Here is a 144,179-nt window from a genome sequence, read left to right as displayed (position 1 = left end):
GATTCCGCAAAATTGATGTTACCAGCAGATACTGTGGTTCTGTTACGGTTTGAGTGCTGAACACTTGACGGTCCCACGGTTTGCAAGTTGGAACTGTGAGATTCACTACGTGCACCACTGGTATTTTGTGGAAAAGCACATGTAAGATTCTGCAACAGTCTCTGCTGATACTCCTGCATGCGTGCATCCCTTTCTATGGCAGGAATAATTTCTGCAAATTTACTTTTGTACCGGGGATCTAACAGTGTGGCAACCCAGTAGTCAGGATTATTTCTAATTCTCACAATTCGAGGGTCATGTTGCAGGTAGTGCAGCAAGAAGGCACTCATGTGTGTTGCGCATCCAGGAGCACCAAGTCCCTGTTGTGTTGGTGGCGAGGTAACAATCATGCTTCCTTCCTCTGTCCTCTCCCCCCAACCTCGCACAACAGAAATGTGATCAAGGTCTCCCTCATCTGATGAGTCTTCCATCAGTTCGTCCTCCACTTCTTCCTGGGCTCCTGCACCTTCCTCACTAGTTTGGCTGCTACCATGCGCCCTGGTAAAATCATCTCCCCCACCCTCACATGCCTGCCGCCCTGGTGCTGCCGACCGTCTGGACCTTGCAGATGTTAGCCCTTCCGCATACAACTCCTCCTCCTCTACTTCCTCCACCTCCTCTTGTGCCACCACCTGACTCCGAATTCTGTTTAACATGTGCTCCAGCATGTAAATCACCGGAATAGTCATGCTGATAATGGCATCGTCAGCACTAAACATTTTCGTCGCCATTTCAAAACTGTGCAGAAGGGTGCATAGGTCCCTGATCTGAGACCACTCCTCCAGCGTGATTTGCCCCACCTCTGAATCTCGTTGGCCCAGGCTATACGTCAGAACGTATTGCACCAGGGCTTGTCGGTGCTGCCACAGTCGCTGCAACATGTGCAGAGTTGAATTCCACCGGGTAGGGACATCGCATTTTAGCCGGTGAAGTGGCAGGCCCAACGACTTCTGTAGAGATGTAAGTCGCTGAGCTGCGGGATGCGAACGGCGGAAGTGAGCACACAGCGACCGTGCCCTCTGCAGAAGGCCATCTAGTCTGGGATAGTGGGCTAAAAATTGCTGGACAACCAGGTTCAACACGTGAGCCATACAAGGCACGTGTGTGACATTGCCCCGGCAAAGGGCCGCACCCAGGTTTGCAGCATTGTCGCACACGGCCTTCCCTGGTTTCAGGTCCAGTGGAGACAACCATTCATGAAATTGGTTCTCCAGAGCTGACCACAACTCCTCAGCTGTGTGACTCACATTTCCCAGACATTTCAATGTAAAAACCGCCTGATGACGTTGAGCCCTACTGCCAGCATAGTAAGGAGGTGTGCAGGATCCCTTCTGCGCAGTTAGAAAGCTTGTGGCATGACCAGACAGGCTTTGGGTGCAGGTGGAAGACCGAGAGGAGGTTGAGGAGGCAGAAGCAGTGGAGGAAAAATGACATAAAGAGGATTGACGCACAACTCGTGGGGACGGCAAGACTTGGACAGCAGCCCCTTGTCCTGCTGTCACCATAGTTACCCAGTGCCCAGTCAGCGACATGTAACGCCCCTGTCCATGCCTACTCGTCCAAGTGTCTGTGGTGAAATGCACCCTGTCACACACAGAGTTTCTCAAAGAAGCGGTGATGTTGTGTGCGACATGCTGGTGGAGCGCAGGCACACCTTTCTTTGAGAAGTAGTGCCGACTGGGCATCTGGTACTGGGGCACTGCGACGGACATAAGGTCTCGAAAATCCTCTGTGTCCACCAGGCGGAAAGGCAGCATTTCTGTAGCCAAGAGCTTGCAGATGGTGAAATTCAACCTCTTAGCTTTCTCATGGCTAGGAGGAAATGGTCTTTTACTTGTCCACATCTGAGGGACCGAGGGCTGGCTATTGTGCTTAGACGGGGTTGATAAGGGTGTCCCCGGCAAACTGCCGGTCTGTGAGGAAGATGCAGGCGGACATGTTAGGTTGCCTTGATCCAAAGGTGGTGCTATCGATGTCGGACAGCGCTCAAGACCAGCTGGTGTTACCACCTCCAAAGAAAATGATGACCTGCCAATCACGCTGGCTGTTGCGGGTAAAGAGGTGGCAGGTCTGCGCCCCAAAACAGGTGTGACTGCTGTCCCCCCAGTCACAGAGGATGAAGAGGCCGCGGATGCACAAGATATGGCAGACGGTGGTTGGCCCGGCCGGCTAGACCGTATTGTAGCACACTGAGCTTCCCACTGCAACTTATGCTTCATGTCCATGTGCCGGTTCATGCATGAAGTACTCAAACTATGTATTTTTTGGCCTCTACTTAGCTTTTGCTGACAAATGTTACAGATAACACGAGTTGGGTCATCTTTATCGATCTGAAAAAATGCCCAGGCTATGCAAGGCTTAGCACCCATGCGACCTGAAGAGCCACCACGACTTGTGGTGAGAGGCAGAGTTGTGTTTGAGGATGCAGTTGTTGACGTGCTTCCAGTACTACGTCTCTGTCCAGGAAGGCGCAACCTGACCTCGTCGTCACTAGCATCTTCCTCCACCTCCTCTGCTGACCTCATCTCTTGGCTGACTGTGGGTTGACAGTAAGTGGGATCTCCGACCTCATCATCATCACCCTGTGCGTTATCACACCCGTCGTCCTCAGAGCCAACCTGTTCCTGCCCTGACAAAAAACTAAAGTTGTCGCTCCAATCAGGTATTTGAGTCTTATCATCGTCTTCCTCATTGTCTCCACCAACAGGAGTTACAGTTTGGGAATGAGGGTCTACATTATGGTCAGAACCTTCTGCGTCTGGTCCTGGATCCGACTCATAAAGATTCTGGGCATCAGTGCAGATCATTTCCTCGTCTGGATTCACAGAAGCGCTGGAGTCGACCTCTGATTCCCAGGCTATAGTATGAGTAAACAGCTCTGCAGACTCAACCATCTGTTCTACCTCATACTCAGACGGGCAGCTGGAGATTTGGGAGCTGTGAGGAAGCAAGTGCGATTTGGGTGACACCTTTGAGGACTGGAGTATTTGTGATGTTGAAGTTGATGTGGAGGAGAGCCCACTTAAAGGAGCACTTGATATCCGTTGAAGCACCTGCTGTTTTTGTGCCTCATCTGGAATTTGTAGCGATTGGCGTGGCCGTAAGAAAGGGATCTTATCACATTGTCCGCTAAAAGAAGTAGACATTTTAGTTTGGCTGGAAGATGGTCTTTCTTCTGCACCTACCCCACGGACACAACCTTTTTTCCCCTTCCCAACACGCCTATTCCCCTTTCCACCAGCAGCAGGCCTTTTTCCACTCATTTTGGTGGTTAACTAATTCACAACTCTGGAGTTGTTTGCACAAAAAAACAATGGATGGTAACCGAGCAGAGCTGAGTGGCCAAACTGTGGTATTAGGCCAAAACTATTGGCTGGGTTAGATGCAGAAAAAAATTATTTTTAATTTGCAACCTGATGGAGGTCAGTATAGATGGACTAATAGACCAAGTCCCACACACCGCTAGAAGCCCAAATATTTTTTCAGAGCTAGATGCAGAAAATTTTTTTATTCAATTTGCAACCTGATGGAGGTCAGTATAGATGGACTAATAGACCAAGTCCCACACACTGCTAGAAGCCCAAATATTTTTTCAGAGCTAGATGCAGAAAAAAATTATTTTTAATTTGCAACCTGATGGAGGTCAGTATAGATGGACTAATAGACCAAGTCCCACACACCACTAGAAGCCCAAATATTTTTTCAGAGCTAGATGCAGAAAAAAATTATTTTTAATTTGCAACCTGATGGAGGTCAGTATAGATGGACTAATAGACCAAGTCCCACACACCGCTAGAAGCCCAAATATTTTTTCAGAGCTAGATGCAGAAAAAAATTATATTCAATTTGCAACCTGCTGGAGGTCAGTATAGAAGGACTAATAGAACAAGTCCCACACACTGCTAGGAGCCCAAATATTTTTTCAGAGCTAAATGAAGAAAAAAATTATTTTTAATTTGCAACCTGATGGAGGTCAGTATAGATCGACTAATAGACCAAGTCCCACACACTGCTAGAAGCCCAAATAGTTTTTCAGAGCTAGATGCAGAAAAAAATTATTTTTAATTTGCAACCTGATGGAGGTCAGTATAGATGGACTAATAGACCAAGTCCCACACACTGCTAGAAGCCCAAATATTTTTTCAGAGCTAGATGCAGAAAAAAAATATTTTTAATTTGCAACCTGATGGAGGTCAGTATAGATGGACTAATAGACCAAGTCCCACACACCGCTAGAAGCCCAAATATTTTTTCAGAGCTAGATGCAGAAAAAAATTATATTCAATTTGCAACCTGCTGGACGTCAGTATAGAAGGACTAATAGAACAAGTCCCACACACTGCTAGAAGCCCAAATATTTTTTCAGAGCTAAATGAAGAAAAAAATTATTTTTAATTTGCAACCTGATGGAGGTCAGTATAGATGGACTAATAGACCAAGTCCCACACACTGCTAGAAGCCCAAATATTTTTTCAGAGCTAGATGCAGAAAAAAATTATTTTTAATTTGCAACCTGATGGAGGTCAGTATAGATGGACTAATAGACCAAGTCCCACACACCGCTAGAAGCCCAAATATTTTTTCAGAGCTAGATGCAGAAAATTTTTTTATTCAATTTGCAACCTGATGGAGGTCAGTATAGATGGACTAATAGACCAAGTCCCACACACTGCTAGAAGCCCAAATATTTTTTCAGAGCTAGATGCAGAAAAAAATATTTTTAATTTGCAACCTGATGGAGGTCAGTATAGATGGACTAATAGACCAAGTCCCACACACTGCTAGAAGCCCAAATATTTTTTCAGAGCTAGATGCAGAAAAAAATTATTTTTAATTTGCAACCTGATGGAGGTCAGTATAGATGGACTAATAGAACAAGTCCCACACGCTGCTAGAAGCCCAAATATTTTTTCAGAGATAAATGAAGAAAAAAATTATTTTTAATTTGCAACCTGATGGAGGTCAGTATAGATGGACTAATAGACCAAGTCCCACACACTGCTAGAAGCCCAAATATTTTTTCAGAGCTAGATGCAGAAAAAAATTATTTTTAATTTGCAACCTGATGGAGGTCAGTATAGATGGACTAATAGACCAAGTCCCACACACTGCTAGAAGCCCAAATATTTTTTCAGAGCTAGATGCAGAAAAAAATTATTTTTAATTTGCAACCTGATGGAGGTCAGTATAGATGGACTAATAGAACAAGTCCCACACGCTGTTAGAAGCCCAAATATTTTTTCAGAGATAAATGAAGAAAATAATTATTTTTAATTTGCAACCTGATGGAGGTCAGTATAGATGGACTAATAGACCAAGTCCCACACACTGCTAGAAGCCCAAATATTTTTTCAGAGCTAGATGCAGAAAAAAATTATTTTTAATTTGCAACCTGATGGAGGTCAGTATAGATGGACTAATAGACCAAGTCCCACACACCGCTAGAAGCCCAAATATTTTTTCAGAGCTAGATGCAGAAAAAAATTATATTCAATTTGCAACCTGCTGGAGGTCAGTATAGAAGGACTAATAGAACAAGTCCCACACACTGCTAGAAGCCCAAATATTTTTTCAGAGCTAAATGAAGAAAAAAATTATTTTTAATTTGCAACCTGATGGAGGTCAGTATAGATGGACTAATAGACCAAGTCCCACACACTGCTAGAAGCCCAAATATTTTTTCAGAGCTAGATGCAGAAAAAAAATATATTCAGTTTGCAACCTGATGGAGGTCAGTATAGATGGACTAATAGAATGATGCTATGCCCAAAAGATTTTACTTCACTAGGTGCAGTAAAAAAATTGGTATTCTATACACAGGTGGTATATCTTGCAACACAGATAGGCTACTCCACTGACTAACACACTCTGCAATAGGCCAAAAAGGATTAGCTTTGCTAGATTCAGCCAAATGCTGTGAAAAAAACTTGCACAGCACTGGCACAGACCTGCCTGGCAAAAACTGATAGGAACTCATGTAACCTAGTCCTGAAAAGGACTCCAATTACAATTAGTCTTTACTCCCACAATCTATCTATTTAAGAGCACAGACCTGCCTGATAAAAGTCGTAGGAAATGCTGTAACCTAGTCCTTAAAAGGACTGCAATCACAACTATTCCCTACTCCCAAGCTATCTGTATATTTGTGCGAAAATTGGCTTGAAATTAACAAGGTATAGCGCACACAGCAACAGCGGTGCCGTCTAACACGCAGCTGCTGCAGTGAGAAAATGGTGGCGACGGGGAAAATGGCTTGGTCTTATAGGGCAAGGACATGTGACATACACTGCCAATGACACATTCCCTTGCTTGTGTGAAAAAAAGCACTTCGCTCCGTGTGTGCGCTGCTGATAGGCTGACAGATTGCACCTCCCCACTGCAAATGCGGGAAAGAGAAAAAAAAATGGAGATCTTCATTGTTCCTGCAGAGATCCATCCCCTGCCCCTCCCCCCACCCCGCTGTACACTCAAACTGCGTATTAACATTAATTTTCATCATTACTGAGAAAAAATCCAGTTATGATTTTGGTGCACGAACAGTTATCGAACATAACCTCGAACAGCCGAATTTTTCTCAAATTGTTCGTGTTCGCCGAACGGCTCGAACACCGCCCAAAACAGCTCGAATTTGAGATTGGCGAACAGTTCGAGTAGAACAACGCTCATCTCTAATCTGTACTCCTTGGTATGAACTCTGGAGCCCCAGGACTTAGTTCACTCTCCTGATGATGGTACATCCCTCTCCTTGCCGGTCCAAGAAATACAACGGTGTGCTCTTCTTCATCGGAACTTTCAAGGTCAATATCCACCTCCCGATATTCAGTCTGTGGTGGTCCCTTAGTTGATCTCGGACGATGTTGGTCGACTTCTGGGAAGTCTGGTTGTGGTGCGAGATAATCACAGGGTGGTAGTAAATTCCGATGGACTATTCTGGTTTTCTTGTCTCCTGTTTCCAATTGGATTTCATACACTGGGCTGTTTTCAGCTTTCCTCCTTACGACCACATACACCTTGTCTTCCCAGTACTAACTAAGTTTTCCTGGACCGCCTTTCTCATGTACGTTCTTGACTAGCACCCAGCTTCCCGGTGCCAATTCTGATCCATAACATTTTCGGTAATAGTACTCCTTACTCTTGCTCTGTCCTTGCGTAACCACTTTGAATGCTATGTTGTATGCCTCTGCCATCCGTTCCTTCCATTTCCAAACGTACTACGGACACGTTCTGTAAGTCTCTGACACAGGAGTATCGAACATGATGTCGATTGGCAGTCTTGGCGATCGTCCATACAATAGGAAAAAGGGTGAGTAAGCCATTGCATCGCTCTTTCTACAGTTATAGGCATGTACCACTTTGGCCTTATGTGAACATCCATTTACACTTTGCATGCACATCAATTTACGTTTCAGTTCAGACTCCCAGGTTTTTTCTTTGTAGTTCAATGTGCTTTAGTGCATACAAAGGTGTGGCCGCCCTCTGTTTGAGCTGAAAGGTTCATTCTGCCTCAGGCCTATGCTTCTACTAGGGTTTCAGTCTCTCTGCTCTTATCCATATGGATGTCACTTGACAAATGGTAAGGTTTGTAATATTAAATATTAGAGTTAGGACTGTCCCATAAGGGTTGCCGTGACGTGGCAGGATGGCTTTTACATTATTTTGATCAAAATTTATGTTAACTAAATACCCTTTATTATTTATTATTATTTTTATGCACTGTGCAATTTATTCATATACTTTCAGGTATTTGTGTATTTTGCCCTTGTCTTTGTTTTTTTTTCTGTCCAATGGCCTTATGTGAACATGCATTTACACTTTGCCTGCACATCAATTTACGTTTCAGTTCAGACTCCCAGGTTTTTTCTTTGTAGTTCAATGTGCTTTAGTGCATACAAGGGTGTGGTGACCTTTGTTTGAGCTGAAAGGTTCATTCTGCCTCAGGCCTATGCTTCTACTAGGGTTTCAGTCTCTCTGCTCTTATCCATATGGATGTCACTTGACAAATGGTAAGGTTTTTAATATTAAATATTAGAGTTAGGACTGTCTCATAAGGGTTGCCGTGACATGGCAGGATGGCTTTTACATTATTTTGATCAAAATTTATGTTAACTAAATACCCTTTATTATTTATTATTTTTTTATGCAATGTGCAATTTATTCATATACTTTCAGGTATTTGTGTATTTTGCCCTTGTCTTTGTTTTTTTTTCTGTCCAATGGCCTTATGTGAACATGCATTTACACTTTGCATGCACATCAATTTACGTTTCAGTTCAGACTCCCAGGTTTTTTCTTTGTAGTTCAATGTGCTTTAGTGCATACAAGGGTGTGGCCGCCCTCTGTTTGATCTGAAAGGTTCATTCTGCCTCAGGCCTATGCTTCTACTAGGGTTTCAGTCTCTCTGCCCTTATCCGTATGGATGTCACTTGACAAATGGTAAGGTTTTTAATATTAAATATTATAGTTAGGACTGTCCCATAAGGGTTGCCGTGACGTGGCGGGATGGCTTTTACATTATTTTGATCAAAATTTATGTTAACTAAATACCCCTTATTATTTTTAAGCACTGTGCAATTTATTCATATACTTTCATGTATTTGTGTATTTTGCCCTTGTCTTTGTTTTTTTTTTATGTACCACTTTTGACAGAGAACTCTTCCAGTCTTTCTTCTCATCAGCTGTTATAGTGCGCAACATCGACAATAATGTCCGGTTAAAACGTTCCACTTGTCCATTACCCTTTGGGTAATAGGGCGTTGTGCGGGATCTCTGAATTCTACAGTACTTTCCTAGCTTGGCAAAGAGCTGGTTCTCAAATTCCCTTCCTTGGTCGTAGTGTAACCTCGTAGGGAACCCAAACCTCAAAGCAAAATCATTGAAAATCTTCTCTGCCGCTGTTCGACCAGATTTATTGGTGGTGGCATATGCTTGAGCAAATCGAGTGAAATGATCCATCACCACCAAGATGTATTCAGAACCACTCTTGCATGTCTCGAGATGTAGAAAGTCTATTGAGACCATCTCAAACGGATATGTAGGTTGGATCTTGCCCATAGGTGGCCGAGTGATGTGTTGGGACTAGAGATGAGCGTTGTTCTACTCGAACTGTTCGCCAATCTCAAATTCGAGCTGTTTTGGGCGGTGTTCGAGCCGTTCGGCGAACACGAACAATTTGAGAAAAATTCGGCTGTTCGAGGTTATGTTCGATAACTGTTCGTGCACCAAAATCATAACTGGATTTTTTCTCAGTAATGATGAAAATTAATGTTAATACGCAGTTTGAGTGTACAGCGGGGTGGGGGGAGGGGCAGGGGATGGATCTCTGCAGGAACAATGAAGATCTCCATTTTTTTTTCTCTTTCCCGCATTTGCAGTGGGGAGGTGCAATCTGTCAGCCTATCAGCAGCGCACACACGGAGCGAAGTGCTTTTTTTCACACAAGCAAGGGCATGTGTCATTGGCAGTGTATGTCACATGTCCTTGCCCTATAAGACCAAGCCATTTTCCCCGTCGCCACCATTTTCTCACTGCTGCAGCTGCGTGTTAGACGGCACCGCTGTTGCTGTGTGCGCTATACCTTGTTAATTTCAAGCCAATTTTCGCACAAATATACAGATAGCTTGGGAGTAGGGAATAGTTGTGATTGCAGTCCTTTTAAGGACTAGGTTACAGCATTTCCTACGACTTTTATCAGGGAGGTCTGTGCTCTTAAATAGATAGGTTGTGGGAGTAAAGACTAATTGTAATTGGAGTCCTTTTCAGGACTAGGTTACATGAGTTCCTATCAGTTTTTGCCAGGCAGGTCTGTGCCAGTGCTGTGCAAGTTTTTTTCACAGCATTTGGCTGAATCTAGCAAAGCTAATCCTTTTTGGCCTATTGCAGAGTGTGTTAGTCAGTGGAGTAGCCTATCTGTGTTGCAAGATATAACACCTGTGTATAGAATACCAATTTTTTTACTGCACCTAGTGAAGTAAAATCTTTTGGGCATAGCATCATTCTATTAGTCCATCTATACTGACCTCCATCAGGTTGCAAACTGAATATAATTTTTTTCTGCATCTAGCTCTGAAAAAATATTTGGGCTTCTAGCAGTGTGTGGGACTTGGTCTATTAGTCCATCTATACTGACCTCCATCAGGTTGCAAATTAAAAATAATTTTTTTCTTCATTTAGCTCTGAAAAAATATTTGGGCTTCTAGCAGTGTGTGGGACTTGTTCTATTAGTCCTTCTATACTGACCTCCAGCAGGTTGCAAATTGAATATAATTTTTTTCTGCATCTAGCTCTGAAAAAATATTTGGGCTTCTAGCGGTGTGTGGGACTTGGTCTATTAGTCCATCTATACTGACCTCCATCAGGTTGCAAATTAAAAATATTTTTTTTCTGCATCTAGCTCTGAAAAAATATTTGGGCTTCTAGCAGTGTGTGGGACTTGGTCTATTAGTCCATCTATACTGACCTCCATCAGGTTGCAAATTAAAAATAATTTTTATCTGCATCTACAGTACCTCTGAAAAAATATTTGGGCTTCTAGCTGTGTGTGGGACTATTTGTATTAGTCCATCTATACTGACCTCCATCAGGTTGCAAACTGAATATATTTTTTTCTGCATCTACCTCTGAAAAAATATTTGGCCTTCTAGTAGTGTGTCGGACTTTCTCTATTAGTCCATCTATACTGACCTCCATCAGGTTGCAAATTAAAACTAATTTTTATCTGCATCTACAGTACCTCTGAAAAAATATTTGGGCTTCTAGCTGTGTGTGGGACTATTTGTATTAGTCCATTTATACTGACCTCCATCAGGTTGCAAATTCAAAATAATTTTTTTCTGCATCTAACCCAGCCAATAGTTTTGGCCTAATACCACAGTTTGGCCACTCAGCTCTGCTCGGTTACCATCCATTGTTTTTTTGTGCAAACAACTCCAGAGTTGTGAATTAGTTAACCACCAAAATGAGTGGAAAAAGGCCTGCTGCTGGTGGAAAGGGGAATAGGCGTGTTGGGAAGGGGAAAAAAGGTTGTGTCCGTGGGGTAGGTATTAAAGCAACAGTAACATCTGCAGAAGAAAGACCATCTTCCAGCCAAACTAAAATGTCTACTTCTTTTAGCGGACAATGTGATAAGATCCCTTTCTTACGGCCACGCCAATCGCTACAAATTCCAGATGAGGCACAAAAACAGCAGGTGCTTCAACGGATATCAAGTGCTCCTTTAAGTGGGCTCTCCTCCACATCAACTTCAACATCACAAATACTCCAGTCCTCAAAGGTGTCACCCAAATCGCACTTGCTTCCTCACAGCTCCCAAATCTCCAGCTGCCCGTCTGAGTATGAGGTAGAACAGATGGTTGAGTCTGCAGAGCTGTTTACTCATACTATAGCCTGGGAATCAGAGGTCGACTCCAGCGCTTCTGTGAATCCAGACGAGGAAATGATCTGCACTGATGCCCAGAATCTTTATGAGTCGGATCCAGGACCAGACGCAGAAGGTTCTGACCATAATGTAGACCCTCATTCCCAAACTGTAACTCCTGTTGGTGGAGACAATGAGGAAGATGATGATAAGACTCAAATACCTGATTGGAGCGACAACTTTAGTTTTTTGTCAGGGCAGGAACAGGTTGGCTCTGAGGACGACGGGTGTGATAACGCACAGGGTGATGATGATGAGGTCGGAGATCCCACTTACTGTCAACCCACAGTCAGCCAAGAGATGAGGTCAGCAGAGGAGGTGGAGGAAGATGCTAGTGACGACGAGGTCAGGTTGCGCCTTCCTGGACAGAGACGTAGTACTGGAAGCACGTCAACAACTGCATCCTCAAACACAACTCTGCCTCTCACCACAAGTCGTGGTGGCTCTTCAGGTCGCATGGGTGCTAAGCCTTGCATAGCCTGGACATTTTTTCAGATCGATAAAGATGACCCAACTCGTGTTATCTGTAACATTTGTCAGCAAAAGCTAAGTAGAGGCCAAAAAATACATAGTTTGAGTACTTCATGCATGAACCGGCACATGGACATGAAGCATAAGTTGCAGTGGGAAGCTCAGTGTGCTACAATGCGGCCTAGCCGGCCGGGCCAATCACCGTCTGCCATATCTTGTGCATCCGCGGCCTCTTCATCCTCTGTGACTGGGGGGACAGCAGTCACACCTGTTTTGGGGCGCAGACCTGCCACCTCTTTACCCGCAACAGCCAGCGTGATTGGCAGGTCATCATTTTCTTTGGAGGTGGTAACACCAGCTGGTGTTGAGCGCTGTCCGACATCGATAGCACCACCTTTGGATCAAGGCAACCCAACATGTCCGCCTGCATCTTCCTCACAGACCGGCAGTTTGCCGGGGACACCCTTATCAACCCCGTCTAAGCACAATAGCCAGCCCTCGGTCCCTCAGATGTGGACAAGTAAAAGACCATTTCCTCCTAGCCATGAGAAAGCTAAGAGGTTGAATTTCACCATCTGCAAGCTCTTGGCTACAGAAATGCTGCCTTTCCGCCTGGTGGACACAGAGGATTTTCGAGACCTTATGTCCGTCGCAGTGCCCCAGTACCAGATGCCCAGTCGGCACTACTTCTCAAAGAAAGGTGTGCCTGCGCTCCACCAGCATGTCGCACACAACATCACCGCTTCTTTGAGAAACTCTGTGTGTGACAGGGTGCATTTCACCACAGACACTTGGACGAGTAGGCATGGACAGAGGCGTTACATGTCGCTGACTGGGCACTGGGTAACTATGGTGACAGCAGGACAAGGGGCTGCTGTCCAAGTCTTGCCGTCCCCACGAGTTGTGCGTCAATCCTCTTTATGTCAAAGTTCCTCCACTGCTTCTGCCTCCTCAACCTCCTCTCGGTCTTCCACCTGCACCCAAAGCCTGTCTGGTCATGCCACAAGCTTTCTAACTTTGCAGAAGGGATCCTGCACACCTCCTTACTATGCTGGCAGTAGGGCTCAACGTCATCAGGCGGTTTTTACATTGAAATGTCTGGGAAATGTGAGTCACACAGCTGAGGAGTTGTGGTCAGCTCTGGAGAACCAATTTCATGAATGGTTGTCTCCACTGGACCTGAAACCAGGGAAGGCCGTGTGCGACAATGCTGCAAACCTGGGTGCGGCCCTTCGCCGGGGCAATGTCACACACGTGCCTTGTATGGCTCACGTGTTGAACCTGGTTGTCCAGCAATTTTTAGCCCACTATCCCAGACTAGATGGCCTTCTGCAGAGGGCACGGTCGCTGTGTGCTCACTTCCGCCGTTCGCATCCCGCAGCTCAGCGACTTACATCTCTACAGAAGTCGTTGGGCCTGCCACTTCACCGGCTAAAATGCGATGTGCCTACCCGGTGGAATTCAACTCTGCACATGTTGCAGCGACTGTGGCAGCACCGACAAGCCCTAGTGCAATACGTTCTGACGTATAGCCTGGGCCAACGAGATTCAGAGGTGGGGCAAATCACGCTGGAGGAGTGGTCTCAGATCAGGGACCTATGCACCCTTCTGCACAGTTTTGAAATGGCGACGAAGATGTTTAGTGCTGACGATGCCATTATCTGCATGACTATTCCGGTGATTTACATGCTGGAGCACATGTTAAACAGAATTCGGAGTCAGGTGGTGGCACAAGAGGAGGTGGAGGAAGTAGAGGAGGAGGAGTTGTATGCGGAAGGGCTAACATCTGCAAGGTCCAGACGGTCGGCAGCACCAAGGCGGCAGGCATGTGAGGGTGGGGGAGATGGTTTTACCAGGGCGCATGGTAGCAGCCAAACTAGTGAGGAAGGTGCAGGAGCCCAGGAAGAAGTGGAGGACGAACTGATGGAAGACTCATCAGATGAGGGAGACCTTGATCACATTTCTGTTGTGCGAGGTTGGTTGGAGAGGACAGAGGAAGGAAGCATGATTGTTACCTCGCCACCAACACAACAGGGACTTGGTGCTCCTGGATGCGCAACACACATGAGTGCCTTCTTGCTGCACTACCTGCAACATGACCCTCGAATTGTGAGAATTAGAAATAATCCTGACTACTGGGTTGCCACACTGTTAGATCCCCGGTACAAAAGTAAATTTGCAGAAATTATTCCTGCCATAGAAAGGGATGCACGCATGCAGGAGTATCAGCAGAGACTGTTGCAGAATCTTACATGTGCTTTTCCACAAAATACCAGTGGTGCACGTAGTGAATCCCACAGTTCCAACTTGCCAACCGTGGGACCGTCAAGTGTTCAGCACTCAAACCGTAACAGAACCACAGTATCTGCTGGTAACATCAATTTTGCGGAATCATTTCACCACTTTTCTAGCCCATCCTTTGCAAGGCCACAGGAGACAAGAAGTCTGACACATAGTCAACGCCTAGAGACGATGGTACAGGAGTATCTCCAAGTAAACATTGAAGTCACGACTGTGTCACTGGACCCTTGCTCTTTTTGGGCTTCCAATCTGGATAAATGGCCGGAGCTAGCCACTTACGCCTTGGAGATCTTGTCATGCCCCGCAGCCAGCGTTCTGTCTGAACACAGCGCTGCTGGTGGTGTGCTGACAGATAAGCGCACGCGGCTCTCCACTGATAATGTAGACAGACTCACGTTCATAAAGATGAACAAATCATGGATCCGAAACGACTTTTCTACCCCTGTGTCATCCTGGGGAGAGTAAAAGCTTGATGATTGGTTAAAATCACCCTACCAACCGTTTTAAGCTTTCAAATTACTAATCATGTTTATCTGTATCTTGACTGGAAAATAATTTGGGCTTTGTAGCAGTGTGCAGCACTGATCCTATTAGGCCATCTATACTAAAGCTTCACCAGATTTAAAATTAAAAATAATTTTTAGCTGCATCTAGCCCGGAAAATAATTTTGGGGCTCCGAGATGCGCAAGGCACATAAGTGCCTTCTTGCTGCACTACCTGCAGCATGACCCTCATATTGTCAGAATTCGAAGTAATCATGACTACTGGGTTGCCACACTCTTAGATCCCCCAAACTTTTCGATCAACCTTTTCATTTTAATAAAGACCAAAAAAATGGTCATTTTTGAAATTATAAGCATTAGCAGGTTGTTAGAAACTGAAATCAAACAGTTTTCAACTCAAAACTTTATTCTAGGTGATGTTACATTTTCACATAGGACCCCTTGTTCGAAAGGAGCTTCTGAACTCTCTCGTCCATTGAATTTGTCAGGTTTTGGATGGTTTCTGCTTCAATTGTTTTGCATGAGGACAGAATACCCTCCCAGAGCTGTTGCTTAGATGTGAACTGCCTCCCGCCATCATAGACACTCCTTTTAATGATGCTCCAAAGGTTCTGAATGGGGTAGAGGTCAGGGGAGCATGGGGGTCACACCATAAGTTTGTCCCCTTTTATGCCCATATCAGCCAGAGATGCAGATGTTTTATGTGCAGCATGAGATGGTGCATTATCATGCAGAAAAATGATCTTGCTGTGAAATACACGGTTCTTCTTCTTGAACCATGGCAGGAAGTGCTGTTTGAGAAAATCCACATACATTATGGAGTTCATCTTTAGCGCCTTCAGGGATCCTAAAGGGGCCGGCAATCTCTCTCCCCATGATTCCAGCCCAAAACATTACTCCACCTCCTCCTTGTTGGCGCTGTAGCCGTGTTTGCGTGGGGTGTCCATCAACCAGCCATCCTCCACTCCATCCATCTGGACCATCGAGCGCTGCACGGCACTCATCCGTGAACAAAACAGTTTTGAAATCAGTCTTCATGTAATGTTTGGCCCACTGGAGCCGTTTCTGCTTGTGTGAAGTGGATAGAGGAGGTCGACAGGATGGCGCATGCACAGCTGCAAACCTCTGAAGGACCCTGCATCTTGTTGTTCGGGGGACGTTGGAGGCACAAGCAGCTTCAAAAACTTGTCTGCTGCTATGACAAGGCTTTTTTGCCGCTGCTCTTTCAACCTGACGTAATTGCCTGTAGGAAAGAGTCCTCAATTTGCCCTTATCAGCACGCACACGTGTGTACTGTGAATCAGCTACATACTTCTTGATTGCCAAGACACTTCATCCTGATCATCGCACAACGTTGATTGTAGTCATGCCTTGACCTAAACACTCCACAATTTGTTGCTTCTCAGCAGCCAACACATCCTTTTTCTTTCCCATTTTGGCAGAAAATGTAGGCTGCTTAATAATGTGAGAGAGCCTTCTTAAGTAGTCTTGCCTTTCATTGGACACACCTGCCAAACTAATTAGCACAGGTGTCTGCAATTGCTTACAGTGATATAAAGAGCCCTGACACACATCACCATCAATGAGTTTAACTGACAAACAAACAAATTCTTCCCTTATCACTCCTAAACACTTTTTGTATAATAATTTGGAACGCAGTGTACATGTGCTTTTCCACAAAACACCAGTGGTTCACGTAGTGAATCTTACAGTTCTAACTTGCCAACCGTGGTCTGTATGGAGTTGTTCAATAAAGGGCCCAAAATTAAGATAACATAGATGGGAGAGGTCTCTATGAATAGGAATTCCTAAGTATTTGATACCCTGTGAGGGCCAGGCAAAGGGAAAGTTGGACTGGATGGAATCCTATATGGATTTGGGGAGGGAGACATCGAGGGCCTCAGACTTCGCTGCATTGATTTTAATATTTTACCATGTAACAAAGTGATCTATTTCAGCCATAACAGCATGGATGGATATATGTGATTGAGTGATATATACTAGGACATCATCAGCAAATAGAGAGCACTTGTACTCGGTGCCTCCCACCTCAATCCACCTAATATTGGGGTTATGGCGAATTGATGAGAGCAGGTGCTCCGTCACTAGGATGTATAAGAGAGGGGACAGAGGACATCACTGCCTTATCCCATTGGTGATTGTGAAAGGTGATGAAAATGTTCTGACGCACCCCCTGGGCCTTGGGACACCCGGAGCCGGACCCTTTTTGGTGGATGCTGGTGGTTGTAGTCTTCGTGGCGGCGACCCGGTTCCGTGGCTCAGGGCGGTCAAACCAGTGGCGGAACTATTTATGTGGTTTTCATGTTTAAATGTCCGACTACGCCACCCGTGGATTGCGGTCAGAGTGAACCGCCGCTACAGGGCAGACCACTGAGGCTGGTGTTGTGGGTGCAGCAGAGCGTAGCATAACTCCCCACGGGAGGAGTATAGCCTCAGGGCAGTGTATGCGGAGGATGGGGGTGATGGTGCAGGGCAGCAGCAGTAACGACACGGAGTCAGTGATGCAGTTCAGGGCCTTTACTCACAGTTCTTATTATCCAGACCACGTCTGCAGGTAACGGCTGCCCACGTCGTACTGTGCTCACCAGGTGAGGGGCTCAGACAACTCCCAGATAACTTTGGAGCACTTCACAGGACCCCCTTTGTGTGTCCTTTGTCTGGCCTTTCTTACCAACACTTCTGTCCGGCTGCCTCGGGCCTCCTCTTGGTAAACTTGGCGCCAGTTTCCCTGACCCTATGTGGTGCCTTCCTAGCGGGTGTAGCGAGGGGCTGCGCCACATAAAATGTCAGAGCCTCCGGTTTCTAGCTGAGGGTCGTTTCCTGCCTCCACTAGTTCGGGGACCGGTCTCTCCCTTTGGCCTGACCCCTCCACGCAGGTGGATTCGGGCTTGCGGTGGCGACTCGCCCGTCCGCACCCCTGGGATCCCTTCATTCCTCGTTCCTGGAGCCTTCTCCGCTCCTCTTCCTTCCTTCTCCCTCTTCCAGGCCTGGGCCTCTGTTACTAGGCCCGCCTCCGGAGCAGAGCTCATGCAGAGCCCCTGCTCCCTGCCACTTCTGCTCAGACTTCTCTGCACTGAACTAAGATGGTGCCCACCTTTTATACTCCCTTCTCAATGCACCCAGGAACTGCTTCCTCCCTGCTCCTGCACTACAGGGTTCCCCTTCCTCAGTGTTCCCTCCCCCCACTCCAGCCAGGGACAGGGACTGTCGTGCCCATCTCAGGGGCATATTGGTCGCCCTGCCCCACGGCAATGTGGTGTAATGCATGCAGGTGTCGGGTCCTGATCCACACTCCATCCTTACCTGAGAGTGAGATATCACACCTCTGGGTGAGGTGCAATACGTCTGTAGCAACCGAGCCCTCAGGGTGCTACAGTTCCATTTATCTTCAGCCTAGGTGACGTATTGCGATACAGGGCCGTGATTTTGGCTATAAAAGGGTCCCCTAGACCCCTACCCCAAGCTTTTTAAGAGAATCATATATGGCGTGCCAGGAGACTCTATGGAATGCTTTCTCAGCATCCAACGAGAGTATCTAATTACAAATTTTTAACTGCATCTAGCCCAGGAAATACTTTGTGCCTAGTAGCAGTGTCTGCTAGTGAGCGGATTATCCCGGCTGTTAAGCAAGCTGCACCACCTGTAGTTTAGACACTTAATTTTTTCAAAGGAAATGCTTCGGGACCATGGGATACTTAGTGAAGAGCATCAGGAGGCACCCCAAGGCATAGGGGCTGGGACTGGCAGTAGGATGCCTTGCGGTGGACAGCCGAGCTCGATCCTTATAAAAGCTTTTTAACTGCAGCAGCTTTAGTGGACGCTACTGGAGCTGGAATTACCGCGGCTGCTGGCATGAGACTTGCCCTCCAATAGATCCTTGTAAATGGATTTAAAGTGTATTCATTCAAATTAGAGAGACAATTTAAATTAAAAAGCTTAGAGCTGCCTCCACCACAGGGGGGCTCGCTCGACCCACCAGCGGACAGGCACCAGTATTGGGAGAGGGGGGCTGGCGGTCAGGGTTCACAAACCCGGCGACACGGAGGTGGCACGGGCAGGAGCGGACTGGCCGTGTCGGCTTCTCACTTTTTGGATTTTAGAAGGGCATGACATGCCTATATCTGTGTCTCCCCCTCCTTTTACTCCTCCACCTCTTTTATTTTCGCATGACTATATGTACTTGTCACTTTTCCATGTGTTAGTTATGTCTTCTGAGCAGTTTGTCAGCTTTTGGACACCTTTGAAGGTGTTTTCTATGTGTTTCTATGTGTTCTTGTTTGCCTGCCATTGGTTTTAACGGTGTTCGAAGGTGTTCGACGAACAGTTCGACGAACAGTTCGGCGAACACACGGGTGTTCGACGAACCGAACCGAACTCGAACACTACGGGGGTGGCTCAACACTAGTTGGGACGCTTATCTTTCAGACACCCACACTCCCTGGTCACGTAACTCTCAATATCTCTCTGCATGTATGGCCAGAAGAAACATTCACGGATCAAATTTGTTGTCCTTTCCACTCCCAGGTGTCCCATGTTTTCATGGAGATCTTTGAAGACCAACGTATGGAATACTCTGGGTAGTACCAACTGCTGGTTTTGTCTTCCTTTACGATACAGGATACTGTCTTCACTGAGGTAGAGCTTCGTCCATTCTTTAATTAAAACAGATACTGCTGGTGACTCATTGTTTCTCTTCCGTTTACTTGGAAACCGATTTTGGTCCACATAAAGTAGTATTCTACCAATTATCTGATCTTCCTGTTGTGCTCTACGGATTTCCCCTTTTGGAAGTTGTTGAATAGACAGAGGGTGATCTTGTTCTCTCGCTTTTATGGTGGTTTCCACTGTCAACGGACACCACAATGGTGTGTCTTCCTCCTGATAAGCTTGTACTGCTTGGGTAGTGCTCTCAATTGCTTCCAGACTGACTTCCTCTGAGCATTCTTGCATGAACTCCTCAGGCTCTAGCGGCATTCTTGACAATCCGTCAGAATCCATATTGCAATTTCCTGGCTTGTACTTGATACTGAAATTGAAGTCAGCTAGTTCAGCGACCCATCTCTGACCCGTTGCATTCAGTTTGGCTGGAGTAAGGACATAGGTCAAAGGGTTGTTGTCAGTGTATACCTCAAACTCTTTGCTGTAGTAGAGATAATCTCTAAATCATTCACAAATAGCCCATCTCAATGCTAGGATCTCCAATTTTCCGGAATGTAGATGGTAATTCTTCTCGGCGTCTGTCAATGTTATAGAACTGTAACCGATGACTCTCAATCTTGATGCTGATACAGGGCGGCTCCCAGTCCAACTTGAGAAGCGTCACAATGAAGAGCAAATGGTAAATTGAAATCAGGATATCCCAAGATTGGTAGTTTTACCAGGTAGTCTGTAGTCTACTAATTCTTCAAACACCTCCTGGTGGTCTGCTGTCCAGAGAATGGGCTGTTGGGACGTAACAGCGTTGTTTCTTTTAAGCCCGGTCCTACCCGCATTCTTCTTTTTCTCTGTGCGTGTTGTTGACTCTGTCGTCCACCCCAAGAGGAGGTATAGCAGGGCGGCAATCCTGGAGAAGTTCCGAACGTAAGTACGATAGTAGAAGAGGAATCCTAAGATCTGCCTCAACACCCCGACAGTAGAGGGCCGCTTGTCTTTTAAGGCCAGTACTGGAGCGATTTCTGCTGGGTCCATGGTATATCCTTCTCTGTACACAATTTTCCCTAGAAATCAGACTTTCCTTTTGAACAGTTCACACTTTTTTGGGGTCAATTTAACTCCGTGTTGTTGATACCGCTGTAATAAGGTACTCACGTGTTCAGCATGCTCCCGGGAAGGTTTTGCTGTGTACCACATTGTCATCCAAGCACGGCTGGCAGATGTCGTCCAACAATCCTTCTAAACATGTCTCCATGCTCTACTGGAATTCTGCTGGAGTTGAACTGAGTCCAAACGGTATGTGAATCCACTCATATAATCCTCACGGTGTGATGAATGCTGTCAAGGGTCTACTGGACTCTTCGACAAACCCTTGATTGTATGCCTTACCCTGATCGAGAACAGAGAACCAGGTACTTCCTGATAGGCTATCCAGCATATCTTGGATCTTTGGTATCAGGTGTCGATCAGGTACTGACTTTCGGTTTAGTTCCCGGTAGTCACAACAGAGTCTTAACATACCATCCTTCTTCCTAACACAGACAATAGGAGAGGAATAAGGCGACTTCGACTTTTGAGCCCAACCTCTGTTGATGAGATCTTGTAAATATTCTTTCACTTCATGATGTAATGGTTTTGGCACAGACATGTAACTTCTGGCTACTGGGGTCGTGTCTTTCAAATTGATTTTCAATTGCAATGACGGGATACAGCCTATATCAGAGTCATCTTTAGAGAATGCATAACACTCTTCTCTCAGCATATCTTTTGCTATCGCTATATCTTCAGCACACAAGTGTTCCAGGGATACTGGGGGATCACAGGACCCTGAGGTGGGTCGTGCAATTTCCTCCTCTGGGCAACTCCTGTTCCTTGGTGGGGAGACTGAATTTACGGTAGACCCCTGGGCGGGTCTCACACTGGCTGGATATACCGTTCTAACAGTTTCAATGTGACCTAACACAGTTTTGGATCCAGTCTAATTTCTTGTTTCATAGTATTCATCACCAGTACTGTCACTCGAGCAAACCCACCAGTAGGAATCGCAAGCACAGTCTTACCTTGAACTAGGCCTTCCGGAAGTTCTGAGGAGTCTTTTGGCACGAACAGTCTTTTGTGGACTTTCCTTACCGGTTCTACCCGGACTCCAAACCTCACCCCCATTAATTGGTTTGCAGGAATGATGGTTTGGCGCCAGCCTACCTTGAATTCTTTTAGGTCCATTGTATTCGGTGCTTTCTTTACCCTATGAATCACATTTTCCGCCATGGCGTTGGGCATGGCAAGTGATGTGGCAATTGCATCCACCACCAGTGTCCCTGACTTGTGTTTCGTGATGACTTCACTGATTACATTATAACCCAGGATAGGATCCTCTGCCACGTTCTGATCACTGGTCACAAGAAAAGGTAACAAAAGCTCAATGATGTTGCTGTTCTTCATGGCCCTCAGTTGGAAAGTCACTTCCACCCAGCCTATGAAAGGGATTTCGGTCTGGTTGACAGCTTTGCCATGGAGTTCCACTGGTCCTAAGAGTTCTTTTAGTGACCGAAGGCAGGTATGTGGCAGGTAACACCTTCTCCATTCCTCATTTAAAAGTCTCGCTTGAGCTCCTGTGTCCCACAGTGCTTTTACCAGGTGTCCATCTAGCCGGTACTGTATAAAGCACCTTTCACCGATTAGGCTGATGAGGCTATCTTTACTGACCGAGGAATCCTCCTGCCAGGAGTACATCGTTTGACCTCCGCACTGGGCATTAAGTAACTGATGCCCCTGTCTCTCTTGCAGCTGTTGTAGACGGGAACACACTTGGGGATAGTATTGATGCAGCTGTTTTACCTCATGTGCTGTTCTGGGGTTTGGTGAGATTTGGATTTGCTTCTGGGGCCTCCTCTGTGTCACTGTTACCAGTCGCCCCACACTGGCAACCTCCTGTCTTTTAACCCAAACAACCGTGACAATTGGCACTCCTTGGCATAATGTCCTTCCTCACCACATCTTAGACAGTGGACACATTCACAAGCCAGATGTCTTCTGTTTTGGAACCCACTCCTGGGTCTGAGGGATGCAGGTTCTGGCCTAAAGCGAATCAACTTTTTCACCTCAATCAACTCGGCTCGCAGTTCTCCTATTACTCCCTCCCAGTCAGTGCTGGCGGTCCTCTCTTTTGTTGGTGATTTAAGGTTCCCTCTCGGAGGTGGCACTGGAGGGTCTCCATGATGAACTTCGGACTGGCCATCGGGGGTCACCAACTTCAGCTTACTCATTTTGGTGATTTTAGGAGCAGAGTCTTTCTTTAACTTCTGTTCGCTCTCTGATTACAAACTAGCGGCCTCATTCATTTTTTCAATTAAGACTTCGTCCAGAATGCCAGGATCATCTAGATACTGATTCAGCTAGCAACTTGATGTCTTTGCTGATTAAACCCGTTCCCAATGATCTCAAGAACTTCATGTGGACTAGTCCAGCATCAAACTTCTCCTCCGCTTGTAAATCTGTGGATGCAAGTCTTTATTCGGCTTTACTAACTATGTAACTATGTAACAGTGTATCCTTAAGTTCAACTGCTCTGAACAAGAAACTTTGGGGTGATTCATTAGTTTCCTGTGAGATGTTAATGAGTCGGTGAAACAATTCTGAAGTACTCTCTTCTTTATAGTGCCCTTTTAAAATCATCTTCAGCTGTGGCAATGTCTATTGACTCTTCATTTCTAGCATACTACGGAGGTTCAGTCCTGAGCTGATCGCTTTCACTACCCCCTCAACGATCTCATCTGGCTGGTATCCTTTCTGTAATCCTGCATGGATCTGGTGCAACAAGTTCATATAAGACAGTTTCTCTTTCTGTTCACACTCTCCAGTCTGTTCCAGGATCTTGAATTCTTTCCTTATGATGATTTGCGGTGTTAGAGAGGACTGTCTTCCTAATTTATCTAACCCGAGCAGGTTAAAGGTTCTGTCTGAGTCTGTCACCCGTTCAGAGGTTTTGGTCGATTCCTGCAGGGCTGTTGTTAGGGCTTTTGAGTTGTTCTTTCAATTCCTGTAGTTCTGTCTGCGGACGGAGATTCCCGCTTTTGGTAATTTGTGCCGCCCCTCCATCCTCCAACTTCAACCCGGTTAGAAACTGTGTTAGCTCCTGGAGGAATGTCCCCATGATGTCTTCAGCTTCTTTCTCCCCAAGCTCATCCATTTTTGCATTAATGGCAGCTAACCGTTGCCTGCAGTTGTGTGCTTTAGAAATCTGTTCTTCTGACATCTTTATATGTTCTGCTACTGTTCTCAATTCTTCACAAGTTAACTGAAGAAGCAGCACACTTATTCTGTCCATTTGTATTTCCACATCCATTGCTGCCAGTGAGTTTTCTTTAGAACTGGTCCCCTTTAACTGGTGTAGCAGAGTTGAGTGGAGGTGCTGTGCTGCTGTGTTTTTCCAGACACTTTTCCTCATCTCCCTCTACACACTAATTCTCACTCAGGATTCTCCGTATGGGTCACCAATATTACAAGCACGCCGCCTAAATTCAGAGAGGGGCGAGACCGGTTACTTGAATTTGTTGGAATCCTGGGGGAACCGTTATTCCGGGTGACCAAAGGCTGAGGCTTCTCTCAGGCACAGGACAGATTCAATTGCTGACCAGACACATTTGACAAGCGTCCTCATAAACGATAGAACAGTAACAGTTAATGAGGCACGGCCAGTGCAATGTAAATGTCTCTTTGAGCAACAGGCTCCAGTAATAACAGTACAATACAATCTTTTTTGCAGCACAGCAGTACACAGTCTATTGTCCTGTAGCACAGTACAGCTCAGTTTTAATGCATACACAACCACAGGTTTTTCCTTCACAAGGACTCAATTGTATACAACATTCTTTATCCTGCATGGAGATGGAGGGGGGAAGGGTATGATGAGGGAGATGATCTCTATGACAGGCTTCCTTCCAGTCCTTATATTGCTGGATGATAATACTCCACACTGTTAGCTCAGGGAGTCTAACTGACCTTTGATTACCTTCCCTCCTGACCTGAATTCTGTACCCTTGCTTTCTGTGAGATACAGATCATAAGCCACCTTTCTCTTCGGCTCCGGCCAGACCGTAAACAACTGACCCGCAATCCCCCTCAGGCTCTGCTAAAACACTCCTCTTCTCCTGTGACTGTGTTAACCCCTCTAGTTGCTGGATGCTTCTGGAGTACAACACTTCCTGTCTCCTGTGCTTGTGTTACTTCTAATAGTTGCTGAATGCTTTTAAAGCAATAGCACTACTTCTGCATGTCACACTCTGCAACAGCACTACTTCTGCATGTCACATACATATTAAAAATAACAATGGGAGATATCCATCATCTGGGACCCCATCAAATAGAATTAAAGGCAACCTGACAGCAGGATTTAACTTTATTAACTAGTTACCGCTAGTGTTGAGCATTCCAATACTGAAATATCGGGTATCGGCCGATATTCGCGGTTTCGGAATTCCGATACTTAATTCCGATACTTTTACAATATCGAATACCGGAATCGGAAGTTCCCATAATGCCTGCGCTCTGCAGTGTCTCTGAAGGATGACAAGCTGGATGGCAGCGCTCAGCTGCGATCCAGTCTGTCATCAGAATGCCATCCCAGCGTGGGAGAATTCTCCTGATCGTTTAAAAGCCGGCGGGCGGTAAAAAGCCGCCGGCTTTTAAACAATCACACAGCCCCATACTGCTTCCCCGCAGCCTCCCACCCCGATCCTCTGCTCCCCTCGCCACCTCCCATCCCGATCGTAAGTTAGGACCGGGCGGGGAGCGCAGCACCAAGGAGCGGGGAGCGAAGGACCCGGGCGGGGAAGCCGGCAGTGAAAAGACTTCACCGCCGGCTTTCCCGTTCTGTGCTGCGCTTTCCCGCCGGTTATTTCAAATGAACAGCTGAGGTATCAGGTGATGCTGATCAGCTGTTCATTTGAAGTAGCCGCGGTGCCCTCAGAGGGTTCACGTGAGTTCATGTTTGACTGCATTGCATGAACTCACATGAACTTTCCCACGGCCGCACAGGTCAGCCTCAACTCCCAGACGATCAGCCCGTCATGATTGGTGTGTGTGGGTGTCTGTGCGTGTGTCTGCGAGTGTGTGCGGGGTGTCTGTGCGTGTGTCTGCGAGTGTGTGCGGGGTGTCTGTGCGATGTCTGTGCGATGTGTGCGGGTGTGTGCGGTGTCTGTGCGATGTCTGCGAGTGTGTGCGGTGTCTGTGCGATGTCTGCGGGTGTGTGCGGTGTCTGTGCGATGTCTGCGAGTGTGTGCGGGTGTGTGCGTGCAGGCAGACATAGGCCGATGTGACACTACTACTCCCATCGGCCTATGTCTGTCCCCCGTCCACTCGTGCCAGCAGGATCAGCTCGATGGGAGCAGTAGTTCCCATCAGCCTGATCCTGTTATTTAAATTGCCCTACTGTTTCCCCAATAAATTTTAAATACATGTCATTGGTGGCCAGTGGTTACCTACAATAAATTAGTTCATACATTACCTGTCCCCGCCGATCGCCACCTAAAATAAAGTAAAAAATAAAAAACTACACCTATACTCACCTAGACACCTAATTCCCCGAAGCCATCGATCTCCTGTAATAAAATATAAAATAATAAACCACAACCTTATCCTTACCCCTCCGTAGTGGTCCACGAGTGTCCCACGATGATCTCCAGTTTAGAGCAGCCGCATAGAATGTGACCGCTCTGAACTGCTGCCGCCGCTAGAATGATGGGGCTGTAAAGCAGCCCCGTCATTGCATAAGCGGGTTCGCCGGAGTTCAGGCAGCGCTGCTCCGGTTAGCTCCTTTACGGCCCTGCTGTACCGTGAGAAATTCCCACGGTACAGCAGTGCCGTAAAGGAGGTCTCCGGAGCTGCGCTGCCTGAATGCACTCCGGTGACCTCAGTCAGTGGCTCCCGCTGCCGGGAGCGGACGTGTTCCCGGCAGTGTGAGCTTACAGCAGCCATGCACAGCTGTCACCATCTCCAGATGTGACAGCTGTGCATGGGAGATCAACGCTGGAACGTGGATAGGTAACTATTTTTTTTTAGTAAACTAAGAATTAAATAAAATTGTGTGTTTTATTTCAAATAAATTATTTTTTTCTGGGTGTAGTGTGTTTTTTCTTTTTAACACTTTGTAGGTTAGTAATGGGGGTGTCTTATAGACGCCCATCATTACTAACCTGGGCTTCATGGCAGCTGGCGCTGACATCAACCCCAACCCTATTACCCCCTGCCACCGCACCAGGGCAGCGTGGAAGAGCGAGGCTAAGTGCCAGAGTTGGCGCATCCTATGGATGCGCCATTTCTGGGGCGGCTGACGACTGGTGTTTCTAGCCTGGGAGGGGGCCAATATTCATGGCACCCTTCCTGGGCTATTAATATCAGCCCCCAGCTGTCTGCCTAGCCTTTGCTAGCTATTAAATAGGGGGTACCCCACGTCATTTTTTTGGGGGGGTCCCCCATTTTAATAGCTAGTAAAGGCTAGGTATTCAGCTGGGTGCTGATATTAGTAGTCTGGGAAGCTCCGTGGGTATTACCCACTTCCCAGGCTTCAAACATCTGCCCCAGCCATCTGCTTAACCTCCGCTAGAGCCTAAAATTATGGGGGATCCCACGCCAATTTTTTTTTTTAAATAAATCCTTTATTTTAACACTAAATGACATTTGAGGAGTTAATAAAGATGCAGTCCCTAAATTATTATTTATTTTTTAATTAATTTTTCCCAAAAATTTTGACGTGGGCTTTGCCATATTTTTGTATGCCAGCCAGGTACAGCATCCAGCTTCTATGAACGCGCCATTTTCCGGGGTGGCTGCGGACTGCAATTTGCACCGGGGGGGGGGGCAGAAAGCTTGGGCCTCCCTGCGCTGCAGATTCCATACCCCAGCTGCCTAGTTGTACCTGGCTGGACACACAAATAGGGAGAAGCCCCACGTATTTTTTTTTTTAATTATTTCATGAAATTCATGAAATAATAAAGAAAAAAAAGGGCTTCCCTATATTGTTGTGTCCGGGCAGGTACAAATAGGCAGCTGGTGGTTGGGCGCAGCCCGTTCCTGCCTGCTGTACCTGGCTGGACACAAATATAGTGCGAAGTCCCACGTCAATTTTTTTTTAATTATTTCAGGAAATTCATGAAATAATTAAAAAAAAATTGATGTGGGGCTTCGCCCTATATTTGCGTCCAGCCAGGTACAGCAGGCAGGAACGGGCTGCGCCCAACCACCAGCTGCCTATTTGTACCTGGCCGGACACAACAATATAGGGAAGACCTTTTTTTAAAAAATTATTTCATGAAATAATTTTAAAAAAATTGACGTGGGGCTTCGCACTATATTTGTGTCTAGCCAGGTACAGCAGGCAGGAACGGGCTGCCCCCAACCACCAGCTGCCTATTTGTACCTGGTTGGACACAACAATATAGGGAAGCCCTTTTTTTCTTAATTATTTCATGAATTTCATGAAATAATTTTAAAAAAAAATACGTGGGGCTTCGCCCTATTTTTGTGTCCAGCTAGGTACAACTAGGCAGCTGGGGTCTGGAATCCGCAGCGTAGGGAGGCCCAAGCTTTCTGGGCCCCACCCGCTGCAAATTGCAGTCCGCAGCCACCCCGGAAAATGGCGCGTTCATAGAAGCGCCATCTTCTGGCGCTGTACCCAACTCATCCAGGGCCCTGGTGCGGTGGCTCACTGGGTAATAAAGGGGTTAAGGCCAGCTTGGCATTATCAGCTGGCCCTAAGCCCGAAATTCATGGGGTCACGCCAATATTAGACATGACCACCATGAATTTCTAGTAAAGTATTTAAAAAAAACACAACACCCAGAAAAAAGTCCTTTAATTGAAATAAACACACAATTCTTTATTGTTCTAAATTAAACTATACTTACCATCACGCCCATTCCAGCTGAAGCCAACGATCTCCTGCAATAAAAGAAAAATAATAAAGCAACCTCATCCTTACCTTTCCATGGTTCCCACGACAGCTTCAGCTCTGCTACATCGAGATGACAGGCTGGACCGCAGCAGAACGCTGCCATCCAGCCTGTCATCCCGCAGACACTGAGAAGCGCAGGCTTGCTTGCGCTCCTCAGTGTCTCTCTGTGACGGCATAAAGATGAGCCGAGGTCATGTCCAATGAACTCGGCTCACCTCATGCACGTCACTGACAGCGTGGGAAAATTCTCCTGCTCTCAGCGCTTCAGCGTGAGAATTTTCCCACGCTGTCAGTGACGTGAATGAGGTGAGGTCATGTCCAATGAACTCAGCTCACCTCATGCACGTCACTAACAGCGTGGGAAAATTCTCACGCTGAAGCGTTGAGTGCAGGAGAATTCTCCCACGCTGTCAGTGACGTGCATGAGGTGAGCTGAGTTCATTGGACATGAACTCGGCTCATCTGGATGCCGTCACAGAGAGACACTGAGGAGCGCAAGCATGCCTGCGCTTCTCAGTGTCTGCGGGATGACAGGCTGGATGGCAGGGTTCTGCTGCGGTCCAGCCTGTCATCTCGATGTAGCAGAACTGAAGCTGTCGTGGGAACCATGGAAAGGTAAGGATGAGGTTGCTTTATTATTTTTCTTTTATTGCAGGAGATCGTTGGCTTCAGCTGGAATGGGCGTGATGGTAAGTAGAGTTTAATTTAGAACAATAAAGAATTGTGTGTTTATTTCAATTAAAGGACTTTATTCTGGGTGTTTGGGTTTTTTTTTTTAACTTTGACTATGGGGTTAGTAATGGGGGTCTCTTATAGACGCCTCTCCATTACTAACCTGGGCTTGATGTCAGCTGGCATTATAAGCTGACATCAACCCCAACCCTATTACCCCACTGCCACCGCTACAGGGCAGTGGGAAGAGCAAGGCTAAGTGCCAGAATTGGCGCATCCTATGGATGCGCCATTTCTGGGGCGGCTGACGGCTGGTGTTTCTAGCCTGGGAGGGGGCCAATATTCATGGCACCCTTCCTGGGCTATTAATATCAGCCCCCAGCTGTCTGCCTAGCCTTTGCTAGCTATTAAATTAGGGGGGACCCCACATCATTTTTTTGAGGGGGTCCCCCATTTTAATAGCTAGTAAAGGCTAGGTATTCAGCTGGGGGCTCATATTAGTAGCCTGGGAATCTCCGTAGGTATTACCCCCTTCCCAGGCTTCAAACATCTGCCCCAGCCGTCTGCTTAACCTCCGCTAGAGCCTAAAATTAAGGGGAACCAGACGCCAATTTTTTTTTAAATAAATCCTTTATTTTAACACTAAATGACAAGTGCAGTAATCAACACTGTCACTGTACTTCATATATATGTGACTGACATGTTTCTATCTATCTAATCTATGTATGATTCTCTATTCCTTCTATTCTAAATTGTCGGGTACAGATGCTGAATTGCCGGCTTTTTTAAAGAGACGGTGCATGAAAACACTATTATATTTTTAAATAAATCCTTTACACTAAATGACAAGTACAGTAACCAACACTATCACTGTACTTATTATATATGTGACTGACATGTTTCTATCTATCTAATCTATGTGTGATACTCTATTCTTTCTGTTGTAAATTGTCGGGTACCGGTGTATGCCGCTGATGAATTGCCGGCTTTTCGCGTAATACATTCTACATTATTGTTAGTTGTTTTACTTCATGTAGAATTAACCTACAAGGAAAGAAAGGGTTTATATTCATTCCGATATTTGTGTCCCATTGACTTGCATTGGTTTCCGGTATCGGAATCGGCGATATCCGATACTTTTTGGGTATCGGTCCGATCCAATCCGATACGATATTTCCTGATATCGGAAGGTATCGCTCAACACTAGTTACCGCATTTATCATTAAACGCTGATTTTAAGCATATGTTAGCGCATTTCCCTCAACATTGGGGTTGCTAGAAATCAGCCTTTCGTGACAAATGCAACACTATAATTAGTTAAATAGGGGACAGCCCTGCTGTCAGGTTCCCTTTAAAAGCACATGGTCGATAGCTATCAAGAAACTGAGTTTAAAAGATGTCCAAAATTTCTTGACCCGACATCTCTTCCTTCTGAAAGTCATTAGAGGCCTCAGAAAATGGAAAACCAAAAAACTACTTAGGAAAAATGTGTGGGTTAGAGGTAACGGTACAGGTAAAAGGTTCTTCCTAAGTAACGTTTATTTTTTTTTTTAAATGCTTTGAAGTACAATTTGAACAATTATTCATGCCAGTTTTAGGAAACAAATATATAAAGAAATGATGGAGTGTGATATATATGTGATATAATATATATAAAAAATGATGGTTGTGCTGATTGCCATATTTATAATGCTCCAGAGCCACTTTTTCTGACAAACTATGTCGCATGTTTAGAAATCTCAATCAGAAAAGAAACAAAACCGAAATGAATAGTGGTGTAGAGCCCAATCTAAATGTTGCACCGATTTTTGTGTATGCTCCTGGGTAGGAGATTTTCAATTGAGACTACTTTAAGAGTAGATTGATATTGATTTTTGCTTCACTTTTCATTGTAGATGCTTTGGGGTAATAAAAAAAGTGTTTGCAAAGAAGTAGATATCCATGTTACATATCATGATTAATATTAATAATATAATAGTTTTTCCATGATATTACCCCTTAGATTAGAGCAGGCTGTGGGGGATCACAGCAGTATAAGAAGCAATTGTCAGAACCAGACTGCCTGCCAAAACATTTCATATGGAGTTTTATGGCAGAACTCAGTTTCAAGTTTTATCTTCCACAAGTGTTTTATTTAATGCTACAGCACAGTGCACAATGTTCACACGTATTTAATTAGTAACAGAGCTTTCTCATGTTTGCCTTTCTGTAGATATATTCATTGTTGAAATGTCACCTAGTGCTGCACTGAATATAACCAAAATCCATGGGCTAGAAGTAAGGTTTCCTTTCTGTTCCTTCCAGGGTGATTTCTTGAAGTTTAAAATATTGAAATGAGAAATGTGACTGGAAGCCTAAAGGTTTACCTCTCTGTTTATTCTGCAAAATTCACCTTATATTTTTCAAATATTGATCTGCTGGAAAAACTAATTCTGTATAGCTGAGTAAATCTTTCCATTTCAAAATGAATTTTCTATATCCATACACCCTCATTGGTCAGAACATGAATTCTGCATGCTGAGATACATTACTGTAATAACTCACAGATGAATATGGCATGACTGCAGGGATATCAGATATTTATTGCCCGATATATGAAGATGCCTCTAGTCTATAAATTCTAAATCTATTAGGAAAAAGTCATTTATTCTACTTATTGTAACTTCTGGTTGCATTTCCTAGATAATAAACTAGGCAAGCAGTTTACAAAGGGGCTAGTCGATTGCTAGAGCTATTTTAAGTCCAATCCACATAAATATTGGAAAATATTTAAGAATATATTAGAGTATAACCCTTTCCATGCCAACACTATGAATGTCCAAGCAGTAAAGGTTTATTTCCCCAAAAGAGTCTATAAATGGCTTACTTATTCTGCGAGCCATGGGTAGCAGTAAATTAGTTCTACTGCATTATAGCACTGAATGTTAAACCAGGGATACCATCATTGTGATATTAAAGAGGTTTTCTACTACAAAAATATTGATGACCTATTCTATGAATAGGTCATCAATATCAGAGTGGCAGTGGTCCAATACCCCATAACCCCATAGACCAGCTCTTACCTGCTCCAGCAGGAGATGGATGTAGTCAGAGCTCCATCATACTGGTTAGTGGTTGCTGGAAGGTTCTGCGGTCAGCTCCTATTATTTTCAATGCAATGTGACAGAGGGAAAGTTCTGCGCAAACACACGGGAGGTCATGACGTGAACTGTGACCTTACACACCTATGCGCAGAACTGTCCCGGGCCTCTTTAGACCTGAAAATTCCTGTCCAGTGCAAGAGGCAGGGAATTTAGTAGCATAAAGGGTTTTTTTCTTTTTTAGCCTTTTGATGGACCTTTACGGTTCAGAAAAATGGCAGCAAACAGCCACCATTTTGCTGAATTCACGCGGAAGCAAGTTACAAACAATACACGTTTTGGTGAATACAAATATTTATCAAATTCAAGCAGAATTCAATTCCACTTGAATGTATTCACTAATCTTTAATAATAAATGGGGATGAGAGAGATGAGAGAGGAGAGATATGGATTGATAGATGTAGGCATATAGATAAACAGATAATAGCAAGATGATACAGAGATAGATAGTGTGAGACAGTGACAGGGATCGTATAAGAGGGACGTTATATATCCCCCAGAATGTGTACAGAGACCTATTAAACCCATTGGAGTGCATTGCAGTCACAGACACAGCTGTGGCTGCAATGCAGGAATGAAGGTGAGCATTGACCTGGTCAGTCTATCTGGCTAAGGCAGATTAGTAAAACCCGGCAGGGCCTTCATTTCTCGGAGGAGGCTACAGGAAGGCAGTGGGGCGGCCTCCTCCCTCCAACCCGGGTTTTCCAGTGGCTCTTGCCACCGGTCCTTTAAAAACCCTGCACTAAGGGTTAGTGGTGTTCAGTGTTGGGACCTGCTAGGAGGATAGCAGGAAAACTTGGCAGGATGGTGTATAGCTGAACCCACACCTGGGAAGGCTCTGCGCACGTCAGGTTCTGAGTGGCCCGGCGTGGCCGTTGCCCATGGCAACCATTGTGTATGGACTTCTGTTAACCCGGCTGCAAACCAGAGGACTTTCTGTTAACCTGTGAGTTGCTGAAATAAAAGCTGTTTATGTTGGACTTGCTTGGGTCACTGCCTCAGTTACTGCACGATGTGAACACCGCCGCCTTACAATAGATAGATAGATAAGAAAAATATTATGAAGCATCACCAAAATTTAATACAGCGGGTGCAAAACTTGTTGGACACATACCCACAGGTCCATATAATGAGAAAAATAAGCAACGCTCCAGTTTAATGTGCAAAAGGTGGAGGACTCTTATGTAGCCCATATGGCAACGTTTCTGTTCCATCACAGAACCTTTCTCCAAGATTCTGTAAGGGAGCCAAAATGTTGCCAAAAGGGCTAATGAAGAGTCCTCCACTTTTTGCACATTTAACTGGAGTGCTGCTTATTTTTCTTAATTTAGATTAGATTAAGCAGAAGCTGACTGGGAAAACTAGGAAATTCTGTTGCTTCCTGTTCACAAACATAAACTTCTCATCCACATGAAGAGAAGAGATTAAATTTGCAGAGGAGTGAATGATGAGGGTGAAAGGGGTAAAAGTTACACTAGAGTATAGTGTTTTTTCATTGATATGTGAAAGTAATATTGTGCGTTACTCCAGAGATTTTTTTTTTTTTTTTTTTAAATCATGGAGAAACACCTTTAGGCTATGTGACCACATAGCGCTCTTGTAGCGTTTTTGCGGCCGTGAAAATGCTTGTAAAGCCGTCTGCCATGCAAAGCAATGTGAATTCTGGTGTGCTGTGCACATGATGCGCTAATTAGCGCGCCAAATTCGCATTGCGTTGCAAAACGCAGCATGACCATTTCTACCGCGATTACGCCGCAAATTCGCGGCCATTGAGGAACATTGAAACGCAGCAAACCCTCAGGTATATGTGGATTTGCTGGGTTTCAATTAAATTCAATGGCCGCGAATTTGCGGCGTAATCGCGGTGCGTGTGGTATCCGGGATGAAGAGGAGACTACAACTCCTCTTCATCCCGGCTACCACACGGTGAAAAAAAGAAATAAAAAAAGTTAGAAATAAAAAAAAAACCTGTATACTCACCTCTCCGGTCTCCTCCCGGCCACGTCCTCTCTCCCCGGCGTCCCGCAATGTACTTGCAGGACCTGCGGTGACGTCAGCTGATGGTCACACGACCGCTGACGTCAGCGGTCAGGTGATGGTCACGTGACCATCAGCTGACAAAATGACGTCACCGCAGGTCTTGCCAGTACACCGCGGGACGCCAAAGAGAGAGGATGTGGCCAGGAGGAGACCGGAGAGGTGAGTATACAGGGCTTTTTTATTTTTAACTCTTTAATTCTTTTTTTTTTACTATAGATGCAGCATCCAAGTTGGTCACACAATATAAATCCATGCCAGTTGCATGGATTTATATTGTGTGACCAACTTGTCATGCACTTTCCAAGTGATGCTCAAAATCGCTTGGAAAAGTGCTTGAAAAAACACATGCGAAAACGCTGAAAAAACGCTTCTCCCTGGCAGAAAAAACGCATGTAAGTCTGCATGTGTTTTTTTTCTGCCAGAGAGAGGCAAAACGCTCTGAATCAAATCTGCATCGTGGGCACTAACCCTTAGGGTATGTTTACACATTTTTATGTAAATTTTCAGCTGCGTCTAGCAGTACCAGCAAAGTCGATGAGAAACCAGAATTCACTGTTCCCACATGCTGCTTTTTGTTTGCTGCGTATTTTCAGTGATTAGAAAAACACTGAAAGAAGTGACGTGTCACTTCTTTCAGCGTTTTTTCAGCATTTTTTCAGTGTTTTTTTTAACCCATAGGAAGTAATGGGGGGATGAAAAAAATACAAATACGCAGCAAAAACTCACCAAAATGCACCTGCGTATTTTGCTGCATATTTGCAGTGTTTTTGATGGCAAAGTAGAATGAGAGTCTTTTTTTCACAGAACTTTATGTGCATTACTAAATAGAGACAGAAGGACAGTGAAAAAAACGCAGCAAAAACGCCACAAAAAAACGCAGCTAAACAGCTAATCTCCTGCCAGAGAAAAGTTATCAGCAGATTTCATACTGATTTTGGTGAAGAAAAAACACGTGTGTGTATGCACATACCCTTAGGGTTTGCTCACAAATGTGTATAAAATTGGCAAGTGCAATGTGAGAAAAAATCACATTGCACTTGCACCAATGTTATTCAACGAGGCAGCGTTCATCTGCAAGTTTTTCCTCACCTTGAATTGGGATGAGGAAAAAATCTCACAATGCTGCATATGGCCGCATAAAATAGCCAAGACTCACCAATGCAAGTCAATGAGCGCGAGAAAAAAAAATCTCACAGCAAACGCACCATGCGTGTGCTGCCCGATTTTTACTCACACATCTCATAGGAAACTCGACATTTCATCAGCCAAGCATAGTAAATTCACAGTGTGAACCATCAGGCTAGATAGAAAGATGTCAGTAAGATACTGTATATAATCAGTGTTTTGCGTGTGTATTTTTGTATACTTGTATTTAGCTAATAAATAAATTAAAAAAATGGAGTGGTGCTAACCAGCTGAGGGAAAGCAGACAGCTGTGAGCTGGTGTTATTATTCTGCTGTCATACAGATGTCGGTAGAGAAAAAAACTCACACTCCCATAGCACTCGCATGACATACTGATGCTAAGTGAGAAAAAAAACGCATGACACTCGCCAACTTTTCTGGCTGAGAATCTCAGAGAATTTATATATGCAGATGTGAGCGAACTCTTAAGAGAACAAACACACATATCCATTAAAAATAGGATGTGTGAATAGTTTTATTGGATTCTGTGGCTCTGTGTGTTGTCCAATTTTAAAACGAACATGGACGAGAAATACTGTCATGTGAATAAGAGCTGATAGATGAGTATGGAAGCCCAGCAAGGAAACGCCAATGTTTGCACTACTTGTAAGCTATCTATCACTCTGTGCCATTTGATTATTCGATGTAATAAATGAAAGGGTAGACACATTGATTTATAAAACAATGCTTCCTCTATTGTAAAGCTCAAATGGTTGAAGCATTAAGTATATTCAAATTCCATTATAACACCATTAACATAAGCTAGTTTTAAATCTGATGTGTCATAATATAAGCTACGTACATTATTAAATAGATATCTTAGATAGTAAGTACACCAGTCTTATCCTATGAAAATCCATATCAGAATGACTGTGTAATCATTTTTAAAAATTGGAGTCCAGAGAGAAAGTTAAAGAATTCATGATTCCAAGTTTATTTATTAACCAAACCTAATGTCTGCCCACCTAGCCTGATTGACAGTTTCTTGGTTCCTCCACTCTTTGTTCCTGATGAAATCTCACAAACTCTTTGCTCACTGCAAGCTGCAATCATCAGTTGGGATAAGTAGTCAGAAATTTAGCTTAGCTCATTAATACACTTGGAACAAGTGGCGTAACTAAAGTCTGATGGGCCCCAATGTAGGATTTGGACCGGGAGGGGGGGATGCCCCACCTTGAATAAATTTTATTTATATATATATATATATATATATATATATGTCCCCGGTTCTGCCACTGTTCTTTAATGTATAGAAGAAAATAAACTATTATACTCACCAGGGGCGTACAAAGAAGTCATGGGGCTCCATAGAAGAAGTATAAAGCACCACCCACAGTCCTCCATATAGTATAATGCATCCCATAGTCCTCCATATAATATTCTGCACAGCTCAGTCATCCATGTAGTATAATGCACAGCCCATAATCCTCCATAAAGTATAATGCACAGCCCATAGTCCTCCATAAAGTATAATGCACAGCCCATAGTCCTCCATAAAATATAATGCGCAGCCCATAGTCATCCATAAAGTATAATGCACCCCAGTCATCCTATAAAGTGGAATACACCATCAAAGTCATCCATAGTAGTATAATGCAGTCATCCTATAAAGTATCATGCAACCGCATAGTCATCCATAATGTATAATGCACCCCATAGTCATCCTGTAAAATATAATGCACCCCCATAGTCATCCTATAAAGTATAATGCACCCGATTGCCATCCATAGTAGTATAAAGCACCCACATTGTCATCCAAAGTAGTATAATGCACCCCATATTTAAAAAAATAAATATTCACCGTTCCTTCACTCCCTCACCGCACACTTCCTATCATGAGGCCAGCAGCTGACTCCAGCATGCAAAAAGGGGCATGTGATGTCACTGCCATGCGCCCTGGCACATCCATGTGACGTCAGCTGCTGACCTCTGATTGGCCAGCAGGGTGTATTGTGGTGTGCAGACCCACACACCGCAATACACTTCAACTGTATGTGTGTCTAAGGAAGCACATACAGTCGAAACTTTTGCTGGCGTCGGCGGGCCCCAGCCCTTACTCTCCGGGCTCCTGATCCTCCAGGCCCGGTCGCGCAGTTACGCCACTGCTTGGAACTCATGAACTTTGGCACTCTCTCACGGGATTTTAGGATTATACAGCCATTATGTAAGTTAGTAAGTACACCTCGTCAGAACTAAAAGATATTTAATAATGTCTACAAGTAGTACTATGAAAAATAAAGACAGATCCACTTTAAATAATTCTATATTTTCAAGCAGAAAGAAACAAATAACCCCCTGAACTAGTCCAAACAATCTCAATATACCAATCAGACTTCATTTAGTGGGGGCAGTATAGGAGGGTCTAAGGGTATGTGCGCACGTTGAGTATTTGATTGCAGTAGCACTGGGAAGAGCTGTCCGGGGGCAGAGCTGGACCTGTCTCATTCCCGGCTATGGTCTCCAGACAGATCTTTAGGCTATGTGTGTACATTGAGTATTTGGTTGCAGAAATTCCTGTAAGGCTTTTGCATCTCTTGGCAGCAAAAACGCTAAGGAAAAAATTTGCGTTTTTGCATTCTTTTTTTGCATGCATTTTTTGATGAGTTTTTGTACAGCAATGAATGCTTTTTGGAGCTAAATAAAGATATTTGAAAAAAAGAAACGTGGGACATCACTTTAACCTTTGAATTACCATCGCACCTGGGGTGAGTATATTGGGTAATTTAAATGACTAAAGAATGTATCTGTTTTATTTCAAATAAAGTGTTTTATTCTTGATGTGTGTGTTTATTTATACTCTTTACTTACAGGTTTAGTAATGAGGGTGTCTGGCTGACACCTCTTCATTACTAAACCTAGGGCTTGATGTCAGGGACACCTAATCCCATTACTCCTATGCAACTGCACCAGGACATCAGGAAGAGCCTGGGCTAAGTGTCAGAATTAGCACTTCAAATATCAAGTTCCATTTCTGGGGCAGCTGAGGGCTGGTATTTTTAGCCTAGGAACGCACCAATAGGCCAACTTGTTCCCTGTCTATTAATAACAACAGCTCACAGCTGTTTGGTTAGCCTTTACTGGCTAGTTTACAGGGGGACCCCAAAACAAATTGACATGGGGTCCCCTTATAAAATCTAACCAGCAAAGGCTAACCAGACAGCTGTGGGCTGATATTAATAGCTAGGGAAGGAGCCATGTATACTGGCCCCCTCCGAGGCTAATAACAGCTCTCAGCTGCCCCAAATATGGCGCATCAATAAGATTTGCAAAATCTGACACTTAGCCTCGCTCTTCCCACTTGCACTGATGCAGTGGCAAGTGGAGTAATAGGGTTGGGATTCATGTCACCCTTGTATTTGCAGCTGACATAAAGCCAAGGTTAGTAATGGAGAGGCTTCTATAAGACACCCCCATTACTAACCCCATAGTAAAAGTTTGTAAATAAACACACGGTCTGAAAAAAATCCTTTATTTGAAATAAAAGTCCACATGGATTTAATAATTTATTCAAACATAAAAATAGTATACTCACCTAAAGCCTAATCCCCTGAAGCCATTGTCCCGTGTAAAAAAAGAGAAAATAAAAAAGCAACCTTATTTATGCTCACCTAACACTTAATCCATTTGAAGCCATTGTCTCGTGTAAAAAGGCAAAAAAAAGACATATCCCTCAGCCATCCAAAGTGATGAAATATTCCAGTGTCCCATGGCAATCGGATCATTTGTAGAACAGTCACATCAGCAGTCACTGATTTGACTGCTCTACATGACAGCAGGCTGACACAGAAGTGTAATCGCTCCTGTGTCAATGTATAGCACTGAGCTGCCGTGAGAGAGGTTCCAGGAGTTCATCAGCTGATGAGCTCCGGTGATCTCGCTTACTGCACCACCGCTGTGTGAGAAATTTCTCTCTCTGCAGTGTTATCAGCAGAGCAGAGAATGGCCATTGCACATCACACTGGCAACTCCCCCTTCCTGTAAAATAATCTCTGGAGGCAGATTCTCATGCAGATCAGTGTCCAGCCCATAGCACTTAACATCTCATTTACATATAAGAAAAATGTGGATTTCTCTGGAATAAGACATCGGATCGCAGATATCAAGGTAGCATTTTATTCTGTGCCCTGTGACCTGAGTGTCCATATAGACGGCTTAAGAGAGTTGATCCTATGGACAGATTCCCTTCAACCCCTTCATGTCATGGCCAATCTGTTTTTTTGTTATTTGTTTTTTAATCCCCTTTCTTTCAAGAGCCATAACTTTTTTATTTTTCCATCCACATAACCATATGAGGGCTTATTTTCTGCAGGATAAGTTGTACTTTTGAATTAAACCATTTATTTTATCCTGAAAAAGTGGGGGGAAAAAATTCCAAGTGTGTTAAAAATGCAAAAAAAAGTGCAATTCCACAATTGTTTTTTGGGTTTTTTATTTATTATGTTATCTATATGGTAAAACTGACCTGGCAATATGATTCTCCAGATCAGTATGATTACGATACCAAACATGTACAGGTTTTGTGTTTTGCTACCTCACAACCTGGAATTTTACTGTATTTTTTGAGGGTTTGCATTAGTTCATGTAAAGAACATGCCTACAACTGTAAGCATTTGGTTTTGTTTTTATTGTGAAGCAAACAACAAATAGGACAAAATAACTGAAAAATTCAGTGTGCATAACTATTCACCCCACTAAAGTCAGTACTTTGTAGAGCCTTTGTAGAGACTTTTTGCGGCAATTACAGCTGCAAGTCACTTTGGATAAGTCTCTTTGAACTTTCCACATCTTGCCACTGGTATTTTTGCCAATTCCTCAAAGCAAAACTGCTCCAGCTCCTTCAAGTTAGATGGTGAACAGCAATCAGCAAGCCTGACTACAGATTCTCAATTGGATTAAGATCTAATCTTTGACCAAGCCACTCCAGGGGCGGAACTACCGCCCGTGCAGCCCGTTCATTGAACGGGGGCCCCGAGGGAGAGGGGGCCCCTCCAGCCTCCAGCAGGGCCGCCATCAGGGCATGACTGCCCTGACTCCAGTATGGGGCCCGGCCGGTAGGGGCCCCCTCGGAGCCCCGTTGGGGGCCCCCCTCTTGTGCGTCTCTCTCCTCATGGGGCCCCCGGCCCCATGCTAAGCGCCGGGTCCGGGACAACTCAGCGCTGCGCTGCTGCGGCAGAGCCTTCATGATTCCCCTGACTTCCGGTCATGTGACGGCGCCATCACATGGCCGGAAGTCAGGAGAACCTGGCGTCAGCGATTTGGACGAGCGCCAGGATTCTGCAGGGATCGCATGGGGGTAAGTATAGCAAGTTTTATTTTTTTTTTAAATACAATTAACTAGGAGTGGGGGGAATGGGAGATGCACATGGGGGGAATGGGAGATGCACATGGGGGGGTGAGAGATGCACATGGGCGGGAGATGAGAGATGCACATGTGGGGGGGAGATGAGAGATGCACATGGGGGGGAGATGAGAGATGCACATGTGGGGGGGATGAGAGATGCACATTTGGGGGGGGTGAGAGATGCACATGTGGGGGGGGGTGAGAGATGCACATGGGGGGGTGAGAGATGCACATGTGGGGGGGTGAGAGATGCACATGTGGGGGGGGTGAGAGATGCACATGGGGGGGGTGAGAGATGCACATGTGGGGGGGGTGAGAGATGCACATGTGGGGGGGGTGAGAGATGCACATGGGGGGGTGAGAGATGCACATGTGGGGGGGATGAGACATGCACATGTGGGGGGGATGAGAGATGCACATGTGGGGGGGATGAGAGATGCACATGTGGGGGGGATGAGAGATGCACATGTGGGGGGGTGAGAGATGCACATGTGGGGGGATGAGAGATGCACATGTGGTGGAGGGGGATGAGAGAGGTGCACATGGGGGGATGAGAGAGGTGCACATGGGGGGGATGAGAGAGGTGCACATGGGGGGGTGAGAGAGGTGCACATGGGGGGGTGAGAGAGGTGCACATGGGGGGAGTGAGAGAGGTGCACATGGGGGGGTGGTGAGAGCTGCACATGTGGGGGGATGAGAGAGGGGCACATGTGGGGGAGGGGGATGAGAGATGTGCACATGGGGGGGATGAGAGATGTGCACATGGGGGGGATGAGAGATGTGCACATGGGGAGGATGAGAGATGTGCACATGGGGGGGTGAGAGCTGCACATGGGGGGAGATGAGAGCTGCACATGGGGGGATTTGAGAGCTGGACATGGGGGGGTTTGAGAGCTGCACATGGGGGAATTGGGAGAAAATGAGCTGCACATGGGGGAATTGGGAGTAGGGGGATAATGAGCTGCACATAATGAATGTGGGGTGGGGGAGAGTAAATGATAAATGATGATGGGGTGGGGAGAGCATGGACATGATATAATGAATTGGGGCAGGGGGTGCATGTAAATAATGAATGCGGGGAGCAGCAAGTAAAGAGTAGGGGGCGTTGCGGATGCAGGAGTGTAACTGGTAACAAATTGGCGGAAAGAGTAGAGGTTCTAATTAAATTATATATTAAGTGCCTATTTACAGTTAATGGGGGCACCGTGGTGGATTACAATTTATATTTGGAATGGTAGGTTGCATAATAACTAACCATATATTGATGGTGGATGCACGTCTGTATTCAGCTGCGTAATGTAGAAGTTGGGGAATGTGCTCTAGATAACTGTGTTATTTTATGCAGAGACGAGTCCTGGCTGGAAGACGTGATGGCGGTCAGTGCTGGATGAAGGAGAAAAGCGTAGCTGAAGGACTTCACCTAGAGACGTCACCAGTGAGTCAGTGTATTACATGTACACTTACACTATATACTATGTACCGGGCTCCTGTGTATAATGTCACTGGTGATCACAGTATTACCTGTACACTATATACAGAGCTCCTGTGTATAATGTCACTGGTGATCACTGTATTACCTGTACACTGACACTATATACAGAGCTCCTGTGTATAATGTCACTGGTGATCACTAGATTACCTGGACACTTACATTATACATACCATGTATAGAGCTCCCGTGTATAATGACACTTATGGTAATATTAGTAATGTGGTGGTAATATTAGTAATGTTGTGGTAATATGTGGTCTGGTCATGGTGTGGCAGTTTTTCTCCCTTCTGTGTGGTATTATTCGGTCACTATGTTGTGGTAATATGTGGTCTGGTCATGGTGTGGTGGTATTCCCTGTATGTGGTATTATTGGTCATTTTAAAAAAAAAATTATATGACACATTCCCTTAAAGAAAACTAAATAAAAATATATCTAAAAAGAGTATTGGATATTTTAAGAAAATTTTAATAGGTTAGAGTAGGGCCCGGCCAGAAGAGTCTACCTTATCGTGGTGGTGGCTTTAAAAATCTTTTGGCCAAAACAAAAGCTGATGGCTATGTATGTGGCGCCGTCACATGGCCGAACGTCAGGAGAACCTGGTGGCAGCACGTGGACAAGCGCCAGGATTCTGCAGGGATCGCATGGGGGTAAGTATAACAAGTTTTATTTTTTTTAAATACAATTAATTAACTAGGAGTGGGGGAAATCAGAGATGCACATGGGGGGGAATCAGAGATGCACATGGGGGGGATGAGAGATGCACATGGGGGGAATGAGAGATGCACATGGGGGGGATGAGAGATGCACATGGGGGGATGAGAGATGCACATGGGGGGATGAGAGATGCACATGGGGGGATGAGAGCTGCACATGGGGGGGTGAGAGATGCACATGGGGGGGTGAGAGATGGACATGGGGGGGTTATGTTTACATAACTTTGTTGCCTTATGAAGGGCAGGGGGGGGCCCCCAAAAATTTCTTGCACAGGGGCCCACTACAGTCTGTGTCCGCCCCTGAGCCACTCCAAAACATTTTAATGTTTCTCCTTAAACCACTCAAGTGTTGATTTTAGCAGCATGCTTTGGATCGTTATCTTGTTGGAAGGTGAACCTCCATCCCAGTCACAAGTCATTGACAGACAGAAATAGGTTTTACTCAAGAATATCCCTGTATTTTGCACCATCCATCTTCCCCTTAACTCGAACTATTTCCCTGTGCCTGCTGCAGAAAAACATCAAGTTCACTTAGTTGTGGGTTATCAGTTACGGCTCATTCCAGGTTTCTGCTGCCTGGAAATCAGCCCCTATGTATTCTGGTATCTTACTGGGTGGACATTATTCTTAAAGCATTCTGTTTTTTGTTTTTTTTTGGTTGTTGACCATATTGTGGTTTGCTTTGGCTAAATCATTTGAGTACTTTGAAGAGACAGCATGAGCAGGGGCGGCACATTGCGTCCAAGCTACGGTGCCAACCTCCGCAGTTAGGAAGGGATAGCTTTGCAAGGTCAATAGTAGGGTAAGACAGTATTTACACCCTTCTTCCATAAGCTGTTTTTTGGAATCACCTGTTTTGGTATGTATTTTTCTGTTTTTTGACTATTTTTTTTTTAAGATAATCCAATAAATGTTATATTTTAATGGGTACTTTATTTAAATGAGCTGCAGAAAAACATCCCCACAGCATGATGCTGCCAGCACCATGTTTCACTGGGGGGATAGTGTTCTTGCAGTGATGCTCTGTGTTCGTTTGGCGCCAGGCATAGCCTTTACCACGGTGGCCAAAAAGTTAAATTTTGGTCTCTTCTGACCACAGCACCTTCCTCCATACTTTTTTGGTCAAAGGGTCACACTATCATACTGTACCAATCCAGGGGTCACACTAAAAATTATAGGGGTATTACCTTCTGTGACATTTATGGCATATAAAAAGCATATATCATAAATTTTGGATAGGTACAAATTCTACTTACAGGACTCATACCTTCACAGCAGTCTAAGGCTGTGTCATGTTCACAATGAGTTTTTCTTGAGTTTTTGACACTGCCTATTTCTACTGCATCAAAAACGCAGCATCTTACAGTTCTAGCATGTGGATGGGATTTATAGAGAGCTCATGTCCTCTGAGGTTTTTTTTTTACGCAGTGTAAACTGATCCGCGATGCGTGTTTTCATATCCGCAACATATCAAGGGACAAAGAGGCTTAGGTGGACAATGAAAAATAATACATAAAAGGAGTGCACTGGAAAGGGTGTATAACTGTATATTTGGAAGATAAAGACAAAGAAGATACACCCACAAAAATCCTGGTACATCCAAAAATGTAACTTTTATTATACAATCAAATTTAAACTGAACAACAAGGAAAATAACTCATTAAAAACATTTAAAATAGCAAAGAAACAAGAAATTTCCATTTTAAACGGGAATTAACTCCAATAAATATAACATTAGATAATCACAGAATATACAGTATATAAATATCTATAAGTTGTGTGGGGTACAGCTAAAGATTATATAAAAGGGAGGAAACAAAGATCCCCACACGTATTGCAGGAATTGACCAGCTTCTTCAGGGGTTCCTCAATTCCTTGATTTCTCAATTCCCCTGAGGAAGCTGGTCAATACCAGTGATAAACATGGGGAATAGGCCATGGATGCACATGGCTCTCTACAATAGATCATTGGTTTTTGCTTACTCCATAATGATTGAGAACTTCCATAAACTACAGAGAAGCAAGCCACAGACATGGAAGGTCACCTGACTAATTCATATACTGCTTTCTGCAGTACCCGTCGAGTGACAAGACCCCATACTCATGATGTATGGGGCGTCTAGAGATGTTTACACAGAGCACCATTAGTACTTGCCAGTCCCTGCTCCTCAGCTGCTTGTCACTACTCTTCCGTGTGTGGCCGTTCACATATAGTTAACCAGTTAGCCAAGCATTTTTCTGTCCATATTGTTGGGGCCACACAGAATGGCATTGTGGGCCGCAGTTTGTGCACCCCTGTTGTATAGAAAACAGTCTCTGTGCAACAATAACTAGAAAAAATGGGGGAGGTTTATCTAGCTAATTTGGCATAAATCTATTTAATATTATTTATTGCAGACTTACTTAGCGCTATCATATTCCATAGCGATTTACAGACATTATCATCTCTGGGGCTCACAATGTAAATTCACTATCAGTATGACTTTGGAGTGTGGGAGGAAATTCTGCAATAATTTGCACCACAATTTGCATCAGATTTCTTGAGATACAGACACTGTCTGCTCTTTGTCTGATAAGGGGTATACACAAGTTTAAAAAGGGATGTGGATTATTAAAAAATGGCGAGGCCTAATATGCAACACAGTGACATTTCTGTGCAAACTTAGACTAGAAATTCTTAAAATTACACACATTTATCAAACAGCATAAACCACTATTATAAATGTGGCACCCCAGGGGTCTGGTTTCCACAGTAATAGCAATATTACGTCTGTGAGCAGGTGGGAGGTCTCCTGGGCAGGAATCCTAAGCATGCCACACCTCCTGCCCAGTCCTGGGAGGGGAAGAACTTCCCCTACATAAACTGGGGCTGAGGCAGGGTTAGGAGAGAGGAGTTCCAGACAGAGACGGAGTCTGGTCTGGACACGCAGAAACAGGGACAGATAGACATCAGGAGCTCTGTAGGAGCCAAGGAGAAGCGCCAGGGGCTGGAGCTGTGCAGAGCTCGCCCTGGGAGAAGGTACTAAAACCGGACACAGGAGTCCGAGGCTGTGGGGACTAAGATATACCCAGCAGCAGAATCCATCCGGCAGGGGATTCCAGGTCCCCTGCCCATAAAAGCCCGGAGGCTCAGTCACAACGAAGGGACCAGCACCGCCATCCCGGAGCGGAGGCTAACAGGAGGCCCCAGGTCACCAGCCATACGGGTGAGCACCACACGGTATACCCAGGGACGTGGGCTACTTGTAACCGCCGAAAGCAGGGTAGCCAGGAAGGGTACAGACTAACGGGAAGGCCTACAACTCCACCTGGCCAGGGGAACTCCGGCTTACTCGCAGACTAACCAGGCCCCAACTACTAGCCAGTACTCCCGGGGGAATTTGCCTTGTACCATCAGTAAAGACCCTGAACTGTACCCTCGCGTCTCCGTGCTTCCTTGTCACACCATTAGTGCTGGGACATCCACACCATCACTCCCAACATCAACCTCATCCTCTGCCCTGAGGCCATACCCCTCCCGTTGGGGGTTATACCATCCACGCTGAACATCCGTACCACCGGCCTCAGCGGACTGCCCTGCAGCGGCGGCTTCATAGCCGCATTCAACGGGTGGCGTAGTCGGACACTAATACCATCATACCAATAACTGCCACTTAGTTTGACCACCCTGGGCACGGACCGGGTCACCGCCACACGAAGACTACTACCCCCATCGGATCCGGCTCCGGGTATTCCCCGCGCGCACGCGCGCCGCACTACAGCACTGGCCCAGGGGGCACGTCAACTTTGGCGTAGTCAGCAGGATTTCGTGCCCGCAACCACCGGGTACTGCGTGCCTGAAAAAGAGACTTTTATACTTACCTGTGGTGAAGTTTCCCGCCATCCGGAGCCGATTCCCGCCATCAGACGCCATCTTGGACCGTTTCCCGCCGTCTTCTGCCTTCTTCCCGCCATCCGCAGCTGCTTCCCGCCTTCGGACGCCATCTTCGGGACGCCGCACGGGAAGAAGAGGGGCGTGGACTCCGAAAGCCCGCGAGATCTGAAGCCCCGCCTCACGTCCGGACGTTGCGTAAGGTCCTGGAAGGAGCCCAGCAGACGCCGACGTCAGAGGAGCGCGACGGAAGGTCCTCAACCCTGACGATCCACTGCGGAGCCGCGGCCTACGGAAGAGGATCATCGCAAGGTAGGCCACGGTCCACTAGGGGGGAGGAGGATGTCGGATACGGAGGAGAGCTTCACCGCCACAACCGCCGCCAGCGCCACCGCTGCTGCGGTCATGCCTTTCACCATGCCCTATATCCCGGGGGCAGCCTGGCTACCCCAGTACTCAGGGGAGTCACATACCCTAAATGACTTCAGAGAAAGGCTGGATAGCCTCTTCCAGGTGTATCCCCTCACGGAGGCGCAAAAAGTGAGCATCCTGGTGGCCCAATTAATCGGGGCAGCCCAAAGGGAGGTAAAGTCCTGGCCACCTGGGAGGAAGAGGACTGTCAGAGACATACTAACCCGGCTGAAAGACACATTTGACACCCGCACCTCAGCCGAAATAAAACTAAGATTTTATAGGTGCAAACAACGGGCACATGAGAGTATAAGAGACTATGCTCTAAACCTACAAGAGGCCCTGAGAGCCATTAAGCAGGCAGACCCTGACAGCGTGGGAAATGAAGATAAGCTGTTAACTGAACAATTCATTGAGGGTCTACTGTGCAATGCCCACCGAACCCAGTTGCGGGCAATGGCCTTACAGGACCCTGACCTGGACAGAGCCATCCGGGTGCTCCGAGAACCGGCACCAGGTGGCGCTGTGACCCACAGGCGCCCTGCTATCACTTATCACCAGGAGATGGCGCCCTTGTCTGCAGGGCCTGTGGGAGCTGATGCGCAGGCTTTAAACAATGACCCAGCTACAGACCTGCACCATCAGGTCCAAGAGCTCACTAAAAGCGTTGCCGCGCTAACCCGAACTGTGCAGTCTTTACAGGTTTCTACTCCAGGGAAGATCCAGCTGGCATCCGGACCGGAGGATATCCCGTGGCGCCGACCAAGGAGGACCCCACCGGCCAGAGGAAGACCCAGCGATCGATACAACGAGGACGGACGACCTATTTGCCGCCGCTGCAATCAACCCGGACATGTGGCAAGGTACTGTCATTTAAACGGGCACAACCTGGGGTAGAGGGCCAACCCCCAGGCATAAGACCATCAGGCCCATCAAACTGGCGTGATAAATACGTAGGGGGACGTCCAATCTTGCCTGTGGTACTGGATGGCATTCCTATGAGTGCCCTACTAGACACTGGGGCACAGGTCACCACCATCCCGTACGTGCTCTTCAAGCAGTACTGGAATGATTCGGACATAACCCGCTACCCAGACGACGACCTGAGTATCATCGCCAGCAATGGACAGCCCGTGCCGCAGGTGGGATTCAAGGAGGTGACCATTAAAATCGGTAAAGTCGAACTAGCGGCACAAGGACTGATTATAGTGGACATCGACCGTCATGAGAGTCACCCTAGAATCACCCTGGGAACCAATGTAATTGAAAATTGTCTTGCAGAGGTGATTCTCATTTTACAGCAGGTTGCCAAGAACGCCAGTTCCGGCCAGCAGCGTGTGCTCCAAAAAGAGATCCGGGCACTGATGAAGCGGCAACAGGTGGAACTATCTGGTGGTGAGATAGGTAGCGTGAGAATGTGTGACCCGTTCCCTATTGCCATGCCCCCAAAAAGTGAGATGATGATTTGGTGCCGGGCAGCTATTGGTCTAAGAGGTAGAGACTACCAAGCAATGGTAGAACCAGTCTATTCAGACAGTAGGCCCACCATTTTGACAGCACGGGGGGTGGTCGATGTACGCCATGGGAGGGTGCCCGTTCGCATCATAAATATCGGTGAGAGAGAAGTACACCTGCCCCGGTATGCCACGCTAGCTAAATTGTTCACCATAAACCAGAATTCTGTACAGGCCGTGGAACCCTTGCCTCCATCTCAACCAGAGGAAGATAACGGCTCTAAGAAACCAATGGAGAACTGGTGTCAGCAACTACATCTGGGTACTGACTCCACTCCCTCACACCAGAAACAAGGAGTCTATCGGGTGGTTCAAGAGTACGAGAGAGTGTTTAGTAAACACCCGTTAGACTTTGGGCGAGTAAAGGGGGTAGAACCCCACATCCCCACGGGAGACCATCCTCCCATAAAGGAGAGATACCGACCCGTACCCCCTGCACACTACCAACACGCCAAGGGGATGCTTAGAGACATGAAGGAGGCTGGGGTAATCAGGGACAGCTGTAGCCCCTGGGCAGCTCCACTAGTCTTAGTGAAAAAGAAGGACAACACTATGAGAATGTGTGTAGACTACAGGAAGGTCAACCGTATCACACACAAAGATGCGTACCCGTTACCAAGGATAGAAGAGTCCTTAGCTGCATTAAAATCTGCTAACTTCTTCTCTACTTTGGATCTCACTAGCGGGTACTGGCAGGTTCCTGTAGCAGAGGCAGACCGGGAGAAGACCGCATTCACCACCCCGATGGGTCTCAGCGAATTTAACTGTATGCCGTTCGGGCTCTGCAACGCACCAGGAACCTTCCAACGGTTGATGGAATGCTGTCTGGGACACCGGAACTTCGAGACGGTCCTGTTATACCTGGACGATGTCATCGTCTATTCCAAGACCTACGAGGACCACCTGAAACACCTGGCAGAAGTGTTCGAAGCTCTGGCAAACTACGGCCTAAAGGTGAAACCCTCCAAGTGTCACCTCCTGAAACCAAAGGTGCAATACCTGGGACACGTGGTGAGTGCTGACGGAGTGGCTCCTGACCCTGATAAGATCACCGTGATTAAGGACTGGCCAAGACCCTCCAGCATAAAGGAAGTGCGGCAGTTCCTCGGGTTGGTAGGCTACTACCGAAGATTCATTCCCAGTTTCACCAAAATGGCAGCCCCTATGCAGGACCTCCTGATAGGTCAATCTCGAAAAGCCAAAAACCAGAAGCCGCCCTTCAGGTGGGAAAAGCTGGAAGAGGAGTCCTTTTGCCAGCTGAAGATGGCCCTCACGGGGGATGAAATCCTGGCATATCCAGACTACAGCCAGCCCTTTATCCTCCCCACGGACGCAAGCAACATCGGGCTAGGAGCCGTGCTGTCCCAGATCCAGCAAGGAAAAGAACGGGTAATCGCTTACGCCAGCCGAAAGCTACGACCCACCGAGAGGAACCCTGAGAATTATAGCTCATTCAAGCTGGAGTTCCTGGCAGTAGTGTGGGCAGTGACCGAACGTTTCAAGCATTACCTTGCCTCCTCCAAATTCATCGTGTACACGGATAACAACCCGTTGACACACCTGGACACTGCAAGGCTCGGTGCTCTGGAACAGAGATGGATGGCTCGCCTGTCCAACTTTGAATTCACCATCAAATACCGGGCAGGACGCTCCAATGCCAACGCGGATGCCCTGTCTAGAATGCCGAACTTACCGGACGTAGGGGAAGATCCAGAAGATCTGGAAGAAGTTGAGCTCCCTGCGTTCCACCGTCATGGGATTACCCTGTATTCCCACCGTGTGAAGGGCAGGCGCTCCGCGACGTTCAATCCCTTGCCCCACTACAACTGGGCGGAGACGCAAGACAGTGATCCCGCAGTCCGCCTAGTGAAGGAAATGCTGACCCAAGCCGATGCCAGTCTGGACCCAGACGCCCCAGAGGAGACTAAGCAACTGTGGAAGGAGAAAAGTAGGCTGTTCCTCTACAGGGAGAAGTTGTGCCGGAGAATGGTTAACTCTCGAACACATGAGTTGACCTGGCAGGTAGTGGTCCCCAGACGAGACGCGGCTATGATTCTGGAGGCGTACCACAACGGAGCAGGACATTTCGGGTGGAAGAAGCTGGAGTTCTTGTTGCGTGAACGGTTCTACTGGGTAGGCATGAGAGGAGCCATCGAGAGGTGGTGCAGAGACTGAGGACCGTGCCACCTAAGAAGGAAGGACCGTGCCAGCCAGAAGACTCCCTTGCAGCCCATCATCACCCGACAGCCACTGGAACTGGTAGCCCTGGACCATGTGAAACTGGCTCCAAGCAGACCTGGGTATGTCTACGCCCTCACAATCGTAGATCATTACTCCCGGTTCCTGGTGGTGGTCCCGGTCAAGGACTTAACGGCTCAAACAGCAGCTAGAGCCTTCCAGCAGCACTTCTGCCGTCCACACAGGTACCCGGACCAAGTGCTGACAGACCAAGGGCCAGCCTTCGAAGCGGAAGTCTTCCGGGAGTTCTGCAACCTGTATGGCTGCACGAAGATAAGAACAACGCCCTATCACCCTCAAACCAATGGACTCTGCGAGAAGATGAACCAGGTGGTGATAGACCTCCTGAAAACATTGCCCCTGGAAGAACGCAGTATGTGGCCTGAGAAGCTGCCTGATCTGGTGGACCTATACAACCACATCCCTGTAGGTTCTACCAACTGTACCCCGGCTTACCTAATGAGAGCGAGACCTGGAAAGCTGCCTATCGACCTGGATATGGGAGTCCTGACGCCCGAGGACACCTCGCCAGAGGCAGACTGGGATACAGAACGGCAGCAGCAGTATCGGAAAGTACAGGAGAGCGTCGAGCAAAGTCTGTCTCAAGCTAGAGAAAGGCAAGAGAGGGCTTATAATCAGTATGCTCCCGCTGTTCCCCTGGTACCTGGAGAGCAGGTCTTGAAGAGGAAAAGACGGCTCCACAAGTTGGACGACCAGTGGGAGAAGGACCCGTACACCGTACTGCCATCAAGCCATGAGAACCCAAAGATTTGCGTGATCAGTAAGGATGGAGGAGAAACCACAGCCGTTGTCTCCAGAGACCACCTGAAGAAGTGTCCCGAGCAGCTGCAAAACCCTGAAGAAGAAGATCAAGAAAACCCTCGACCCGCAGAGGAAAGGGAAGAAATGATCAGGACTGTACTCGGAGACTTCCCCCGGTCTTGGACACAAGTAAACGGTGCTGTTGTGGTACCCGTCCTCACCTTTCTCCAGCCAGCCCCGCAAGTGCCTACAGAGGAACCGGAAGAGCTGGAAGAGCAGCCGGCCCAAGAGGCAGAAGAGTCCACACCAGCAGTACAGGAGGATCAACCCTCTGCTAGTAGTGAGCCTGCCGTGCCCCTAGTGAGCCAAAGAGTGCGCAGAAAGCTGCCCAGCTTGCCCATAACTCCTCCTACACCCTGTAGTGCAGGACCAGTGAGTGAGCTCCGTAGGTCCACTAGGGTTACCAGAGGCCAGATGCCCGTACGTTGGAGAATCTAAGTTGGCTAATTGCTTTAACTATTTTATGTTTACCTGTTTTGTTGTAGCCGTTGCTAATTATGTTTTTCAGTTACAGATTTCTTTATATGGACTGACAGGTTATGGACAGTGAGTAACCGGAACTCTGTTGTAAATATGTTTGGAGCGTAACCCAGGAATGGACTAAAGACTGTTAAAGACTCGGGGCAGGACAGACCCCTACCTGGTTACGGCTCCCTGTTCTTTGGTGAAATGGACACCCTTATTGCTTCCCGGTTACGGACACGCCGTGACCATCTCATGTATTTAATTGTTCCTGTTTATACCCTGTTATGTTTTTGAAAAAAAAAATAAATAAATAATATATGTTTAGTCCGGGAGTATTAAATTTCACTAGGGGGGAATGTGTCACCCCAGGGGTCTGGTTTCCACAGTAATAGCAATATTACGTCTGTGAGCAGGTGGGAGGTCTCCTGGGCAGGAATCCTAAGCATGCCACACTTCCTGCCCAGTCCTGGGAGGGGAAGAACTTCCCCTACATAAACTGGGGCTGAGGCAGGGTTAGGAGACAGGAGTTCCAGACAGAGACGGAGTCTGGTCTGGACACGCAGAAACAGGGACAGATAGACATCAGGAGCTCTGTAGGAGCCAAGGAGAAGCACCAGGGGCTGGAGCTGTGCAGAGCTCGCCCTGGGAGAAGGTACTAAAACCGGACACAGGAGTCCGAGGCTGTGGGGACTAAGATATACCCAGCAGCAGAATCCATCCGGCAGGGGATTCCAGGTCCCCTGGCCATAAAAGCCCGGAGGCTCAGTCACAACGAAGGGACCAGCACCGCCATCCCGGAGCGGAGGCTAACAGGAGGCCCCAGGTCACCAGCCATACGGGTGAGCACCACACGGTATACCCAGGGACGTGGGCTACTTGTAACCGCCGAAAGCAGGGTAGCCAGGAAGGGTACAGACTAACGGGAAGGCCTACAACTCCACCTGGCCAGGGGAACTCCGGCTTACTCGCAGACTAACCAGGCCCCAACTACTAGCCAGTACTCCCGGGGGAATTTGCCTTGTACCATCAGTAAAGACCCTGAACTGTACCCTCGCGTCTCCGTGCTTCCTTGTCGCACCATTAGTGCTGGGACATCCACACCATCACTCCCAACATCAACCTCATCCTCTGCCCTGAGGCCATACCCCTCCCGTTGGGGGTTATACCATCCATGCTGCACATCCGTACCACCGGCCTCAGCGGACTGCCCTGCAGCGGCGGCTTCATAGCCGCATTCAACGGGTGGCGTAGTCGGACACTAATACCATCATACCAATAACTGCCACTTAGTTTGACCACCCTGGGCACGGACCGGGTCACCGCCACACGAAGACTACTACCCCCATCGGATCCGGGTATTCCCCGCGCGCACGCGCGCCGCACTACAGCACTGGCCCAGGGGGCGCGTCATAAACCTTGTGCATTTTAAGACTGTCCAGTCCAAGTTTGAATGGTCTAAGAATTAGACAGTAGTGTTGAGCGAGCATGCTCGACACTGCTCGGTACTCGCCCGAGCATCTCACTACTCGGGATGTTCGGCGAGCACCGAGCATTTTCGGGTTACTTGGGCGGGAGATCGGGTCTCCGCCCTGCATGTTTGGAGAGCCAATGAACATGCAGGGATTGCCAGCCAGTCACTGTAATGCCGCAACCATATTGGTTATGGGCATTACAGTGATTGGCTGGCCGCACAGCGTCACCTCGAGTATTTAAAACCGGGCGCCGCCATCTTGGACACAGTCGCTCCGGATCAGACAGTGTAGGGAGAGTGCTGCTGAGCTAGGGAGAGATTTATACTGCGAAATAGGTAGTGTAGGGTCTCTAAAGCCTGCAAAATCAAACAAACAGTCCTTCTGAGGACTAATATCCATCCCAGATAGACAAGGACTTGCACGGGGATAGTTGCAAGTCTGCATCTTCTGATGCAGCAAGGATCACTTCTGAAGGGCACACTTTTAGGCAGTGACCTGGGTGTCAAAGATGCTTCCAGGGGTCTTCCCCATGCTGTCCCCATGTCTTTTCAGCACTGTATGCATGTGTCACACAGCACATGGCCAGATAAGGCTGTAAAATGTTAAAATGACATTTCCCGGTGAATGCATTTGTCACGGTTGAAAGCAATACAAAAGTGCAAAAATACACATAAAAAATGCTACTTGTGAACATAGCCCAAGGTGTGGAGGAGTATTTTTGTTTTTGGTTATTTTACCTTATACACAAGTCCTTACCCTGGAAAGGAAGTTCCTTAACATATTTCACAGGAAAACCATTTCAGTTTCGTTTTTGAACGTTTTATTGTGAGCCCGTAAAAGTGGCTTAATACCTCTGACCACGTTGTTGACAGCAGTGACCAGGGGGTCAGAAATGCTTCCTGGGGCGATCCCCATGCTGTCCCCATGTCATTTGAGCACTGTCACTATCGTTTTGGGCACTCGTTAGGCTTTTAAAAGACTGCCGGGGGTGCCGCCGCAAAAATGCTCGGGTCTCCCATAGACTAACATTGGGCTCGTTGCTCGGGTCAAGCACCCGAGTATCACGGCGAGCTCGGCCCGAGCTTCGAGCACCCGAGCATTTTAGTGCTCGTTCAACACTATTAGACAGCATTGATAAATCTGTCCCAGCGTGTTTATAATTTTACCTAGGATCAGTCTAAGGCCACAGCCCCACTATCAGTATTTGGTCAGTATTGGTGAGGAAAAATCTGAAAAAAAGTATAATAGAAACAAGTGCACCAATTCTGCATTTATCACCCACTCCTGGTTTTGGCTCCCGCTCCTGAGAAAAATTACTGACTGTATACTGACCAAATACTGATAGTGGGACCGTGGCCTAATAGTTCTTCTTACAACCGGCAATTTACTCAGGGGCATGTAGGAGTCAGATGCTCCTGATTAATTAAGAGACATGAGCGTCTGGCAAATGGCGTGCACCTCCACACGAAACACCACAAATCTTATTCCAGTCCTTGACTGAAATAAGATTTCTGGCTTAAGGAATGCCGCATGCTGTCATGGATTAGACAAGCTGTGATGTCATGCCCTTGCTACGCATCCAGCCCACTCCAGCCCTGACTATTTTGGCAGAGCTGGGAAAAACTGGTGTGAAATGGCAAAAGTCACAACATTTTTGCACAGCTGTGAGTTGCTCAAAAATTTTGCAACCTTTGAAAGCAATTTACCACAGAATTCTGACAAAATTGCTTTCAGAATCAGCCTAGGTTCTCTTCATCTAGCTGTTGGCCTTTGCTGTGGTTGTCTACACTGGTTTGTGCCTGTAGCTTGAACTCATGCTGGCTCCTCATTGGGATGGGCAATCTGGCATGCATCTGACGCGCCCCCTGGGCCATATTCTTTATGGGAATATCCGGAGCCGGATCAGATGGGGGTTGTAGTCTCCGAGTGGCTGTGACCCGGTCCGTGCCCAGGGTGTCAAACTCAGTTGTATGTGGCAGTCCTACAGATGTTACTAAGTTCTTAATGTCGACTACGCCACCCGTTGTGTTGCGGTCACTGTGGCCGCCGCTGCAGCAGGGTCCGCTGAGGCTGATGGTGTAGGTGCAGCTTTGATGATATAACCCCCAACGGGTGGGGTATAGCCTCAGGGGGATCAGGTGCAGAGGATGGGGGTTGTGGTGATGCAGTGTAGACGGCAATCAGAGACAGAGTCGGGTTATGCAGTTTAGGATGTTTACTCACTGCTGATGTTCTGGTCACTCCAGCTTCGAGTGACCTCCCGAGCCGTGCTGCGTCCACCAGGTTCTGGATCCAGCCAACCCCCAAATAAGTCCGGAGCGTGACCCTGAGCTCTCCTTCTGTCCGTTCTCTGGCCGTCCCCACTATTGATCCACCCAGGTCCAGCTCCCTCGGGCCTTCTGTTGGGAGACCCTTGGCCTTTGGGTTCCCTGACCCTCCTCGTGGTATGCCTTCGTGGTGGATGTGGTGGGTGACCGTGGCAAACGCTGCCCACGGTCTCCGGTCTCTGGCTGGGGAGTGTTTTTGCCCCCACCAGCTTGGGTTCCGGTACCCTGTGCCGACTCTTCACCCGGGGATTTAAGTTGGGTTCTTGGAGTCCTTTTCTGCTGTTTCCCCCTCTGGGTCTCTCTCTCTCTTCTCCTCTCTCACTCTGGGTCTCTCTTCTCCTCAGCTCGCTGACTTTCTCTCTGCAACTGACCCTGTTCTTAGTTGGTGCCCACCTTATATACACCCTCTATGTGTGAGCTCAGGTGACCAGCACCCAATGAGCTCCTATCTTTACCCAGGCTGCTCCCCCTATCTGCCCCTACACTACTTGGGATGTACCACCCCCCTCCCACTCCAGCCAGGAACAGACTCGGTCGTACCTGCACATTTCTAAGTGGGAGTACCGTCGGTCTGCTCCTCGGAAATGGGATGTGTGTAGTGCATGCAGCCTACCGAGCTCAGTTCCACACTCCATCCTTACCCGGGAGTGGAATATCACACCTCTGGGTTGAGGTGCAATACCCCTGTAGCAGCCGAATCCTCAGGGTGCTACATTCCCCCCTGGTAAATCACAGCACGTCCTCGGGCTGTAAGACATAACACCAAAAACATACAAAATTTTTGCATAAACATATAAAATATATAAAACATTATATATATAAAACTTTCTCGTCGCCTCTGGCTCCTCCTCCGGTCACTGTGCAACGTGTGACCGGGTACAGTGCGACAGTCTTTCTAGAAAACATGGTTTTCCTATAAAACCGGTAGGGGGCGCTTTAGGAAGCGCAACTATGTACAAGGGTATGGCCGTTCTCAGTCCTCGGCCAGTTAAGGAGGGAAAGGGAATGGCTGCTCACAGTCCTCAGCCTGTGGGATTAAGGGTAAACGGGTAAACAGTTCACTCAGCTGGTCCCAACGGGGACTATATTTGCAGTAACAGTTTCTTTATACCCCGATCGGGTAACTATTTACAGCACCTGCTCCGCTGTACGCAACAACGTCTTCCTCCTGCTCCTTCTTTGGGGATCTCAGCTTCAGACCCGTCCGGATCCTCTTGCTCTTCCTCCTCACATCGCAGCTCCTCCTCTGTCAGGCGATGCACATGGAGGGCGTAAGGTCCTTTGGCACACTTGTGCCGGGTAAAGGTGACCTCGTCCCCGATGTAAAGGTCACGACCTCTGTGCCCCTCCGGCAGATGGGACTCAACGTCTCTGCGCGTGACAAAGACGTCGCCGGGGGTGTTGTTGTCTCTGATGAAGCCCCACCCATGCTGCAGGTTAAACTTTATTACAGTCCCGGTGGTACGGGGACTGTGCGCTGCACGGGGGTCCCTCCTGGTTCGGCTCTTCTGCTCGGCGCTCCTTATTTGGGCCTGTTGTTCCCGGACCCGCCTCTCTCTCCGCTCCCTCGCAAACTCCTCGAGCTGCTGTCGGCAACACTCAGCACGCTCCGCTGCAGCTGCCCTGGTTTCCTGAGTGAACCCCATTAGGTCTTCTCCGGTGGGGTCCCACTCAAATTGGGCCTCTTCAAGCGGGGGCGAGATCCTTATCACGGGCTTCGGAGCCGGAATCAGGGGTGCACACATGGCCCCAACTCTCCTCTGGTGCTCCAGTTCATAATACCTCTGGGGCCAGATGAAAGGCTGCCCGTCCGGCCACGTGTGCTGGGCAAACAAGTCCTCTCCCAGACGCGGCACCCTTGGTTTTACGGGTGCGGGCGCGGTGGTGGTGGCGCCCGGGTTGCCCAGGCCTTGCGGCCAGGCCTGGGGCACCTGGAAGGTGAAGGGCACCGTTAGGACGGCGGCGCCCTGGGCTACCTGGCCTTGCGGCCAGGCCGGAGGCTCCGCGGAGGTAGGGGGCGCTGTTGGTGATGCGACGCCCGGGAATTCTAGGCCCTGCGACCAGGCTGGTGTTACTTCCTGTTTTGCCACGCTCGGGGTCGGTGCGTGTGACGTCACAGGGGTCGCGGCGGCGGCTTCCGGTTGGGGCCTAGTCTGCGTCGGTGACATGGCGTTTTCGGGCACAGCAGGGGGACTTTCGGGCTCTGCGACGGGGAGCTGGGGCAGGTAAGCGGTGTCCTTATTTGGGGTATAGACGTCCCCTTTACCTGCCTCCATGCGTTCAGCTCCCTTCTCGGCGCCGTCTCCGGCCTTGGGTCCTCCCGCGCCGTCCTCAGAGGCGGTCTGTCTCCTCATCTTGGCTGGCGTGCTCCGGGTCTTGGTTTGCTGGGCCATCTCTCGGCTCCACTCCGCCAATGTCTCTCGCTGTACCCGGGCCATCCTCCGTGCGAGGCCCTCCAGGGCAGTCTGTGCACACTCCCGGTCTTGGGGGAGCTGTGCAAGGACCTCCACTAGGCCTAGTGGGGTCGTGGTTTCTAGCAGGCTCCTGACCAACGGGTCGGTGCTGCTCTGCTCTTCTTCCAGCAGGCTCCTGGCCAGCGGGCCGGTGCTGCTCTGCTCTCTCGCCATCTCCGGGTGAGCTCCTCTGCTACTCTTCTCCAGGCTTCCTGCCTCCGGGTGCGCTCGCTCCAGACTGCTCCAGGCGGCACCCATCTTCGTTCTTTTCTTTCGTCTCCTCCCCCTTCGAGGGCGGTCCCGGGGCCACTTGGTGATTGTCAGCTCCAGGGGCGGTTCTTTCACGCTGACCGACACCTCTAGCATCACAGTCTCTGTTGGTGGGGGCAGTTTCCACTTTTGGCGCCATTTTCGGTCCTGGCCCACGATGGGAGGTGGCCTCTCACCACCCTCTGGCACGCCCATAATGGCGTCCGCTCTTCCAAGGCGGGAAACCTTTGGAAATGGCGGGAATCGCTTCCCAGTGGCGGGAAACTCTGCAGATGGCGGGAAAACGCTGTTAATGGCGGACAACCGGCTGGAATCGACTGGTGATGGGGTCCGATGGCGGGGACCCTCCGGAACCGGCGGGAGACTTCTCTTTGAGGTAAACTCATTCTTTTCTTCAGGCACGCAGTACCCGGTTGTTGTCGGCACGTAATCCTGCCGACTACGCCAAAGTTGACGCGCCCCCTGGGCCATATTCTTTATGGGAATATCCGGAGCCGGATCAGATGGGGGTTGTAGTCTCCGAGTGGCTGTGACCCGGTCCGTGCCCAGGGTGTCAAACTCAGTTGTATGTGGCAGTCCTACAGATGTTACTAAGTTCTTAATGTCGACTACGCCACCCGTTGTGTTGCGGTCACTGTGGCCGCCGCTGCAGCAGGGTCCGCTGAGGCTGATGGTGTAGGTGCAGCTTTGATGATATAACCCCCAACGGGTGGGGTATAGCCTCAGGGGGATCAGGTGCAGAGGATGGGGGTTGTGGTGATGCAGTGTAGACGGCAATCAGAGACAGAGTCGGGTTATGCAGTTTAGGATGTTTACTCACTGCTGATGTTCTGGTCACTCCAGCTTCGAGTGACCTCCCGAGCCGTGCTGCGTCCACCAGGTTCTGGATCCAGCCAACCCCCAAATAAGTCCGGAGCGTGACCCTGAGCTCTCCTTCTGTCCGTTCTCTGGCCGTCCCCACTATTGATCCACCCAGGTCCAGCTCCCTCGGGCCTTCTGTTGGGAGACCCTTGGCCTTTGGGTTCCCTGACCCTCCTCGTGGTATGCCTTCGTGGTGGATGTGGTGGGTGACCGTGGCAAATGCTGCCCACGGTCTCCGGTCTCTGGCTGGGGAGTGTTTTTGCCCCCACCAGCTTGGGTTCCGGTACCCTGTGCCGACTCTTCACCCGGGGATTTAAGTTGGGTTCTTGGAGTCCTTTTCTGCTGTTTCCCCCTCTGGGTCTCTCTCTCTCTTCTCCTCTCTCACTCTGGGTCTCTCTTCTCCTCAGCTCGCTGACTTTCTCTCTGCAACTGACCCTGTTCTTAGTTGGTGCCCACCTTATATACACCCTCTATGTGTGAGCTCAGGTGACCAGCACCCAATGAGCTCCTATCTTTACCCAGGCTGCTCCCCCTATCTGCCCCTACACTACTTGGGATGTACCACCCCCCTCCCACTCCAGCCAGGAACAGACTCGGTCGTACCTGCACATTTCTAAGTGGGAGTACCGTCGGTCTGCTCCTCGGAAATGGGATGTGTGTAGTGCATGCAGCCTACCGAGCTCAGTTCCACACTCCATCCTTACCCGGGAGTGGAATATCACACCTCTGGGTTGAGGTGCAATACCCCTGTAGCAGCCGAATCCTCAGGGTGCTACACATCCAATACTCCTGTTGCAGCGATCTCTCTCTGTTCCGCACTACCTGTCTGTGCAGATGTCTCACAGGTGCTGAAACAGCGTAGTCTCAGTGTCTGATACTGAGCAGAGATTTCTGGTGGTGGGTTCTATTCACTCATCTCTGAGCTCAGTGAGTCTGCCGATGTAAACAGCATGAGCCACTGAGTCCAGGGATAGGCTGCAGCAGTGATGTGCACTGTCGCTGTGAAGTCACCACTACAGGAAAAAAACAGAGACCAGAACAGATGTGGAAAGCCGACACTGGACCCAGGGAGGGCGAGTATCTGCCCTGTTTGTTATTTTACAAGCATAAAAGTTTTTCGGGAACTATGTTTCTTAAAGGGAATCTGTCAGGATTTTGTTATGTAATCTGAGAACAGCATGAGGTAGGGGTTAAAACACAGAATTCAGCAATGTGCCACTTATTAGGTTGTGTGCTGTTGTTTACTTACATTGAAGGTTTTATCACTGGGAAATTACCACTGCCAGGTCTGATATGCCCATGACTGCTAGTCCGACTGTGCCACCTCCTGTGATAAGCAGCTCACTGTTAATAGACTATGTACATAGAGAGCCTAGTGCAGGAGGGGTTAGCTTTCTCAGCTCTGCTGCATTACTAAATCTACAAACTCTGTGTCATAACCGCTGCACACAGTAAACTAAGTGATACATCATTGAATTCAGGGTCTTTCTCTAAATCATGCTGCTCTCAGATGAGGTAGCAAAAACCTGCTGACAGATTCCTTTTAAACTGGAAAGTCCGTTTATCCTATAGAAAATATGTAGAAATTTATAATATTCAGATTGGATGGACAGGCAGAAAGACAGATAGTCATACTGTTCTAATAGGGGACACAGAAGCCCTATTCTCATCAATAGTGGATAGGTAACAGGTTGTATTTGTAGGACAGCCCCATTAATGAATCTAATTCGATTGCCAAAACAACAAGATTACCAGCACAATACTGGTCTGTTTCTGCTGTGAAAATCTATATTATATAACAATTTTAGCTAAGGTTTATTTTATTTAGAGTCAAACTTCTGTATTTTCTATGACCCTTTGTTAATCCTATAAACACAGTCTTGTACAATGTCTGTATGATAATAGTTATTCACAAATATTCTCCTATCACATTCAAAAGATCACACTGCCACCTAGTGATGTAATATGGCTAGAGCTGCCTTTTCTGATTTCTATTACACATCTCTAATAATGATGAAAGCCGTATATTTACCATCACGCACCACATTACCTGCAAGTCTGAAATGATTGTATATTATGCCTATTGTTCTTGAAGAAAAATTTATATTGGGATGACGACTAGATAATTACAAGTGCGTATTCTGGAACATGGACGTGATATTCGGAATGCACCACTGGCCGAAAGCATTGAAGACCTTAAAACTATTCCCCCGCCATTTCTGGATATATCATAACAGTAATCCCCACTATTTCCGGGTTAAAGGAGTTGATCAAGTCTATGTAGGCATTAAGGGAGGCAACTACAAGAAGGAATTGCTAAAAAGAGAGACAAAATGAATCTACACACTTGGTACGTTAACACCTGGAGGTCTTAGCGAAAATATCAGAAAAATCTTTTCTGGAAGGCGTTTATTTGTATTTTAGTGGTTTTAATTTGCTACATTTTCGGTTTTAGGTTGTTTATGTGTTTATATACATGATATTTACTTCACTTTGTTTGTTGTAGTGGTCTGATGGAGTATCTATACATCTGTGGTTGATTGCGGACTGATACTCGGGTGATGACGGCATGTCTTCTTGATGGTCTTTTTCTTTAGGTGGTCCCTCTCAAGTTTATGTTGAAGAAGAATGGATCTACTATCCTCCTATCTAAGAAGATACAAGAGTTAACGACTAACTATGTAATATATGGTGGACCTGATGATGGTTTTTTTTGGGGGGGGGGGGTATATATTGATGGGGGTCATTGGTCTGCCATTTTTTATGTGATGTGTGTCATTTTAGTATTGTAGAACTGACTATATTGGTGAAGTGTGGCTGCACATGCATATGGTCAAGCTACATTTTATGTAGGGATATATATCTATGTGCACTGGTAGGAACACATGACATGTGCCTCAATATATGGGAATATATATTTTAATATGACTTCTCCGGTTATTTGCCATTTTAGAGGAGAGGTCAGGATATTATGTAAATAAATTGGTGGCAGTACAGTGCCCATAATTATGTTGGGGTATGTCAAGTGTTCTGGAGTGTGGTTGTATGCACAGCGACATTCTCTCTCCTTCTCAGTCATGGATCTGCACTTTAACATGGTATATGAATACAGGGTGTATTTTGAGTCTGATATGGCTAATGTAGCTGTTTTATAGTTGTGGATATTGCAATGTGATGTAGCACTTAAGCACTTTATATATTTATGGTTGGTATGGTTAATTAGTATCTAGGAATATATTGCACCCTAGTTAGTGTATTTTGATCACTTTATTACATTTATGCAATGTATGTTCATATGTCATTGATCTTTATTGTATGATGAAACTAGTATTTTCTCATGCATATACAGTGGGTACAGAAAGTATTCAGACCCCTTTAAATTTTTCACTCTTTGTTTCATTGCAGCCTTTTGGTAAATTCTAAAGTTCAAATTTTTTTCTCATTAAAGTACACTCTGCAATCCCATCTCAACTGAAAAAAAACAGAAATGTAGAAATTTTTGCAAATTTATTAAAAAAGAAACACTGAAATATCACACGGTCATAAGTATTCAGACCCTTTGCTCAGACACTCATATTTAAGTCACATGCTGTCCATTTCCTTGTGATCCTCCTTGAGATGATTCTACTCCTTCATTGGAGTCCAGCTGTGTTTAATTAAACTGATAGGACTTGATTTGGAAAGGCACACACCTGTCTATATAAGACCTCACAGCTCACAGTGCATGTCAGACCAAATGAGAATCATGAGCTCAAAGGAACTGCCCAAGGAGCTCAGAGACAGAATTGTGGCAAGGCACAGATCTGGCCAAGGTTATAAAAGAATTTCTGCAGTACTCAAGGTTCTTAAGAACACAGTGGCCTTCATAATCCTTAAATGGAAGAAGTTTGGGACCACCAGTAGTCTTCCTAGACCTGGCCGTCCAGCCAAACTGAGCAATAGTGGGAGAAGAGCCTTGGTGAGAGAGGTAAAGAACCCCAAGATCACTGTGACTGAGCTCCAGAAATGCAGTAGAGAGATGGGAGAGAGTTTCACAAAGTCAACTATCACTGCAGCTCTCCACCAGTCGGGCCTTTATGGCAGAGTGCCCCGACGGAAGCCTCTCCTCATTGCAAGACATATGAAAGCCCACATAGAGTTTGCTCAAAAACACATGAAGGACTCCCAGATAGTGTTGAGCCACCCCCGTAGTGTTCGAGTTCGGTTCGGTTCGTCGAACACCCGTGTGTTCGCCGAACTGTTCGTCGAACTGTTCGTCGAACACCTTCGAACACCGTTAAAACCAATGGCAGGCAAACAAAAACACATAGAAACACATAGAAAACACCTTCAAAGGTGTCCAAAAGCTGACAAACTGCTCAGAAGACACAACTAACACATGGAAAAGTGACAAGTACATATAGTCATGCGAAAAGAAAAGAGGTGGAGGAGTAAAAGGAGGGGGAGACACAGATATAGGCATGTCATGCCCTTCTAAAATCCAAAAAGTGAGAAGCCGAGACGGCCAGTCCGCTCCTGCCCGTGCCACCTCCGTGTCGCCGGGTTTGTGCCAGAGCCGCGGTGAACCCTGACGGCCAGCCCCCCTCTCCCAATACTGGTGCCTGTCCGCTGGTGGGTCGAGAGAGCCCCCCTGTGGTGGAGGCAGCTCTAAGCTTTTTAATTTAAATTGTCCCTCTAATTTGAATGAATACACTTTAAATCCATTTACAAGGATCTATTGGAGGGCAAGTCTCATGCCAGCAGCCGCGTAATTCCAGCTCCAGTAGCGTCCACTAAAGCTGCTGCAGTTAAAAAGCTTTTATAAGGATCGAGCTCGGCTGTCCACCGCAAGGCATCTTAGTGCCAGTCCCAGCCCCTATGCCTTGGGGTGCCTCCTGATGCTCTTCACTAAGTATCCCGTGGTCCAGAAGCATTTCCTTTGAAAAAATTAAGTGTCCAAACTACAGGTGGTGTAGCTTGCTTAACAGCCGGGATAATCCGCTGACTAGCAGACACTGCTACTAGGCACAAAGTATTTCCTGGGCTAGATGCAGTTAAAAATTTGTAAGTAGATACTCTCGTTGGATGCTGAGAAAGCATTCCATAGAGTCTCCTGGCACGCCATATATGATTCTCTTAAAAAGCTTGGGGTAGGGGTCTAGGGGACCCTTTTATAGCCAAAATCACGGCCCTGTATCACAATACGTCACCTAGGCTGAAGATAAATGGAACTGTAGCACCGAGGGCTCGGTTGCTACAGACGTATTGCACCTCACCCAGAGGTGTGATATCTCACTCTCAGATAAGGATGGAGTGTGGATCAGGACCCGACACCTGCATGCATCACACCACATTGCCGTGGGGCAGGGCGACCAATATGCCCCTGAGATGGGCACGACAGTCCCTGTCCCTGGCTGGAGTGGGGGGAGGGAACACTGAGGAAGGGGAACCCTGCAGTGCAGGAGCAGGGAGGAAGCAGTTCCTGGGTGCATTGAGAAGGGAGTATAAAAGGTGGGCACCATCTTAGTTCAGTGCAGAGAAGTCTGAGCAGAAGTGGCAGGGAGCAGGGGCTCTGCATGAGCTCTGCTCCGGAGGCGGGCCTAGTAACAGAGGCCCAGGCCTGCAAGAGGGAGAAGGAAGGAAGAGGAGCGGAGAAGGCTCCAGGAACGAGGAATGAAGGGATCCCAGGGGTGCGGACGGGCGAGTCGCCACCGCACGCCCGAATCCACCTGCGTGGAGGGGTCAGGCCAAAGGGGGAGACCGGTCCCCGAACTAGTGGAGGCAGGAAACGACCCTCAGCTAGAAACCGGAGGCTCTGACATTTTATGTGGCGCAGCCCCTTGCTCCACCCGCTAGGAAGGCACCACATAGGGTCAGGGAAACTGGCGCCAAGTTTACCAAGAGGAGGCAGCCGGACAGAAGTGTTGGTAAGAAAGGCCAGACAAAGGACACACAAAGGGGGTCCTGTGAAGCGCTCCAAAGTTATCTGGGAGTTGTCTGAGCCCCTCACCTGGTGAGCACAGTACGACGTGGGCAGCCGTTACCTGCAGACGTGGTCTGGATAATAAGAACTGTGAGTAAAGGCCCTGAACTGCATCACTGACTCCGTGTTGTTACTGCTGCTGCCCTGCACCATCACCCCCATCCTCCGCATACACTGCCCTGAGGCTATACTCCTCCCGTGGGGAGTTATGCTACGCTCTGCTGCACCCACAACACCAGCCTTAGCGGTCTGCCCTGTAGCGGCGGTTCACTCTGACCGCAATCCACGGGTGGCGTAGTCGGACATTTAAACATCAAAACCACATAAATAGTTCCTCCACTGGTTTGACCGCCCTGAGCCACGGAACCGGATCGCCGCCACGAAGACTACAACCACCAGCATCCACCAAAAAGGGTCCGGCTCCGGGTGTCCCAAGGCCCAGGGGGTGCGTCAGAACATTTTCATCACCTTTCACAATCACCAATGGGACAAGGCAGGGATGTCCTCTGTCCCCTCTCTTATACATCCTAGTGACGGAGCACCTGCTCTCATCAATTCGCCATAACCCCAATATTAGGTGGATTGAGGTGGGAGGCACCGAGTACAAGTGCTCTCTATTTGCTGATGATGTCCTAGTATATATCACTCAATCACATATATCCATCCCTGCTGTTATGGCTGAAATAGATCACTTTGTTACATGGTAAAATTTTAAAATCAATGCAGCGAAGTCTGAGGCCCTCGATGTCTCCCTCCCTAAATCCATATAGGATTCCATCCAGTCCAACTTTCCCTTTGCCTGGCCCTCACAGGGTATCAAATACTTAGGAATTCCTATTCATAGAGACCTCTCCCATCTATGTTATCTTAATTTTGGGCCCTTTATTGAACAATTCCATACAGACCACGGTTGGCAAGTTGGAACTGTGAGATTCACTACGTGCACCACTGGTATTTTGTGGAAAAGCACATGTAAGATTCTGCAACAGTCTCTGCTGATACTCCTGCATGCGTGCATCCCTTTCTATGGCAGGAATAATTTCTGCAAATTTACTTTTGTACCGGGGATCTAACAGTGTGGCAACCCAGTAGTCAGGATTATTTCTAATTCTCACAATTCGAGGGTCATGTTGCAGGTAGTGCAGCAAGAAGGCACTCATGTGTGTTGCGCATCCAGGAGCACCAAGTCCCTGTTGTGTTGGTGGCGAGGTAACAATCATGCTTCCTTCCTCTGTCCTCTCCCCCCAACCTCGCACAACAGAAATGTGATCAAGGTCTCCCTCATCTGATGAGTCTTCCATCAGTTCGTCCTCCACTTCTTCCTGGGCTCCTGCACCTTCCTCACTAGTTTGGCTGCTACCATGCGCCCTGGTAAAATCATCTCCCCCACCCTCACATGCCTGCTGCCCTGGTGCTGCCGACCGTCTGGACCTTGCAGATGTTAGCCCTTCCGCATACAACTCCTCCTCCTCTACTTCCTCCACCTCCTCTTGTGCCACCACCTGACTCCGAATTCTGTTTAACATGTGCTCCAGCATGTAAATCACCGGAATAGTCATGCTGATAATGGCATCGTCAGCACTAAACATCTTCGTCGCCATTTCAAAACTGTGCAGAAGGGTGCATAGGTCCCTGATCTGAGACCACTCCTCCAGCGTGATTTGCCCCACCTCTGAATCTCGTTGGCCCAGGCTATACGTCAGAACGTATTGCACCAGGGCTTGTCGGTGCTGCCACAGTCGCTGCAACATGTGCAGAGTTGAATTCCACCGGGTAGGCACATCGCATTTTAGCCGGTGAAGTGGCAGGCCCAACGACTTCTGTAGAGATGTAAGTCGCTGAGCTGCGGGATGCGAACGGCGGAAGTGAGCACACAGCGACCGTGCCCTCTGCAGAAGGCCATCTAGTCTGGGATAGTGGGCTAAAAATTGCTGGACAACCAGGTTCAACACGTGAGCCATACAAGGCACGTGTGTGACATTGCCCCGGCGAAGGGCCGCACCCAGGTTTGCAGCATTGTCGCACACGGCCTTCCCTGGTTTCAGGTCCAGTGGAGACAACCATTCATGAAATTGGTTCTCCAGAGCTGACCACAACTCCTCAGCTGTGTGACTCACATTTCCCAGACATTTCAATGTAAAAACCGCCTGATGACGTTGAGCCCTACTGCCAGCATAGTAAGGAGGTGTGCAGGATCCCTTCTGCGCAGTTAGAAAGCTTGTGGCATGACCAGACAGGCTTTGGGTGCAGGTGGAAGACCGAGAGGAGGTTGAGGAGGCAGAAGCAGTGGAGGAAAAATGACATAAAGAGGATTGACGCACAACTCGTGGGGACGGCAAGACTTGGACAGCAGCCCCTTGTCCTGCTGTCACCATAGTTACCCAGTGCCCAGTCAGCGACATGTAACGCCCCTGTCCATGCCTACTCGTCCAAGTGTCTGTGGTGAAATGCACCCTGTCACACACAGAGTTTCTCAAAGAAGCGGTGATGTTGTGTGCGACATGCTGGTGGAGCGCAGGCACACCTTTCTTTGAGAAGTAGTGCCGACTGGGCATCTGGTACTGGGGCACTGCGACGGACATAAGGTCTCGAAAATCCTCTGTGTCCACCAGGCGGAAAGGCAGCATTTCTGTAGCCAAGAGCTTGCAGATGGTGAAATTCAACCTCTTAGCTTTCTCATGGCTAGGAGGAAATGGTCTTTTACTTGTCCACATCTGAGGGACCTAGGGCTGGCTATTGTGCTTAGACGGGGTTGATAAGGGTGTCCCCGGCAAACTGCCGGTCTGTGAGGAAGATGCAGGCGGACATGTTAGGTTGCCTTGATCCAAAGGTGGTGCTATCGATGTCGGACAGCGCTCAAGACCAGCTGGTGTTACCACCTCCAAAGAAAATGATGACCTGCCAATCACGCTGGCTGTTGTGGGTAAAGAGGTGGCAGGTCTGCGCCCCAAAACAGGTGTGACTGCTGTCCCCCCAGTCACAGAGGATGAAGAGGCCGCGGATGCACAAGATATGGCAGACGGTGGTTGGCCCGGCCGGCTAGACCGCATTGTAGCACACTGAGCTTCCCACTGCAACTTATGCTTCATGTCCATGTGCCGGTTCATGCATGAAGTACTCAAACTATGTATTTTTTGGCCTCTACTTAGCTTTTGCTGACAAATGTTACAGATAACACGAGTTGGGTCATCTTTATCGATCTGAAAAAATGCCCAGGCTATGCAAGGCTTAGCACCCATGCGACCTGAAGAGCCACCACGACTTGTGGTGAGAGGCAGAGTTGTGTTTGAGGATGCAGTTGTTGACGTGCTTCCAGTACTACGTCTCTGTCCAGGAAGGCGCAACCTGACCTCGTCGTCACTAGCATCTTCCTCCACCTCCTCTGCTGACCTCATCTCTTGGCTGACTGTGGGTTGACAGTAAGTGGGATCTCCGACCTCATCATCATCACCCTGTGCGTTATCACACCCGTCGTCCTCAGAGCCAACCTGTTCCTGCCCTGACAAAAAACTAAAGTTGTCGCTCCAATCAGGTATTTGAGTCTTATCATCGTCTTCCTCATTGTCTCCACCAACAGGAGTTACAGTTTGGGAATGAGGGTCTACATTATGGTCAGAACCTTCTGCGTCTGGTCCTGGATCCGACTCATAAAGATTCTGGGCATCAGTGCAGATCATTTCCTCGTCTGGATTCACAGAAGCGCTGGAGTCGACCTCTGATTCCCAGGCTATAGTATGAGTAAACAGCTCTGCAGACTCAACCATCTGTTCTACCTCATACTCAGACGGGCAGCTGGAGATTTGGGAGCTGTGAGGAAGCAAGTGCGATTTGGGTGACACCTTTGAGGACTGGAGTATTTGTGATGTTGAAGTTGATGTGGAGGAGAGCCCACTTAAAGGAGCACTTGATATCCGTTGAAGCACCTGCTGTTTTTGTGCCTCATCTGGAATTTGTAGCGATTGGCGTGGCCGTAAGAAAGGGATCTTATCACATTGTCCGCTAAAAGAAGTAGACATTTTAGTTTGGCTGGAAGATGGTCTTTCTTCTGCACCTACCCCACGGACACAACCTTTTTTCCCCTTCCCAACACGCCTATTCCCCTTTCCACCGGCAGCAGGCCTTTTTCCACTCATTTTGGTGGTTAACTAATTCACAACTCTGGAGTTGTTTGCACAAAAAAACAATGGATGGTAACCGAGCAGAGCTGAGTGGCCAAACTGTGGTATTAGGCCAAAACTATTGGCTGGGTTAGATGCAGAAAAAAATTATTTTTAATTTGCAACCTGATGGAGGTCAGTATAGATGGACTAATAGACCAAGTCCCACACACCGCTAGAGGCCCAAATATTTTTTCAGAGCTAGATGCAGAAAATTTTTTTATTCAATTTGCAACCTGATGGAGGTCAGTATAGATGGACTAATAGACCAAGTCCCACACACTGCTAGAAGCCCAAATATTTTTTCAGAGCTAGATGCAGAAAAAAATTATTTTTAATTTGCAACCTGATGGAGGTCAGTATAGATGGACTAATAGACCAAGTCCCACACACCGCTAGAAGCCCAAATATTTTTTCAGAGCTAGATGCAGAAAAAAATTATTTTTAATTTGCAACCTGATGGAGGTCAGTATAGATGGACTAATAGACCAAGTCCCACACACCGCTAGAAGCCCAAATATTTTTTCAGAGCTAGATGCAGAAAAAAATTATATTCAATTTGCAACCTGCTGGAGGTCAGTATAGAAGGACTAATAGAACAAGTCCCACACACTGCTAGAAGCCCAAATATTTTTTCAGAGCTAAATGAAGAAAAAAAATATTTTTAATTTGCAACCTGATGGAGGTCAGTATAGATGGACTAATAGACCAAGTCCCACACACTGCTAGAAGCCCAAATATTTTTTCAGAGCTAGATGCAGAAAAAAATTATTTTTAATTTGCAACCTGATGGAGGTCAGTATAGATGGACTAATAGACCAAGTCCCACACACTGCTAGAAGCCCAAATATTTTTTCAGAGCTAGATGCAGAAAAAAATTATTTTTAATTTGCAACCTGATGGAGGTCAGTATAGATGGACTAATAGACCAAGTCCCACACACCGCTAGAAGCCCAAATATTTTTTCAGAGCTAGATGCAGAAAAAAATTATATTCAATTTGCAACCTGCTGGAGGTCAGTATAGAAGGACTAATAGAACAAGTCCCACACACTGCTAGAAGCCCAAATATTTTTTCAGAGCTATATGAAGAAAAAAATTATTTTTAATTTGCAACCTGATGGAGGTCAGTATAGATGGACTAATAGACCAAGTCCCACACACTGCTAGAAGCCCAAATATTTTTTCAGAGCTAGATGCAGAAAAAAATTATATTCAGTTTGCAACCTGATGGAGGTCAGTATAGATGGACTAATAGAATGATGCTATGCCCAAAAGATTTTACTTCACTAGGTGCAGTAAAAAAATTGGTATTCTATACACAGGTGGTATATCTTGCAACACAGATAGGCTACTCCACTGACTAACACACTCTGCAATAGGCCAAAAAGGATTAGCTTTGCTAGATTCAGCCAAATGCTGTGAAAAAAACTTGCACAGCACTGGCACAGACCTGCCTGGCAAAAACTGATAGGAACTGATGTAACCTAGTCCTGAAAAGGACTCCAATTACAATTAGTCTTTACTCCCACAATCTATCTATTTAAGAGCACAGACCTGCCTGATAAAAGTCGTAGGAAATGCTGTAACCTAGTCCTTAAAAGGACTGCAATCACAACTATTCCCTACTCCCAAGCTATCTGTATATTTGTGCGAAAATTGGCTTGAAATTAACAAGGTATAGCGCACACAGCAACAGCGGTGCCGTCTAACACGCAGCTGCAGCAGTGAGAAAATGGTGGCGACGGGGAAAATGGCTTGGTCTTATAGGGCAAGGACATGTGACATACACTGCCAATCACACATGCCCTTGCTTGTGTGAAAAAAAGCACTTCGCTCCGTGTGTGCGCTGCTGATAGGCTGACAGATTGCACCTCCCCACTGCAAATGCGGGAAAGAGAAAAAAAAATGGAGATCTTCATTGTTCCTGCAGAGATCCATCCCCTGCCCCTCCCCCCGCCCCGCTGTACACTCAAACTGCGTATTAACATTAATTTTCATCATTACTGAGAAAAAATCCAGTTATGATTTTGGTGCACGAACAGTTATCGAACATAACCTCGAACAGCCGAATTTTTCTCAAATTGTTCGTGTTCGCCGACCGGCTCGAACACCGCCCAAAACAGCTCGAATTTGAGATTGGCGAACAGTTCGAGTAGAACAACGCTCATCTCTACTCCCAGACTATGAGAAATAAGATTCACTGGTTTGATGAGACGAAGATATAACTTTTTGGTGATAATTCTAAGCGGTATGTGTGGAGAAAAGCAGGCACTGCTCATCACCTGCCCAATACAATCCCAACAGTGAAACATGGTGGTGGCAGCATCATGCTATGGGGGTGTTTTTCAGCTGCAGGGACAGGATGACTGGTTGCAATTGAAGGAAACATGAATGCAGCCAAGTACAGAGATATCCTGGATGAAAACGTCTTCCAGAGTGCTCTGGACCTCAGACTTGGCCGAAGGTTCACCTTCCAACAAGACAATGACCCTAAGCACACAGCTAAAATAACAAAGGAGTGGCTTCAGAACAACTCTGTGACCATTCTTGACTGGGCCAGTCAGAGCCCTGACCTAAACCCAATTGAGCATCTCTGAAGAGACCTGAAAATGGCTGTCCAACAACGTTCACCATCCATCCCGACAGAACTGGAGAGGATTTGCAAGGAAGAATGGCAGAGGATCCCCAAATCCAGGCGTGAAAAACTTGTTGCATCATTCACAAGAAGACTCAAGAAGACTGTACTAGCTCAAAAGGGTGCTTCTATGCAACACTGAGCAAAGGGTCTGAATTCTTATGACCATGTGATATTTCAGCTTTTCTTTTTTAATTTGCAAAAATTTCTACATTTTTGGTTTTTTTCAGTCAAGATGGGGTGCAGAGTGTACTTTAATGAGAAAAAAATGAACTTTTTAGAATTTACCAAATGGCTGCAATGAAACAGAGTGAAAAATGTAAAGGGGTCTGAATACTTTCCGTACCAACTGTATCTGTGGCGTATTGGTGTATATGCATATTATATGTGCTTAGGATATATGGCTTTTATTATTCATTTCTTGTATGTTTGGGATATTTGTGTCTTGATTTACCTGAAGTTTCAGCATATATAAGGGGTTAAAATCAAGGTACTAATGCCATTATATGTTTGCCTGATTCAGATCTGCTATGTGATCCATGTCCCAGGGTAGTTTATAAGCGCCTTTCTATCTCATGGTGTGAACTCCTAACATGGACCATTATGATATGTGATCTTTATGTCTCCTATTAACTTATAAGTAACACATACTGTGCCCTCCACTATATCGGCTGCTAGTGCACACCGTCCATGTGCTGCCCGGCCGTCAGACGGCAGTGCTCTGTGCAGTGTGATGCATTGACGCGGCAATGACCTGGGTCAGCTGACCTGGTCACGTGCCTCGGTGATGCGCACATGGAGCGCCACCTCCATGATGGCGCGGGTGCCATGGCGGAAGTGCTGCCACATGTGCAGGTGATAATGAGAGTGATGGCCACTAAATAAAAATTTACCAGCAATATCATGTCCTTACACCTCCTGACGAAGCCGCATGGTGAGGCGGTGAAACGCGCGTTGAGGCGTTTCTTTTGGTGTTCTTTCCCCACCCTGGTATTTGGTTGTAGGCTCTGCAACCATGAGTACAAGTATGTTAATATGACATGTCTCTTTGGTTGCAGTGTATGCATATAGTGACATATTGATGGACTTAGTATTCCATACACACTATGAGACAATATCTTGGAGCATATAGGCTTAGATTCCTAATACAGCTTTAATATAATAAAGTATTACTTACTATCTAGCCTGTGATGCTACATACCTTCTGCTATTATGGTCTACAACTCTGATAGCTTTATACTATGCCAGGTGGTGTCAGTGTATATCCATGAGCTTTCTGTTTTTGGTGCTGTGTTTAATTATCTATTATTGAGTATATGATATATGTTGTGCTATATATTAAATATTTTCTAATAAAGATCATGTATTTTTTTTAGTCCATACACTCTGCTGTGCTCTTTGTTCATATTTAGCTATTTATCAGAGGGGAATTAATTAATTCTGAGGCAATTTATATGTACTATATCTATTACACAGTAGCTAGGGAACTGGAATAGCTGGTAAAAATTAAAAACATAGAAAACCTATTTATATGTCACTGGTTAATTCTATATACTAATTAGGAATGTTAGCAATAAAGAGGTTGTCAAAGTTAAATAAAAATTCCCCAACAGGTAGTTAATGGTCCAAAATGATAAATGACACTATACTGTACTTACATGGTTGAACTCCCGTGGTCCCAGAGCTGTCAACTCTGGTGCTTAGGTGTCACGGGTGTGTCAGCTGTGACAGACAGTCAGTCTGGATCCAACTGCAGAAGGTCATTGCGCTTGGCTCTGCAGGCACCTTCTTGATATTTTCATGTCTGTACTGTAGTGATAGCCTTCTCCCTCGAGGACCTAGCAGTGTCTCCCCCTTCTGATGCTAATTGACACACTCTTGCTAGATGTTTAAATACCTTCAGTCTCTGTAGAGTCGCCGGTGATGACTCTATTTTCCTCTGTCCAGGCTTGAAGTACTAGTAGTTGACTAGTGTCTTCTTGGAGTTCCCTTGGAGGATAGTTGGTGTGACCTCTCTGGTGTCTTCTCAAGCTAAGTATATTCTCTTGTCTTTTTACCTGTTTGTCTTTAGTTTCTGTGGGAGCTGACTAGTGCTCACCCCGTCCTCTCCCTATCTAAGACCTATCGCTAGGGGCAGTCAGGGATTAGGTTTCCTTCTCGGCGATAGGTGCAGAACCTATTTAGGGACGTTAGGGGAGCCAGGGTGTTGTCAGATCTGCCTAGGCGTCTCCACTCCCCCTTTCCCTAGTGTTTGGGCTTCCTCCCTCTCTTCTTGTTGTTGTGCACTTAGTCTTTCCCTCACCTTGCATGACATTATGTCAGTAATGGAAGTGATATCTTCCTGTTCTTTGGTCATCTGACAAATGAGGACTGTGATTGGCTGCAGCATTTAGGTGACTGGAATGTTCAATACGATGAGTATAGGTATAGCCTCATAATTGCATTATTGAATCAGCAATCATCTGCCGGTAGAAATGCAGGTCTCGGCATGCAAGCCCACATCAAAATCAGGGACACTACCTTTGACGTACAGGTAAATCAAAGATCGTGAGGGGGTTAATCATTAATCACATAGTATGCATTTGATTAAGCATGGTACAGGTCATGTAGTTACAATATACTATACCATGTGAAAATGTAGTCATTTAATAGAATAACATTTTAGTAGTTTGCCGACACTATATAACACATTATTCTGACATGATGGTCATCCCAAACAAAAGAGCAGCTGTCAAATTCTGTGGCAATGAAATAATATATACTCAAGAAGTATCATCGTGATAAGGATGTTGTCTATTAACAGTAGTTCTCTTGTACACACTGAGCAGTGAAGATAACTATAAAAGAAAAAAAGAAAGATACACAATAACTTGGCTTATTTTTTATGATCAAGAGAAATGATTTTTGCACATGAATTATATGTACTACAGATCTAGCTAGAAGTTATATTTGCACTATTTATAGGTTTATATCTCAAGCCCAAATGTTATAGCACCAATTCTAGGGGTTTTTTTGTATTTCACCACCGGAGTAGTATCGATAACGTAAGTTCCCTGCCCCTAGTAATATACTCACCAGCCGACTTCTTCTGCTCTTCCCAGTGCCACGCTGGTCCTGTACCGCCATCTTGTGACCGCAGCTTCTGACTGACCGGAAGTTAGAGTTAATAATCAAAAGCCCTCAAAGTAACTCTATGAGATCCTCGTTCTGGGTCTCATAGATTAACATTGAGCAGTGACTTCTGGCTCACCCAGCAAACACTGGAGCGATCCTGCAGGTCACAACCTGCAGAAGACTGACCGGAACGGCACTGAGCACTGAAGAAGATTACGGCTGATGAGTATATTAATGGAAAACTTACATTAGTGACACCACCACACTAGTGGTGAAATAAAAAAATAAGGGTGCAGTGGAGCTTTAAAAAACATGCTTGTATTTGTTTGGTAGCTGGTAGAGATAATTTTTTTTCTGTTCCCAGTGCCGATGGCTTCCAAAACTGCTCAGTTCCGGAGTTGCACAGCAGAGCTCAGTCAACAGAATACTAAATATCCGCCCCCTATTGATTCAAATTGATGGCAGATATGCAGCACCAAGCTGCAGCTACTGTACAGTTGACAGAGCTATGCTGTGCAACTCCACAACTGAGCAGTTCCAGTAACAGCTGATCAGACAGTGATGACCTATCCTAAGACAGGCCATCAATTTTAATGTCCCTGACAACCCTTTAACTATTTAAATGTTCTGCCATAGACCTTTCTGAGGCCACCATAAAACTTTGAACATATCTGTCATTTCAGGTGACTTTTTAAAATAAGTGTGTGTGTACATGAGGCATAACTTTATTTTAGGTTATTAATTATACAATGGGCATCATGCATTTTTCACCTGTTTCCCCTATGCTGGCTGTGTCAATTTTTAGTTGTCTCAGAGCTAGCTGGTGGAGACTTGCTACTATCATGTCTCTAATACACAGGACACAGAGACATGAGGGATTCCTGCTCTTCTATCATTATGCACGCTTACATTGTTATTGCCATTTTAAGGATGGTTTAGCCAAATCTCACTCCCACCTGAGAACACTCATTTTTGGGCAGAGTTTGTCTACACCACTTCCCTTTTTGGCCCAAGTTTATAATTCCCATTCAAGATACTCCCAGGAAATATGGGGCTATTGCCTAGTATGCTCTATGTATTACATATTCAAAAGCAACAGCATTAAAAGGGATTTCCACTACTAGAACATCGATGATCTAGAAACATTAGTTATTAGGACAGGTAATCAATAGGTCCCCGGACAGCTGTTAGTAGCTTCAACAGTTATAATTAATGCTTAGTTTGTTGAAACGAGAGTGACCATTTAAAATAAAATTTAAATGCATTTTTTGCATATTCCTCAAAAAAAGCCACCCTGTCCAAATCCAGCCCATGTCTAATTAACCTGGTGATCAGCCAGTAGGCAGGTATTTGCAATCTTTTTGTCCTAGTGCGGACACAGCAGAGGGGAGAAGCTCCTGCTGCAGTCTGTTCTCCTACTGACAGTCACAAAAAAATCTGTGCAGAAAATGATTACGATGTAATCCACAGCATACAACCTGTCTAGCAATTCATGCTGCCCAAACAGCAGGCAGCTTGATTTGAAGCATAGCTGCACAATTGCAGGCAGATATATTATTCTTTGAAAAGCTCCAGCATTTCAGAGAGAATATACATTGAAGATTCTAGTCCTGTGTAACACGGGTACTTTAGATGCAGCGACACAGAAACACAGAGCAGCCAATACAGGGTTCATAAACAGGGGAAGTTTACAATAACAGGGTCAATCTCTACACAGGGAGTAACAGGGCAAAATATGGGGGAAAACAAGGGAAGTAGCAGGAAAAAGTCTTTAACTGACAGTTCACAGTTTAACTAGATATAGCAGAGTCGAACCGGTTGTAAACGACAGTTTTTTACACTTAGCTGACTCTTTTCCTCCACAAGGCAGTTGCCAGCTGATGCCAGTGTTGATTTCTTCAGGCTTCCCCGCCCAATCAATGCTCCGTCTTCTGGCGGCAACGAGCGGTCTCCGGTTTTACCCGCTGAGCCCCTAGTCCATAACACGGCACCTCACGTGCTCGGCTCCACAAACCCTGCGTCTCTTCTCTAGTCGGCTTGACTCCTCCGGTCCACTGCACTCGGCTCTTACTCCCAGTACTGGAGCCAGAAGCCTGGACCCTCTCACACTGCTCTCCTGAGCGGGACTCTGCTCTCGCTTTCCAACGCAAAAGTCCTAGTCTCTCCCTCTCTCTGGCCACGCCACCAGTTTTCCGGTCACCTGACCTCCCAGCTCTCACTCTGGACTCACCCCCAGCTTCCCAGTCACCTGACTCCTGTGCTGGTACTCTGTCTTCCCCCTGCAACCAGAGGTACGGTCCCGGCAGTTCCGGATCCCTTGTTCTGAAAGTACTTACACCCCGGTCTTCCCTCTTACACCTGCTCCACCTTCGGTTGGCTGTTCACATCGTGGCTGCAGATGATTGACAAGTACATAGAGAGAGACCTGTCAACCACCTAGAGCAGAGCTATGAAGAGTCAGCCGGGGGCGGAGCGGGACTAGTCTCGTCTCCTGCTATGGTCCATGGCCAGATCTTTGAAGTATATTTTCTCTGAAATGGTGAAGTGTTTTAGCTAATGATATACCCGGGTGTAATCATACTGCTTTGTGACTTTGGCATAATGGATAACTTTCTGATCTCTGGGGGTCCAACCACCATGGCACCCATCGGTCCCGAAAACCAGGACTCTGAAGAGCCCCAACTGAATGGAGCAGAGGTCAATCATGTGCACTACTACTCCATTCATTCTTAAAGGAAATCTGTCAGCAGGTTTTTCCTATGTAATCTGAGGGCACCATGATGTAGGCGCTAAGACACAGCTTTCAGCAACATGTTACTTATTAGGCAGTGTGCTGTTGTTCCAGTACAATGAATCTTTAATCGTCAGGAAATTATCACTGCCTAAACTACAGCTTACGTGAGCCTTGGTCTAACCACGCCCCCTCCTCTGATAAGCAGCTCATTGTCAATATGTAATGCAGGTGCCGGGATGCAACGCACAGAGACACAAGGCGAGAACAGTAAGAGTTGAATATAAACAGTTTATATACAGTACAGACCAAAAGTTTGGACACACCTTCTCATTTAAAGATTTTTCTGTATTTTCATGACTATGAAAATTGTACATTCACACTGAATGCATCAAAACTATGAGTTAACACATGTGGAATTATATACTTAACAAAAAAGTGTGAAACAACTGAAAATATGTCTTATATTCTAGGTTCTTCAAAGTAGCCACCTTTTGCTTTGATGACTGCTTTGCACACTCTTGGAATTCTCTTGATGAGCTTCAAGAGGTAGTCACCGGAAATGGTCTTCCAACAATCTTGAAGGAGTTCCAAGAGATGCTTAGCACTTGTTGGCCCTTTTGCCTTCACTCTGCCGTCCAGCTCTCCCCAAACCATCTCGATTGGGTTCAGGTCTGGTGACTGTGGAGGCCAGGTCATCTGGTGTAGCACCTCAACACTCTCGTTCTTGGTCAAATAGCCCTTACATAGCCTGGAGGTGTGTTTGGGGTCATTGTCCTGTTGAAAAATAAATGATGGTCCAACTAAACGCAAACCGGATGGAATAGCACGCCGCTGTAAGATGCTGTGGTAGCCATGCTGGTTCAGTATGCCTTCAATTTTGAATAAATCCCCAACAGTGTCACCAGCAAAGCTCCCCCACACCATCACACCTCCTCCTCCATGCTTCACGGTGGGAACCAGGCATGTAGAGTCCATCCGTTCACCTTTTCTGCGTCCCACAAAGACATGGTGGTTGGAACCAAAGATCTCAAATTTAGACTCAACAGACCAAAGCACAGATTTCCACTGGTCTAATGTCCATTCCTTGTGTTCTTTAGCCCAAACAAGTCTCTTCTGCTTGTTGCCTGTCCTTAGCAGTGGTTTCCTAGCAGCTATTTTACCATGAAGGCCTGCTGCACAAAGTTTCCTCTTAACAGTTGTTGAAGAGATGTGTCTGCTGCTAGAACTCTGTGTGGTATTGACCTGGTCTCTAATCTGAGCTGCTGTTAACCTGCGATTTCTGAGGCTGGTGAGTCGGATAAACTTATCCTCAGAAGCAGAGGTGACTCGTGGTCTTCCTTTCCTGTGGCGGTCCACATATGAGCCTGTTTCTTTGTAGCGCTTTATGTTTTTTGCAACTGTACTTGGGGACACTTTCAAAGTTTGCCCAATTTTTCGGACTGAGTGACCTTCATTTCTTAAAGTAATGATGGCCACTCGTTTTTCTTTACTTAGCTGCTTTTTTCTTGCCATAATACAAATTCTAACAGTCTATTCAGTAGGACTATCAGCTGTGTATCCACCAGACTTCTGCACAACACAACTGGTGGTCCCAACCCCATCTATAAGGCAAGAAATCCCACTTATTAAACCTGACAGGGCACACCTGTGAAGTGAAAACCATTTCCGGTGACTACCACTTGAAGCTCATCAAGAGAATGCCAAGAGTGTGCAAAGCAGTCATCAAAGCAAAAGGTGGCTACTTTGAAGAACCTAGAATATAAGACATATTTTCAGTTGTTTCACACTTTTTTGTTAAGTATATAATTCCACATGTGTTAATTCATAGTTTTGATGCCTTCAGTGTGAATGTACAATTTTCATAGTCATGAAAATACAGAAAAATCTTTAAATGAAAAAGTGTGTCCAAACTTTTGGTCTGTACTGTATATGTAACAGGTACGCTGAACAAGGGATTGCAACAAGGGTAATAAACAGTAATTTAAAGTATTAGCAAAATGCGAAGTCTCTCAAGGTAATGTGGTGCCCTCGATCATGGGAGACACCACGTGAGTTCCTTAACTGTGCATATGGCTCTAGCGGGGGTCACCGGTTATTCCCGCTAGGCCGTGAGTCTTTTTCCGGATGAATTCAATTAGATCACGTTGAGCTTCTTTAGCCCCAACCGTTCCCCTCCCAACCTGAGTACCTAAACCCAATTGTTCCCTGTACCGTGGGTGAACAGTAGAAGTGACAGCCCTGTTCACATATGCAGCTCCTCTGCTTTCGCTGGCGTGACTTTCCTGGGGCAGCCGTCTCTCAAGTCCTCTCTGCTTGGCCGTTGGAGGCTTGGGTAGGGGGGTCCAGTCCTTGTTTGTCGGCGGGCGACGTCGGGTTCCGCGAACTCACTCAGCACCGCAAGCAGGTTCCGAGTCTCCTCAGCAGGCACAGCACTCGGGTCACATCTGTGAGGGATCCGGAGCTCTTCTACCGGTGCCTGGCTGTGGCACCTGACAGGCCTCTGGCTTAGGCCTGTCACGCTGGGCTTCCCAGCACGCAGGGAACACGTCTGCTCCTTTCTGCTGCTTGGCGCCAAAGACCCCTCAGATTTGGCGCGCTGGCCTCTTATCTCCCGGAACTCCTTCCTGGAAGTCACCTGATCGGGTCCAGCGTCTAAATCTGCTCTCCCTTCAACTTCCCTTGCATATCTTGGTTCCGCTTGACTGTGTCTGGCCAGCAGATGGCAGCCTCTCTCCATCTTTGAAACATCATGTAGGAGTTCCCTTACAAGCTATCTCGCCTTTGCTACATTCCTCCTTCCTTTTTGCTCGCCAGTCCTCGGGCGAGTGGACTTCTCGCAGAATTGATGCCTCTTTCCAGGCAGTGCAAGTTCAGACTGGAATTGGGCACACTCCTGCGTTTTCTGCTGGATTTGAGACCAGATAAACTCTTCTTGAGCATACCGGTTAGGAGGAATTCCGGCATTAGCCCGCTCAGTTCTGCGGGGCTCCTCTTGCGGAGGTGACTCCGGGAGATCCGATGAATCAACTACTGGGGATTGCAAGTAATTTCTCGACTCATTCTAGGTTCCACTCGGGGTTGGCCTCAATGGTTCTGATGGGCCCAACTGCATTGTGGCCCATCCTTCTTCATCCCCCAAGGTTTCTGCATGTGGCACTTCAGCCAATACGTTTGAAGGCCCAACTTCGTTACAGACTTCTGCTTCAGAGGAGCAAGGTCGCAGCATATTGCGGTGCAACACCCTGGGTGTCGCGGTGTCATCCCCTTTGGGCCTAACCTCGTAGACGGGGTTGTCTGGGTGAACCTTCTTCACCACCCGATATGGTATCGCCTCCCAACGATGGTCCAGTTTACTCCCAAATCATTTGGCCCTTACCAGTACTCTGTCTCATGGCTGAAGTGATCCGCCTGCGGTCGGGGGCCAATCTGCATGCTCTACTTCCTGAAAGTTCTGAGCAACCAGTCTTCTCACTGTATGGAGCCGTCAGCTGGTGTTCTCGAATCCAGGTACTTGGGCTACTGCCCGGGCCGGAGTCTTCTGAGTCTAGCTTCAGTTCAGTAATTTCCCGCCCACTTCTTCCAAACAGCAACATGTAAGGGGTGTAGCCGGTAGTCGCATGAACTCGATTATTATACACCCACACCAGCTCGGACACAAATTCGGGCCACTTCATCTTTTTGTCCGCTTCCAGTGTTCGCAACATTTGCAACAGGGTTCGGTTGAAGCGCTCGCATGCGCCGTTCCCTTGAGGGTGGTAGGGCGTTGTTCGGGATCGATCAATCCCATAGATGCGTATAGCTCATCCATCACTCGTCCTTGGAAGCAGGCCCCCTGGTCAGAATGTATTCGCTTCGGGCACCCATAAATCCGGATGAAATCCTGACAGATGGCCTTAGCTGTGGCTTCTGCTGTCTGGTCTTTAATAGGCGTCACTACTGCGAACTTGGTGAAGTGATCAGTCATGACTAAACAGTGTCCATAACCATTGTATGAAGTTCCTATCATCAGGTAGTCAATCATCAAGAATTCCAAGGGGGCAGAAGTTCGGATGGTCTGAATGGGAGCTCTTTGTTCCGGGGGCTTGTTCAACTCACACTGATGACATGTTTGGCAGACCCCCTCGACTTCTTGCCGCAGTTGAGGCCAATACACCAGCCGTTGCAACCACCGAAAGGTCTTTTCTACACCAAAGTGAGCACCTCTTCTATGAGCTTCCTGGGCTAGCTGCGTTACTAGCGCTCCTGGAACTACCACCTGCCAGGTAACATCAAACTCTCGAGGCAGCTGGATTCTTCGGCATAGCAAGCCGTCTTTCAGGAAGAGCCTCTCCCACTGGCCTAGGATTTGTAGGGTAGTTGGAAGTGAAGCGGCTCTGGCTTCCTGGTCGGGTCTTTGCCTAAGGGCGACCCATTCTCTCAGCTTTGCTAACTCTGGGTCAGACTGCTGCAGATGTATCCATTCGTCTCTTGAACGGCCCAGAATTTGAGTGGGCCTCGGCTCCTCTCTGGTCTCCTGGGCGTCGACCACAGCAGCCGCGAACTGGCTGAAATCCGGGATCTCGTTGCTTCGAGCTCCTCATCTCTGTCCCTCTTCGGCCCCACCTGAGTGACCCGGGACAGGGCATCTGCATGAGTGTTCAGGGTCTTGGACCGATAGGCGATTTTATATTGGTATTTGGACATCCTTGCGACCCACCGCTGTTCTAACGCGCCCAGTTTGGCGTTCTCCAAGTGGGCCAAAGGGTTGTTATCTGTCCGCACTTGCACTTCTGACCCTGACAAGAACTCAGCAAACTTCTCGGTCATGGCCCACACCAGTGCCAGTAGCTCCAGCTTAAACGAACTGTAGTTGTCCGGATTCTTCTCCGTGTCTCGGAGTGACCTGCTGGCATACGCAATCACTCGCTCTTTTCCTCCTTGTACTTGAGCCAGCACTGCTCCCAGTCCATGCAAGCTTCCATCAGTGTACAACATAAAAGGCTGTGAAAAGTCAGCGTAGGCGAGGATTGGGGCATTCGTTAGCACCATTTTTAATGCTCGTAATGCCTCTTCTTGTCGGGGGCCCCACTGAATGGGCTGCTGCTTGGCTCCCCCAGCCGTTCCTCTCAGCAATTCATTGAGCGGGATCGCAATTTTAGCGAAGTCTTTAATGAATCTGTGGTAGTATCCAGCAAGCACCAGGAACGCCCTCAGTTCCCTTAGATTGACGGGCGTGGGCCACTTCTGCACGGCAGCTACTTTCTCCGCAGTGGGGTGCACTCCTGCACTGGACACAGTGTGCCCCAGATATTCAATTTCTCGTTTGAAGAGACGACACTTACGAGGCTTAATTTTCTGGCCGTGCCTTTGAAGCCGTTCTAACACTTGTTCCAATCGGCGGAGATGATCTTCAAACGTAGCGGAATAGATAATTATATCGTCCAGATATATTAAAGTGGCTTCAAAATTGAGGTCCCCCAAGCATCTCTCCATCAGCCGTTGGAAGGTTCCTGGCGCATTTGTTAGCCCGAATGGCATCTCAAACAGGCCCATAGGGAGAACAAAAGCTGTCTTCGGACGATCCTTCTCAGCTACTGGGACCTGCCAATAGCCACTGGCCAGTTCGAGGGAAGAGAAGAATTTGGCGCTCCCTAGTGCAGATAGAGACTTTTCAATTCGGGGGAGTGGATAGGAGTCCCGTACTGTACAGGCATTCAGCTTTCGATAGTCTACGCAGAATCTCAGGGTACCATCCTTCTTCCAGACCAGCACGATCGGAGAAGCCCAAGGATTCTGACTTTCACGGATCACACCATTCCGCAACATGTGGGCCAACAGCTCTTTCACCTCCTGGTACATTTGAGGGGATATCAGCTGATATCTCTCTCTGATGGGAGCAGTATTTCCGGTGGGTATTTCGTGCTGAATGTCCCGAGTGCACCCGAAATCATCTTCATGCTGTGCAAACACTCCCTGATATCGCTGTAGAAGTTGTTCGAGCTGCCTTACTTGTCCAGCAGAAAACTCAGTCAGATTAGCCTCCATTTCCTCCAAGATGTGGCGCCCAGCCAATGGTTCTCTTCCATTCTCTTGGCTATTGAGGGACACCTCCAGGGTCCATGGCTTTCCTTCCACAGGTGCCAGCCCTATAGCGTCAGCTCAGTAAGGGCTTCTGGCATTATACACACTCGCGCCACCTCTTGTCGGGGCAGCAACTGTAAACTTGTGCCACTTAAATTGATGCAATGCACGGGTACTCGACCGTGCCGCACGGTGGCCAGGGTCCGAGCAACCAGGAGTCCAGAGGGCGCTTCCTCTCCCACCATTGGTTCAATTTGAATGTCCACGCCCTCCAAGGACCCATGTGCCAGCACCGGTAGAGTGAGTACAGTCTGTCCCACTGGCAGTGTCAATGTGGCTTCGGGTGGTATCGATACCTTACCAAGGTACTGAGAGGTAGCGGGCAATTTTTGAATCTGACTGACCCGCAAGAGATGCTGGAATACTCTCTTGTTAGCTGGGTCTCCAGTGTCACGGGTCCAGTTGTTTTTGTTACAGTCCTCAACCAGGAACTGTCCGACCTCTTTCAGCACATTCATGCCCAGGGTTACAAAGGGCCCATCACCTCCGGGCCCTTTGGTCAATACGATCCCTATCCGACCGAGGTCCTTTCCACATGCCTGAACAGACATCCATACTACTCCCGCTACTGGGATAGGTAGTTGATTAGCCACCACCAGTTTGACAGTGGGTTACTGGCAGGAACGAGCGACTTCAGGAAAGTGACTTTGGAAATACGTCTCAGGCATAGTGGTCACTTGAGACCCAGTGTCCATTAAACAGCGGATCCACTGCCCATTGAATTCAGCCGAGATAATGGGCCTCTGGTAGACAATGTCTTCAGAGCTCCCTCTTCCACTCTCTGAAGCTCGAGACCCCACGGTATGCTCCACAAAACCGTGGGGCATTTTAGTTTAACGGCTGTCTTTCTAATAGCATTCAACTCACCCCGAATGTCTCAAATTTCCTGACGTATTTCCCGTACCCAATCAGGCTCTTTGTTGGTGAATTCAGGGGCAATTGCCTCATGACTTCTAACTGTGGCTTTGAGAACAGGAACTTCTCTCTCTAGGACTCTAGCTTCAGCCCCTACCTCCAGGAAGCCCAGATCAGGGCTCAATCGCAGCCGCTCCTTCAGGATCTGCCTCAGGGAAGGGTCTTTCAAGCCAGCAATCAGTTGGTCACGCAACACCTCATCCAATGGTCCCAGTCCTCGGTTCCCATCTCGAGCTTTCTTGGTGATATGGGCCGTCACTTCCTGTAATGCATTCACATACTGATTTACTGTCTCATTTTCCCCTAGGACCCGCTGAAACAACCGTAAGCGCAAGTGTCCCAAATCTGTAGTGTCACCGTGCGTGTCCTCTAGAACTTTTATCACTTTGTCCACGGTGTCAGGGTCCCCAGGTGGGCAGTACATCACAGTCTGCCGGGCCTCTCCATCAAGGGTTAGGAGGGCCAGCTCCGCCTGGGCTAGGGGATCGAGGGGATACATACGTAGCATACTTCTCAGTCTTTCTACCCAGTCCCACAGTGACATGCCATCCCCCGTAAACTTGGGTAGATGGCTGAGCATAGCCCCCAAAGGTATATGGCTCCGGCCAGACCCAGTCACAGGCTGCTCCACCATCTCTGCGTCCGAATGTTGCATCCTGCCGACTACGCCAAATGTAATGCAGGTGCCGGGATGCAACGCACACAGACACAAGGTGAGAACAGTAAGAGTTGAATATAAACAGTTTATATATATATATGTAACAGGTACGCTGAACAAGGGATTGCAACAAGGGTAATAAACAGTAATTTGAAGTATTAGCAAAATGTGAATTCTCTCAAGGTAATGTGGTGCCCTCAATCATGGGAGACACCACGTGAGTTCCTTAACTGTGCATATGGCTCTAGCGGGGGTCACCGGTTATTCTCGCTAGGCCGTGAGTCTTTTTCCGGATAAATTCAATTAGATCACGTTGAGCATCTTTAGCCCCAACCGTTCCCCTCCCAACCTGAGTACCTAAACCCTATTGTCCCCGGTACCATGGGTGAACAGTAGAAGTGACGGCCCTGTTCACGTATGCAGCTCCTCTGCTTTCGCTGGCGTGACTTTCCTGGGGCAGCCGTCTCTCAAGTCCTCTCTGCTTGGCCGTTGGAGGCAATCTCTCGAGCCTTGGGTAGGGGGGTCCAGACCTTGTCTGTCGGCGGGCGACGTCAGGTTCCGCGAACTCACTCAGCACCGCAAGCAGGTTCAGAGTCTCCTCAGCAGGCACAGCACTCGGGTCACATCTGTGAGGGATCCGGAGCTCTTCGACCGGTGTCCGGCTGTGGCACCTCACAGGCCTCTGGCTTAGGCCTGTCACGCGGGGCTTCCCAGCACGCAGGGAACATGTCTGCTCCTTTCTGCTGCTTGGCGCCAAAGACCCCTCAGGTTTGGAACTCCTTCCTGGAAGTCACCTGATCGGGTCCAGCATCTAAATCTGCTCTCCCTTCAACTTCCCTTGCATATCTTGGTTCCGCTTGACTGTGTCTGGCCAGCAGATGGCAGCCTCTCTCCATCTTTGAAACATCGTGTAGGAGTTCCCTTACAAGCTCTCTCGCCTTTGCTACAAATATACAATGTACACAAAGAGCCTGGTGTGGGAGGGGGCAGCCTTCTGAGCTTTGCTTTCTGCAACATCTGAAAACTGATTGTGTCACAACTGCTGCACCCAGTAAACTCAGTGATAAATCTTTAGAATCAGAGTCTCCTTTTCTACATTATATTGCTCTCAGATGCGGTAGCAAAAACCTGGGGACAGATTCCCTTAAATGGTGTCGCTGGAGATTGCCAAGCGCAGCGCTTGGCTGATCTATGGAGCTCCTATTAGAATGAATGGAGATGAAGTCCACATTATCGACCTTAGCTCCATTCAGCACCGATATTGGTGGGGGTCACAGCAGTAAAACACCCAGTGATCGGAAAGTTATCCCCTATCCCGTGGATAGAATATAACTTTCAAAATTGAGTATACCTCTTTAATTCAGAAATCATCACAGATGTGGATTACATTAATATACAGGTGCTTCTCACAAAATTAGAATATCATCAAAAAGTTAATTTATTTCAGTTCTTCAATCCTATAAGTGAAACTCATATATTATAGAGTCATTACAAACAGAGTGATCTATTTGAAGTGTATATTTCTGTTAATGTTGATGATTATGGCTTACAGCCAATGAAAACACAAAAGTCATTATCTCAGTAAATTAAAATAATTAACAAAAAACACCTGCAAAGGCTTCCTAAGCCTTTAAAAAGTCCCTTAGTCTGTTTCTGTAGGCTTCACAATCATGGGTAAGACTGCTGACTTGACAAATGTCCAGAAGGCAGTTATTGACACACTCCACACGGTCTCAGATTTCCAATTTTCATTTGGAAATCAAGGTCCCAGAGTCTGGTGTAAGAGTGGAGAGGCTACAATCCAAGCTGCTTGAGGTCTAGTGTGAAGTTTCCACAATCAGTGATGTTTTGGGGAGCCATGCTATCTGCTGGTGTAGGTCCACTGTGCTTTATCAAGACCAAAGTCAGCGCAGCTGTCTACCAGGAAATTTTAGAGCACTTCATTGTTCCCTCTACGGACAAGCTTTTTGGAGATGGAAATTTCATTCTCCAGCAGGACTTGGCACCTGTCCACTCTACCAAAAGTACCAATACCTGGTTTAAAAACAACAATATCACTGTGCTTGATTGGCCAGCAAACTCGCCTGACCTTAACCCCGTAGAGAATCTATGGGGTATTGTCAAGAGGAAGATGAGACACCAGACCCAACAATGCAGACGAGCTGAAGGCTGCTATCAAAGCAACCTGGGCTTCCATAACACCTCAGCAGTGCCACAGGCTGATCGCCTCCATGCCACGCCACATTGATGCAGTAATTGATGCAAAAGGAGCCCCGACCAAGTATTGAGGGTATTTACTGAACATACATTTCAGTAGGCCAACATTTCGTATTTTAAAAACATTTTTCAAGCTGTTATAAACTATTCTAATTTACTGAGATAATGACTTTTGTGTTTTCATTGGCTGTAAGCCATAATCATCAACATTAACAGAAATAAACACTTGAAATAGATCACTCTGTCTGTAATGACTCTATATAATGAGTTTCACTTTTTGTATTGAACTGAAATAAATTAACATTTTGATGATATTCTAATTTAGTGAGATGCACCTGTATATTTTAACCCCTTAATAACATCTGACATACTAATATGCGTCTGTGCCCTGGGACTTAAGAGCCAGACCCGTATTAGTACGTCATCGCGATCGCGCGCGCACGCAGGCTGTGCGGGCGCGATCGCCGCCCGGTGTCAGCTGATTGTCACAGCTGACACCCGGTACTATGTGCAAGGAGCGGTCCTGCACCGCTCCCAGCACATTAACCCCTGCGATGCTGCGATCGAAGTCGATCGCAGCATTGCGGGGGCAAGGGGAGGTGATCGCAGATACTCACCTCCTCTTCCGGCTTCCAGCGCTGTCTGCAAAGGCTTCCCGGGTGTTGCCATGACGACCCGATGTCGTCATGACAACATCCGGATCACCAGACAGCAGGAAGATTGTTTGGACATGCGCAGTGCATCTCCAAACAATCTTCTCACTGTGCAGCGCTGATAGCCTGTATGACACAGGGATGGTGCTGCATTCCTGTGCCATGCAGGCGATCAGAGAAAAAAAAGTGAAAGTCCCATAGTGGGACAAAGTAATAAAGTATAAAAACTGTCAGTAAGTGAAAAAAAAAAAAAAAAAAAAATTGCAAAAATATAAAAAAATAAATAAATAAAATAATCCACCAAAAATAAAAATATAATGTACCCATCAATAAATATTATTATAAAAAAAAACAAAAAAAACAATAAAAGTACACATATTTGGTATCGCCGCATCCGTAACAACCTGACCTATGAAACTGTCCCACTAGTTAACCCCTTCAGTGAACACGGTAAAAAAAAAAAAAAAAACAAAGCAAAAAACAATGCTTTATCACCATACCGCCAAATAAAAAATGGAATAACACGCGATCAAAAAGACGAATATAAATAACAATGGTACCGCTGAAAACGTCATCTTGTCCCGCAAAAAACAAACTGACATACAGCTCCATCAGCCGAAAAATAAAAAAGTTATAGCTCTCAGAATAAAGCTATGCTAAAAAATATTTTTTTCTATAAAATTGCTTTTATTATGTAAAAGTGCAAAACACAGAAAAACGATATAAATGTGGTACCGCTGTAAACGTACTGACCCGAAGAATAAAGCTGCCTTATCACTTTTACCACACGCGGAACAGAATTTAAAAAAAAAAAACAATTCCTGAATTGTTGGTTTTTGTTTATTCTGCCTCCCAAAAATCGGAATAGAAAGCGATCAAAAAACGTCACGTGCCTGAAAATGGCACCAATAACAACGTCAACTCATCCCGCAAAAAACGAGCCATCACATGACTGTCTGCCAAAATCTGGAAAAATTATAGCTCTCAAAATATGGCGATGCAAAAACTAGATATTACAAAAAATGCGTCTTTTTGTGTGTGACAGCTGTCAGTCATAAAAACCCCATATGATTCTGGTATTGCTGTAATCACACCGACCCGAAGAATAAAGTCGTCTAATCACTTATACCGCACGAGGAACGGCGTCAAAAATATACTCTTGGGTTAGGATTGGGCTAGGGTTAGGGCTGGGTTTGGGGTTAGGGTTGTGCTAGGGTTAGGGTTGTGCTAGGGTTAGGGTTGTGCTACAGTTAGGGTTGTGCTACGGTTAGGGTTGTGCTACGGTTAGGGCTGGGGTTGGGGTTAGGGTTGTGATGGGGTTGGGATTTTTTTCAAAAGTAAGAAAAAAGATGACGATATGGCGACTAGTGTTGAGCGCAAGTGCTCGCTACTTGAGTTTGCATCGGGTGCTCTGGTATGCATTGAGTATCGTGGGTATTTGAGTGACATGCTCGAGTCTCTGCCCCATATGCTTCGTGGCCAAAAAAAACTTTACGGTGATTGCCTGCCATGCACGAGCGATCCCCTCATGGTTTTTTTGGGTGTCTAATAACCGTGAAACATGCGGAGCAGGGACTCGAGCATGTCACTCGAGCACACGCTGTACATGGTGCATACCTGAGTACCCGATGCAAACTCAAGTAGCGATCACTTGCGCTCAAGACTAATGACAACTTATTCAATATGATGACCTAATGTAAACAAATTCTGTGTCGTACCTCTGGGTTCAAAATGTTCACTATACACCTTAATAAAATCCTTGAGGGGTATAGTTTCCAAAATGGGGTCACTTGTGGGGGAGCTCCACTGTTTAGGCACATCACGGGCTCTCCAAACGCGACATGGTGTCCGCTAACAAATTGAATAGAAAATCGGCTCAAATTGTTAGTGGACGCCATGTTGCGTTTGGAGAGCTACTGCGTGCACAAACATTGGAGCTCCCCCACAAGTGACCCAATTTTGGAAACTAGACCCCCCAAGGCACCTATCTAGATGCATAGTGAGCACTTGGAACCCCCAGGTGCTTCACAAATTGATTCGTAAAAGTGAAAAAGTGAAAAAAAAACACTTTTTCATATTTATGAATCAATTTGTGAAACACCTGGGGGTTCCAAGTGCTCACTATGCATCTAGATAGGTGCCTTGGGGGGTCTAGTTTCCAAAATGGGGTCACTTGTGGGGGAGCTCCAATGTTTGGGCACACAGGGACTCTCCAAATGCAACATGGTATCCGCTAACAAATTGTCGGCTCAAATTGTTAGCGGACATCATGTTGCGTTTGGAGAGCCCCTGTGTGCCCAAACATTAGAGCTCCCCCACAAGTGACCCCATTTTGGAAACTAGACCCCCCAAGGCACCTATCTAGATGTATAGTGAGCACTTGGAACCCCCAGGTGTTTCACAAATTGATTCATAAATATGAAAAAGTGTTTTTTTTCACTTTTTCATTTTTATAAATCAATTTGTGAAGCACCTGGGGGTTCCAAGTGCTCACTATGCATCTAGATAGGTGCCTTTGGGGGTCTAGTTTCCAAAATGGGGTCACTTGTGGGGGAGCTCCAATGTTTGGGCACACAGGGGCTCTCCAAACGCAACATGATGTCCGCTAACAATTTGAGCCGACAATTTGTTAGCGGATACCATGTTGCATTTGAAGAGTCCCTGTGTGCCCAAACATTGGAGCTCTCCCACAAGTGACCCCATTTTGGAAACTAGACCCCCCAAGGCACCTATCTAGATGCATAGTGAGCACTTGGAACCCCCAGGTGCTTCACAAATTGATTCATAAAAATGAAAAAGTGTTTTTTTTTTTCACTTTTTCATTTTTACGAATCAATTTGTGAAGCACCTGGGGGTTCCAAGTGCTTACTATGCATCTAGATAGGTGCCTTGGGGGGTCTAGTTTCCAAAATGGGGTCACTTGTGGGGGAGCTCCAATGTTTGGGCACACAGGGGCTCTCCAAACACAACATGGCGTCCGCTAATTATTCAAGCAAATTTTACAATCAAAAAGTCAAATGGCGCTCTTTCCCTTCCGAGCCCTGCCGTGCGCCCAAACAGTGTTTTTTCCCCACATATTGGGTATCTGCGTGCCCAGGGGAAATTGCACAACAAATTTTGGGGTCCATTTTTTCTTGTTACCTCTGTGAAAATAAAAAAAATTGGGTCTAAAGTAACATTTTTGTGAAAAAAGTTAAATGTTCATTTTTTTCTTCCACATTCAAAAAATTCCTGTGAAGCACCTGAAGGGTTAATAAAGTTCTTGAATGTGGTTTTGAGCACCTTGAGGGGTGCAGTTTTTAGAATGGTGTCACTTTTGGGTATTTTCCGTCATAAAGACCTCTCAAAGTGACTTCAAATGTGATGTGGTCCCTAAAAAAATGGTTTTGTAAATTTTGTTGGAAAAATGAGAAATCGCTGGTCAACTTTTAACCCTTATAGCTCCCTAACAAAAAAAAATTTTGGTTCCAAAATTGTGCTGATGTAAAGTAGACATGTGGGAAATGTTATTTATTAACTCTTTTGTGTGACATATCTCTCTGATTTAAGGGCATAAAAATTCAAATTTTGAAAATTGCTAAATTTTCAAAATTTTCGCCAAATTTCCATTTTTTTCACAAATAAACGCAAGTGATATCGAAGAAATTTTACCACAATCATGAAGTACAATATGTCACGAAAAAACAGTCTCAGAATCAGGGGGATCCGTTGAAGCGTTCCAGAGTAATTACCTCATAAAGTGACAGTGGTCAGAATTGTAAAAATTGGCCTGGTCATTAATGTGCAAACCACCCTCGGGGCTTAAGGGGTTAAGGGAACCTGTCTCCTGATTCATGTTGCTCAGCATGAATCAAAGCCTGGATGCACAATTGCTGTAGCATTTCAGAGAAGAAATAGTTACAAGATCTGGTGGGGGATCATATCCAGAAACGAGATTAATCAAGGGCCCAGAAACGAGATTAATCCAGAGCCACCCACCTGCAGATCATTGACAGATCTCTCCAATAGCAAGACAAAAATAGATACAGTATCTGGCTGCAAACATGCAGCCAGGCTTTGATTCATGCTGTCCACTGTTCATCAACTAGATCAGTATTCCATGGCTGTTGTTCATGAGCCTTGAGAGCCTTCTCCTACCTGCCGGAATCTACAGCTCCTCTTTTGATTAGCGTGCCTGGAGTGACGTTTTGTGTGTCATGACACAACAATGATGTTTTGCGAGGCTGGCTGATCAAAGGAGGAGCCAGGAAATTCATCAGATAGGAAGCAGTTTGCAGTGCTCTCATCCATCAGCCAAACAATACTGACCTGCAACAGGGTCCTACGAATCAATTCACTCATCTCAAGTTGGGGGTCTGATCCGGAAGGTCATCATCCCAAATACATCAGACCAGTAGAGTAGAGTCAAATGGAACAGCGATGTTGATGTTGAAATTCCACCCACCGCTGTGACCAATTGCCATATGATTATGACGCACCCCCTGGGCCATATTCTTTAGGGGAATACCCGGAGCCGGATCAGATGGGGGTTGTAGTCTCCGAGTGGCTGTGACCCGGTCCGTGCCCAGGGTGTCAAGCTCAGTGTATGTGGCAGTCCTTACTGATGTTACTAAAGTTCTTTATGTCGACTACGCCACCCGTTGGATTGCGGTCACTACGGCCGCCGCTGCAGCAGGGTCCGCTGAGGCTGATGGTGTTGGTGCAGCTTTAGATAGTATAACCCCCAACGGGAGGGGTATGGCCTCAGGGGGTCAGGTGCAGAGGATGGGGGTTGTGGTGGTGCAGCGTAGATGATAATTAAAGACAGAGTCGGGTTGTGCAGTTCAGGGTGTTTACTTACTGCAGATATTCCGGTCACTCCGGCCTTGAGTGACCACCCGAGCCGTGCTGCGTCCACCAGGTCCTGGATTCAGCCAACCCCCAAGCAAGTCCGGAGCGTGTCCCTGAGCCCTCCTTCTTGTCCTTTCTTCTGGCCGTCCCCACCAGGGATCCACCTAGGTCCAGCTCCCTCGGGCCTTCTGTTGGGAGACCCTTGGCCTTGGGTTCCCTGACCCTACACGTGGTTTGCCTTCAGGGTGGATGTGGTGGGTGGCCGTGGCAGATCCTGCCCACGGCCTCCGGTCTCTGGCTGAGGTATGCTTTAGCCCCCACCAGTTTGGGATCCGGTACCCTGTTGCCAACTCTTCACCCTAGGGTTGTACTTGGGTTCTCAGAGTTCCTTCTGTCTCCCCCTCTCTGGGTCTTTCGTTTTCTCCTCTCTCTCTTTTGGGCCTGGGGCTGCTCTGCTCTTCTGCTCTCTTCCACTCCTCTGCAAAGGCTTACTAACTGTGGCTGACTGACCCTGATCTTAGATGGTGCCCACCTTTTATACTCCCTCTATGTGTGAGCTCAGGTGACCAGCACCCAATGAGCTCCTATCTTTACCCAGGCTGCTCCCCCTATCTGCCCCTACACTACTGGGATGTACCACCCCCCTCCCACTCCAGCCAGGAACAGACTCGGTCGTACCTGCACATTTCTAAGTGGGAGTACCGTTGGTCTGCTCCTCGGAAATGGGATGTGTGTAGTGCATGCAGCTTTCTGAGCTCAGTTCCACACTCCATCCTTACCCGGGAGTGGAATATCACACCTCTGGGTTGAGGTGCAATACCCCTGTAGCAGCCGAATCCTCAGGGTGCTACATTCCCCCCTGGTAAATCACAGCACGTCCTCGGGCTGTAAAAGAATAAACACCACAAACATACAATTTTTGCATAAACATATAAAACATCATATAAAACATTATATATATATATATCAATAAAACTTTTCATATAAAACATTCTGTAACATACCTGGCGGCGTCCTTGCATAGTGGTCCATTTCCCACTGTGCAGGAGCGCGCACTTGATCTCCTGTCCGGAATGTCTCTCTGGCTTCCCTCCATGCTGTCTGTTTGTGTCTGTCTCTGCTGCTTAGGGGCGGCGCCCGATCGCTTCCTGCTTTTTGTGCCTGCTGTGGGTCACACCCCTTGTGCGTCCTCAGCCTATTGCTGTCTGTCACTTGGTGTGTGGCTCAGCAGCTCCCTTCTATCCGGTCCTGAGCATAGTGTTTTCCTTCAGTGTGTGCTTGCACTCTGAAGGTGCCAGGTCCCGTCTTTGTTTCCTTGTCTGCCTTTCCTGGAGGCTGTATTTCCAGGCCTGTCTGAACTTAGTCCTGTATGTCTCCTGCTTTGCGGTATTAGTTCCCGTGTCTGAACTAAGTCCTGTATGTCTCCTGCTTTTCGGTATTAGTTCCCGTGTCTGAACTAAGTCCTGTATGTCTCCTGCTTTTTGTATCAGTTCCCGTGTCTGAACTGAGTCCTGTATGTCTCCTGCTTTGCGGTATCAGCTCCCGTGTCTGAACTGAGTCTTTTCTGTGTTCTCTTGTCTGTCCTGTCTGAACACGCTCCTAGCCTGTTCCTCCTGCCTTCTAGGGGCCGATTACCTAGACCCGTTCCTGTTTCTGGTCTGTCCTGTCTGAACACGCTCCTTGCCTGTTCGTTCCGCCTTTTAGTGGCCGATTTCCTAGACCCGCTCCTGTGTCTGGTCTGTCCTGTCTGAACACGCTCCTTGCCTGTTCGTCCCGCCTCTCTGGGGGCCGTATTCCCAGACCCGCTCCTGTATCCCTCTGCAGTGTCGGTCTCCTCCGTACACTCAGTTCCAGTCTGAACTCTCTCCTGTCCTTTACCTGTTTTGCCTCTATGTCCGTTCCCTTCCTTTTTCTGCAGAGTCTGAACTCGTACCTAACTCCTGCTTGTTGTCTCTGCAAGTACTGTGTGAGTATCTGGCTCTGTCTTTCCCTTCCTGTCTGTTCCGTGTGAACAGAGCCCTGTCCTCCCTGCTCAGCCTTGTCTGCACTCTAGCTGTGCTTGCCTGTAACCCTCTGCCTGTATTGTTCCTGAGTCCCGGTGTGTACTGGGTCCTATCCCGCCTGTGTTCCTCCTGCCTGCATACCAGTCGTGCCTGCCTATACCCTCCAGTCTGTGTACCAGCCTGTTCCTGTATTTCCCTGTGTGGGTCAACAGCCGTGTCCGGGGTCTGTCCTGGAGTAGCACCTGGTCCCTCTGCTCGGTTCCTCCTTGGTGCACTGGCGTCGTATGCCGTCGTGCGACCCTGGTCGGATCGGGTGAATACTTAGTCACGCCCCTCCAGGCATTCACTCTCCGGCACGGTCCAGTGGAATCACTACCAATCACACGCACACGCCGCTTAGCCCGGGCGTGTGCATAACAGCATGCTCAGGCCATGGTTCCCGTTGAGCCCCACGGCCTTCGCTCTTTGAGAAGTTTTTCCAGCGAATTCATGCATTAAAATAAAATAAATAAATTTTTTTTCCCCCTTTAGCTGAGTTCCAGGCGAGTTACGCACCCGTCCAGATGGATCTATCAGCTCTCGTTCCTGCGGATCCGCCATGTTACTATGGGGATCCAAGACAGTGTCGTGCATTTGTGGAGCAATGCATGCTACACTTTAAGGCCTACCCTCTCTACTTTCCTTCCGATTGGGCTAAAGTGGCCTTTATGATGTCTTACCTGGCGGGTGATGCCTTGGAATGGATCAACCCCCTATATGAAACACAGGATCCGATCCTCCGGGACCTAATGGCCTTCCTGGTGGCCTTTCTAATGGTCTTCGATGATCCTAACCCGGAGGCTCCTGCTGAAGCTTCACCTCCCAATATCCCGGAGCAGCCCCGATGGGTAATGTGTGTGGGTAGCGCAATAGTCCTCCAGCCCAATGAGACTACTGCCCACCCAGAATCCTCACAGGGTGACTACGCTTTCCGGAATACTTCTCTCAACCTCAAGAGGCAGTCCAGACGTGCTAGACGTAGAGGCAAGCCGTCACGCCAGGGTCTGTCCTCCCTGAGACCTCCTGACCCCAACCTTGAAGTCCCTACTGAAGCTTCATCTCCCTGTATCCCGGAGAAACCCCAATGGGTAATGTGCGTGGGTAGTGCACCAGTTCTCCTGCCCGAAGAGACTTCTGCCCATCCAGACTCCACACAGGAGAACTTCCTGCACCCGGCATCAGATGCTTCTCTCTCTTTAACCGGTGTGCATGTCCAAGGATGCTCCAAAGCTGTGGTTACCTCTGAGTCTGTGCACCTCTACTACCTGGCGGAGGATCCCCTGTTGCCTCCTGAATCCTCCGGGATACCACTCGATGACAAATGGAGAGAGACTTCTCTACACCCGGTACTCAATACTTTGTCCGCTTCGTCCTGTGAGCCTGACAATGGGTACCCCAAAGTGGTAGTTACCTCCGAGTCTCTACACCCCTCCGACCAGGCGGAGGATCTCCAGTTGTCTCCTGAACCCTTCGGGGTGCTACCTGGTAACGAAAGGACAGAGACTCTCCTATACTCTGTACCTGATACCTCGCTCGCTTCGTCCAGTGAGTCCAACCTAGTGTACTCCGAAGCAGAAGTTACTCCCGAGTCTCTACACCCCTCCGACCAGGCGGAGGACCTCCAGTTGTGTTCAGAACCCTTCGGGGTGCCACCTGGTGGTGAATGGACAGAGACTTTCCTATACTCGGTACCTGATACCTCGCCTGCTTCCTCCAGTGAGTCCAACCTAGTGTACTCCGAAGCAGAGGTTACTCCCGAGTCTCTACACCTCTCCGACCAGGCGGAGGACCTCCAGTTGTGTTCAGAACCCTTCGGGGTGCCACCTGGTGGTGAATGGACAGAGACTTTCCTATACTCGGTACCCGATACCTCGCCTGCTTCCTCCAGTGAGTCCGACCTAGTGTACTCTGAAGCAGTTGTTTTCTCTGAGCCTCTGCACTCTTCTGACCCGGCGGAGGACCTCCAGTTGTTTCCTGAATCCTCCGGGGTACCACCAGATAACAAAGAGACAGTGACTTTTCCTCATTATGTACCTGATAACCCGTCTATTTTTTCCTGTGAGCTTGACAAGATGTACCTCGAAGCAGAGATTACCCTCAAGTCTCTGTCCCCCTCCAACCCAGTGAACGACTGGTCCTCGAATTCCCTGCGGAAGATTCTGGCAGGTCTGAAGAAGAGGGGGCGTAAGGGGGGAGGTACTGTAACATACCTGGCGGCGTCCTTGCATAGTGGTCCATTTCCCACTGTGCAGGAGCGCGCACTTGATCTCCTGTCCGGAATGTCTCTCTGGCTTCCCTCCATGCTGTCTGTTTGTGTCTGTCTCTGCTGCTTAGGGGCGGCGCCCGATCGCTTCCTGCTTTTTGTGCCTGCTGTGGGTCACACCCCTTGTGCGTCCTCAGCCTATTGCTGTCTGTCACTTGGTGTGTGGCTCAGCAGCTCCCTTCTATCCGGTCCTGAGCATAGTGTTTTCCTTCAGTGTGTGCTTGCACTCTGAAGGTGCCAGGTCCCGTCTTTGTTTCCTTGTCTGCCTTTCCTGGAGGCTGTATTTCCAGGCCTGTCTGAACTTAGTCCTGTATGTCTCCTGCTTTGCGGTATTAGTTCCCGTGTCTGAACTAAGTCCTGTATGTCTCCTGCTTTTCGGTATTAGTTCCCGTGTCTGAACTAAGTCCTGTATGTCTCCTGCTTTTTGTATCAGTTCCCGTGTCTGAACTGAGTCCTGTATGTCTCCTGCTTTGCGGTATCAGCTCCCGTGTCTGAACTGAGTCTTTTCTGTGTTCTCTTGTCTGTCCTGTCTGAACACGCTCCTAGCCTGTTCCTCCTGCCTTCTAGGGGCCGATTACCTAGACCCGTTCCTGTTTCTGGTCTGTCCTGTCTGAACACGCTCCTTGCCTGTTCGTTCCGCCTTTTAGTGGCCGATTTCCTAGACCCGCTCCTGTGTCTGGTCTGTCCTGTCTGAACACGCTCCTTGCCTGTTCGTCCCGCCTCTCTGGGGGCCGTATTCCCAGACCCGCTCCTGTATCCCTCTGCAGTGTCGGTCTCCTCCGTACACTCAGTTCCAGTCTGAACTCTCTCCTGTCCTTTACCTGTTTTGCCTCTATGTCCGTTCCCTTCCTTTTTCTGCAGAGTCTGAACTCGTACCTAACTCCTGCTTGTTGTCTCTGCAAGTACTGTGTGAGTATCTGGCTCTGTCTTTCCCTTCCTGTCTGTTCCGTGTGAACAGAGCCCTGTCCTCCCTGCTCAGCCTTGTCTGCACTCTAGCTGTGCTTGCCTGTAACCCTCTGCCTGTATTGTTCCTGAGTCCCGGTGTGTACTGGGTCCTATCCCGCCTGTGTTCCTCCTGCCTGCATACCAGTCGTGCCTGCCTATACCCTCCAGTCTGTGTACCAGCCTGTTCCTGTATTTCCCTGTGTGGGTCAACAGCCGTGTCCGGGGTCTGTCCTGGAGTAGCACCTGGTCCCTCTGCTCGGTTCCTCCTTGGTGCACTGGCGTCGTATGCCGTCGTGCGACCCTGGTCGGATCGGGTGAATACTTAGTCACGCCCCTCCAGGCATTCACTCTCCGGCACGGTCCAGTGGAATCACTACCAATCACACGCACACGCCGCTTAGCCCGGGCGTGTGCATAACACATTCTTGTAGACTTTTCCTCGCTTCTAGCTCCTCCTCCGGTCACTGTGCAACTGGTGACCGGGCAAAGCGCGACAGTCTCTTTTCTTGGAAGTGGTTTTCCTGTAAAACCAGTAGGGGGCGCTTTAGGATGCGCAACTATATACAAAAGGGGATAGGTGGCCGTTCTCAGTCCTCGGCCAGGTAGTAGGAAGGGATGACCGCTCTCAGTCCTCGGTCAGTGGGTTTAAGGGACACGCGGGTTAACAGTTCACACAGGCTGGTCCCAACGGGGACTATTTTAGCAGCAACAGTTCACTGTGCCCCGACGGGCAACTATATACAGCTTCTACTCTGCTGTACTCAACGACGACGTCCTCCTGCTCTTTCTTTGTGATTAACTTTAGCTTCAGACCCGTCCGGGTCCTCTTGCTCCTCTTCACACCGCAGCTCCTCCTCCGTCAGGCGATGCACATGGAGGGCGTAGGGTCCTTTGGCACACTTGTGCCGGGTGAAGGTGACCTCGTCCCCTATATACAGGTCACGTCCTCTGTGTCCCTCCGGTAGGTGGGACTCAACGTCTCTTCTTGTCACGAAGACGTCGCCTGGGGTGCGGTGATCTCGGATGAAGCCCCACCCGTGCTGCATATTGAACTTTATCACAGTCCCGATGGTACGGGGACCATGCGCTGCACGGGGGTTTCTCCTGGTCCGGCTCTTCTGCTCCGCGCTCCTTATTTGGGCTTGTTGTTCCCGGACCCGCCTCTCTCTCCGCTCCCTCTCAAAGACCTCGAGCTGCTGGCGGCAGCACTCTGCACGCTCCGCTGCGGCTGCCCGAGTCTCCTGAGTGAACCCCATGAGGTCTTCTCCGGTGGGATCCCACTCAAACTGGGTCTCTTCTAGCGGGGGCGAGATCCTCATCATGGTGCATACCTGAGTACCCGATGCAAACTCAAGTAGCGATCACTTGCGCTCAAGACTAATGACAACTTATTCAATATGATGACCTAATGTAAACAAATTCTGTGTCGTACCTCTGGGTTCAAAATGTTCACTATACACCTTAATAAAATCCTTGAGGGGTATAGTTTCCAAAATGGGGTCACTTGTGGGGGAGCTCCACTGTTTAGGCACATCACGGGCTCTCCAAACGCGACATGGTGTCCGCTAACAAATTGAATGGAAAATCGGCTCAAATTGATTCATAAATATGAAAAAGTGTTTTTTTTCACTTTTTCATTTTTATAAATCAATTTGTGAAGCACCTGGGGGTTCCAAGTGCTCACTATGCATCTAGATAGGTGCCTTTGGGGGTCTAGTTTCCAAAATGGGGTCACTTGTGGGGGAGCTCCAATGTTTGGGCACACAGGGGCTCTCCAAACGCAACATGATGTCCGCTAACAATTTGAGCCGACAATTTGTTAGCGGATACCATGTTGCATTTGAAGAGTCCCTGTGTGCCCAAACATTGGAGCTCTCCCACAAGTGACCCCATTTTGGAAACTAGACCCCCCAAGGCACCTATCTAGATGCATAGTGAGCACTTGGAACCCCCAGGTGCTTCACAAATTGATTCATAAAAATGAAAAAGTGTTTTTTTTTTTCACTTTTTCATTTTTACGAATCAATTTGTGAAGCACCTGGGGGTTCCAAGTGCTTACTATGCATCTAGATAGGTGCCTTGGGGGGTCTAGTTTCCAAAATGGGGTCACTTGTGGGGGAGCTCCAATGTTTGGGCACACAGGGGCTCTCCAAACACAACATGGCGTCCGCTAATTATTCAAGCAAATTTTACAATCAAAAAGTCAAATGGCGCTCTTTCCCTTCCGAGCCCTGCCGTGCGCCCAAACAGTGTTTTTTCCCCACATATTGGGTATCTGCGTGCCCAGGGGAAATTGCACAACAAATTTTGGGGTCCATTTTTTCTTGTTACCTCTGTGAAAATAAAAAAAATTGGGTCTAAAGTAACATTTTTGTGAAAAAAGTTAAATGTTCATTTTTTTCTTCCACATTCAAAAAATTCCTGTGAAGCACCTGAAGGGTTAATAAAGTTCTTGAATGTGGTTTTGAGCACCTTGAGGGGTGCAGTTTTTAGAATGGTGTCACTTTTGGGTATTTTCCGTCATAAAGACCTCTCAAAGTGACTTCAAATGTGATGTGGTCCCTAAAAAAATGGTTTTGTAAATTTTGTTGGAAAAATGAGAAATCGCTGGTCAACTTTTAACCCTTATAGCTCCCTAACAAAAAAAAATTTTGGTTCCAAAATTGTGCTGATGTAAAGTAGACATGTGGGAAATGTTATTTATTAACTCTTTTGTGTGACATATCTCTCTGATTTAAGGGCATAAAAATTCAAATTTTGAAAATTGCTAAATTTTCAAAATTTTCGCCAAATTTCCATTTTTTTCACAAATAAACGCAAGTGATATCGAAGAAATTTTACCACAATCATGAAGTACAATATGTCACGAAAAAACAGTCTCAGAATCAGGGGGATCCGTTGAAGCGTTCCAGAGTAATTACCTCATAAAGTGACAGTGGTCAGAATTGTAAAAATTGGCCTGGTCATTAATGTGCAAACCACCCTCGGGGCTTAAGGGGTTAAGGGAACCTGTCTCCTGATTCATGTTGCTCAGCATGAATCAAAGCCTGGATGCACAATTGCTGTAGCATTTCAGAGAAGAAATAGTTACAAGATCTGGTGGGGGATCATATCCAGAAACGAGATTAATCAAGGGCCCAGAAACGAGATTAATCCAGAGCCACCCACCTGCAGATCATTGACAGATCTCTCCAATAGCAAGACAAAAATAGATACAGTATCTGGCTGCAAACATGCAGCCAGGCTTTGATTCATGCTGTCCACTGTTCATCAACTAGATCAGTATTCCATGGCTGTTGTTCATGAGCCTTGAGAGCCTTCTCCTACCTGCCGGAATCTACAGCTCCTCTTTTGATTAGCGTGCCTGGAGTGACGTTTTGTGTGTCATGACACAACAATGATGTTTTGCGAGGCTGGCTGATCAAAGGAGGAGCCAGGAAATTCATCAGATAGGAAGCAGTTTGCAGTGCTCTCATCCATCAGCCAAACAATACTGACCTGCAACAGGGTCCTACGAATCAATTCACTCATCTCAAGTTGGGGGTCTGATCCGGAAGGTCATCATCCCAAATACATCAGACCAGTAGAGTAGAGTCAAATGGAACAGCGATGTTGATGTTGAAATTCCACCCACCGCTGTGACCAATTGCCATATGATTATGACGCACCCCCTGGGCCATATTCTTTAGGGGAATACCCGGAGCCGGATCAGATGGGGGTTGTAGTCTCCGAGTGGCTGTGACCCGGTCCGTGCCCAGGGTGTCAAGCTCAGTGTATGTGGCAGTCCTTACTGATGTTACTAAAGTTCTTTATGTCGACTACGCCACCCGTTGGATTGCGGTCACTACGGCCGCCGCTGCAGCAGGGTCCGCTGAGGCTGATGGTGTTGGTGCAGCTTTAGATAGTATAACCCCCAACGGGAGGGGTATGGCCTCAGGGGGTCAGGTGCAGAGGATGGGGGTTGTGGTGGTGCAGCGTAGATGATAATTAAAGACAGAGTCGGGTTGTGCAGTTCAGGGTGTTTACTTACTGCAGATATTCCGGTCACTCCGGCCTTGAGTGACCACCCGAGCCGTGCTGCGTCCACCAGGTCCTGGATTCAGCCAACCCCCAAGCAAGTCCGGAGCGTGTCCCTGAGCCCTCCTTCTTGTCCTTTCTTCTGGCCGTCCCCACCAGGGATCCACCTAGGTCCAGCTCCCTCGGGCCTTCTGTTGGGAGACCCTTGGCCTTGGGTTCCCTGACCCTACACGTGGTTTGCCTTCAGGGTGGATGTGGTGGGTGGCCGTGGCAGATCCTGCCCACGGCCTCCGGTCTCTGGCTGAGGTATGCTTTAGCCCCCACCAGTTTGGGATCCGGTACCCTGTTGCCAACTCTTCACCCTAGGGTTGTACTTGGGTTCTCAGAGTTCCTTCTGTCTCCCCCTCTCTGGGTCTTTCGTTTTCTCCTCTCTCTCTTTTGGGCCTGGGGCTGCTCTGCTCTTCTGCTCTCTTCCACTCCTCTGCAAAGGCTTACTAACTGTGGCTGACTGACCCTGATCTTAGATGGTGCCCACCTTTTATACTCCCTCTATGTGTGAGCTCAGGTGACCAGCACCCAATGAGCTCCTATCTTTACCCAGGCTGCTCCCCCTATCTGCCCCTACACTACTGGGATGTACCACCCCCCTCCCACTCCAGCCAGGAACAGACTCGGTCGTACCTGCACATTTCTAAGTGGGAGTACCGTTGGTCTGCTCCTCGGAAATGGGATGTGTGTAGTGCATGCAGCTTTCTGAGCTCAGTTCCACACTCCATCCTTACCCGGGAGTGGAATATCACACCTCTGGGTTGAGGTGCAATACCCCTGTAGCAGCCGAATCCTCAGGGTGCTACAATTATGTTTCAGAAACATGAATATTCAACCATTGTGAATCAGTAGTGTTACCATAAATGCTTTCTTCACGTGTTTTTGCTGCGTTTTTCTTTTTTTGCTGCGTTTTTTTGTTTTTGTGTGGATTACATGGGATTTGTCTATTGTACATGTTTAACAACGTTCATTTTAGTCACCAAAAAACCTGTTTGCTGCATCTTTTTAAATGTTCTTGCACTTTCTCATTGCTTTTTATATGAGAGAAAACGCTGAAAAAAAGTTGCAGAAACGCTGACCGAATTGACATGCTGCAGGTTTCAAAAATGCTGACTCTCCAAGAGTCCAGACAGACCGCACCCGGAGGGCAAGATGGAGAGTCAGGAGCCAGCTCCCATCCGTGGTCTGCAACAGGCAGCAAGGCCTCTTACCTTGGAGGAGGCCATGGCAGAGCTATCCCTGGAGGATACTGAATTCCTCCAGGCGGAAATCCAGGAGCTGGGAAGGAGAATGGAGAGGGCCCAGCAGGACGCCATCGCCAGCTGGAGAAAGGAGCTGCTGGAGAAGTTGATGATCCGGCAGCAGCCAGCGCCACACTCCACCAGCAGCGCCCCAGCCCCGGTGGAACCTGAGCGGAGCCAGGAGGCAGAGGACGGCACAAGCGCGGCCGCGGGAGCAGGTAAGGAGAGACTCCCTGTCCCGGGCGCTGAGAGTGCTAGCCTGCTCCTGGGCTCCCCGGCGGAACCTCCGATTCCGGGCGCCTGCTCCACTGACCTGCCCCTGGGCTTCCCGGTGGAACCTCTGATCCCGGGCGCCTGCTCCACCTACCTGCACCTGGGCTACCCGGCGGAACCTCCAACACCGGGCGCCTGCTCTGCCGATCCGCTGCCCGGTCTTCCGGCGGAATCTCCCGTCCCGTACACCTACTACGCAGACTGTCTGGGAGCCAGTCTGCGTAGCAGGTGTCCGGTACGGGAGATTCCGCCGGACGACCGGGTAGCGGAAACCCCGTACCCGGGCGCTTGCTCCGCCGACCTGCTCCTGGGGCCCCTACCGGAGCCACCTGCCCCCCCGCCTGAGTGGGTCTACGGAGACACTGGCTATGACTGGTCCGCCCGATATGAGGACCAACAAGGACCCCCGCTCGCACCTGTGCCTGCACCCCTGGTTTCCTGCCCAGGAGGAGAAGAGTTCCGTTGAGATAAACGGGGAGGGGACCTCATGGGGTTCCCATGGGAAACGCAGGCCCAGGCCCTCCGGAGAGAAGAGCACTGCAGGAGTGAGCTCCTGCAGCTGGAGCGGGAACGTCACAACCGACAGGTGCGGTGGGAAAAGATGGAGGCCCGGAAAATGGCGACCAAAACCCGGGTCCGCCAAGCCAGAGCTACCACCCCTAATCCCCATCTGGAGGGGATCGTCATTAAGTTCAACCTAAACGCGGGGTGGGGCTTTGTGATGGAACCGCATACCGACAGGGATGTGTTTGTAAACCGGCGGGATGTGGAACCCCACCTCCACAGGGGCATCCCAGTCGAAATCTGTATCCCGATGACTACGTCACATTTACCCGGCACAAGGGCGAGCGCGGCTGGTATGCCCTGCAAGTATACCGCATGGTAAAGAAAGGAGACATGCCCCCGCAGCCCCAGGCTGAAGACCCGGATGGGTCAGCCTGCAAAAATCAGGAATTTCCTCCCCGGAGGGAACCTCGTTGCTAAACTGTTTGCTCCAAAAGCTGCTTGTATATAGTTCCCTGGAAAGGTATGGCAGAGACACTGAAAGTTTGACTGATTTATGTGTGTGTTTATTTGATTACCCGGTAAGGGTATAGAGACATTGGGATAGAGGACGGTGATTTCCCTAAAAACTTTCCATTGTACATAATTGCACTTCTTAAAGTGCCCTCTATTGGTTTTATATATACAAAAATGACCTCAGAACAAATCCCCCTTTGGCGTGGCCGAAGACGTGGTCCAACACCTGGATCACCTATGCCCTGCAGCCACGCCCAGGGCCTACATTGGGGGTTTTCGGACGGGTCCCTCAAGCTCAAGTTTTCTAGTTTGCACCTTAATAAGAAAAAGGACACCTGGTTGCAGATCATGCTGTAACCTGTTGACATGTTTAATATGAAGAACGTTTATGAGAAAAATGTTTTATAAGTATAAAGAAAAATGCTCTTTAAAGAAGTTTTATAATGATTTGATAGAAACGTAACCAGTAACGTTCAAGAAAAAGTGCCTCCCATAAAGGGAAGAAAAGATGTTGTGTTTAAGATCTTATATGTGATGCATCTAAAATTTGCATGTCTGAAATACCCTGTGTTTTACTATATTCCAGCCCGCGGACTTGCTGTGTTTTACCAGGGGGGGGTGTGGCGCCCCTGAGGGTTCGGTCGCCACAGAGGTACTGCATCTCAACCAGAGGTGTGGTATCTCACTCTCAGGTAAGGAAGGAGTACTGCTCAGGACCCTAACACCTGCATCCAACACATACCCGCAGTGGGGGTAGGGCGAGATTGCTCCTAAGGGAGAGCACAGTCCCGGGTCCCTAGCTGGGGGGCAGGAACTATGTAGTGGGTGTGGGTGGAGGAAGTAGCTTAGAGGAGCACATGAGAGGAAGGTATAAATAGGGAAGCCATCTTAGAAAGTTGAGTTCAGTCTGAGGAGAGAGAGAGAACAGTCTACAGTGAGAGGAGTGGAGCAGGGCTCTGCAGGAGCTCTGCTCAGGCAGAGGGCCTGAGGAGAGGCCCAGGGCTGAAGAAAGAGGAGAGGGAGCAGGAAGGGCTCCAGGAACGGAAGAAGGGACCCCAGGGGTATGGGCAGTGCAGGAGGCCACCCGTATGCCCAAATCTACCAGGAGGTGGAGGGGTCAGGCCACACAAAGGGGACCGGTCCCTCAACTAGCAGAGGACTTTATGACTCAACTAGAAACCGGAGGCTGCAGTATTTCAAGTCCTGCAGACAACAGTCCATATCAGTCTCACCAAGAAGGTAGCTATAGAGGACCCAGGGGACGGAACAGACGTCGCCCGACAAGGCCCGCAGGTACCGGATTGGGACACTTGGTATGAGGTGCAGGGAGACGGCCAGAGAGGGGACACAGAAGGGGGTCCTGCTAAGTACTCCGGAGATATCTGAGGGTGGACTGAACCCCTCCCTGAGTAAGCCCAGCACGACGACGGAAGTTACTGTGGTACCTGTAACTTGGATTGCAACAACCGTGAGTAAAGACCCTGAGGACTGCACTTCCTTGTCTCTGATTATTGCTGCGCCATCAACCCCTGCAGTACAACGCCCAGCACAACCTATTACATCTACACTGCCCTGGAGCTAAGCTCTACCTGTGGAGAGCCACACCATTCCTGCTGCAGTAATACCAGCTCCAGAGGACCTGCTCCGCAGCGGCGGCTCCCTTAGCCGCATACCACAGGTGGCGTCACGAACTTTGTACATAAATCCCCTGTAAATATTCCCCTATTGAATGACCGCCCTGGGTCACGGACCGGGTCACCGCCACTGTGACATCCCCCGGCATCTACCGGCCCGGCACCTGGTACCCCACGGCCCAGGGGGCGCGTCATATACACCATAGTCACAACTCCCTATCTGATGTACACATCGCAGTTATAGCCCCCATATAATGTATACACCACAGTCACAGCCTCCTATATGATGCATACACCAGTCACAGCCCCCTATATGATGTATATTCCCCAGTCACAGCCCCCTAAATGATGTATACACCATAGTCACAACTCCCTATATGATGTATACATCAGTCACAGCCCCCTATATGATGTATATACTGCAGTCATAGTCCCTTATATGATGTATATATCCCAGACACAGCCTCCTATGTGATGTATATACGGCAGTCTCAGTCTCCTATGTATATACTGCAGTCACAGCTCCCTATATGTATATACCCCAGTCACAGCCCCCTATGTTTTTTGTGTACCGCAGTCACAGCCCCCTATGCGATGTATATATCGCAGTCAGTGTCCTATATGATGGATATACCGCAGTCACAGCCCCTATATAATGTATATACCACAATCACAGCCTCCTATGTGATGTATATACAGCAGTCAGTCTTCTATGTACATACATAGGTCACAGCCCCCCTATATGATGTATACACCGCAGTCACAGTGTCCTATATGATGGATGTACCACAGTCACAGCCCCTAATAGGATGTACAGTACACGCCGCAGTCACAGCCCCTGATATGGTGTATACACAGCAGTCACAGCCCCCTATATGATGTATACACAGCAGTCACAGCCCCCGATATGGTGTATACACCATAGTCACAGCCCCCGATATGGTGTATACACCGCAGTCAGAGCCCCCTATTTGATGTACACACCGCAGTCACAGCCCCCTATTGTTTCCCCAAAACACTTATGTCCTTCCTCCTTGCTATTGCCACTTCCTGGAAATAATTGATCAGGACTAGAATTGAGCGAGCATGCTCCACACTGCTAGATACTCGCCCGAGCATCTTGCTACTCGGCATGTTCGGCAAGCACCGAGCATTTCCGGGTTACTCGGGCGGGAGGTCGGGTCTCCGCCCTGCATGTTTGGCGCTCTTTACAGAGCCAATGAACATGCAGGGATTGCCAGCCAGTCACTGTAATGCCGCAGCCATGTTGTTTGTGGGCATTAAAGTGATTAGCTGGCCGCACAGCGTCACCTCGAATATTTAAAACCGGGCGCCGCCATCTTGGACACAGTCGTCCGGGATCAGACAGTGTAGGGAGAGTGCTGCTGAGTTAGGGAGAGATATATAGTGCAAAATAGTTAGTGTAGGGTCTCTAAAGGCTGCCAAATCAAACAAACAGTCCTTCTCAGGACTAATATCCATCCCAGATATCAGGCAGGCAGGCTGTATAGGAGATGCAGTGGTTATACCAACAAACACTGCATTACAGTCCTGTGTGCTCCTGCTGGTCAAATTGCTAGACTTATCCCCCGGTCTCAGGGGCCAGAAAAAATCCTTTTTTTTTCATCTAAATCAGGTATTTTTTTTTTCCTCAGTCAGACTGTACAAATACGCGTCTTATTAACCTTTTGGTATCCACCCCCCCCCCCCCAAAAAAAAAAAAAAAATTGAGTGTGTCTGTGACTGTTCAGACACAAATATATCTGTTTAAAATATTCTGGTGTAGGCCAGATAACTAGAAGTTTGGTTTTGCAGTTCCACGGTTCAAATCTCAGTATTATCCATCTTTTGGCCTTTTTTACATAAAAAAAACAGTAATAGTTTCTCCCTGACTGTTCAGACACAAATATATCTGTTTAAAATATTCTGGTGTAGGGGCTTTAAAACCGTCTTGTTAAGCTACTACAACCTCCACCACTTTTCCAAGGGGCATTAAAACCGTCTTGTTAAGCTACTGCAACCTCCACCGCTCTTCCAAGGGCCATTAAAACCATCTTGTTAAGCTACTGTGACCTCCACCACTTTTTCAAGGGGCATTAAAACCGTCTTGTTAAGCTACTGCGACCTCCACCACTTTTCCAAGGGGCGGTAAAACCGTCTTGTTAAGCTACTGCGACCTCCACCGCTCTTCCAAGGGGCATTAAAACTGTCTTGTTAAGCTACTGCGACCTCCACCACTTTTCCAAGGGGCATTAAAACCGTCTTGTTAAGCTACTGCAACCTCCACCACTTTTCCAAGGGGCATTAAAGCCGTCTTGTTAAGCTACTGCGACCTCCACCACTTTTCAAAGGGGCATTAAAACCGTCTTGTTAAGCTACTGTGACCTCCACCGCTCTTCCAAGGGGCATTAAAACCGCCTGGTTAAGCTACTGCGACCTCCACCGCTCTTCCAAGGGGCATTAAAACTGTCTTGTTAAGCTACTGCGACCTCCACCACTTTTCCAAGGGGCGGTAAAACCGTCTTGTTAAGCTACTGCGACCTCCACCACTTTTCCAAGGGGCATTAAAGCTGTCTTGTTAAGCTACTGCGACCTCCACCGCTCTTCCAAGGGGCATTAAAACCGTCTTGTTAAGCTACTGCGACCTCCACCACTTTTCCAAGGGGCATTAAAACCGTCTTGTTAAGCTACTGCGACCTCCACCACTCTTCCAAGGGGCATTAAAACCGTCTTGTTAAGCTACTGCGACCTCCACCACTCTTCCAAGGGGCATTAAAACCATCTGTGTGCAGCTTTAGTGCTAGGCAGTCGCCCCTCCAGTGAGAGTGGGTGAGGGTGATTGTTCATCAGCATTCTGCACCTGTTACCTCCTTTTTACAAAAGGGGGCCGGCCGTGTCCTGGTGTGCATTTTTCTTGAAACCTTGGCTGGTGAGTACCATTGCCTTTTGCTATTTTCTAATTTGATTTTGGAATTTTTTAGAAAAATATTTAGATTTGAGAGTCCTCAGTGGTTGATACCTTTTAATGACTAACTGAAAAGATGGTAACAAATTGCAAGCTTTCGAGACTACTCAGGTCTCTTCATCAGGCTAGTATAACACAAAATCTGAAGAGTCACATATTTATACACAATAAGACACACAAGAGAAAAAAAAAATAGGTAAGACAGGTGATGAAAAGCAGAGTTATTATGGAAGAAATAAACAGTTCTGGCTATAAATATTTTAGCAGTTAATAGATAAGGAGTGTGAAGGTTTTATTGTCCTGTGTCCAGTGTTGTGATGACCTCACAGGTCTGAGAGTCTGAGGAGCACATTCCTTAGTTGATGTAGAATGACATAAATCCATGCGACACATTCATTCCTGCTCTGAAAGTGTTAAAGGTCATCATCTGTTTATATTCTGAGACTCTTCTTTCTCTTTGAGATTTGAAGTTACCTTTTAATACTAGTAATTTCATATCTTTTATGCTGTGATCAGGGGAACAAAAATGCTTGGCTACAGGCAGATCTATTCTTTTTGCTTTTATTGTGTGGCGATGATGATTCATCCTTGTTCTAAGTTTTTGCCCTGCCTCCCCTACATAAAGACCCCCAGCTGGACATTTGGTGCATATAATTAAGTACACTAAATTAGATGTGATACAGCTGAACGTACCTGGGATCTTATAGTCCTGATGTGAATTGGGGATCTTTATCTTGTCTGTGGTCGTTATACATGGACAGGTTTTACATTTTTTCTGGTTGCAAGGAAAGGTTCCTGTAGCTGGTGGAGATGACAGGGAGCTTCTGACAATGATGCTTCTTAGATTTGGGAGCTGCCTGAAACACAGAAGTGGGGGATCTGGAAATATGGATTGTAATCAGGCATCTTTTTGTAGTAAGGGTTGTAGTTTCCGTGCAGCTCTTCTTAGCACCTCAAGATTTGGATTGCAGGTGACTACTAGAGGCACCGGTTGCTTTCTTGTTTAGTTTTGTAATGTAGGAGATGATTCCTCGATATTCTGGTGGCTCTTGTAATCTGGATCTCAATTGTTCTCGGATGGTAGCCTTGTTTCAAAAAGGTCTTTCTGAAGCCATCAAGGTGTTTGTCTCTATCCATCTGGTTGGAACATATCCGATTGTATCTGATGGCTTGGCTGTAAACAATAGAGTTTTTTATGTGTTTTGGATGGAAACTGTCCCATTTAAGGTATGTAGGTGTGACGCCTCTACTCAGAAAGCCCGTGTTTTACCCTGGGTGTTGGAGGACTCAGTGTCGGGCCCTGTGTTGAAGAGATGGGATGTAGCCATGGCCCGGGCCCAACCCGTGCTCAGGGCCGTCACATTAGAAAGAGATGGTGTGGGCTTGTCCGGGTTGAGTGGCTGATTAACGACTAAGCCACCTGTGGTGTCTGGTGAAGGGCCACCAGCGCCGCTAGCAGTCCGCTGAGGCCCGGTGTCGTGGCGGCTAAAGTTATTACTGCTCCCCACAGGCGGAGCAAGGTCTCAGGGCAGGCAAACAGGATGAAGGGGGGTAGCAGTAGCGTGGGGAGTACGGGCACCGCGTCGCGTGGTATGGCGCGTAATGAACAGTCCGGAGGCCATAGGGGTGAACTTCCAAGGCTTTACTCACTCAGAGATATTAGCGGGATGGCGACTCCCTGCTCCTCGCGGAGTCCTGTGGCCACCAGGGAAGGGGGTCCGACTACCTCCGAGGAAGTCCAGTGTTCGGTAGCGACCCTACACCAGAGTGATCCTGCACTACAGACTTCACCCTTTCCCGTCTGTGCGTGTGTGGATAGGCCGGGTCTCCCTCTGAGCTCCTCTCAGGTGTAGGGCTCGGGTGGCAATTCCTCTCCATCCGACGCCCGGCGGGATCCTCAGGGCCTAACCGGGCTTTCCCGTCCTGGACGTAGAGTACGAGGTCGGGTGTCGGGGGCCGGTACCCCTCTTGCAGCCGGAATCCTTCTGAATAGATCAGGTAGGCGAGGACAGGTGGCGTGCTCCGCTCCGTCTGCATCCTCCCCGGGACCCATTTGCTAGGGAGCCACACTCTAAAGCTCCCGGGCCTTCTTGATCCTGGTCCTCGGCCGGGTTGAGACATTCCTTGTCTGCAACCTACCTCTCGTCCCATGGCCAGGGTACGAGGGCTGTGTCCCTTGCCGGTGCAGGCCCACACAGGATCTGCGCTCCCGGAGGGAAGTCACATTACACACAGTATTTTGACAGCACAGTGACAGCCGAAAGACTAGCAAAGGCTAGACCAAAGGACCAGCGAAGAACCGACCAAGATGGACGAAAGGCCAAGATCAAAGATGGCATTCTATTAAGTACTAGATTTGAAGTGTCACCAACTAGTTGTTCCTCCACCCACACCCACTAACTGGTTCCTACCACTTTGTGTTCCCCAGTCTCCCTGTAACCAGGGAAGCAGCACCTAGTGCATACTAGCTCCCTCTGGTAGAAATGTGGTGTTGGATGCAAAAGGCTAGGTCACAACCATCACACTGGCCTTACCTCAGAGGAGGAACACCACACTCCATTGGAGAAGTGCAGCATTCCTGTGGTGGTCGAACCCTCAGGGGCGCCACATTCCCCCCTGGTAAAACACAGCACGTCCGCGGGCTGCAAAGGAAGTAACACCCAGGAAATTTTCTTTTTAGAATAACAAAACTATCATCCCTTTATGGGAGGCACATTTCTTAAATGTTGCATAACAAGGTATAAAAGTGTAAAAGTGCAAAAGTACAAAATTATAAAAGTATAAAGCATAAATTAGGACAAGAGACTTTTGACAATGGCAGCAGACTGGTTAAAAGTGTCGACGGTCAGTTCAGTAGCAAGAGGGAGCTGCCCTAAACCCTCTACGTGGGCCCTGGGGTGGCTGCAGGGCATGAAGATCGGAGTTGGACCTCCACACGAGCCACTCCAGACAGGTTTTGCTTCTGAGGTCTGAGGTAGAAGAAGAGGCACGGTTTTGCATAAAACCAATAGGAAGCACCTAAATAGATGCATAACTATATACAAACACAGTCCGCCGCCTGCCAAAGTCCACAGGTACCAAAGTCTCTGTAAACAGGGGGAAAACATAAAATAGCAGCATTCAACTTAAAACTTTAACAACAGCAGCAGCCGGGGGCTGCTTTAGACCTCGGGCTCTCTTCTTGGAAAAGGCTCATTCCTCCCAACGGAGGCTAGCCGGTCACCTGAGGCTGAGGGCGGGGTGGCGTCGCTCACAGACACTTTGTGGACGTCCAGGGCATACCACCCATGCACCCCTTGGTGGCGAGAGAAAGTCATCGTGTTGCCCGGGAGGAGGTTCCAACCGGGGCGTCCCTTTTTGAGGCGCGGCTCGACGTCCCGCTGGCTGACGAACACATCGTCCTGGAACAGGGGACACCAGATGAACCCCCACCCCGCCTCATGATGAAATCGGACGACTTGGCCTTCGTACCGGGGGCTGGGACGGGTGGCCTCCTCCTGACGCGCCCGAGTCTTTGCAGCTTTGGTCCTGACCTCGAGGCGCTCGCAGCGCTGCTCCCGCCGACGCTGCTTCCTTGCGAGCTGTAAGATCTGGTCGCTGCACCACTGGCTCCTCCTTCGCGCTTCAGACCGGGTCTCCCGAGGGAAGCCCATTAGGTCACCCCCCTGGTTTTCCCAGGCCCACTCCTCAGCCTCGGGCCAGGTTACTGCTGGTGCGGGTAGCGGGGTAAGGACGGGTTGCTGCGAGTCCTCTGTAGACGCGGACCAGTCCGGGTTGGAGCCGATAGTTTCCTCCGCAGCTTCAGGCACCTCCGTATCAGGGTTTGGGCGGCATCGCAGGTCCCCACCGATGGCTGCCGATTGCAGCTCTGGAGCTAACGCTTGCTCCCAGGTGACCGCGTGGGGAACTAAGCACTCCGACATGAGGTCCAGAATAGTCACAGTTGGCTCTGCAGCCGGCGCAGGGGTTGCACACTCACTCGCCGCGAGGTCACCCTCGACCTCTGTCACCGAGTCGACTTGTTCTGGGACCTCAACTCCTTGGCGGCAGTCCCGGATACACAGCAGCATCTCCTCCTGCCACGCAGCCGTCGCCGCCTCCTGGGCCTCTTTCTGCCTTCTTAGGAGTTCTGGAGCTTCTTGATGGAGAAATGCAATATCTCCCGGGGTCAACACTCTGCCGCCTTGCTCTCTGCCGGGTGAAGGGCCTGAACCGGGTTCAGTAGATGCGTGGTCTTGTTCCCCAGAGGCATGTATGTCTGCCTCCGTTGACTGCCAAGCTCCGACTGCAATGGCTGCACCTTGTTGCTTTGCTTCTTCCTCCTCTTTCGGGGCAGTTCCTGGGCGGAATGCTGACAAGCCCGCCTTCGTTCAGCCCATCCTGTTTGACGGGCATTACCCCGCGGACAGTCTCTGATGGAAGGGGCAGTCCACATTTTTGGTGCCAAGCGGGAGCCCATCCCACGATGGGAGGCGTTCAAAGACAGTCTTTTCACAGCATTATGGTGCCTGTTCTTCTTGGGCGGGCGCCATTTTAAGTGTAAAACAACAGTTCAAGGTGTAAGGCACACAGTACCCGATAGCAATGGGCACTCTTCTCCGTTGCTGCGGGCACAATATCCTGCCGACTACGCCAGGTTGTGACGCCTCTACTCAGAAAGCCCGTGTTTTACCCTGAGTGTTGGGGGACTCGGTGTCGGGCCCTGTGTTGAAGAGATGGGATGCAGCCGTGGCCTGGGCACGACCCGTGCTCAGGGCCGTCACATTAGAAAGAGATGGTGTGGGCTTGTCCGGGTTGAGTGGCTGATTAACGACTACGCCACCTGTGGTGTCTGGTGAAGGGCCACCAGCGCCGCTAGCAGTCCGCTGAGGCCCGGTGTCGTGGCGGCTAAAGTTATTACTGCTCCCCACAGGCGGAGCAAGGCCTCAGGGCAGGCAAACAGGATGAAGGGGGGTAGCAGTAGCGTCGCGTGGTATGGCGCATAATGAACAGTCCAGAGGCCATAGGGGTGAACTTCCAAAGCTTTACTCACTCAGAGATATTAGCGGGAAGGCGACTCCCTGCTCCTCGCGGAGTCCTGCGGCCACCAGGGACGGGGGTCCGACTACCTCCGAGGAAGTCCAGTGTTCGGTAGCGACCCTACACCAGATTGTTCCTGCACTACAGACTTCACCCTTTCCCGTCTGTGCGTGTGTGGATAGGCCGGGTCTCCCTCTGAGTTCCTCTCAGGTGTAGGGCTCGGGTGGCAATTCCTCTCCATCCGACGCCCGGCGGGATCCTCAGGGCCTAACCGGGCTTTCCCGTCCTGGACGTAGAATACGAGGTCGGGTGTCGTGGGCCGGTACCCCTCTTGCAGCCGGAATCCCTCTGAATAGATCAGGTAGGCGAGGACACGTGGCGTGCTCCGCTCCGTCTGCATCCTGCCCGGGACCCATTTGCTAGGGAGCCACACTCTAAAGCTCTCAGGCCTTTTTGATCCTGGTCCTCGGCCGGGTTGAGACATTCCTTGTCTGCAACCTACCTCTCGTCCCATGGCCAGGGTACGAGGGCTGTGTCCCTTGCCGGTGCAGGCCCACACAGGAAAGTCACATTACACACAGTATTTTGACAGCACAGTGACAGCCGACAGACTAGCAAAGGCTAGACCAAAGGACCAGCGAAGAACCGACCAAGATGGACGAAAGGCCAAGATCAAAGATGGAATTCTATTAAGTACTAGATTTGAAGTGTCACCAACTAGTTGTTCCTCCACCCACACCCACTAACTGGTTCCTACCACTTTGTGTTCCCCAGTCTCCCTGTAACCAGGGGAGCAGCACCTAGTGCATACTAGCTCCCTCAGGTAGAAATGTGGTGTTGGATGCAAAAGGCTAGGTCACAACCATCACACTGGCCTTACCTCAGATGAGGAACACCACACTCCATTGGAGAAGTGCAGCATTCCTGTGGCGGTCGAATCCCACATAGGATGGTCGATTGGTTTCCAGTACAAGGATGTCTCTATTTCATTGTTCTGTAGCTTGATGATGGTGTCCAAAAAGTTAATTTCAGTACAGGAGTAGTTGAGTGTTATGTTGATGGTGGGATGAAATTGATTAAAGTGTTCATGGAACGTCTTGAGCTGTTGCTCAGACCCCGTCCAGATGATTAAAATATCGTCAATGAAACGATAGTAGGCCAGAGGCCTGATGGGACATGAGGACAAAAATTCACTTTCAAGCTTGGCCATGAAAAGATTTGCGTACTGTGGAGCCATTTTACTTCCCATCGCTGTACCAGTTTCCTGTAGATATATGTTGTTATCAAATTCAAAGTAATTGTGGGTTAGGATGAATTTTGTAAGTTTCACCACAGAATCAGCAACAATTCCTGCATTTTCTATGAAGATTTTGCAGGCATTTAATCCATCCTTGTGTCGGATATTAGAATACAAAGATTCCACATCCATGGTTGCCAGGATGGTTCCTTCTGGTAGAGGACCTACTGCTGCTAGTTTATTCAGTAGGTCTGTCGTGTCCTGAATGTAGCTGGGTGTACTCTTTACCAGGGGTTTAAGAACGCACTCTACCCATCCAGAAACTTGCTCAGTAAGGGTGCCCACACATGAAATAATTGGTCTTCCTGGATTTCCAGATTTGTGGATTTTGGGGAGCATATAGAATGTTCCTATGTGGCACCCCAGGTCTGGTCGCCACAGTGACAGCAATGTCATGTCTGAGAGCAGGTGGGAGGTTCCCTGGTTGGGGACAATTAGCATGCAGCACCTCCTGCCTCAGTCCAGGGAGGGGAGAAACCTCCCCTTTGTAAACTGGATCTGGGGCGGGGTTAGACAGTCCAGTGAAGTGCCAGACAAGTTCCAGTAAGGTTGCAGATAGGGACAGGTCAGCAGCAGGCTGAGGAGTCCCTGTAGGCAGAGGAGGAACACGAGGCCAGGAGGGGAACTAGCAGAGTTCGTCCTGACCAGAGACTTACTAAGCCGGACACTGGAGTCCGAGGCTGTGTGGGTTATAAGCCCAGCAGCAGAAAACCACCACGCAGGGGACTTCAAGTCCTTTGGCCCAAGGAAGCCCAGAGGCTCAGCCACACGAGAGGGACCACTACTGCCCTGGAGGGGTGAGAAGCACGGAAGGCCCGAGTCGCCAGTCATACAGGTGAGAACAACACGGTACACTCAGAGACGTGGGCTACCACTACACTACAGCAGGATAGCCAAGAAAGAGTGAAGTCAGCACGGTAGGCCTACAAACTCCCCCTGACCAGCGGGATTTCCCAGTTGCTCTCAGACTGACCAGGCCTCCATTGTTAACCTGTATTCCGGACGGGTCCTTTAATACCACCAACAGTAAAGACCCTGACTTGCATGACAGACTCCATGTGGTTACTGCTGCTCCCACGCACCATCACCACCAACATCCCTACTTTTTGCCCTGAGGCTATACTCCTCCCGTGGGGAGTTATACTATCCTCTGCTGCATTCCCAATACCAGCCTCAGCGGCTGCCCTGCAGCCGCGGTGCTCTCTGACCGCAATCCACGGGTGGCGTAGTCGGAGATTTAAATACCATAAAACCACACAAATAGACTGCCATTTGAGTTGACTACCCTGAGCCACGGGACCGGGTCCCCACCACACAAGGACTACAACCCCCAGCATCCACAACGGGTCCGGTTCCGGGTATCCCCACACACATACGGCCCCGGGGGGCGCGTCAACTTTTGGCGCAGTCGGCAGGATTTCGTGCCTGCCACCAACGGGTACTGCGTGCCTGAAGAAAGACTGTAATACTTACCTTGGTGGAGTTTCCCGCCATCCGCAGCCGTTTCCCGCCATACGCAGCCATTTTCCCGCCGTTGGGACGCCGCGCGGGAAGAAGAGGGGCGTAGACGATGAAAGCACGCGAGAACTGGAGCCCCGCCTTACGCACGGACGCTGCGCAAGGTCCTGAAAGGAGCCGAGCGGACGCTGACGTCACCAGGACGCGACGCAAGGTCCTCAACCCCGACGATTGTCTGCGGAGCCGCGGCCTACGGAAGAAAAGCAACGGAAGGTAGGCCACAGTTGGAAACGGAGGGAACTGTCACCGCTAGCGCGGCCGCTGCCGCAGTAATGCCGTTCACGATGCCTTATATCCCCGGAGCGGCCTGGTTGCCCCAGTACTCAGGGGAGTCGCATACCCTGAGCGACTTTAAAGAGAGACTGTATAGCCTATTCAAGGTATACCCCCTGACGGAAGAACAAAAAGTGACCATACTGATAGGCCAGTTAACCGGCGCGGCCCAATGAGAAGTAAAGTCCTGGTCAGTCAGGGATAAGGGGACCGTGAAGGAGATTTTGGCCCATCTAAAGAACACTTTTGATAACCGCACCTCAGCAGAGATCAAAATGAGATTTTATGGGTGCAAGCAGCGGGCCCTAAGACAGTATAAGAGGCTATGCTTTGAATTTGCAAGAGGCCCTGAGAGCCGTAAAGCAGGCAGACCCTGACAGTGTGAGGAATGCAGATGAACTGCTGACTGAACAATTCATTGAGGGTCTGCTGTCCAGCGCCCACCGAACTCAGTTACGCCTGATGGCCCTGCAGAACCCTGAGTTAGACTTTGCACAGTTTAAGGACAGAGCCATCCGGGTACTTCGAGAACCAGCACCCGGTGGCGTTGCGGCCTCCAGGCGCCCTGCTATCACTTATCACCAGGAGGCGGCGCCCCAGTCTACAGAATCTGCAGGAGCCAACGTACAGAATAGTACCCCGTCTACAGACCTGCACCATCAGGTCCAAGAACTGACTAAAAGCATTGCCGCACTAACCAGGACTGTGCAGTCGTTGCAGGTATCCTCTCCAGGAAAGATCCAGCTGACTACCAGTCTGGAGGACGTCCCGTGGCGTCGACAGAAGAGGATCCCACCATCCAAAGGGAAGCCAATGGACCGCTACGACCAGGATGGACAACCCATCTGCCGCCGCTGCAGCCAGCCAGGACATATTGCGAGGTACTGTAATTTAAACGGGCCCAACCTGGGGCAGAGAGCCAACCCCCAGGTGTAAGATCATCAGGCCCGTCAAACTGGCGTGACAAGTATGTGGGGGGACGATCGGTCTTGCCTGTGGTACTGGATGGCATTCCCATGAGTGCACTGTTGGACACCGGGTCACAGGTAACCACGATCCCCTATGTGCTTTTCAAGCAGTACTGGGATTACACGGATATTACCCGCTACCCAGATAATGACTTGAGCATCATCGCCAGCAATGGCCAGCCCGTGCCGCAGGTGGGGTTCAAGGAGGTGACCATCAAAATTGGTAAAGTTGAACTGCTGGCGCAAGGACTGATTATAGTGGACATTGACCGTCGTGAAAGTCACCCTAAAATAACCTTGGGTACTAACGTAATTGAAAATTGTCTTTCAGAGATAATTGTTATATCACAGCAGGTTGCAATGAATGCCAGCTCCAGCCAGTAGCGAGTTTTACAAAAGGAGATCAGAGCCCTGATGAAGCGGCAACAGGTAGAACTGTCTGGCAGTGAGATTGGAAGCGTTAGGATGAGTGACCCATTCCCTATCGCCATGCCCCCAAAAAGTGAAATGATGATCTGGTGCCGGTCTGCAATCGGGTTAAGAGGTAGAGACTACCAAGCTATGGTAGAACCCATTTACTCAGACAGTAGGCCCACAATTTTGACAGCACGGGGGGTGGTTGATGTCCGCCATGGGAGGGTACCAGTCCGCATCCTAAATATTGGGGATAGAGAAGTACACTTGCCCCGGTATGCCACTCTAGCCAAATTGCTCACCATTAACCATAACTCTGTAAAGGCCGTGGAACCCTTGCCTCCATCTCAACCAGAGGAGGGTAACGGCTCCAAGAAACAAATGGAGGACTGGTGTCAGAAACTGCATGTGGGCACTGACTGCACTCCCTCGCACCAAAAACAGGGAGTCTACCGGGTGGTTCAGGAGTACGAAAGAGTCTTTAGTAAACACCCGCTAGACTTTGGGCAAGTAAAGGGGGAAGAACACCAAATCCCCACAGGAGACCACACACCCATAAAAGAGAGATACCGGCCTGTACCCCCTGCACACTATCAGAATGCCAAGGGTATGTTGCAAGAGATGAAGGAGGCTGGGGTGATCAGGGATAGCTGTAGCCCCTGGGCAGCTCCTCTAGTTCTTGTAAAAAAGAAAGATGGCACGATGAGGATGTGTGTAGATTATAGAAAGGTCAACAGAATAACACACAAAGAAGCGTACCCGTTACCTAGGATAGAGGAGTCTTTGGCTGCATTAAAATCTGCTAACTTCTTCTCTACTTTGGATCTCACTAGCGGGTACTGGCAGGTTCCTGTAGCAGAGTCGGACAAGGAGAAGACCACCTTCACCACCCCGATGGGTCTCAGTGAATTCAACTGTATGCCGTTCGGACTCTACAACGCACCAGGGACCTTCGAGAGGCTGATGGAGTGCTGTCTGGGGCACAGAAATTTCGAGACGGTCCTACTCTACCTGGACGATGTCATCGTATATTCCAAGACCTATGAGGACCATCTAAAGCACCTGGCAGAGGTGTTCGATGCCCTGGCAGGCTTCGGCCTAAAGTTGAAATCTTCCAAGTGTCATCTACTGAAGCCAAAAGTACAGTACCTGGGACTCGTGCTGAGTGCTGTTGGAGTAGCCCCAGACCCTGACAAGATCACGGTGATTAAGGACTCGCCAAGACCCTCCAGCATAAAGGAAGTGCGGCAGTTCCTCGGGTTGGTAGGCTACTACCGAAGATTCATCTCCGGGTTTACCAAGATGGCAGCCCCTATGCAGGACCTCCTGTTAGGTCAGTCAAAGACTAAAAGTCAGAAGTCGCCCTTTAAGTGGGACAAGCTGGAGGAGGAGTCTTTCCGCCAGCTGAAGATGGCCCTCACGGGGGATGAGATCCTGGCCTACCCTGATTACGGCCAGCCTTTTATCCTCCACACCGACGCCAGTAACGTGGGGCTAGGAGCCGTACTGTCCCAGATCAAGCAGGGCAGAGAACGGGTAATTGCTTATGCCAGTAGAAAGCTGAGACCCACAGAGAGAAACCCTGAGAATTATAGCTCCTTCAAGCTAGAGTTCCTGGCAGTGGTGTGGGCAGTCACCGAGCGCTTCAAGCATTACCTGGCTTCTTCTAAGTTCACTGTGTACACGGACAACAACCCGTTGACACACCTGGACACTGCAAGACTTGGTGCCCTAGATCAGAAATGGATGGCCCGGCGGTCCAATTATGAATTTACCATCAAATACCGGACAGGGCGCGCAAATGCCAACGCAGATGCATTGTCCAGAATGCCTCACTTGCAGGACGGGGGAGAGGATCCAGAAGAACTGGAAGAAATTGAACTCCCTGCATTCCACCATCATGGGGTCACCCAGTGTTCCCACTGCATAAAGGATAGGTGCTCTGCTACTTCTACGTTCAATCCCTTACCCCACCACGGCTGGGCACAAACACAAGATAGTGACCCCGCAGTCTGTCTGGTAAAAGAGATGCTGACCCAGGCTGCCCACCTTGATCCGGATGCTCCAGAAGAGGCCAAACAGCTGTGGAAAGAGAGGAGCAGGCTGTTTCTCTATGAGGGGAGGCTGTACCGCAGAACCGTCAACTCTCAAACACATGAGCTGATCTGGCAGGTAGTGGTCCCAAAGCGGGATGCGGCTAAGGTCCTAGAAGCATACCATGACGGAGCAGGGCACTTTGGATGGAAGAAGCTGAAGTTCATGTTGCGTGAGCGGTTCTTCTGGGTAGGCATGAGAGGGGCTATAGAGAGATGGTGCAGAGACTGTGGCCCATGCAACCTAAGGAGGAAAGACCGCGCCAGCCAGAAGACTCCCCTGCGGCCCATCATCACAAAGCAGCCCCTTGTTCTTGTGGCTCTGGACCACGTAAAGCAGGCTCCGATCAGATAGGGATATGTCTACGCCCTCACAATCGTAGATCACTACTCCCAGTTCCTAGTGGTGGTCCCTGTCAAGGACTTAACAGCTCAGACGGCCGCCAGAGCCTTTCAGCAGCATTTCTGCCGCCCACACGGGTATCCAGAGCAAGTGTTGACTGATCAAGGTCCAGCGTTCGAGGCTGAAGTCTTCCAGGAATTCTGCAACCTGTGTGGCTGCAAGAAGATAAGGACAACGCCTTACCACCCCCAAACCAACGGGATGTGTGAGAAAATGAACCAGGTAGTAATAGACCTGCTCAAGACGTTGCCCCTGGAGGAACGCAGCCTGTGGCCTGAGAAACTGATGGATCTGGTGGACTTGTATAACCATATCCCAGTGGGTTCTACCAACTGCACCCCGGCTTACCTAATGAGAGCAAGACATGGTAAGCTGCCAATTGACCTGGAAATGGGAGTCCTGACACCCGAGGACACCTCACCAGAAGCAGACTGGGACACAGAACGACAGCAGCAGTACCGGAAAGTACAGGAGTGTGTGGAGCGAAGTCTATCTCAAGCAAGAGAGAGGCAAGAGAGGAATTACAACCAGTATGCTCCTGCTGCTCCCCTGGCACCTGGAGAGCAGGTCTTGAAGAGGAAGAGACGGCTCCACAAGTTGGATGACCAGTGGGAGAAAGACCCATACACTGTACTGCCCTCAAGCCATGAAAACCCAAAGGTGTGTGTTATCAGTAAGGATGGAGGAGAGACCACAGCCACTGTCTCCAGAGACCACCTGATGAGGTGTCCCGAGCAGCTGCAAAGTGCTGAAGAAGACCAAGATAGCCCTCAACCCACAGAGGAAAGGGAAGAAATGGTCAGTACAGTGCTCGGAGAATTTCCCCGGTCCTGGACACAAATCAACAACGCTATAGTGGTACCCGTCCTTACCTTCCTCCAGCCAACCCCTCAAGAGCCCGCAGAAGAGCCAGTAGTGTTGGAAGATTCCGTACCAGCAGCTCAGGAGAATCAACCCTCTGCTAGTAGCGAACCTGCCATGCCCGTGGTGAGCCAAAGAGTGCGCAGAAAGCTGCCCAACCTACCCGTGACATCTGCAAACACCTCTAGTGCAGACATGAGCACACTCAGTACACAGGAGGTGGAAATAGGGGACCCAAGTAGAGTACCACCAGACAGTGGGTTACGTAGGTCCAACAGGAGCACTAGGGGTCAAATACCAGCTCGCTGAAGAATCTAAATGCAATGTATATATACCTGTAAATTGCAAATGTTAAAATGTTTAATGTCTGTGTTGCCTGAATACTAATTATGTTTTTCTAGTTACCCGACAGGGTTCATGGACTAACAGGTTATGGACAGTGAATAACCGGAACTACCTTGTAGATAGTTGCACCTGGTGCCCTCTTGCGAAGATGGCCACTGAAGAAAAACCTGTCCGGCGTGGCCCCCTTGTGGTCCAAAGTAGCTAGCTTCAGCCTTGCCGCCACGCCCAAGGCCAGGAACTTGGGGTTTGTGGGGACAGGTCCCCGCACCGTTCAAGACTTCACCTTGTTGGGTGACATGGACACCCGGTCACGGAAGCGCCGTGACCTATAAAAACTAAATGTCCTTGTATATATGTCTTTGTTATCGCTTATACCCTGTATTTGTGTTTTCTTGAAATGTGTTTAGTCCCGGAGTACTAAATTTCGCTATGGGGGAATGTGGCACCTCAGGTCTGGTCGCCACAGTGACAGCAATGTCATGTCTGAGAGCAGGTGGGAGGTTCCCTGGTTGGGGACAATTAGCATGCAGCACCTCCTGCCTCAGTCCAGGGAGGGGAGAAACCTGCCCTTTATAAACTGGATCTGGGGCGGGGTTAGACAGTCCAGTGAAGTGCCAGACAAGTTCCAGTAAGGTTGCAGATAGGGACAGGTCAGCAGCAGGCTGAGGAGTCCCTGTAGGCAGAGGAGGAACACGAGGCCAGGAGGGGAACTAGCAGAGTTCGTCCTGACCAGAGACTTACTAAGCCGGACACTGGAGTCCGAGGCTGTGAGGGTTATAAGCCCAGCAGCAGAAAACCACCACGCAGGGGACTTCAAGTCCTTTGGCCCAAGGAAGCCCAGAGGCTCAGCCACACGAGAGGGACCACTACTGCCCTGGAGGGGTGAGAAGCACGGAAGGTCCGAGTCGCCAGTCATACGGGTGAGAACAACACGGTACACTCAGAGACGTGGGCTACCACTACACTACAGCAGGATAGCCAAGAAAGAGTGAAGTCAGCACGGTAGGCCTACAAACTCTCCCTGACCAGCGGGATTTCCCAGTTGCTCTCAGACTGACCAGCCCTCCATTGATAACCTGTATTCCGGACGGGTCCTTTAATACCGCCAACAGTAAAGACCCTGACTTGCATGACAGACTCCGTGTGGTTACTGCTGCTCCCGCGCACCATCACCACCAACATCCCTACTTTCTGCCCTGAGGCTATACTCCTCCCGTGGGGAGTTATACTATCCTCTGCTGCATTCCCAATACCAGCCTCAGCGGTCTGCCCTGCAGCGGCGGTACTCTCTGACCGCAATCCACGGGTGGCGTAGTCGGACATTTAAATACCATAAAACCACACAAATAGACTGCCATTTGAGTTGACTACCCTGAGCCACGGGACCATGTCCCCGCCACGCAAGGACTACAATACCCAGCATCCACAACAGATCCGGTTCCGGGTATCCCCACACACATACGGCCCAGGGGGCGCGTCACCTATTCTTGGACTCTCTTGTATCAGGTCATCGGCTCTTATGGATTCGTCAGGCAGACACGATACCAACTTGTTTAGTTCTTTGTAATAGTCCTGTGTAGGATCAGACTCCAGTTTTTTGTAGTAGCGCGTGTCCACCAGTTTTCTGTTTGCTTCCTTCATGTAGTCTGATGTGTTCATCATGACTATTGCAGCACCCTTGTCAGCAGGTTTAATGATGATTTCTTTGTTGGTTTTCAAAGATTGTATGGCCTTTCTCTCCTGGGCACTGATGTTGGATGCTTGTCTCCTGTTTGTGTCTAAGATGGTGGATTTTATCACATGTCTGAAGGAGTCTATATCTGCAGGGCCAGCCCCACCACCCGGCGCACCCGGGCAAGTGCCGGGGCCCTAGACAAACAGGGGGGCCCACTGGCTATCTGGGACAAAGCTGCCTCCTGGTATTAGCTCCGCGTAGCGTCTATACTGGAGTTGCTCCTGGGAGGTGATGATGTGATTGGAAGGGGCGGGGCCTCCTCCAGTTCAGTGTGGACCCAATACCAGGAAGCAGCGTGGTGCTGCTGGAGATGAGGTGAATGGTGATACTTCACTACAGATCCTGAGAGGACTGAGGAGCTGCATAATGGGTCAGTGTGGAGACAGCAATTATGTATTTTAGTTTTGTATACAGTATATGGGTCTAAGTTTAAAGGGTCTAATACTGTGTTTTGGGAGCATAAAACGTGGATCAAGTTACTACATATGGGGTTGCATGTCGTTTATCTTGCACAGGGAATGTGCATAAGTTGCATGGACGGTTCTGCAGGTTGTGGGGGCTTGCATAAGTAACGGCGTGATGCTGGGGGTCTTGCACAGGGCATGGGTGAAGCATGCATGTGCAGTTTGTTGTGGGGGCTTGCACAGGGAATGAGTTAATGTTGCATGTTGGGGCTTTTTAAGTGAGTGATGCTTACATGGTGCTGCATGTTCTATGGCCTTTCACAGGAAAGGGGTTGTCCACTACTAGTACAACCCCTTCTCATACCCTTATTTTGGCCCCAATAAAATAATAAAGCTTATACTCACCTCCCGTGCTGGTGCCGTTCCCGAAGTATCGCGGTCCAAGGGGTTCTCGTGCGCTTGTTCTGACACGTGATTCCGGTGTCCAATCACCGTCACTGTCCCCACCTTCGGAACAAATCTAATATGTAGGGGAAGTCAGAGATCAGCTGCAGCCCGGACTTCCAAAGGTGGGGACAGTGACGGTGATTGGGCACCGGAATCACGTGTCAGAACAACCGCACAAGATCCCCGGGACCGCGAGTGCCGATACTGCGGGAACGGCACCAGCACGGGAGGTGAGTATAAGCTTTATTATTTTATCGGTGCCAAACATGGGGTAGGAGAAGGGGTTGTCCTAGTAGTGGACAACCCCTTTAATGTAGCATTTTGTGGGTCTTGCACAGGGAAGGGGGGTTATGTTGTATGTCATTGGTCTTGTACATGGATGCATGTTGCTTCATGCACAGTGATGCATGTTGGGGGGACTTGCACGGTGAAGGGGGCGATGCAAGCATGGCACTGCATGTTGTGGGGGATTGCATAGGGGAGTGATGTTGCATGTTGGTGGCTTGCATATGCATGTAAGTGATGTTGAGGGTCTATCACAGGGAAGGGGATGATGCATGCATGTGCTGCATGTTGTGGGGGCTTGCACAGGGAATGGGTTAATGTTGCATGTGGGGCCTTGCATATGTAAGGGGGTGATGTTGCATTTATTTCCTCTTGCACAAGGAATTTGACTGAAGCTGCGTGCACAGGGCTGCATGTTGTGGGGCGTACATAGTGAAGGGGTGCATCTTGAATTGTGGTATGTGTTAAAGGGGCCCACTGAAACTCTTTCGCCCGGGGCCCACAAAAACCTGGAGCCGGCCATGTATATATGTATCCAAATGAGGGTTTCGTCCAGGTGGAGGTGTCCAATCTGACCTCTTCTTGATTGTCAAAATCCCTTTTCCTTCAGTTAGGGTGGGTTCTGAATCTTCTGTAGCATTGAAGTATTCCCTCAGGCGCAGTCTCCTGAAATAATTTTCCATATCACTACAGAGTTCAGTTTTATCTAGGGCCTTAGTAGGACAAAATGAGAGTCCTCTAGAAAGCACGGTCAGCTCCGCTTTGTTTGGTGCATAATCTGAGAGATTGATGACACACTTAGATGCTTCTGTGTCTGGAATGGAGTGGTTGTCCAAATTGTCAGGTTTTGGCTTTGTTTTGTAACTGTTTGTATAGTGTCCTGAGTTTAGGCGCAATCTGTGCTGCTTCTTTTCCTTGTTATGAATCAGAAGGGTCTGTAGTTTGTTATAGTATTGCTGTCATTTTTGCTCTGTGTTTTCTGTAAGCGTTTTCCTCCGAGTTTCAAATTGCCCTTGGACTTTACTCTTGATGCTGTAGAAGACATGCAAAAGGTGGTTCCTTAGTCTCTCAGAAGTCCTGTTGTCAAACTTACAGAATTCATCCTCACCCACAATTACTTTGAATTTGATAACAACATATATCTACAGGAAACTTGTACAGCGATGGGAAGTAAAATGGCTCCACAGTACGCAAATCTTTTCATGGCCAAGCTTGAAAGTGACGTTTTGTCCTCATGTCCCATCAGGCCTCCTATTTCATTGACGATATTTTAATCATCTGGACGGGGTCTGAGCAACAGCTGAAGACGTTCCATGAACACTTTAATCAATTTCATCCCACCATCAACCTAACACTCAACTACTCCTGTACTGAAATTAACTTTTTGGACACCATCATCAAGCTACAGAACAATGAAATAGAGACATCCTTGTACCGGAAACCAATCGACCATCCTACATACCTTAAATGGGACAGTTTCCATCCAAAACACATAAAAAACTCTATTGTTTACAGCCACGCCATCAGATACAATCGGATATGTTCCAACCAGATGGATAGAGACAAACACCTTGATGGTTTCAGAAAGACCTTTTTGAAACAGGGCTACCATCCGAGAACAATTGAGAACCAGATTACAAGAGCCACCAGAATATCGAGGAATCATCTCCTACATTACAAAACTAAACAAGAAAGCAACCGGGTGCCTCTAGTAGTCACCTACAATCCAAATCTGGAGGCGCTAAGAAGAGCTGAACGGAAACTACAACCCTTACTACAAAAAGATGCCCGATTACAATCCATATTTCCAGATCCTCCACTTCTGTGTTTCAGGCAGCCCCCAAATCTAAGAAGCATCATTGTCAGAAGCTCCCTGTCATCTCCACCAGCTACAGGAACCTTTCCTTGCAACCAGAAAAAATGTAAAACCTGTCCATGTATAACGACCACAGACAAGATAAAGATCCCCAATTCACATCAGGACTATAAGATCCCAGGTACGTTCAGCGGTATCACATCTAATGTAGTGTACTTAATTATATGCACCAAATGTCCAGCTGGGGGTCTTTATGTAGGGGAGGCAGGGCAAAAACTTAGAACAAGGATGAATCATCATCGCCACACAATAAAAGAAAAAAGAATAGATCTGCCTGTAGCCAAGCATTTTTGTTCCCCTGATCAAAGCATAAAAGATATGAAATTACTAGTATTAAAAGGTAACTTCAAATCTCAAAGAGAAAGAAGAGTCTCAGAATATAAACTGATGATGACCTTTAACACTTTCAGAGCAGGAATGAATGTGTTGCATGGATTTATGTCATTCTACATCAACTAAGGAATGTGCTCCTCAGACTCTCAGACCTGTGAGGTCATCACAACACTGGACACAGGACAATAAAACCTTCACACTCCTTATCTATTAACTGCTAAAATATTTATAGCCAGAACTGTTTATTTCTTCCATAATAACTCTGCTTTTCATCACCTGTCTTACCTATTTTTTTTTTTCTCTTGTGTGTCTTATTGTGGATAAATATGTGACTCTTCAGATTTTGCGTTATACTAGTCTGATGAAGAGACCTGAGTAGTCTCGAAAGCTTGCAATTTGTTACCATCTTTTCAGTTAGCCATTAAAAGGTATCAACCACTGAGGACTCTCAAATCTAAATATTTTTCTATCTACTGGCTAACACGGTACAAGCATATATATTTTCCCTATATCAAAATGGAATTTTTTAAAAATTCTGTTTATTGTTCTGGCTATGCTGTCTGTTTTCAATGTTAGAGTAGGGATTCGCAAAACCGGGAGGACCCTTGACGATGGGTTGCGAGCTTACGTATTTTGGCCAAAATAACAACTAATACCTCATATGATATCTTTAGCACTTTTTTATCTGCCTGGGCACGGCCAGGCCCAGTAATGGTGACCTTGTGAGTTGGGGCTTCGCAACTCTGCGATGCACAGATAGGGTGCCGGGCATCCCGCCAAATCGAATAGTAGGGGCGTGTAATAGGATAATAGGATGCTGGCTAGGCACGGTGCCGCGAGTGTGTGAATTGCACCCTACTGCAAGTTTCATCTGTGTGCAGCTTTAGTGCTAGGCAGTCGCCCCTTCAGTGAGAGTGGGTGAGGGTGATTGTTCATCAGCATTCTGCACCTGTGTTACCTCCTTCTAACAAAAGAGGGCCGGCCATGTCCTGGTGTCTATTTTTCTTGAAACCTTGGCTGGTGAGTACCATTGCCTTTTGCTATTTTCCCGTCTTGTTAAGCTACTGCGACCTCCACCGCTCTTCCAAGGGGCATTAAAACCGTCTTGTTAAACCACTCTGAACTCCACAGCTCTTCCAACGGGCATTGAAATGTTGTTTTTAATTAACTCTAACCTCAACAACTCTTCCAACGGGCATTGCATTTCCTCCTAATTTTAGTCAGCTTTTGCTTTTCAATGCATAGGCGAATACAAAGGGAGACCCACTCCCCAATAATGGATAGAAGGTTTTTAGTACGCTGTAATCCACATCTGTTTCAAGGGGCATTGCAGTTGCTCATAATTTTTGGAAAGCCTTCCATTCAATGCTTAGGCCAACAGTGTACAGGAGACCCAGTTGCTATAAATGGAAAAAACGGTTTCGTTAAGGCCCTCTGACCTCCATGTCACTTCCAAGGGGCATTGGAGTGCCTCGAAATTTTTGGTAGGCATTGCACGCACTGTATGCCCTATAACTGTGTAGCCAAACTGTGTAGCTCCTTTTGGTACAGAAACATATCCTAGAAGACATGTGTGGTTGACTGGCCTGATATTGATGTGAATGGTCCCTGTTCCTCCTGCTCTTTCTCCTTTGCCACCACCTCATCCATCATTCATCACCTGAAGCTTTGTTTTAACGGGAGTCATAGAACTGGGATAGTAGCAGGAAAACATCCAGCAATCCTCGGAGGAGGTAGGATATGCACCAAAACGCTGACCACCTCAGGCCTAGCCGCTACTACATACATGCGCTTGCATTCCAAGGAACAGAAAGCTAAGGAGATGGATGAATAATTTACTCGTTGTGTAGGAGGCCAACCACTACTGCTGTCTACCTTCTGAACTTTGTGTTGAAGCCTGATTGACCCAGGATCCGCAATCCTCTGTCTGGAGGACGCGTTGCATCCCAGTGTCCAACTGTGTCCCGGCTTCCACAATATTAACCCAGTGTGAAGGCGTCAGTGAGATGGACCATCCCTGGCCACATTCACTTGTCCACGTGTTTGTGGTTAGGCTATCCTTCAAATAGGGGCGGCTGGGGACCGTTTATGGACACCCGGCCGCCCCCTGGTGGCTGGGGACCGAGTGTGGACACCCGGCCCCCTGGCGGCTGGGGACCGAGTGTGAACACCCGGCCGCGGGGCGGCTGGGGACCGAGTATGATACCCGGCCGCCCCCTGGCGGCTGGGGACCAAGCGTGGACACCCGGCCGCCGGGCGACTGGGGACTGAGTATGGATACCAGGCCGCCGAGGCAGCCATGATGTGGTGGCCAGATTCCACCTCCACATGCCTAAAAGGCCCAATTTCAAGTGCAAGCAAGCTAGCAGTATGGTATTGCAGCCTGGGGGTGGGTGGGTGTCAGGCTGAATACTTATTCTTGCATTCCAAGAAAACAAAACAGATGCTAACTTCTATCATCATCATCATGCTCCTCACCTTGGCACTCTCAACTCCCCTGATGGAGAAGCCAGGGCCCACTGGAGGAGTCTGGTTGTCTGGTGGGCTCGGCCAATGCTGCCCTAAAGCAGGCCAAGCTAAGAAAAGTTTGGGGAAGGTTACCTCCACATGCCTAAAAGGCCCAATTTCAAGTGCAAGCAAGCAGTATGGTATTGCAGCCTGGGGGTGAGTGGGTGGCAGGCTGCATACTTGCGCTTGCATTGCAAGGAATGGGGGAGGTACAATTGAGCACTGCCCTGGGACAAGGACTTGCACGGGGATAGTTGCAAGTCTGCATCTTCTGATGCGGCAAGGATCACTTCTGATGGGCACACTTTTAGGCAGTGACCTGGGTGTCAGAGATGTTTCCAGGGGTCTTCCCCATGCTGTTTCCATGTCTTTTCAGCACTGTATGCATGTGTCACACAGCACATGGCCAGATAAGGTTGTAAAATGTTAAAATGACATTTCCCAGTGAATGCATTTGTCACGGTTGAAAGCAATACAAAATTGCAAAAACGCATAAAAAATGCTACTTGTGAACATAGCCCAAGGTGTGGAGGAGTATTTTTGTTTTTGGTTATTTATTTTACCTTATACACAAGTCTCTACCCTGGAAAGGATGTTCCTTAACATATTTCACAGGAAAGCACTTTCAGTTTAGTTTTTGAACGTTTTATTCTGAGCCCGTAAAAGTGGCTTAATACCTCTGACCATGTTGTTGACAGCAGTGACTTGGGGGTCAGAAATGCTTCCTGGGGCGATCCCCATGCTGTCCCCATGTCATTTGAGCACTCACTATCGTTTTGGGCACTTTTTAGGCTTTCTACAGACTGCCGGGGGTGCCGCCGCAAAAATGCTCGGGTCTCCCACAGACTAACATTGGGCTCGTTGCTCGGGTCGAGCACCCGAGTATCACGGTGAGCTCGGCCCGAGCTTCGAGCACCCGAGCATTTTAGTGCTCGCTCAACACTAATCAGGACACAGTTATTTTTGAACCTTTGTGTGGCTTGGGTGTTTTTTACAGGATGTCTATGTTCTTACAGTCCAATATACTTTTAGGTGCAATTACTGGTTCCTGTTCATTTTACTTATTGATCACATACATAATAGGAAGGCCCATATTAAAATTGATTCGCCCAGGGGGATATATGGGGGGAGACTCGGTACCCGGGCCTTGACCTTCTGTGTGGTGACACGGCAGTCGGCTCCCGGGCCCGACCTCTGGGGTCACTCTTTAAAAGGGGTTTTAATGTTTTTAGTTTGTCTCGTGACGCCACCTGTGGTTTCCGGTAATGGTTACCGGCGCTGCTGCAGACCTCCAGGGGTGATGAGATGGCAGCTGGGATGTTTCTGCTCCCCACAGGCGGAACGGGCCCCCGGGGCAGGGTTGATGGATGGGATGCAGGTGAGAGATGGCGCGGAGGCAATAACCGACAGAGACAGTGGAGTGCAGTCGTCGGATTTTCCTCACAGTTCCTTTTAGATTCCTCAGTTACACTGTACAGGTTACCGCTTCCTGCGTCTCACTGCGTTCACCAAGCAGGGGTTCAGAAGTCCCTCTGGCAATTCGAGAGTACTTATCGGGACCCCCTTTCTATATGTTCCTTTCCTCAGCCGACTTTCAGCGCTTGGTCTCTCCCACCTGCCCTGCGCCTCACAAACTGAGCCCCAAGATGGCGTCCTCAGATCCTTCAGGGACACCTGGAGTTCCCTGGTCCTACTCGGCTACCTTTCTTGGCTGCTAGAATGCGAGTATGGCAACTGCACCATAAAAGTCAGAAGTCTCCGGTTTCCTAGCCGAGACTTGAAGTGACACGACTAGCCCAGGGACCGGTTCCCTTTTTGCGGCCTGGTCCCTCTGACACTTGACAGATTAGAGCGTACGGGTGGCTTCCTGCTCCTTCCGTACCTCTGGGACCTCTTCAGTTACTGGAGCCTTCCTCCTCTGCTCCCCTCCTCTTCTCTCCTCTACTGGGCCTCATTTACTTGGCCCGCTCTGGAGCAGAGCTCCTGTAGAGCACCTGCTCCTCTCCTTCTTGCTTGCTTTTTCTCTCTTTTTCTAAGATGGCTCCCCCTTTTTATACTCCTCACAAATGCTCCCCTAAACTGCTTCCTCCAATCACACCCACTACTTTGTTCCCCCTCACTCTGGTTCCCCCCACTCCAGCCAGGGACAGGGCTCAGCGGAAGACAGCGCATCTTGCCCTTCCAGCCGGCCTGGAGCAGTGTAGTGTTGGATGCAGGTGTTGGGGTCCCAGGCAGCACTCCTTTCCTTACCAGAGAGTGAGGCACCACCAGTTGTAGTACCCCTGTGGCGACTGAACCCTCAGGGGCGCCACAAAATGTCTTAGCTTTGTGTAATTTAGAAGCTCTGACTATTTTACTTTAAAGCCAGGTTAATGGAGGTTTAGAGTCTTAAGAATTAACTTTTCTCACAATTGTTCTTTATAATACATTTCAGATGACATGGGAAGTTTGGATGATATAGATTTATGGAATAAACACAACAATTAATTATGGCTTAGTGACAGAATATTTATATTTTCTACTTAAGTTCCTTTAGGTAAATACATCATTGTAAAGGAAGCTGTTGAAAGTACATGAGTCAGGCTGGCCATGCTGTTCTGTTTTGGGGCAGGATGTTGTAGAGCCGGAGATGATGATCACAATTATATATAGCTTTTTAAGGAAACAAGCAAAACCTCACTTGCCGAGTAATTCTCTCTGCACAGCTCTGACTTCTCTCTTCTTTCCTATACATAAAATTTAATTTAAGTTTGGTTATCAATTGATTGTTAGAAGACGGGGTGAGACACGCTTGCTTTTTTCCAGACACTACAGTGCTGTTGTCTAATGGCTGTAATTGGCATTGTACCCCAAAATTAAAGGGGTTATCCAGCGCTTCAACCTTTTGCATTGTGATCCTCTTTATTGGCGATATCAGACACAATCCATGCACAGAAATAGTCCTAGAGATTTCATTTAAAGGGATTATCCAAAATCTAATAGTCTATCTGTAATTACTTATCTGCAAAAAGAAAGTACTTTTGTAATTTAAGTGTTTTTAAAGTTTCCTACCGTTCCCTTTCTCATACAACTTCTGAATCTTTTCCAAATCTGATGATGTTCTGTTTGAGACTCCCATATGGCACTGGGGATTCTCAGACGGAATGTCATCAATGTGTAAGCGCTGCAGTCACTCCCACCATGCTCGTTAATATGGGACGTCATCATTATCCTGGCACTGCAGTCACTCTCCCCCTTAGTCATTATACCATCCCTAAATGGAATGTCACCAGTGTCATTCATATTAAGGAATGAGCTGTCTGTCTCCTAATAAGCTTTTTTTTATTTTATCTTTATTTTCCACCTCATCGCCACTCTCTCCCCTTCCCCTTTTCAGTGCGGGCAGTGATCTTCCTTGCTGTCTTCACTGTTGTCTTTACTGAGCATGTGTCAGTTGTCAGTTCTGAAGCATGCTCAGTATGTTCTCTGGTCTCTTCCTTTCAGTCTGCACTGCTGTAGTAGCAGGCAGCATGCTCCTTTCCATCTGTTTCCCCATGGCATGCTCAGTGGTCTGAGTGGCACACTACTGGTTGTCTTTACTGGTCATGTGGTGACTTTCATGCCCAGTAAAATAATAGAGGTGCAAACCTGTCTTCCTAGATCTTGATCCCCCTGACTGACTCGTGATCAACTTAGTGTATGTAATCACATAATAGGAAATAGATTGTCTATTTTTTTAACCAATTCGTACAAAGTTGTAAAAAAAGAAATTAACAAAGGTATTTATATCTATGTTAATGTGTGTCATTCTGTCAATTAACATAATGTTAGTAATATTAAAGTATATTTATAACTTATATATATAATTTAGAATTGTACTGTATTTTTAGAGTATTATGAATATTTATTGTTTCCATACATTTATTCTGCGTTTACTATATTTATTAGTATTTATTATTAATATTATTATATTATTTATTTTGTAATAATTATTTATTTGTAAAGATTATATATTTACAATACATATATTTACAATACATATGTAAAATATGGTATTTTATCAATCTACATGTATGTGGGTGTGTTTGTATATTTATAGAGTGAAAATTGCCAATGATATTGTCAGGTGTGGAAAAATGCTGCAAAGCAAGTGTTAATAGTTATTTTCATCTTTTAACAAAATGGAAACTGAAAGAACAAAAGAAAAATCTAATCATAGAATGTTAAAGTTGGAAGGGACCTCCAGGGTCATGGTGTCCAACCCCCTCAATGCAGGATTCACTAAACCATCTCAGTAAGATGTCTGACAAGCCTCTGTTTGAAGACTTCCATTGAAGGAGAACTCACCACTAGTGATGAGCGAGCGTGCTCGCTTCTGCTCTGTACTCGCCCAAGCATCTCACTGCTCGAGATGCTCGGCGAGTACTTCCGGGATGCTCGGGTGAGAGCTCGAGTCCCCGCCCCGCATGTTTGGTTCTGTTTTAACATCGAATAAACATGCGGGGATTGCCTGCCACGCACTGTAATGCCGCAGCCATGTTGCTTGTGGCATCTCAGTGATTGGCTGGCCGCATAGCATCATCGGGTCTATATCAGACCTGGTGACCTTGTGCTCGTTATAGTCTACCCTTCAGACTGGCAGAGTACGGAGAGGTGCTGTTGAGCTAGGGAGAAAATTGGTGGTTTATTAATTAGGTATAGGTATTCCACATCCACAGCAATATGTATATACATCTGAACTAACAGTCCATCTAAGGATTATTTCAGTTGCATATATTATTCCTGGTGATAGCAGGGGTTAGGCTGGTAGAATTTGTGGACAGTGTATATGTGAAGCCAAGCTGTGCTTGGTATCACAAATCCTAGAAGGGTGTATTGAAGGATTCCTCCACAAGAGGCCCCCATAACCATTCACACATCTATACCTTCAACCTCAGACCACCAGAGGGAGCCCGTTAGGGATAGATAAATAGGGAAGGTGGAGCCAGGCAGCTCAGTTCCTCTGGAGAGTTCAGCAAGTACAAACCTGAATGCAGAGTCGAGCTCAGTTAGTCTAGACTGGAACTGACAGACAGCAAACCTGTTGAGAGAGTTCCTGCAGTAGAAGCCTGAGAGAGGTCAGTCTGTGGTGGAGCGTGTTCTAGACTCAGTTGTAGCTCAGAGAGGTGAGCTTTAGGTGTGCCGGCGCCATAAGATCGGTGAAGCGCGGCAAGCTGCCGTTAGTGTGAGTAGCCTATTGAGGGCCCGAGTAGGCCGAAGGCGAGTAGAGAGAGTTAGTTCATAGGGGGCAGAGGAGCTTAACTAGCTCACCCCGAAGAAGCAGTTACTGGACACCGGGTCCGAAGCTTACCGGGATCTCCATGACCCAGTAAGATAAACCGGAATCCCTGGAGAACTACAAGTCTCAGGATCGCTAAAGTGCTGATACGTACCAGAACCAGGAGACACATAGGCCCCGTAGGTCGGGAGCGTGCACTCCAAGAGAAGGCCCTACCACAAGGTCAGCCAGCACAGGACAGAGACAAAGTTAGGCCTAGCTCCAGGCAGGTCAGAAACGTACTACGCAGAGGCAAGAAACAGGAGGCCCAAAACCCGCTCATTGGGGAGGATCCGGACATACACCCTTCACCCTACAGTGCTCCGGGGAGTGCCTGAATTTCCATCAGTAAAAGGTACTGAAGTGACTATTGTGTCCGTCCCTTTTCTTGCTCTGACCCGGCTGAGTCTCTCCGTCCTGCATACCCCGTCCGTACCCTGCCCTGAGGCTTAGCTCCACCTGTGGGGAGCCATACCATCTAGCTGCCTTATCACCGGCCTCAGTGGACTGCGCAGCGCTGGTGAATATCATCAGAAACCATAGGTGGCGTCACAAACTTTTATAAACTTGATATCTATCAACGTCTTTTTAAAGAGAGACCCCAGAGTACGGGCCCGGGAGCCGACCACCGCGACCTCCTTAAGGCTAAAGGCCCGGGTAACCGAGTCATCCCCCATCCCCTGGGTTAGTCATATACAGCAGAATAGGGTCCATTGCATGTTCTGTCTACTGCTGTTACAGATATCCATAGCCCAAGATATCAGGGCTAATTTTTTTTGCTCTTAATCCTGATTATTTATATCTATAACACCACTGACTAAAACCGTGGTCATCAGATGTGATCCGATATTACTGCGGTAATAATTGTCACATTCGTTGGAGCGTGACAATTATTACACTCCAGTTAAAGTCTGCCAGTTGTGTGTTGTTCAACCTATTCACACTTGGTCACTGACCAATACCATATCCCTAACGTCACTGCCTAAAACCGTGGTCATTAGACGTGATACGATATTATTGCAGTAATAATCGTCACATTTTTTGGAGCGTGCCAAATATTACACTCCAGTTAAAGTCGGTCAGTTGTGTGTTGTTCAACCTATTCACACTTGGCCGCTGACCAATACCACATCTATAAAGCCAAATATTACACTCCATTTAAAATGGGCAAGGCAAGGGACGGGGAAGTGGACGTGATCCTGATGGTGCATGCGGAGGCCAAGGCAAGATGAAACTGTGCCTGCTAAGGGAGCACAACAAACACCCACATCATGTCGAACTACCTTCCTGTCCCAATTACTAAGGGTCTGTGGAACACCACTCTTGAAGCCAGAGCAGTGTGAAAAGGTTGTTGGTTGGATAGCAGATAATGCTTCCAGTCAGTTTGTCACCGCCACCACCCTGTCTTCCATATGGTCCAGTCTCAGTAGTCGTGAGTCTGGACCACATATTTCTCACCCTGATCCTCCTTCCTCCCACCATGCCGAGTGCCCGGAGACAAGTGATCCCACACTTGGACACTCCGAAGAGCTGTTCACTTTTCCATTTATAACTTTAGGCCTCTCGTCCAGCCCGCTTCAAGCGGGGCAAGAGGAGATCACATGTAGCGATGCCCAAATATTTGAGCAGCCACGATCACACAAAAGGCAATGGTGGGAAAGTGCAATTACTGTCGCAAGAGGTGGATGATGATGATGAGACACAATTGCCAGCAAGTCTGGAGGAGGCCTAGGGTGCGTACGTGGAAAATGAGGTGGTGGACGATGAAGGCTCTGGCCCAACCTGGCAAGGTGACATGCATAGCGAGGACAGCAGCACAGAGGGCGAGGGAGGCGTAGCACCACAACAGGCAGGAACAACCAGTGGCGTGGCACTGTTCCCCAGAACACCAACACCAGGGAAGTTGCCAGTCCAACTGTTAGGTCTTCCAGAGTCTGGCTCTTTTTTAAAGACTGTCCAGATAACCCCAAAAAGGCCATTTGCAACATCTGCCATGTCAGCATCAGCAGGGGCAGCAAAACTACCAGCCTGACCACCACCAGCATGTTCAGGAACATGACAGCAAAGCACCCGACTAGTTGGACCGAACACCAGGGACAATGTCTGCGGGTGACATCACTGCCTGTTCTGCTGTTGTGCGTGCACACTAATCCCCTGTCCATAGCGCAGGCAAAGATGCCTCCCGCCCTGCACCTGTCATTGCATACTCGCAACCACCACTTTTAGCAATCACATCCATGTCTTTGTCCCAGCACAGCGTTCAGTTGTCCCTACCCCAGTCCATTGAAAGCAAGCACAAATACGCATCCAATCACCCACAGTTCACAGCGCTAAACTGCCACATTTCTAGACTGCTTGCACTTGAAATGTTGCCTGTTAGGCTCATGGAGACGAAATGAGACAAAATCTTTCCGCAACCTCATGGTGGTGGCAGTCCCTCGGTATTTGGTTCCCAGCTGCCACTATTTCTCCCCGTGTGCTGTCCCCACCTTACACAAGCTCGTGTCCCAGAACATTACCCGTGCCCTCAACAACGCAGTTACTGGAAATGTCCGCCTAACCACGGACACATGGACAAGTGCTTGTGGCCAGGGACGGTACATCTTGCTGATGGCACACTGGGTTAATATAGTGGAAGCCAGGACACAGTCATACCCTGGGACGGAACATGTCCTCCCAACGCTGAGGATTGCGGGCTTTGGGTCAATCAGGGTTGCCCCCACATTGTACAGCTCCTGCACCTCCTCCTCCTCTTCAGCCTCAATCTCTGAAATGACCATATTAGTCGCAAGCTGGAAGCACTTCAGCACTGCCTTGGCCAAGCGGCAACAGGCTGTGCTGAAGCTAATATGCTTAGGGGACAAACCACACACCACTGCAGAGTTGTTGACAGCTGTAACAGAGCAGGCAGATCTATGGCTGTTACTGCTGAACCTACAGCCAGGCATGGTCGTGTGTGCCTGGCCCTGGTGCTCAACCTATTGGTTCAGCGGATTCTCAAAACCTACACGGATCTGCCTGTGCTGCTTGTGAAAGTACGCCACATGTGTGCCCATTTTCAAAAGTCACCTACAGCTTTAGCCGCCCTCGTCGTGCTTCAGCAACATTTGCAGCTTCCAGCTCACCGACTGGTGTACAATGTCACCACACATTGGAACTCAACGTTGCATATGTTGGGAAGGATTTTTGAACAGCATAGGGCAGTTGTTGAGTACCAGCTTCAACACGCCCGTTGGTATTCAGGTCAGCCTCTGCACATAAGAGCTGATGAGTGAGCATAGATATCTGACATATATGCCATCCTCCAAAACTTTGAGGACTCCACCAAGATGGTGAGCGGCTATGAGGCCATAATTATCATCACCATCCTGCTTCTCTGTCTACTGAAACGCTCGCTGCTCACAATTAAAGAGGAGGCATTGCAGGCAGAGCACAATGAGATGGAGCAAGGAACCATACAGGGTGATGCCACACAGCCCCGCCTCATCTCATCTCAACGCAAATTGGGTGATAATGAGGAGGAGGAACAGGAGCTGTTTTCCTGCACTACAGACGGTACTACCCACACAGCAGTCATACCATCTGTTCAGTGTGGATGGCCTGAGGAGAGGGTGAACGAGGAGGAGGACCCGGAGGAGGAGAGCATTGACAGTCGCCCTCTTGGTCAGGACAAGGATGATTTGGCTGTTGGCAGTCTGGCACACACGGCTGACTTTATGTACCGCTGACTTTCCTGTGACCCTAGTGTTGTACACATTTTGGCCGACAGTAATTACTGGTTGGTCACACTTCTAGACCCACACTACAAGGAGAACTTTCTATCTCTCCTTCCCATGGCGGACAGGTCTAATAAAATGTTGCAGTACTAGAAGGCCCTTGTTGAGGAATTATTTAAAAAATGCCCATCTGAAAACGCTGGCGACAGAGGTCACAGTTCCTTGGATAACCAAGTAGTACAGGCAAGGGAGACACACATACGATGCAGCAGACGCAGGGTAACACTGTCAAAGGTGTGAGACAGTTTTCTCAGACCCTCCCAGCGCTCAGGCCCTGATGCACGGGTTACACTGACAAGGAGGGAAAAGTTTTGGAAGATGCTGAAAGAGTACATTGCCGACCGTACCAACATCCTCTATGATTCCTCTGTGCCTTATAACTATTGTAAAACAATAGACATGGAAGAGCGCAGCATGAAAAGCTCCTGATAGTCTAAGGGGATAATCCAATGAAGGTGGGGGGGTTAGCCTCTCACCTGCACAACCTCGGTGATGCGCGTCTCTGTACACTCCTGCTGTATTGCTCCGGGACAGCTCCTGTGCTATGCTTCTGGTCACATGGGCACAAGATCTGATCACGTGATACCACTGAACAGGATGTGACGTCTCTGCAGATCCTGATGTCTGGAGATGCTCTCTAGAGCCCCAAGCTGCTCCAGCCACAATCCCTCAAGGGAAATATCAAGGTTTAAAGGAAAAATATTTGTGGTCAGTTGGAGGAGCGCTATGGCTAGAGAACACACTGTAATGGATGAATAATAATGAACCTTTTATTGAACCACTACGCGTTTCGGCAGCGGGCCGCTGCCTTCCTCAGGTGGATTTAACATTATTATAACTATTGGGTATCCAAGCTGGACACGTGGCATGAACTGGCTCTCTATGCCTTTGAGGTGCTTCTGGCTTGCCCTGCTGCTAGCGTTTTGTCAGAGGGGTTTTTAGTGCCGCCGGGGGCATTATAACTGATAGACGCATCCGCCTGTCAACTGAAAATGCTGACTGTTATCAAAATGAACAAGGGCTGGATTGCGCCAGACTTCTCAACACTGCCGGATAATAGGGGAACATAAAGTCAAATCCAGTGGCTTTTTTAGGGGGTCTATTCCCATGCACCTCTTCACACCCTGACATGGGTATATGCTTCTTGATTTTGTCTATTTTCTGTTGTCCTCCTCCTTCTCCTTCTCATCATCCTCCACCACCATATCACCAGGGTAACCGTGATACAACATCCACAATTTTTTTAAGGGTGTTTTTTGATGTCCGTAGGAATTTTTTTTAGAGGCCTACCTCTAACATTCTGTATGTTATACAGTATGTTTATGTATATCCCCCAGAGGTAAATGTTTTTCAGCCCATGCACTTAGTGCATGGGCATTACCAGTATAGGAGACCCACTCCTTAATAATAGAAACAATTTTTTTAATGAGGATCTCCTCTACATCTCTTCAAAGGGGTATTGGAGTGCATCATAATTTTTGGCAGCCCTTGCAGTCACTGTAGAAGCCACTATAGAAGACCCACTCCTTAATAATGGGAACAATCTTTTTAATGAGGACCTCCTCGACGTCTCTTCAAAGGGGTATTGGAGTGCGTCCAAATTTTTGGCAGCCCTTGAACTTGCTGGATATGCAATAACAGTATAGGAGACCCACTCCTTAATAATGGGAACAACAAAGCATAGCCGACTGATGGCCCTCTAACAATAGTGAAGGATGAATGCTGGCCTTCTAACAATAGTAAGGGCTGCCTGATGGCCTTGTAAAATAGGCTTTGTGACTTTCACAGTCTCTCCTTCATATATGAAACAGGATGTGTCTGATCATTTCTCATGCACCACATGGCCAAATAAGGTTGTAAAATGTTAAAATTACATTTACCGGTGAATGTATTTTTCACTGTTGAAAGCAATTCAAAAGTGTAAAAACGCATCAAAAACGCTACTTGTGAACATAGTCCAAGGTGTGGGGAGCATTTTTGTTTTTGGTTATTTATTTTCCCTTATATACAAATCATTACCCAGGAAAGAATGTTCCTTAACATTTTTTCCAGGAAAATCCATTTTGGCTTTGATTTTGTATGTTTTATTGTGAGTCCTTAAAAGTGGCATAATACTCTGAAAACATTGTTCACAGCAGTGACCTGGGAGTCAGAGATGCTTCCAGGGGTCTTCCCCATGATGTCCCCATATCATTTTAGCACTGTCCCCATCGATTTGGCCTATCTTTAGGCCCCTTCCAGACCTCTGAGAGGGGGCAGCCGGAAAAATGCTTGAGTTTCCCATTGGGTTCATTGCTTGACCCAAGCAATGAGCACCCGAGCATTTTAGTGCTCACTCATCACTACTCACCACCTCTCGTGGCAGCCTGTTTCACTCATTGATCACCCTCACTGTCAAAAAGCTTTTTGTAATATCTAATCTGTATCTTCTCCCATTGCTTCTAGTCTTTCTTTGTGCAAATGAGAATAAAGCTGATCCCTCCACAGTGACATCCCTTCACTTCAGATATTTGTAGACAGCTATTAGGTCTCCTATCAGTCTTCTCTTTTGCAAGCTAAACATTCCCAAATCCTCTAACCTTTGCTCAGAGGACATTGTTTGTAGACCGGTCACCATCCTGGTAGCTCTTCTCTAAGATTGCTCCAGTTTTCCAATGTCTTTTTTAAAATGTGGTACCCAGAACTGGACACAGTATTCAAGTTGAGGTCTGACCAAAGAGGAGTAAAGACCGATAATGACTTCACGTGATCTAGACTGTATGCTTCTGTTAATGCAACTCAGAATTGTGTTTGCCTTTTTTGCTGCTGCATCACACTGTTGACTCATGTTTAGTCAGTGATCAATTAGTATACCCAAGTCTTTTTCACATGTGCTAAACACCACAACAATGTTTGGTCTGATCACCCTTTGCCTTCAAAACTTCTCATTCTCCATCTTCTTCTTTACACTGAATATAGTTCTTAATGACATTGGCTGTATTATGGGGTGCAGAAAAAATTGGATTCAATCAGACAGCTGTCTTCTGTTACAGCCAAATATTTCACATTTTGACTCATCAGTCTAGAGCTCCTGCTGCCATTATTCTGTACTCTAGTTCCTATATTTTTGTGCATAGCCGCTTGACCTTGTTTCTATGGCTTTTTGGCCACAATTCTTTCATGAAGATCACTTCTGGCCACTTCTCTAAACTGTATATGGGTTAAGCTGGCTGCTTACAGTTCTGAGCTGATGATACAGCTGGACATCTTACAATTTCAAAGGGAAATAAGAGCAATGTGTCTTTCATTTGCTGCACTGTTTTCTTGGCTGGCCACTTCATCTACAGTCCTCAGCATTGCCCATTTCTTGCAGCATTTTTCCACACCTGTCTTAAACTTTTGAACAGTACTGTATATATATTATAGATATTTTTAATAAAAATTCTCTGAACTTGCCACTGGTGGACAAGTCAGTAGTCTGTGGCTGCCAGATCAGAGCCCTGTGAATCTTTTCCTGCTTGCCAACATTCCTGATAAGTCTGTCCGGTGCAACGTCAATGTCATGAGTACTGAAATTCTCTGTGGAAAAGAAATCACAGCCTTCAATAATCTGCTCCATTTTATGGTTCATGCTAGTACAGGTTAATATTATAAAGCTCTTGCATCCTACCACTTTGATAATGAGAACACAGAGCTAGTCATGTCTGCAGTTTGCCTATGTGACTGCCCAACAGCTGTCTTAAACCAGCATTAGGCGCTGCACAGTCATTGTGATGTACATTTGTGCAATGGACAAGTCCTGATTAGGTACATCTGGACAACTATGACTAGAACCACGCCATGTGTTCACTGGTCAGTCAGCTTGGGGCGCTGGAAAGAGGCAAGCTAGAATCTCTCTGAGAGGAGACTGCACAGGTCGTGTGCACCAAACTGCAAGTATCACTGGTTGCTGTGGACAATAGCCATTTGTGTGACCAACTTGGGGCTAGGTCAACCGTTTCGGAGTAACCAGTGAATGTGAGCATGCTGAGCCTAAAGCAGTACCTGAATTGCTGTCTGGGTGAGGTCCTGGTATTGTTTTGCCGTCATTGAAAAAGGATTTTTGCTATTACATGTGTGCTGGAAAAAGGCTGTTTTCCATTTAAAGAGCTGTGCAAGTATATGGAGTTCAGTAAATCTCACCCTGCTTTGATACAAAAATCCGGTGCCTGTGTGAACCCTAGTGCCCACCTGAGAGCGTGATCAAAACACACATCACATTGTA

The sequence above is a fragment of the Phyllobates terribilis genome, unplaced genomic scaffold, assembly GCF_046119375.1.
Source record: "Phyllobates terribilis strain yellow unplaced genomic scaffold, ASM4611937v1 Scaffold_2__4_contigs__length_985480577, whole genome shotgun sequence".
NCBI lineage: Eukaryota > Metazoa > Chordata > Amphibia > Anura > Dendrobatidae > Phyllobates > Phyllobates terribilis.
This window is presented reverse-complemented; position numbering follows the sequence as displayed.